This window comes from Abramis brama (genome assembly GCF_963993115.1).
Source record: "Abramis brama genome assembly, chromosome: 1".
Lineage (NCBI taxonomy): Eukaryota > Metazoa > Chordata > Actinopteri > Cypriniformes > Leuciscidae > Abramis > Abramis brama.
In genome coordinates, this window is record NC_139963.1 from 55,069,690 (window position 1) to 55,213,868 (window position 144,179).

The following is a 144,179-nucleotide window of genomic DNA, read 5'->3' on the forward strand; positions in this document are numbered from 1 at the left end:
GGATCTCCTACAAGATCAAAGGTGGATTTTGCGGGATTCACGCTTGTGCACGGTGTTGTTAATAAACTGGATGTGTAACCGGGTTGAAATTATATCGTTACTTTTATGGTTGAAATGTCACCAAATCTTGATGAACGTTGTTTTCTATATGTTTAAGATGTGTTTAAGTAAGGGTTAATGCCCGACGAGGTGTCCATTATCAGGTATTAATGGACGACGGCGAGGCGTGAACCGTCCGACGCGCTTCGGCCTCCGCCGAAGTCCATTAATACCTGACAATGGACACCTCGAAGGGCATTAACTTATACCATGGTCACTTGCCAAACAACAACATTAGTTTATATTTTAATTAGTTTTACAATCGAAATCTAAAGTTACAAGTTACAAACAATAACTTGGTTCCCTTGGTTACGCCTGACGGTTTATTTAGGTGTCCTATATCACTTTTTAACGGACACCCTGCAGCCAGTCAGAATCGAGTATTCACCCAGACCATGGTATAATTGCCAGTATTTATGCCTGAATGTTGTATTCAGACCATGGTGTTAATAACTGTACTGTCACTTTAAGAAGTCGCAGGCCTTGTGTCGTCATTTATGCGCTTCTTTCAGTCTGCGCTAGGCCAGCTGAGAGGAGGTAATGTATTATTTTGCACGTCAGTTTTAAACACTTATTTCGGTTTTTGGACGATGCAAACCTTGTTTTATGCATGTTTAAATGTTAGGTTTGAGATTGTGAACATGCAGTTAATGTGTCAATTAAATATAACCTTGTAAACAGACTTTTTGCAAGCTTTAAAGTAGACATGTTTCCACGTGCTAGTATACAGGTTTTCTGTATGTTTATCTGCTAACAGGAGCTTGAGATCTGTGTGCTGTGTGGAGGAGACTGCATGTAACAGAGCCTTATCCATATGTTTGTTGATTTGTACAGATATGTGTATAATGTTCATTATAATTCATCTGGCATAGTGTTTACATTGGTTGTATTAAGCATGTAAAAGAAATTACATTGAGCATTTTATAATTTATTTAATTCATTTTCACACTTTTATTTAAAAGTATTTTTGCTGATAATACTAAAAGTTTTATCAGTCGTGTATGTATGTGCAGTCTGCGCTAGGCTAGCTGAGAGGAGGAGCTTGAGATCTGTGTGCTGTGTGGAGGAGACTGCATGTGACAGAGCCTTATGTATTTTTTTGTTGATTTGTACAGACAAAACCGCTGTTCTGCCTTCATTTAAAGAGCAACCAGCAGTTGGTCAAAACGGTATTTATTGTTTGAATTTCGTAATAAAAGTGACAGAATCTGAGAGCTGAGATTTTTTTTTTATATATCATAAGTAACTAGGGTTGCCAACTTCAAAAAAGAAAAATGCGGGACAATCGTGGTTCTTTACAGGAAAATGCGGGACACTCAAAATATTTGTACTGTATCACATAGCCTATGTCATTTCAGGTCCGTATGTGTTTAAAATGTTCTCAGATATAAACACATTTGTTTTGCTTTACCTATTTATGTACAATTTAATTCTAAAACGAATTTTAAGGTCACACAAAAAAGTCACATACCATAGTTCAAAATAATAGCATTTATCTGAAATAGGAAGCTTTTGTAACATTATACACTACATTTGAAAGAAATTAAAGAAAGTGATAGCATACTTTTCCCTCAGGAAGATTTCATGTTTTCTTGCATTGGCTGGATGTTGGACTCATGAACAATAATCACGTTGTTTGAATTCACCAAAACGGATTTGCCGAAATTAAAACCCGGCCGGACAGTGCAAGGGATTTGCCGTTAGCGCGAGTTCGGAATCTCCGGATCGAACCGGGAGCGACCAGACAGCAGAGGATTCTGTTTGCAAATCAAACTATAATTTGTCCCAAAAGAATAATTAATTCTCAATTTAGAGTTTGTTATTCGTATGGTCTGATGCGCGTGAGTGGGTTGTGATTGGATGATGCGGTGTCGTGATCATTCTCAAGTGTCGTGGTGCGGTTTTATCAGTCAGTGGTTAGATCAGTGTAGCAGTCTATTTAATCGGGACAAGGGAGGTCCCGTACGGGACAAATAAATTAGACCCAAAATTCGTGACGTCCCGGCTAATTCGGGACAGTTGGCAACCCTATAAGTAACCTGCTCTGTCTAGTCTGTCGGTCTCCGTGTCCTCTTCAATAACGGTCGCCTTAAAAAACGTTTAAACTTACATTTAAATGTGTCTTTGTTTTGTTTTGAGTGTATGGTCAATAAGTAAAGGAATTAAAAATATGGGCACAAAACCTGTTTGTCGCACCCCACTTGTCATGTCTCTATTCCCCACCAGTGGGCCGCGCCACCGTGGGCCACTTTGAGAAACGCTGAGCTAACTTAACAGCTAACTTAGCAATAGGGGTACCTCCGTTTGGTCAGGATTTTTCCTCTTTTTGGCTGGTGTCGACCAACAATGAAAAATCGTTGTCTGGCTGCCTTTCAGTGTCCTTTTCATCTTTCCATCCGTTAGCATGCACCGTCAGCTTTCTCCAACCATTCATCCCAGCGACTGCGCAAAATAGTGAACAAACTTGGTAGAGAAAGCGGGTTGGGTAATACCAAGTAGTCGGTGCGGTGGGAGGGGGGTACATTACAGATTATTTAAAATATGATACTATCTTTCTTGGTGGCAAATGAAATTAATAAAGAAAACGAACAAAAGCATTCATTCGGAATATATCATATTTATTTTAATCTGAATGATGTGATAATATTGGGGGGGTTATATTAGCTGGATCTGATTTTTGCACCCCCGTGCAAATTACGCGCATGATCTGAACACAAAAAGTATGTGAATGGTTTTGGCAAGCACGTAAATATTGGCTCTCTTCTTCTTCTGTGTGACAAGCGAGTGTCAGATGTGTAAAGTTGCGCAGCGCCACCTTGTTTACCGAGGTATTTCTGTTTTTCAATAAGCGCCATCTACTGTCAGGGAGTGAATTTGCATGTTCACTTGGCACATTGCCATTGAACATCGCTTAGGTATGGACACAAAAAAGCGTCCAAAACGCCTTGAAAAATGTACTTTGATGGCATACGTCACAGCCATGTGGAGTCAGCGCTGTCTCAAGTCGGACAACATTTCTAACTGGCATGCCCTGCTCCAAGCCAGACACCGATCGATCTGCGCAGAGCTGCATGAAGTCGAACAAACCTATCCACTTGCTTCTAGGGGTGTCAAAATGTATCGTTTCTACGATGCATCGCGATGTGGACGAGGACGATTCGGTATCGGTTCAGTAATAGACCATAACCGATTATAATGTACTGACGCTTTTCTGACGTCATTTGTGGCATACACGCTTTGTCGCGGTAGCATACAATGACAGAGGAAGGAGAGACGCGAGTGCGAGAAAATACTTTAAAGCCGACATCTGGGCACATTTCGGCTTTTATGAACAACGTGGTAAGCACGACCTGCAGAAGACACATGCTGAGTGTAAATCATGTCACGCACAAATAGAATATGCAGGAGGTAATTTCACAAACTTGATAAACCACGTTAGCCGTTTTCACCCCGAGCTGTTAACGCCTGGCAGAGTCTGACTGCTTTAGAGATGCGAGGATGAGCTCCAACGTCACCCGAATCCGCAGCCAAAAATAAATCATCCACCTGCCACCCCAATAACTTTCTCTGATTTTAAGTATCCGCACCCAATGTTCAAATTACAATTATTCTGTGTTGTTACGCGTGATTATAAATGGATGATCGTCACCTTCAACAGCGGATTCGGCGACGGTGGATATGCGCATATCTTTAATGGTAACATAATACACTGATGAATGAGTGCTGCTTTAAAATGAACATTCCTTTAAAACAAAATGTATTTGACAGATTTTCCTTTTCTTAATGGCATAAACAAGCTTTACTCCCTTGAAACTTGAACTGGAATGTCACTGTTTCTGTCACTGCGACTTCCCGAACAGGCGAGCACGTGCGCGCACAAGTAAAATTTAAAATTGAGGACGCGGTGCATAGCGATGCATCGTGATATCGAATTAAACTGAATCGATGACATGATAATCGCAATCAAACCGAACCGTGAGACCGGTGTACTGCCCTACAAAGGCAAAAGACCTTAAGTCGCTAGAGTGTGGAACTGAGAAAAATGACTTTAAAGATTTTTAGTTGTCCCGCCAAATTAATTATAGGTAGGACACTGGAAATCTGGCAAATAGATGTTTTAGTAATGGAAATAAATTATATACATAAAAAAATCTTGAGCTCAAACTTGACTTTTGACCACTATTTTAAAGTTACTGTACTCTGCCTTTGTATTGTCAGCAAAAAGTGAGAAGTCATGCCAAGGCAAAAGGCAGTAACTTCCACATTATCAATATTTAGTTGCTGATCACCATTAACAAAATCATTATAGTACACACCTGTATAAAATCTAGTGATCATGGCATTTATTTTGTATGATTTACAATTATTTATAGCCACCTACTTATTGCTATCCTGTGCTTTGGTTGCATTCTGATGGCATTATTAAAACATTTGACATGACAAAATACCTCCTATTAGTCCAGCGTTGACTCGACCGCGTTTAGGGCGGGGCTGAAGGCGAAGTTTTGGCACTCTGCCAGCTAGTTTGCCGTGCTTTAATTCTTGGTTGTATTCATCTGATACGGAAATGTGTAACGTTTTTCTGTCAACTCTGCATAATCCTTCGCGATCGATATCGCACGTTTGTCGATGGAGCAGACCTGTTCTGACCGCTCTGAGGACATCAGAAGTTAGATCGATCGCGACTGATGGCAGCTGTACATACAAGTACACAGGCTACACCGTAATTTTAATTTTAATTTTAATTAAAACAAAGGCAGATAACCGTACAATCTGGTAGGTAGCATTATTTGATTGAACACCGGCACAGTAACTTCATATTGACGCGCGGCTAAACAAAGGCAGAGTACCGTTAACTCGTAATTTGAGCGTTCCAAAACAAAGCCAAAGAGCGGTAACTGATGTTACGGTGTTCTGCCTTTGTTTCTCATGGGCTTTTGGAAGTTACTGTTAAGACAAATCATTATTTTCTCGAAAAAAAAAACGGAATTGATTCAAGATACTTATCCACATGATAAAGAAGGTCTTGAATGTGCCAAAAATATAAATAACTCATTTTCGACCAAAAACGAAGTTACGGTCTTTTGCCTTTGCACGGCAGTGTAGGTTCACACCCCTACTTGCTTCATTTCTAAATGAATCAGTCATTATGAACAAATCGTTTGAATGAATGATTCAATTAATCACTCATTTAGACATGGACTTGCCGCCACCTACTGGTGGTTTTATTTTCATGTTTATTTATCCATGACAGGCCCGTACCGAACAAAACAGACTCAGCTAAATATTGTTTCATTATTGTTATCAGAAAAATCCTAACAAATATCGAGATATAATTAAAAAAAAAAATATTGCACACCCCTAGGCAGTATTATATAAATGTTAATATTACATCAAATATTTGTCATTAATAGTGCCCTGAAAATAATCGTTGAAAGATCAATGTACCTCATTCATGCAATTAATTTATGAAAACACACCAGAATTATAATATTTTATAGCAGTTGTCTACTAGTACTTTCTGCTATTACATCAGGGCTCACTTTCATATTTCTCTCTTCAAATTATTTGTCTGTGCTGAAAATGAAATGAAACCTTTTCTTTGATTTCAGACCTGATGGAAGTGAAGGAGGAGAGTGGAGAACTGAGTGAAGTGAAGGAGGAACATCATGTCAAACCTGGAGAAAAACCTTTGAGTCGCTCAAAGATTAAAAATACACTTTTAAAGAAAGGAAGAGCCAAGAAATCTTTCACCTGCACTCAGTGTGGAAAGAGTTTCCCACGCAAACATAAACTTGAGTGTCACATGAGAGTTCACACTGGAGAGAAGCCGTTCACATGTGATCAGTGTGGGAAGAGATTCACACAATCATCAAACCTTAAGAGTCACATGAAAATCCACACTGGAGAAAAGCCACATATGTGTGTTCAGTGTGGAAACCGTTTCAGATGCAAAAGTAATCTTCATGATCACATGAGAGTTCACACCGGAGAGAAGCTGCTCACGTGTGATCAATGCGGCAAACAATTTCATGGATCATCAGACCTGAAGAGACACCTGACAGTTCATACGAAGGAGAAGCCACATTCATGTTCTGTGTGTGAAAAGAGTTTTTCACTGCAGCAATATTTACATGCACATCAGAAAATTCACACTGGTGTGAGAGAGTATGTGTGCTTTGAGTGTGAGAAGACTTTTATTACAGCGAGCCTTTTAAAACAACACCAGAGAATTCACACTGGAGAAAAACCTTACAAGTGTTCACACTGCGACAAGAGATTCAGTCATTTATCAAGTCTGAAAATACATGAGAGGAACCACACTGGAAAGAAGCTGCCCTCATGTGATCAGTGCAGATCTAGTTTCAGACAGAAACCAACTCTTAGGCATCACACGAGAGTTCACACTGGGAAGAGGCGGGAGTCAGGTGTGAATCACAGCATTATTCATGATGTTTCATGCCCTCCGCATACAGCCATTCTAACATTAATGGCCTATTTTAACGAGTGCATAATCTAAAGCAAAAGGTCTTTAAATAACAAAAAATACTGCGCCATTTACTGTAGACCAGGTTTTTGTTGGTCAATGGCTCAGTCTATGTCAGTTTCCTAATAATAGAAACGCACCAACAATGCGCCTGAACACACCTCGTGTTCAGATCAACACACCTATGGGCGAACAAATGGATGAAAATGCATTTGCTATTTCAACAACGTGGAGCAGGACGTGAAAATGATAAATGCGTCGAGCTGAAACTAGCAAAAAACACTGTTATCCAAAATGGCTGCAGAGCTGAAAGTTTGTTTGAGCTGCACCCTCTACTCTACACACGTGAATTAGAGATGTGCGGATGGGCTATTATTTCATCCGCAACCGCATCCCAAAACTTATCATCTGCACCAACATTTTTTGACCAATTTTCAAAGCCACGCCCGCCCGCCATCCGCTGATTGTTTTAATGTCTATGGGCGATGCAAGGCGCTGCTGACGCGAGCCGCGAGGCTAGAAAGCTCTTGCCTGCTCTAGAAAGGAGACTGATCCAATGCAGCTAGACATGTGCCGGTATTCGGTAATGCGATAAATCGCGGTAATGAATATGCATGATATTGTTATCGCGGGCACTTCAAAATACCGCGAAAATATGAATAGAACGCGCATTAGCTTATTTTCCATCAACCACTTAAACAAACACTGCGTATATTCTGTGTAAAACACGTGCGCACTCTGATGTAAACAATCCCCACATGAAGCACATTGGCATGCGGCGCAGTGCGCACACTCTAGTCTAATGTAAACAATCCTCACATGGAGAAGAAGCATGGCGGAAGGAGGAACGCTGCCGACGATTTATCCCCCTTCTAAAAGCAGGGCTGTCAACTCTACACATTCAGCGCGAGACTCACGCAATTTACACTTTTCACACGTTCTCGCGCCACACATCCCTTTTCTCACGCAGAGAAAAATCGCGGAGCAAAAGAGGACACGGAGACCGACAGACTAGACCAGGGGTGGGCAACTTCGGTCCTGGAGGGCCACTGTCCTACAGAGTTTAGCTTCAACCCTAATCAAACACACCTGAACAAGCTAATCAAGGTCCTCAGGATTACTAGAAAATTACAGGCAGGTGATTTTTTCAGGGTTGGAGCTAAACTCTGTAGGACAGTGGCCCTCCAGGACCGAAGTTGCCCACCCCTGGACTAGACAGAGCAGGTTACTTTTGATATAAAAACAATTCTCAGCTCTCAGGTTCTGTCCATTTTATTACAAAATTCAGACAATAAATACCGTTTTGGTGCTTGTAAATGTGACGTGACCGATCGCTGTAGCGCCTCAGTTCAAGTAAACCGATCATCTGTTACCTCTTATTTAAAGATACAGTACAATTTACCAAAAGGTATATATGCCTCATACATAATATCGATCAATCAGTGTTTTTCAGCCACAGAAAGTGGTCAATAAAACTGCAGGTGAACAATTATGTCACAGAACGTTACATTTACCTCAGGAAAGCCATTTAATGACCAACACGTTCGTTGACTAGAAAAATAGCTATAGAGAGGAATATTTTGCTAAATATGTGCACTGCATTACATTTGTATTATATTTTTACTTGTGTCATAATTTTTATTATAATGAAAACCAAATTATATTTAATTAAATTTTTAACCTTTAATAATGCCAGCTGATAGGGTTCTCTGTATGTTTACAGCATTATGTAATATATTTTTTCTTGAGAAAAATTAACATGTAGGCTATCTACTGTAGCCTACCTAATATTTATCCAAAGAGTCAATATTGAATCAAGATTGAAATCTAATCCCAAGAATTGAATTGAAATCGTGAAAATTGTGTTAAATTCTGTTTAGTTACCAAATGTTTTGACAATCACAATTACACCTATTGTAATGCAAGTTGTTGTTTTTCTACCCCCCCCCCCCCCCCCCCCCATATCCGTTTCTCTTGAGCAATTAAAATATCGTGATAATACCGTATACCGTGATAAAAGCTCAATCAATTAATCGCAGCATGAAAATTTGATACCGGCACATGCCTAAATGCAGCAAAGATATTTAAAGGCTAAAGTGCCTACTAGTATAGCCTATTGGCTATGTTGTATGTACCCTCAGTATATCAGCAGTGAACTCCGTCTCCAATCAGCGCACAGGGACAAAAAATAAATAAATAGCCTAAATAAAATGCACATCGGCAAACCTGAGCTTACCTGACTAGATTACTGTACAATTTTATCTTTGTAATAAAAACCGGAATTTGGCACATAATTACAACATGCTGCTATTTAGCCTACTACTAATTAATGCCTATTGCACTTTATTATTATTTTTTGCAAAATGAAAGAGCGCTCGGATAAAATAAGTCATTCACATTATAGGCTGATTAACTCTACGCACTGTCATGTCAGCAAGCAAGCAAGCCCAGCCCAGTTGAGAAAAAGTAATGCAAAAGTAACATAATGCATTACTTTTCTTAAAAAGTAACAAAGTAACACAATTAGTTACTTTTTAAGGGAGTAACGCAACATTGTAATGCATGTTGAAACGTAATGCATTGTAATGCAGTTCACGACAGTGTCCTTAATCAAATATGTTTAATAGTTCTCATAGTTCAGAAACGTGTCAGTCTCAGAAACGTGTCTCAGAAAGTCTCAGAAACGTGATTTTTTGCTTATAATACCTTGAATATCAGACTGATCTCATGAAATGGCGTATGTATGACACGCCAATTCGTATTTCCATTTTTGGCGTGCTATCAACACGCATAATCGCTTTTCAGCGTGTTTATCAACGCCGTTGACTTAACGTTACATTACTGTATATATAAATATATATGACCTTACCCAACCCCGTCCCTAAACCTACCCGTCACTGGGGTTAATACCATTTATGAGTCTTCCCCTACCATCCTAGGAAAAAAAAATATTGCTCCCCAGATGTAGATATACATTTTGCTCCGTTTCGCTCGGACATTTAACGGCGTACACCAGGCACGGCGTCATGGGTGGGCCTGACGGGCCTGGGCCCACCCACTTTTCAACAGGCCCACCCCAAAAAAAAAAAAAAAAAACGTAATATATTCAAATTTTGTCAAGAATTATAAAAAATCGTCAATAAGCTCATAATTTGTACTAAAATAGTCTAAATGTTTAGTTTTAAAAACAATTTAAAAAAGCTGGCTATGTCTATTTGGATGTTTCTGCGCAAGTTCAGCAGACAGTGAGGTTCGGGTTTGTTCCGATCAGAGCTCGTGAGTGGAGAGCGCATTTCTGAATATTCCGCTCCGCTCACTCATTCCGTAGCGTCGCTCGCTCAACCCAGAATGACCTGCTGGTTCGAAAATATGTGAAATAATGGCTGCCTCCGACAAAAATTTTTTTTTTCTAGTCGACTAGTAGTTGTTAATTTAAGCCATTCGTGGACAAATCGCCCCTTTATATTAATTTAATTACTTAGGCTATCCTACAGGATAATAAGCGTTATGACCGCACGCATAAAGCTTGCCACAAAGAACCGGTTAAAGTAATTATGAATGTGTCTAAATTAGCAAGGAGACATTTAATTGTTTAGTAATAAACTGGTGTTTTCTGTGTCGCTGCAAAGATGAAGTTGACAATGCGGACTCTCCATGAACGCCAGAGAGAAATGCACATTTCATATGGATTAGGCTACATAATCAGAGAGTAGCCTATTTATTTTGGTTTGAATATTTTCGTTTAAAAGTAGACATTTCAAGCTTTCTGTAATAGATAACCCATATTTCTCAAATCTGTGAGGCACAAGCTGAGTTTCGGCGCCCTCCAGTTCACGTGCAATGCAAGTGATCGTGCCGGCGCCTTATTACATTGTCTGCTGTATGTGCTTCTTATTTATTAAATACGGAAAATTGATTGATAAAACATTTATCAAAATTAAGATACAATTTATACAAAACGAAAATCTTTTAAAAAGAGTTTTCTATAAAACAAAACTTAATGAAGTCGTCAAAATCATTTTTTACCAAAAACAGCGCTGTTGCTAGGAGGGCGCCAGCGCCTCTGCCTCGCGAGTGGATGATAGCCCTGAAGACGCCTAGCAATGATATACCTTTAGTGGTAGTATACCTTTAGTTAAGTTATACCTTAATAGTCTTCGTAGCGCGCTATGAGACAATGTTACCGGAAAATGCAGCCCAGTATGATGCGTAATGGAGATTCCAAAGCGCTCTTCTTTGGTCAGAATCATGGAGAGCGATCGCGGATAGGTCTGTCCTATGCACCAAAACTTTTAACAATGCAACAAAATATTTAAAGAGCATCAAGCTATTAAAATCTATATTATGTATACGCACAGATAATATAACAGTAGGCTATATTAGTCAATATTTTTGCAGTATATATATCCAAGCAGTGATTGGATAACGTTTTTTTATTTTTTTTTATTTAACGTTTTTAATTTAAGGCCCACCCACAATTGGTCTGGCCCATCCAAAACTGGAATCCTGGCGCCGTGCCTGGCGTACACATACACGCGGAATCACTCTGACATTTAACAGCGTAGACATACACGCGGAAAATGACGGTTCGTTTCGACGTGAACATACACGCGGATAGCTCAAAATGTGTATAGATAACACGCCACTTGACTTGAAAGTGGCGTGTATGTTTACGCAAAGTCATGATGTCATGTTGTGAATATAATAATTTAAATATCAATGTACCTCATTCATGCAATTAATTTATGAAAACACACCAGAATTATCAATAATATTTGTATAGCAGTTGTCTATTTGTACTTTCTGCTATTACATTACTGCTCACTTTCATATTTGTCTCTTCGAATTATTTTGCTGAAAATGAAACCTTTTTCTTTCATTTCAGACCTGATGGAAGTGAAGGAGGAGAGTGAAGAACTGAGTGAAGTGAAGGAGGAGAGTGAAGAACTGAGTGAAGTGAAGGAGGAGAGTGAAGAACTGAGTGAAGGGAAGGAGAAACATCATGTCAAACCTGGAGAAAAACCTTTGAGTCGCTCAAAGACTAAAAATATATTTTTAAAGAAAGGAAGAGCCAAGAAATATTTCACTTGCACTCAGTGTGGAAACAGTTACACAGCCAAACATAATCTTGACATTCACATGAGAGTTCACACTGGAGAGAAGCCATTCACTTGTGATCAGTGCGGGAAGAGTTTCATACAAAAAACACATCTGACCGGACACATGAGGATCCACACTGGAGAAAAAACACACACATGTGATCAATGTGGGAAGAGTTTCGCACATTCAACATGCCTTAAGAGACACATGAAAATCCACACTGGAGAAAAGCCACATACGTGTGTTCAGTGTGGAAACCGTTTCACATACAAACATCATCTTGATGTTCACATGAGGATCCACACCGGAGAGAAGCCGTTCACGTGTGATCATTGCGGCAAAACATTTAATGAATCTTCAAGCCTGAAGAGACACCTGAAAGTTCATACGAAGGAGAAGCCACATTCATGTTCTGTGTGTGGAAAGTGTTTTTCACTGCTGCAAACTTTACATGCACATGAGAAAATACATACTTGAGGAGCCACACTGAAGAAAAACCCCACGTGTTTTCACTGCAGAACTAGTTTCAGACACAAATCATCTCTTAAACGTCACATGAGAGTTCACACTCGGAAGAAGCGGCTCAGGCTTTCGCTCTGAAATCACATTTGCTTCTCATTCTGAAGAAAGACCATATAACTGTGATCATTGCGGTAGACAGTTTCATTGGGCATCAGTCCTGAAGTAACACCTGAAGATTCACACAAAGGAGAAGATTAATTCGTAATATTACAGCAGAAAAGACACGGCAGTGTGTGTTTCAGTTTTAAGACTTTAGAAATTAGATAAATGCCAGGCAGTCTACTTGAGGCCCTGAGAGGACAAAGGACCTCTCTGGAAATTAACATTTGAACTCACCCTTGTGCACTATCGAGACAAAAGTCTCACCTCTGAATCATCCTAATCTACATTCCCTCTCCTCATCCCCCACTCCTTCTCTCTCATGCTAAGATCACCTGAATTCACCCAAAAATCCATAGGTTTAATGTGAATAATTATCATTGAGTATTATACATGTTTGGTATCATTTGAAATGTCTCAGTGCGACTGGTACAAATGTCTTTTCTCCAAATAAGTTAAACAAAAGGTAATAAGGTTTTTAAGAGTTTCGAGATAACTGGCACACAAGGTAGGGTACCAGGGTGACCAGATTTCTCAGAGTGGAATATGGGACAGACACAGAACCCACAGACCCACAACACCTACTGCACACATACAAGTATTTACACTTAATAATATTGTTAGCTATGTAAAAATAAATAAATGTAGACTTACATAAAATTGCAGATCAGTGGGAACAAGATGGTGCAATCATTCACTGTTGCCGTTTTGTGATTTTCACTGGAACCAATTTTTGCCAGCGTGCGTTTGTCTTTCAAGAGTTTATCATAAAATGCGGAGCAGTCCAGTCCGAAATTAATTCGTACGAAAAGCATTGCCTTCATTGTTGTTACACTCAGTCGAGATTTTTCATCCGTCCATGAACACGCTCCACAGGTGCAGATGTACCAGGCAGGTATAAAACAAACTCCACAGCCAAAGATAAGACTCCAAAGTTGAGTGACTTGCTCCCCATCTCACTAAACACGTCTGTCCATCTATCAGAAACAGCCACCTTGTTTTTGTTCCACTCAGTGATGTGACAAGTGACAATGTTTTTAGCACAGGCCCACTCATCAAAGACCATGGTTTCGTCAACCGATGTGAGAGCAGGTATTCTTGAGAAGAAGTTGCTGAGGCGGCTCTGAATGTCTCTTCATTCTCAGTAGGACCCACTCTAGTTCTTTTGTATTCTCCAGTGAGCAGCTCCAATTATCAAGGTAATCCACTGATGCTGAGTAAAAGCTTCTCACTGCACAATAAAAATCATCAGCTTTTATGTCACCAGCTTCAACAAGGGTGTCTAACTGTGTTTTGATGTCAGAGGGAATAAATGATTCTTCCAGCCTGGCCTGCAAGACATTTCTCAGATCATAAATGTGCAAAGCCACTGATATATTGTCTTGCTCAACTGTCTCCAGATGCACGATGGAAAGCTGCAGTTTGCTTAAGTGCAAATCCAAGCCAAAGTTTTGTGCAAGGGTTGCTGAATGTGTCTCTTAGAAACTTTGGGCACTTTTCTTGAGAAGGAAAGTATGCACGTAGACCATAAAAAAGGTGCAGAATTCGTTCAAGAGCTGGACCAAGAGAGAGGAAACATGTGCTACCATGCTGCAGTAATTTCTGATAGTCCAGCTGTACAAAGTCACAAAACTCCTTGAGCTCCTCTACGCGCACTGTATAGATATGAAAGTATTTGTATACCTTCACAGCAAAACACTCCAAATCAATCGGTAAGCAATTCACTGCTGTTTGCAGGGTATTGTGGATGATGTGTGCATTACAGCCAATGCCCAGAATATCCCTTCCTAGCTGCATTTGCAGCTTTCTCCAGATATTGCCTTTACCAGCTCTTTTAACACCGCCAAAGTTTGTGTTAGTGTTATCAGCACAAAGTGCAACTATTTTCTGAGCAAGGCCATGTTTTTCAATGACATGGGAAATGTAGGCACTTTGCAAATCCGATGTCTCACCTGGCAGAGATGAAAATTCAATTATCTTGACCTTTACACCCTCTAGTGGCTTGAAGTATCGCACAAGCACAGGGAACAATTTAATGTCTTTGTGGTTGGATTCATCTACAGTTAATGTGACAAAAGAGCACTTGTCCAAATCATGCTGGACTTCTTCCTCTGACAAAGGACCAAGAACGTTACATATTAGCTCAGCCTCCGTGAGCAATGGAAAAGCAAGCCCTGCAAATGTCACATCTTAATTTACTTGCCTCTGATAGTGACTCTCTTTTGAGAAATTGAAACTCTTTTTGAAGATCCTCGTTAAATGTACACGCACACTTCTTTGACATCTTTGCACCTGAGTCAAGCTTATCCGTGCTCTCGTCTCGTATACACTTAACTGTGACTTCGGATTATGCCTTCACTAACTGCAAGTTGATTGAGGGAATTGTGATTGGATGCAATTGTCCTTCTGCCTTCTCTTATTGGATGGATTTTTTTTTTTCCTCTAAAATATACTATGAGGTGATTTGCTAGTTTTATTAGGCTATTCCGTATGAGAGTACTCATGCTATCACTCAGGAAAAAAAAAAAAAAAAAAATTGTTTTTATATATAATATATATATATATATATATATATATATATTAATGATGAAATACGTGACAAAACATGATTTTTTCATTGGTCGGGACACTAAAATTAGACTTGAAATACGGGACTGTCCTGGGAAAAACAGGACGTCTGGTCACCCTAACACAAGGAGGGTTGGTCTCTAGGCAAATGGTGTCCTACACCCAAAAGGTGTCAACTCTGAATGTAAATTCCCATTGTTAACAGATGTTTCAATGTGAAAGAGGTTCTGTCTATAATGAAATGCAGCAAAGGGCTCTTGGCGATTCTGTACTTCAGATTAGCCCGCGAGACTGAGAGCGGCTGAGAATATCAGCCTCATTTATATCTTAATGTCGGGTTCGCATCTCTTATCTTTAATCCAGAGCTTTTGATGTTTTGTATTGATTATCTTTGAATTGATTATGTAATTGGCATGATACATTTACCTGACATAATAAATTGTTACATTTGATTATTCTTACTGACTTTGACATTATTTTCATTAAAGAGTTAAAAAGAATAGTCAAACATTCGCTCACTTTAAATGATGCACGGATATCATTAAAACTTTTTCATTTATGGAGTCAGATGGAATAACGAGAAAATGCATATGAGAAAATGTATTGAAATACTTTGCCACGAGAAAGGACAGTAACACGTAGAGACTTTCCCCGCTGGTCAGATGCCGGACTATGGGCCGATCGAGTTCGAGTTAACACAGTCAAGTCAAGTCACCTTCATTTAAAATAGCGCTTTTAACAATATAAATTGTTTCAAAGCAGTTTTACAGTGATAACAGGAAATTAAAGTAACAGATATTGTTTTGGCTTTACAGCAGCTCCAGAATAAAGTTATTGTTTAGCTAAAGTTAGTTCTGATTGATTCACTTCCATTGCAAAGATCATTAGTGTTACGGCCCTTAATCTAATTTAGCTTGTTTAAATCACACAACAGACAAGGACCGAACATATAAAAAATCACAGACGATTGGGTAGCATTTCTGACATCAACCACGCCATAAGCTTTAATGAAAAGATAATAAAGCATCTCAGAAGATGGACAAACAATAATCATAAATTAACAACACAGGTAGGGCAGCTACAAGAAAACAGGAACCCTTAACTACACCTATTGTTCCAGGAGAGATCTTACCTAGCTCCCGAAAAGAACTGTAACGGGTGAATCTTCCGGGCTGCTTACCTTCGCTGTACTAAATAAATAACAAAAAGTTTACTAATAAAATAACACCACTACCTGGTAACATTATGCATGCCTTCGATGACACGATTAACTAATCTCTGAAAGGTTGCCGGGGCGTTTCGTAAACCGAAAGCCATTACTTTGTAATGTAGAAAATGATCTGGTGTCACGAACGCACTGATTTCTTTCGCACAATCTGACAAAGGCACCTGCCAGTAACCTTTAAGCAGATCGATTTTAGTGATGAACGCAGCATGTCCAACATGATCCACGCAGTCTTCCAAACGAGGCAATGGATAACTATCTGGTTTTGTTACAGCATTGACGCGTCTAAAGTCAGTACAAAAACTAAATGTGCTATCAGTCTTTTTAACCAGCAAAGTTAGACAAGTTTTTTTTTTTTTCTGTCTGTCGTCAAAATAACATAGTCAAGCTCACTCACCTTTTCTTTCACTTGGTAGGGACCATAATAACGAGCCTGCAATGCAGACCCAGGCACTGGCATTAGCACTAGCACCTTGTCACCAGAAGCGAAGCTACGAAGTCTAGCATGACGATCAAAACGCTTTTTCATTCGTTGCTGTGAAATCTCCAAGTTTTCTCTGGCCAACTCACATGCACGGCGCAACTTGAAACGAAATTCTGAGCCACGGACAGTATGCCCGAACACTAACTCGGCCTGACTAAAGCCCAACGACTCCTGCACTACCTCCCTCACTGCGAACATAACCATAGGCACTCGCAGCGCTTCTGTGTTGTACGTCACACGCATCACACACATGACCAGCATCGGCCAATAGTGAGCCTACATGGTGACGTGCAACACAGACAGCTGCGCTAAAACACTACGTGAACTAACTCGAGACCATGAGAGAAGGAAATGAATAGTGGAATAAAGTCGTTATTTTTGTTTGTTTTTTGCGCACAAAAAGTATTCTCGTCGCTTGATAAACTTAAGATTGAGCCACTGTAGTCACTTGGACTATATTAACGATCTCTTAATAACTTTTCTTGGCCAGCAAGTTTCAATCACTTAGAAGCCTATGGAGGAGGGAGCCAGCTCTCAGATTTCATCAAAAATATCTTAATTTGTGTTCCGAAGATGAATGAAGGTCTTACGGGGTTGGAACAACATGAGGGTGAGTAATTACTGACAGAATTTTCATTTTGGGGTGAACTAACTCTTTAATAGGGTGATTTACAGGTTCTCGACTGGACCAAAGATTTTATGTGGGCTCAATAACCAAGGAAACACTCAAATACCCAAAATTAGTCAGATGCAAATGTAACAATTTTATTTTTGTACTATCATAGTATTAAAACAGCAGGTTGATGCAATCATGACCATGTATTTGAAATGAATGATAATCAGCAATAAGTTAGATTAGAGATGAATAATACATCTACGGACATTATAATATTATTCAGCAAGTGGTTTCAAAGGTTGTTAAATACATACATTAAATCAGTTCATGTGATCACCTAACATGCATAATTTTATTGCACAGCAAACCTCAAAGCCATATAAATATTAATGTAGGTTTAGGAAGGATGGTTGGAAAACAAGCATATGTGGAGAAGTAGAAACTGTGAGCCATGCACTAATGGACTGTTTATGTCATCGTACAGAAAGAAATCTCATGTACTCAGAGCTGTCAGAAGATTAATTTCAAGTTATTTATTAAAAATCAGTTCTTTGTACTAAGGACGACGAGACAACAAAACTTGTTATTGACTTTTTGCACCGGACTAGACTATATATTAGGATATAATCTGCTAAATCTATTAATTCTTCAAATGAACTGAGGAAGGCAGCAATACGCCATTGTATACGCCAAATACCAAAAGAAGAAGAAGAAGGTGAGGAGAGCAGTTCACGTTATCTGACACACCCCTATGCAGTATTGTATAAATGTGAATATTAGATCATTGTCATATTTAATCACTTCAGAAACGGGATTTGTGCCTATAATGCCTTGAAAATAATAATTGAAATATCAATGTACCTAATTCATGCAATTAATTTATGAAAACACACCAGAATTATGATATTTTATACAATAATCGTGATATTCAAAGCATGAAATATTGACATCATGTTAATTTAGAGTGTGACAATATACTGGTATTGTTGATAACCACAATGTTTAAAATGAACAGGATTCTTATGATAACATGACGCGTAATTACTCCAGCGCCAGTACCTGGTTGACCTCTCAGGTGGCTGTATTGCACCTATACCTATCAAATAAGAAGACGACGCAGCGCACGCCCGCGCAGCTAATCTGAGAAGAATGTCGTCTGAGCGAGAGAGTGAAACACTCTGTCCACACCCGAAAAAATTAAGCTCACAACATCTCCTAAAGAAACCATCTCCTTAAAGGGGGTCGCGCACGAGAAGCGCACGTCTTTAAAATTCGAACGCATTATTTTCTATGAGTGTACACACACTGGCGGAATGTTAATTACATTAATTCACAGAAATCAGCTGCTTGAATGAGAATTGCTGATGTTATCTGATTTTCAGGTGAGATTCTCAATTCATTCAGTTAACGGATGCTCTGAGGTAAAGTGTTCAGATCGCAGACTCAGCAACTATTGTATTTAATTGTACAATACAATCATAACATAGTACAGACAGGCATTATCTTCATTTCATAATGTTCTTAGACATAACAATATTGCTGGCCATAAACTGAGAAAGTGCGTGTCTGTGTGCGATACCTCGAGTTGTCCTAGACGCGTCTACAACACGCGCTTTTGCACCTCCTGCTGGTGAGGTCGACTAACAGCAGATGAAAAGTATGCTCGGTAATCTACTGCTTTTCCTGCAGTTCCTGGACGTCAATGTTGAATTTACTGTCGAATTTGAACCACTGAATTTGTGGAAGCGAATTTTCAAAGCGAAATAAAATGGACCGAAAATTGCCTGTTGAATATTATAGGTTGTATTTTTAAACAGTTTGAATATTTTGGAAGTGAAATATGAAAGGTGAATATGGATTATTGAATTTTTAATAATGAAAATGTGTTTGAAATATTTTTAATTGAAATATTCACTGCTTAAATATTCAACCATGTTGAATTTCAGCCCATAAAAATGCAAGCCCTAAAAATACAATGCATTAAAATGCAAGCATGGTTAATGCAATGCCTATTTTTTTCAAGTAGTGCAATTCAACAGGCTTTTTATTTCGAAAACATTTGACATTATTTTACTTCCATAATTTTTTCTGGCGTCTTCCTACTGAAATAAACATTTAGTGCAGCAGCAGCGAGCATGAGGAGAATATGTTGAGTTCATTCAGACCTGAGCGATTTTGTGTTTGTTTGTGTGATTGTCTCGATGTTTGTGTGAGAACTGTTAGAATGTCAAGTCGAGTTAAAGTGGTCATATAATGTAATTTTTGTACAAGCTAATATGATTATTTAGGGTCTAAATTAAAAGTTTGTAATATACTTTAATTAAAAATTCTCATTAGTATTGTAAGAAAACACTCATTTTACCTGGTCAAAAACAGCTCTGTTTTCAGCACGCCGTTTAAGTGCATGTGTCTTTAAATGATAATGAGCTTTGCTCACCCCGCCCCTCTGTTCTGTGCGTACACCGTTTTTAATAATAACACAATAACCATAATGCGTTGTTCATTATAAACGTGGGTTTATGAATTATATTGAGAACGTCGTACATAGAAAACATGCCGTAATGTACCCTGAGTGTAAACAGCCGCATTCATCGTGAAGCGTGCAGCAAGCGATTTGCAAAGATTAACCCTCTGATGGTCTTCGTTTAGCAGTCACACTGGGGGCCTTCCCGGTCATAAATGACCGGACACCTAAAAATGAAACTTCCTCCATCCCAGTAAAAACCAATGCAATTTATTTTTGTTCTATAATATTTATTCTTTTTAATTTAGAATTTTGAGACAATTTGATTGAACTTATTAATATTTATGCAATATTTATAGTCCATTTTTTGCCATTGAAAATAATATTTTGTTTGTTTTTTTTTTTTTTGAAAAAAAAAAAAAATTCTATGCAGTATTTTCGGGTAAAATAGACTAGGCTTTCAGAAAAAAAATAAAATAAAAAAAAATTCATCAATTTATTAATCATAAAATTAAATAAAACATGTTATTGCATGGGTTTACCACTAGATGCCTGTATAGCTCTAAATGGAGATGTTTGTGAATTCTAGTTGTTTTTGGACCAAATTACTTACTTTTAAGATGTGGATTGAATGTATTTTTTTAGAAATTCTCAAATAATACTTTTTGCCAAGGTTTATAACATTTTATTAATTATTATTTTAATAATTTTAATAATTATTATATTAATTATATATACATATATTAATTATAATTATTAATTATGTTATGTTTTTCACTCTTGATGTTTTAGAGCTTCACCCCTTCATTGCTGAGCATTTTTTTTCTGCATCGTGGCTGATTTTTAGAGAATTTTTGTGTTTTTGTCAATTTCCCATTCATTTCCTATGGGGGTAATTTTGACCGAAGACCAAAATCATAACTAATTTTTTTACGACCACTTAGCATGCTCGGATCATGAACTCAATTTTTTTGTGTGTTCACATACCTAATGCCAGAAAAGTCACCAAGTTTCGTAACATTCTGATGAAGCTGTGATTTTTAAAAATTCAAAACAGATTTTAGTAATCTGAATTTATTGGTGTGTATGTGTATAAACGTGTGTTTGTATGTGTGTGTGTGTGGGTGGGTGTGAATTTTTTGCACTCTTGATGTTGTAGAGTGTCACCCCTTTACTGCGGTGTACTTTTTTTTAGAATCGTGTCCGATTTGTAGATTGTACAGACAAAAATTCAGAGAATTTTTGTGTTTTTGTAAATTTCCCATTCATTTCCTATGGGTCGGTCATTTTTGACCGAAGACCACGAGTGTGACTCTTTTTGTTTACGACCACTTAGCATGCTCGGATCATGACCTCAAATTTTTTTTGTATTCACATACCTAATGCCAGAAAAGTCACCAAGTTTCATAACCTTCCGATGAAGCTGTGATTTTTAAAATTTCAAAAATGACCGAGGACCATCAGAGGGTTAAACGCAAAATATATATTACAAGTTTGTGTCTGTCGTTGTATTTCTGTGAATGGCATTTTACACATTTGTGTCTACTTGTCTGCAGCTTCAGATTCAGAATACAGGTTTGTGACTATTGTCTGCGAGTGCAAATTTCAACATTCAACTTCAGATTTTTATTTTACAGGTTTTCACATTGGAGCTGTGAGTGTAAATGTTCATGTACAAGTACGAATATTTATTGTACAAGTTCTCAAATTCACATCTACGTGCTCTCGAGTTTTGCTACTGATTTACCTTCATAAAGTAGGTACCAAAATACGGATTTATCTGTTAATGTGAAAAGTGTTTAACACACAAAATTAACTTGAGTAATATAAAGCATACATAGAGGATACACATGTATGAGGCAACTTCTAGTGATTAGTTCCTATAACTGAGGTAGACAACCCTATACGAATAGGCTGTAATGAGAGTTAAACACACAGAAAGAACTCCACAGGTTATATAAAACATACATGATACTGAAGATATATGTGAGGTAAATACTGGTGATCAATTCAGTTTATTGGAAGCAATTTTGAGACCATTGTTTGTATTAAACCACAATTAAGTGGGTTAATTTCAGTCTATTGGTTTTGGAGACAAAAGTCTCTGGAATTTACAGCTGCAGGAAGGAGGTTCCCTGGTTTAAGATTTGTGGCCATGGGAATGCCTTAGCATCCTTCGTTTCCTGATAAGGCTGTGGATTTATGCATTGGGGTCACCACAGGGTTTCTTGGCCATTTGGTCTTAAGTTTGGGGAACAAAGAGAAATCTGTTCCTGCTGTACTGGCATCGCTGATATGAGATTAGACACGCACAAAAAGGGGAAGGGGGGTGACATCTCCTTTAGCCATCTCGGCACCATGACTGTGTTTTATGACTTACTAATGGTTCAATGGGGAATCGTTCCGAACTGTGGAATGCGGTGTTGGGTTCATATGAAATGGACTGTTCAAGGATAATCCATGCCTTTGCACTGCATTATGCTCAAAACTGAGCCACTAATATATTTATAAAAGTAAATATAAAAACATAGAGGTTATGCCCTTAAATGAGCCACCTAAAAACAATTAAAGGCATAGTTCACCCAAAAATGGTTCAAGTTGTTCCAAACCTGTTTGTAATATTCATTTGTTCATTCATGTCTAGTATGAATGTGTATGTATGTTCGAATCTGTAGTTGATTGGTTCACTTTAAATTGGTGAAAGGGTAATCACCTATAACTCTAAGCTGATATTAACATTTTCAATGATCTGTTTGATGTTGTTGTTTTTATTAACCATTATTATTTTTTATTAAAACATGGCTCAGTTTAGGGCATTACCTGTCAGCTGTTCTAAAGAACTTCTGATAATACACTTATATTTCATTTTAAGAATATATTAAAAGGATAGTTCACCCAAAAATGGTTCAAGTTGTTCCAAACCTGTATGAGTTTCTTTCTTCTGCTGAACACAAAAGATGATGTGTTTAAGAATGTTGGTAACCGGACAGTTGACGGTGCCATTTGACTTACATTTACATTTACTCATTTAGCAGACGCTTTCATCCAAAGCGACTTACAACTGAGGACTAAAACAAGCGAGTCATCGTGAAGTGGCAAAAAACTATGTACTGGATCCCTTATTTCCACGTTTTGTTTCTTCATTGTGCAGACCGCCCAGGCAAAACCGTCACACTAGCCTAGTCAAAGTTTAAAGGTAATATTAAATAGTCATTAAAATACAATAAAATAATCAGTGTTGGGTGTAATGCAATACTAACTTATTAATTAACGAATTACTGTAATTTAATTACTTTTTATTCTAATAGTAAAATAAGGATTTACAAAAAAAAATTGGTACAGTAATCTTATTACACTGCTGAAGATGTAATTAGAAGCTTTTAGTAGAATAAAGTAAAAATTACGAGACAGTCTAATGTATAAGGTTTTTTTTTTTTTTTTTTTAGTAAGGAAATGCGCTAGTCGAACTGCCTCGGACATGGATCTAAACATAATAGTAGCTTTTTACTTTTATCTGGGGTTTCAACAAAAGGAAATTCTACAGGTGCTAATCTACCAAAATGGCATTATTATTTGTCTTAGGACGTTACAGTATATACCGAGCCGGACTTTACAGGCGAAAAAGGACTTTACATTGGAAGTGTTTTAACCTTTCATCTCTCTGCTTGGTTTGACCATTTAAACTGCAAACTTAAGAACAAGCTTAACAGGATAGTGTTGATGGCTATAGTAAAATAGTAGAAAACCCCCCAAAACACCTGACCCAAATATACACTGACAGAATGAGAAAGAAAGCTAGGAAAATCGCTGTAGATTGTATACTCACCCTCTTTCTGGCCAGTTTGAGCTTCTGAAGCCTGAGAGGCGCTAGTACTTTAATATATATATATCCCAAATGCCATTAGTATCCATAACCAAACCAAGTGACAACAACAAATGAGTTGTTATCCTAATGTATTTAAGTATATTTGTTTTCATTATGATATTTTATATTGTACATTTTTTCTGTAGGCTATGTTTATCTGTCTTGTATGTTTGGTGAGCCAAAGAAAAAAATCCACCCTGGTGAACAAAGATGTATTCTATTCTATTCTATTCTATTCTATTCTATTCTATTCTATTCTATTCTATTCTATTCGGCAGAATAAGCTGTATAGACCATTCTAAACACTTTTCAGACTGGATGGAGGCGATCCTCCTATTTTGTGCTTCACTTGAAAAAGTTCCTTTCACCTTTAGTAACTGGAGTCACTTCAGTTCTATAATAATAATAATGGATGGAAGGCTATTAGTAAAGCTGAATCTGCGTGGCCCTGATTGGCTGTGAGTGCGTCCCGTACGCGCGTGCGTTGGAGACCGATGACGTCACCGCTCGCTCTTTTGAGTTTCAGCGTCGAGTCTTCTGAGGTGAGGAGAGCTGTTTAAGGTATTTCTCATATTTGCACGACCATCAAACACACTTTACACAGTTTAATTAAGCGACAGACTCATTTCTGTATTGTTTTCATCGATCACAGCGATACTTGTGCGTCTTTTCTGGCGTCTTCCTACTGAAATAAACATTTAGTGCAGCAGCAGCGAGCATGAGGAGAATATGTTGAGTTCATTCAGACCAGTCCAGGGGTGCGTTTCCCGAAAGCATCGTTGGCCAACTATGGTCGCAAGTTCCGTCGTTACCAATAGAGTTCAATGGACATTGCGATGAACTTGCGACCATAGTTGGCTAACGATGCTTTCGGGAAACGCACCCCTGAGCGATTTTGTGTTCGTTTGTGTGATTGTCTCGATGTTTGGAGTGAGAACTGTTACTGAATGTAAAAGTTAAAGTTTGAGATCTGTGAGGGGAATTTATGGGAATCGATCGATCCCAAGTGTTGCTGTTGCCATTTTCATGTTTACCTTGTTTATTTATTTGTCGACATTTATCTTTGGCAGATTACATATTAAAATTGATGTAGACACTTTATATTGTCCCTGTATGAGTAATGAGCGTGGGGAATTTTAAATTTATACATGCATGGGAATATTGATAAAGTTGAATGAAGTTTGACATTTTCTTTATTTTTAAGAATTTTATGATCATTGTCAGTTTCTGTACAAATATGTAACATGTTAATTATGGACATACTTAATTGCAATTAATAGTTATTATAAAGTCAAACTATATTTAGAGATCTCCTGTAAATTGTCACTTAAAGCTCATTTCATTGGTGTCAGCAGTTAGTCAATAGTTAAGAGAGTGAGTTAGTTACTTTGTTTCACGACTGTGTGGTCCTTTACAGGTTTCTGAATGATATCACATCCTGTGACATGATATTGAATGCATGACTTTATCAAAAATGGGGCCTTTATATTGGTTACTCCGAATGACATCAATTAAATTCATTTTTACGGACATTCTTTCACTTAAAGCTGCCGTCGGCAACATTTTTTTGATCAAATTCAGTGAAATCGACACTATAATCCGACAGAACAACATAAAATAGGTGGTTTTAGAAAAAAACCCGAGCTTCTAACTCCACCTGGGGCCTGTACCATGAAGCCGGTTTAGGTGGCTAGCCGGCTATGTTTCAGCTTAGTTTCCGCCAACTCTGGGTTTTAGGTACTATGAAAGTAGCTCGGCTTTAATCGGTGTTCGTTGCCATGGTATCTTACGCTGCACGGCTAACCTGCTCCGGGGCAGGTTATGTTCTGGATTCAAGATCTCAGACTGAAGTTTGACCAATCAGCTGAGAGCAAAGAAACATATAGGTGACGTAACTTATTCCCAGTGTCTGTTGCAATGACTTCACCTTTTCTTCCAAATCCTGTGACATCTCAGCGCAAATTATTAGACGAGCACTTCGTAAAGAAAGAGTTTTTAGCCAGACAAAATCCCCTTGCCTTAACTGATAGTTACTTGTATGAAAGATACAGATTTTCCGCGGAAGGAATGTCTTATCTTTGCGAACTTCTTGAGCCGCACATAAAGAATTTAACACGTCGAATTCATGCACTTACCTGAAAATGGGTTTGTCAAACCATTCGCAAGGGTCCTCGCTCTGCAGGAGTGAATAGTTTCATTAATAGTGTTCCCCGGACATTTATCGACCATGTCCATAAAAGAGGGCTTTTATAAAATTGCCGGTAAGATATATTGATAGGGTGACATCACATGAACACTTTTTTTTTCTTTTTTTCAAAAAGCAAATTTCACAAATGTACTATACAATACATGTTAAGAATTATTTTAAATCTTTTTTATTATTATTCTGCTAATCTTATGATATGATTCCCTAGAGTCATTGCAACATGTATGCAGTCTATTGCTCCAATCTCCACTGCTCTAGGGGAACATGAGGCAGATTATGTTAATAGGAAATCCTATCACAGCCTTAATGTTCAGGTAGACATGATGTGGATATGTGAATGATTATTTTCTGTGAGATGAATCTTTAAATTAATAGTAACATTAACAGATATAACAATGATCTACTAAACATTTCATCTACAGACGACTTGTGGTGGTCATGAACGTATGATCACAAGTTTGGATGCTAAATGGCCTGGCTCCAGTGCTTGACTCACGAATTTTCCATGAGTCTTTGTTGTGTCAGCGCTTTGAGGAAAGCAAGTTAAATTTGGTACAGTACACAACACTGTTAATTTGAACTGAGATAGAAAAACCTATAACCCCCTATCATGACCCTCAGACAGGGCCATGCACAGCACCGCTTCAGTGTGGCCCTCAGTTAAACCAGAGTGAAGATAGAGATGACCTTTGGCATCCTAAAGGCACGTTTCAACTGTGTTCGGCGCTTCAGAGTCACCAGAGCGGACCACCCAACTGGTGCAGATGTAGATGCAATCACCATACAATATTACACTTAATAAAAGCACATTGAAACTGCAGATATAGGTCTCAAACTGTTTTATTGGTTTTGTGGGATGAGAGGGAGAAAGAGAGCAAGACAAATTTGCATTAATAAATATTCATACTCATATAAAGTGTTACTTGGTTAAATAAGTTCACATACTGAGATCAGTTTTATCCAGCTGTTTGATCTCCAATTGATCTCCAGCTCCTTTAGTGTGCAGTCTAGTTCAAGACTCCTTTAGTGTGCAGTCTAGTTCAAGACTCCTTTAGTGTCCAGTCTAGTTCAAGTCTCCTTTAGTGTCCAGTCTAGTTCAAGTCTCCTTTAGTGAACAGTCTAGTTCAAGTCTCCTAGTGTGCAGTCTAGTTCAAGTCTCCTTTAGTGAACAGTCTTCAAGTCTCCTAGTGTGCAGTCTAGTTCAAGTCTCCTTTTGTACAGGGCCCTGACTGAGTCTGTTTCCACCTGAAACATAATTCCACCACAAACATGATCATTACAAGTTTTCTGGAGGCTAATCAAATCACAAAAAGTTCCTTGACTTCCTACAAACACAGGACTGACTGTAATTTATGTCAAGGGTTTTAAATCCTTACACATTTCTTCTGAAGGCCATTGAGATAGAGGCCTCAGTTTCTGGGGCAGGTTGTGAAAAATCCTACAATAAAAGAGATGTGTAAGGGCCCGTCCCTTTTTTATGCCACACATTTAAATGTTTGCCATAATAAAAAGCCCAGTGCATTCACATCAGCAACTGAACACACAGACAGAGTGTCTTCATCATTTCCTCCACCCTAATAAATAAAAATAGGCCAAAGTAAAGCATAACTGTTGTAAAGCAGGTTATGTTTGGTGTTCTGTCTGCTGCATACTGACCTCTGTGTGGGAGACTGTGTGTGTGTGTGCTGGCTTCAACAGGGACACTGTATTTCCCTCTACTGCAGAACATACAGTCAGCCATATTTAAAACTTAAAAAAGTGGTAATGTATTGCACACCCAGTGTTACTTGCTTAGAGGAGCCAGCACCAGGGTCAGATTGTACAGCACCTGTAATCCCATCCATAATCGGCCGTCCCTTATTGCCTACTCAGAGCCAACTCCTCCAGTAGTGTATTCTGGTTTTCTGAATTTAACTCTTTATTTCTGTTTGCTGCAAACAAGTGTTTGTGATAAAATGTTCACAAAAATAATAAAAGATTGTGGTAAATACTCACCACTTTGAATTATATTTTTATATTTTGTCTTTATCTGCTGCCAAGAACATTTGGAGTTGGGGTTGCATCTAAAAATCTAAAAATCAATGAATATTAATCTTTCTTAGTACATACATGCACATTTTTTTATATATTATAAAAATAGGCTATTGGCTATATTACACATATAGGCTACACATACATATATACATACATAATTTTACATAAATATAGAACGTATTTGTTTAACTTACACATTAACAATCAGCAATCTTTCTCCAACAGTCTTCTCTTGCTTTGGCAGCAGAGACCGTATTGTTTCGAGCTTGACATACATATTTAAATTAATCGTAATTATGAATGATTATCTCTTGCTCCTCTACCCGCGATTGGTTGTTCAGTGTTGACGTCACTCTTTTATGTGCACGCGCGCGTGGAGTAATCATAGCTTAAGGATCAAAGCCTGAGTTGACAAAGAAAGTTGATGAGCTGCATCATGGTACCAATAAAGCCTGATTGCATCGGTTTGGTTTTGTCAACTCAAAACTAATCCTGTAACCCCGAGTTTGTTCAGCTACCTTCATGGTACAGGCCCCAGGTCTATTTGACCTGTGTGCAGTGTGTTTGTGTGTGTGTTTGTGTGTGTGTGTGTGTGTGTGTGTGTGCGTGTGTGTGTGTGTGTGTGTGTGTGTGTGTGTGTGTGTGTGTGTGTGTGTGTTTGTGTTGTATCAACCATTGGACAGACTGAAAATAGGTCTATTTGACCTGTGCAGTGTGTGTGTGTGTGTGTGTGTGTGTGTGTGTGTGTTTCTGTGTGTGTGTCTGTGTGTAAAATTAGGTAGAAAGTTAGGTAGCAGCAGAAAGTAAGGTAGAACAGTTAGCCTATATGTATTAGTATGTAGATACAATGGGTTACAATGTCGCTGACATGTTTGTGAGTGCTATGACCACATTAAAAAAAGTTGAGTAATTGCAAATGCATATATCAATACTAGACACCTTAAACATGATGTGTACCAAAAATCTATGTCCTATCTTTATGTTAACATACTTTACTAACATATTCTTTGGGAGCTTTCTTGCTGCCATCCTCTTCTCTTGGCGCAAACAGGAAGTAAACAGCTCTGGTCATGTGACAATTTACAGTAAACATGCGACACTGCACATATTTCATTGAGACCCTTTATTATTTCAATATCTGCTGGAAATGCATTGATAGATCATTCAGTAACATTTTTATAGCCTTAGAAATGAAATTTTTTTACGGTCACTATTGTGACCGGTGGGATTAACAAGAAACTCTGTTCACTATTAGCTAACAAAGATGGTCAGGTGATACATCACTCATCATCATAAAGAAAAATTGACTAATGTGATCAAAAGTGATCGCTTGTTATTATTAGATTTTCACCAGCAATGCTTTCTTGCCAGATATCAAACATTCTGAATTTAATTTTAAAATACATTCTTCTATGATATTTCTTCATAGAAGAAGTTTTGAAAGATAAGTTCTTGAACTTAATGTTTTGTAATCAACCACAGAGATTATCAAGAGGATAACATGGGCGTGAAGAGAACGTGTTGAACAGTGAACAGCTTATGAAGCATGATTTGCAGAAACCTTAACTCACCTCAAGAAGTTTTCTCTTAGGACAGAAGACAAAATTACCAATCCAGTTTATTCCAGTTTGGCAAACCAGCCGATACTTATACTAATACCAGCAGTTGGTTATTATAACCCAACTGGGTACACTGTCAGAAATAGGGGTACAGCAGGAGTCCATTTCTGTCCCCCAAGGTACATATATGTACCTTTTTGAGGGTCAAAAGGGTACATATATGTCCCCAAGCATTAAAAGGTACAAATATATACCGTTTCTTTTAAAGGTTAATACCCAGGGGGCAAAGGGGGTTTAGCAGACATGGGCTGCTGTAAAAGGTTGTCATATAAAAATGAAATCTATGATGTCTGAGGATCACAACCTGCGTGGACAACCCGGTAAACAAGCTGCTGGAAACTTTTAATTAGGGTCAAAACAATGCTACCTCAAATTCGGCTTTAACTCCCGGAATCACCCAAACATGCTAAAACGGTTTAATTATATTCATGAATCCTGAGCCATATCTCCCTGATACTTTATGCTAGCAACAAACTGAGCACACCTTTAGAAAGAGTGGAAGATAAGCTTTCATCTGATGCCTTGATTGTACATGTAATTAGAATGTAAGAGTTAACAATGCCTCTTAGTTCATAGGTAGGCAAAAAAAAAGAAAAAAATATTGAACATCCATTTGTAATCGGTAGCATTCTTTTCCCTTTGTTGTTGTTAAAATAAACAAATTACCATGTGAAGTTAACTTTTACTAGATGAAATCATATTTTGATCATTTTCACTAACCAGACAGTACTCATGGCCCATAACACATTTAGAGGGAATTCGATTTCAAGCCTATAATAGCCTGTCAATTCAAACAAGATCCAAGAAAGAAGTTTACCATTAACTGGTGTTAATTGTATACTGCTCTGTTTCTGTATGTACAGTATATCGTTTGCATATTTATGCAATATCTATTATTTGTATTGCAATGTCTAGTATTTCTAATATTCTTTCACAAGTGGGATAGCTTTATTTATTCTATCGAAATAAAAAAAAATGGATTTGAGGATTTTGGGTTAGGCTGGTTACTGTTCAATCCAGGTGTTTGGAGTGTGAGACAAAGGTACTGACAACTCAATTTTGAAAGACTAAAACACATGTGTGGAGTAGGTTTAAAAGTATTTACTGATTAAAACTGTTACATTAAAGGGGGAGTGAAATGCTATTTCATGCATACTGAGTTTTTTACACTGTTAAAGAGTTGGATTCCCAAGCTAAACATGGACAAAGTTTAAAAAATTAAATTGTACGTTTGAAGGAGTATTCCTGTGCCAAAAATTTTCCTTCCGGTTTGTCACAAGTTTCGGAAAGTTTTTTTCGAGTATGGGCCTGTGTGACGTCAGCTGGGGCGGAATTTCCTTATATGGGTCCTAAGGGCACTTCTCCTGGAAGAGCGTGGGCGCGCGCGCACTCGTAGACCAGAGCAAGAGAGTGAAAGCAGTACGCCATCAAAGCGCTCTGCTCGGCTTTTGGGAAGCACCAAAGAAGTGTGTTTTTGGTTGCCAGGGCAAGACAACCCTGCACAGATTCCCAAAGAACCCAGCGTTAAGGGACCAGTGGATGGAGTTTGTTTTTCCAGAGCATCAACGGAGCTGTGTAAGACTGTTTGTTCCCTGCATTTCGACAATGATTGTTTTATAAACAAAGCCCAGATCGACGGATTTGCAGATCGTCTAATGCTTAAGGATCGAGCAGTCACAATGATAAAGGTTCGTGGTCGTGGTTGGAACCGGGCGGTGAGTAAAACTGCTTCAAATGTCTCTGTGTGTTGTTAGCTCGACGCGTCAGCACAGCTTTAGCTCCGCTCACACGGCCCGCCTCCAGCCGCTCGGTTTTTTCCGGAAAGACTCGGTACAGCCTATCTTTCTTTTATAAATATAATAAAACTAAAGACTTTTTGGAGATATGAAGGATGCAATACTACTCTATAGGCGGATCTTTTGTGACGTCATTGTTTATGTTTGTCGCGTTGCATCATGGGAATCGTGTGGCAGGAAACACCGCTAGATACCTGTAATTTGATTGTTTTGCACGTTTGGAGGAGGATTTAGAGAAGAGGATGGTTCACTCTTGCTGTGTGGTCGATTGTACGGCTCGTTGGGGGCCTGATAAAAAGTTTTTTCGAATTCCCTCCGAAAAGGATTGCGAAAAACGAAAGAAATGGTTGCGTGCAATTAGGCGATTGAACCTGGATGCATCTAAAAATCAATGAATATTAATCTTTCTTAGTACATGCACATTTTTATATATTATAAAAATAGGCTATAGTATATTACTATTACACGTATAGGCTATACATTATACATAATTTTACATAAATATAGAACGTATTTGTTTAACTTGCACATTAACAATCAGCAATCTTTCTCCAACAGTCTTCTCTTGCTTTGGCAGCAGAGACCGTATTGTTTCGAGCTTGAAATACATATTTAAATTCATCGTAATTCTGAATAATTATCTCTTGCTCCTCCGCGGAAAAATATAACGCTCTCGCTCTACTATCCGCGATTGGCTGTTCAGTGTCGACGTCACTCTTTTATGTGCACGCGCGCGTGGAGTAATCATAGCTTAAAGATCAAAGCCTGAGTTGACAGAGAAAGTTGATGAGCTGCATCATGGTACCAATAAAGCCTGATCGCATCGGTTTGGATTTGTCAACTCAAAACCAATCCTGTAACCCCGAGTTTGTTCAGCTACCTTCATGGTACAGGCCCCTGGAGCGTGTTATTTGTTTTGCAAAAATCCACCGCTCCCGTCTCATTGGGTCCAATCAGCGCAGGGGGGTGTGAGATCTGACTGTCAATCACAGTTCGTGCACACGCCACAGATCCCCCCTCCCTCGCGCAGACACGCACATTACAATATCACATGCACACGACACGCCTGAAGTTCGCCTGAAGATTGTACGAAGCGTGATGGCGGAGAGAAAATCTACTAACAAGCTTCCAATTCCTCGGTTATTGCTATCTATGGATAGATTAGCCAGGGCAGCCTACCTCCGAGTCCATGGTGTTGATCGATGCTGAAGAGATGGACGCGTTCACAGAAAATCTGGCGCACACGCACTGACGATGGGCGGGTGCTCGTTGGTAGTGGGGGAGGGGCATGAGAGTTGTAAACATTCAAAATTTTGGCTAAGTCCACTCAATCTGCCAGACTTGCCGACTGCAGCTTTAACAAAGAAATTACTTTTACACATAATTTTAATACCATTTTGCACTATGTTGATATATAGTGTTATAAAATCATGCCAGAATAAATTAATATGTAGTAAAATATAGGCTACTTAAAACCTTTTGGATTCAATAAAAGAGATCAAGTTGTACTATCTTACATACTTTTGATGTAATATCTTTGTTTTTTATTATTATTAAGGCCTTTGGCATTTAGATATCTCCTGCAAATTGTCACTTAAAGCTCATTTCATTGGTGTCAGCAGACTAGTACCAGACAGGGTATTTGTTGGCTAGAATGGCTACTATATGTACGTTTATTTCTGTTGTTTATGCATTAACTGTTTTTCTTACCATTATTTCTGTTTGGAATAATTACATTATTTATTATTTTCTATTTTTTCTAGATACCTGTATTTTAATGAAGAAGCAGAATAATATTAGGATTAAGTGAAACTCCTCCCACTGCAATCACATCATCAGTGAAGCTCCTCCCACAGCAATTCTCCAATAAATGCTGTAAATTCCCATCAGCTACAAGTGAAGACGAGCATCAGAGCATCAGGAAGAGCTGAAATCTACAAAGACTGAGTTTATTAAAGAGGACAGTGAGAACATGAGTGCTCCAGAACCCTGCAGAATGAAACACACTGAAGATCCTGAAGAACAAAGAGGTTGGTGTTTATTCTTCATTCATTCATGATGCTGAAGAACATTCATGCTATAAACATTCAAGCACTTCATCACTATTAGATAAACAGTTAAACTATGAAATGGTACAGATTTTCAACAAATGTTCAGTAAGGGAGGTTTGAGACATTTTTATATTGATTGTTAAAGGGTTAGCCTAGTTCACTCAAAAATGAAAATTCTGTCAGTAATTACTCACCCTCATGTTGTTCCAACCGCGTAAGACCTTCGTTCATCTTCGGAACACAAATTAAGATATTTTTGATGAAATCTGAGCTCTGTCTGACTCCTCCGTAGGCTGCTAGGTGGCCCAAACTTGCTGGCCCAGAAAAGTTATTAAAGAGATCGTTAATATAGTCCAAGTGACTACAGTGGCTCAATCTTAAGTTTATCAAGCGACGAGAATACTTTTTGTGCGCAAAAACAAACAAAAATAACGACTTTATTCCACTATTAATTTCCTTCTCTCTGGGCCTCTAGTTGGTTCACGTAGTGTTTTTGCGCAGCGCGTCTGTGTTACACGTCACCACGTAGGCTCACTATTGGCCGACGCTGGTCATGTGTGTGATGCGTGATGACGTACAACACAGAAGCGCTGCGCTAAAACACTACGTGAACTAACTCGAGACCCAGAGAGAAGGAAATTAATAGTGGAATAAAGTCGTTATTTTTGTTTGTTTTTGCGCACAAAAAGTATTCTCGTCGCTTGATAAACTTAAGATTGAGCCACTGTAGTCACTTGGACTATATTAACGATCTCTTTAATAACGTTTCTAGGCCAGCAAGTTTGGGCCACCTAGCAGCCTACGGAGGAGTCAGACAGAGCTCAGATTTCATCAAAAATATCTTAATTTGTGTTCCGAAGATGAACGAAGGTCAACATGAGGGTGAGTAATTACTGACAGAATTTTCATTTTTGGGTGAACTAACCCTTTAACATCATATCAAACTAAATACTATTTTAACTTATTTTATTTTACATTTATTTTATCTGGTTCCCAATTTGCAACAACGTTACCAAAATTTTTCATTTTTTACATTTCCAACAAATATTTTTTTTAGGAATAATCAGTAAAGTTACTGATAAAGTTGTATTTGTCAAATATCATACAATTTATTCATAGTTATAGAGATTCTTCTTACAGTAACTTTGGTAACAGGGTTGATGAGTTCAGTCAATGCTACAGTTTGTGTAAAGACTGAGACAATGTATTGAGATTATTTTCTTGTCTTCCCATCATGCAGTAGAAAGAGCCCAGATGATGTCACTTCCTGGGTGGCACAGTTTTAAAGTTGTGTTTACGCTGTGTAGTTTTAAGTTGATTCTTAGCAAATCTGTTAAGTTGATTCTTAGCAAAAAACTATTTGTTCTTTCAAAATTATATGTGCTCATTCATGTGTAATTACTTTCACCAACTAATCAAGTATTCTCGTTAGCATAGAATCTGCCATTCAGAATAAATACGAGTGAGTCGCTCGAATGGCGGCAGCCATGTTGCGTTGAAATTACATTAGCCAAAGAGGGACCAACCTGGAAATTCAAGTTTCGCTTTTCGCGCTTTTACACTCGTGGCACCGTGACGACTGCGAGGGGGAGATTACTCGTGACTGCCGGCAGATTTGAAAGCCTGTTGAAGATGGAGGATTGTGCCTATTCTCGAGGACATGCAACAGAGTCGCCAATATAAAGAATTACGATAGCACTGATACTTTACTAACATTAGCTTGCCATCGTTTGGGAACCTGATAGCTGATGTTAGCAATGAAATAGTACCAAAATAACGAAATCGTAAAGCTATTATTCATTTTACATAGAGGTCATAACCTACAGTACATGATAACAGACTAAATAACTAAATTCAATTTGTAATCTTTTTCTAAAGTAAACTCATCACTTGAAGGAACCCTCATGGACGAGGTCGAACTGGAAGCCATGTTAATCTTGGAATAATACGGCCACCATAGGAGTTAAAACTAGAGGTCGACCAATTCATCGGTTTTGTCGATATATCGGTACTGATAGTTGATTGGTGGAACTATTGTTATCAGCAAAAATCCACACCGATGTTTTTTACGGGTTGCGTCTGTTGCTGGAGCTGCTGAGAAGAGAGCGCAGTCATTGCACAGTACGAGAGCGCTAAGAAGAGACTGCTGGCATTATACAGAGCAAGAGCGCCCTCTAGAGGACAAATAACAAACTATCACTGGCTGAGTTGTTTACGTTAATACGTGAGGCTGCGCACAGCATGGAGAGAACACATTATACGGAGAGCGCTGACACTTCAGATGCGCATTTAAAACACAGACAGCAACACAGTATAAATACAGAACTCTAAAGTACATATTACCATTTCAGTATAAAGTAAATGATTTGTTGACTAGATGCTGCATTAGCAGAGAAAGAACAGCAGTGTGTTTGCCGTAGGGTTGCAAAGGGGCGGAAAGTTTCTGGTAAATTTCCATGGGAAGTTAAGCTGGAGAATTTTGGAAATATTCCATATTAGAAACTTTCCATGGGAATTTAGGGGAACTAACTGGGAATTAATTGTAATGTAATCGATCATTGTATCATATCCAAGCATAAATATAAACAGAAGTCATAAGAAAACATTCATGCAAAAAGTTTTCAACAGATATTTAAACAGATTTATTTGTAAGTAGAACAGAACAAGTTTTAATTATTTTATTGGACAATCACTTGTTTCACGGAAGAACAAAAACAGGAATATTGGGTTAAATATTACTCATCTCCAACCCCACTCAATCAAAAATGCACCCCCATCCAAAAATCCCCACAAAGTCCCATTCAAAATGTTAAATGAAAAAAAACCCTCTCCCTCCAAAACGTCCCATTAAACATGCAAATCTTCCTTCAAGCAATCCTCTGCAGTTTTGCTCAGTCAGTGGGCTCTTCGTGGGCCTCATCAACATCCAACAACACGTCCACTTCCTCAACTTCCTTTCTTTAAACGTTTGTCTGTGCGCTGCACATTTCATGAAGGATGAGAGTAAAATGCAGGCTACACACAAAAGCTTTTCCCGAAATAGAGAAGTTCCCACTTTGTCGTGACAGTCTGTTGTTTTTAAGACTTATAAGAATGTCTTATTATTAGTGGTTTTCTATTAACTGTTCCATTTATAAGTTTTATGTAGCTGCTATGTTGTAAACAAAGGGCAAAGCTTTGCCTCTGCTAGCCTAACTAACATAACAGTATTGATGTAGTGTTTACTGTAGCTTTTGTAAGACCGTTCACAGCCCGTTAGGAAAATTATTCATAATTTTGTGATCGATTAGAGCAAATTTAGACAAATAGAGCAGAACCCGCAGGGGTGGGACATTTCGCGAACATGCGCTAAGCAGTGCTAATCACAACACACTGGATAATAACAGACCATCGTGTCTTAATGAGTGTGTTATTTATTCAAACGATTCCTTCAAAACACTGAATCATTCAGCAATGAAAACACGTTTGAGTGTTTCTGTGAGATGTTTAGTTCTTTGTTTGGAACTATTTTCGCTGCTGAAACAGATCAAAAAGAGTCTATATCGTGTCTAAAATGTGACTTAATATTAACTGAAATCAGTGTCACATTTTCAACCATGATTTATTCAGCAATCTTACTCGTGTGATGTTCCTTTACTGTATCGTTATAAATATAAAAAAACTCAACATTCATTTTTTACTACAGTATTTTAAGTAAGTTTCTGTGTGTGTGTTTCGCAAATTCGCTCATTTGTTTTGATTTCTCCTCGAGAGCCTGCGCGAGCCTCAACAGCGTCAGTACATTATATTATTATTCACTATCAATCGACATTTACACTAAATTAATGCAGAATCATTCTCACATTTTTGTTGATTTCCTATTTATTTTTTATTGACGTTTTAATTAGGCTAAATATTTAATTAGGCTAAATAGTTTGTTGGGCAAGTAAAATTCACTTTCACTTGTTCCAGACAAGCGTTATATTATAAGTATATAATATATATAAGCGTTATATTATAAGTATATAATATATATAACCCCCCAACTCTCCCCACTCCTATTGTAGACAGAAATTGGAGATTATAATAAACATTCTGCAACAATAAAAACATAGAACATTAAAAATAAAATTCATGTATTACGATTATTCCTCTGGCGGTATAACTTTAAGTAGGGATGTCCCGATCCGATCACGTGATCGAAATCGGGCCCGATCACGTGTTTTCAGACTCGATCGGAATCGGACGTTACCTCCCGATCAGGACTCGGATATATATGTATATATATTCTCATTATTTTTTAACATATCTATAGTTATGCGGTGGCACAGAGTTACGCCGGTTTCACACTGCACACGTTAGCAGAGCATAAGCAGCGCAGGAGCAGTGCGTATGGTGAGCAGGAGCAGGACACGCGTGTTTTGCTTTCACACTGGCAGCGTTTGTCACACGCGGCTGAACCGCGGGTTGTGTACAGAGTAGCCTACTCTATAATGAATAAGTTGGCATTGCTTTATTTCGTTTTCAAATACATTTAGGAGACTTGTCATAGTCAAGAAGCTTATTTTATTAAAGGGGTCATATAATGGTACATGCACTTTTACAAGTTGATTGCACTGAAATGTCTGTTGGCAGTGCCTGTACACAACCATCCTATCATGATAAAAATCCATCCAGTGGTTTTGTTTTAATCTCCTTATATGTTTGACCCTCTCTGAAATCAAGCCGTTCGATATTGTGACGTCATAATATCCAACGCCCCTCCAGCGATTGCTGAGTGACAGCTGTGTTTCAACACAAGACCCGCCCTGAGCGAGCTGTGACAGCTGTCGTCATAGTAGTCCGCCATTGTTGATATGCTGGAGCAGAATGGCGTCTAAGCGATTGTGGTGTTCTGTTCTTAGATGTAATAAGGAACACAGCAGTCATTTGGATGTTCCTAAATCCGAGCCGTTGAAGATGCAGTGGCTGAGTTTTGTTTTTGAAGAGATATGCCCAAAGGATTGACGCGGGGATTCCCTCACGGGGATTCCCCACGATCATCCATGCTTTCATGTTTGCGCGAATCATTTCACACCAGACAGCTTTACAAACGAGAAAAAACGGAACGGTACCAACGTGTTCCTGCTGAACCTCCAGAAGATGTGAGTGTAATGTTTTATTAACCTTTATATTAGTATTTATATTAATCTTTGCGAAATTTGCAAACCTTGCTGCAGGCTTCACGATGAATGCGTCTAAGGTTTACACTCAGGGTACATTACGGCATGTTTTCTATGTACGACGTTCTCAATATAATTCATAATCCCACGTTTATAATGAACAACACGTGGTTATTGTGTTAGATGTACGCACAGAACAGAGGGGCGGGGTGAGCAAAGCTCATTATCATTTAAAGACACATGCACTGAAACGGCGTGCTGAAAACAGAGCTGTTTTTGACCAGGTAAAATTAGTGTTTTCTTACAATACTAATGAGAATTTTTAATTAAAGTATATTACAAACTTTTAATTTAGACCCTAAAGAATCATATTAGCTTGTACAAAAATGGCATTATATGACCCCTTTAATAATTTCATTTATATAACTTTTGGTTCATCTTTGTTTTTATTGTTATGGCAACAAGTTTGTTTTTGAACATTTGTTTTCTTTTTAAATTGCTGTTGGTCATTTGATTGACTGTTTAAAACCCAATAGATGTCATCAATGCACTTTTTGGATAAAACTGCGGTGTATTTTGGCCATGATCAATGTATGGTCACATTAATTCAGCGTATGCGGCGCAGCAAAAATAGACTCTGCGCCGAAACGATCGCGGCACTCCTGCTCTGCTCTGCTACGCACTGCCGCGCCACCTCTGCGTGCAGTGTGAATGCTCTAATCTGTTAATTTACATGCTTGCCGGGTATTTTAAGTTGAGGTGCTATTTGTTTATATTAGGGCCGGGACTCGATTAAAAAATTAATCTAATTAATTAGAGGTTTTGTAATTAATTAATCGAAATTAATCGCATTTTAATTGAATATAAATTAGGGCTGTCAATCAATTAAAAATAATTGTTGAACATGTTATTGAAATAATGTTCAAATGTTCAAATGTTCAAAGGGTGAGCATTGAAATAATTGTGCCTAGCAAATAATCAATACAATACAATTGAACATTATTAAATTATTGAACATTATTAAATTATCCATTTAATATTAAACATTCAATTATAAACATTATTTACAGGTTTTTAACATTACTTCGAACATTACTTCGAAAATGCTGCAATTTAAAATTTGAGATGTTTTTTCATCTGTTTTAGAAAGTATTTTTAGACTTTTGTTTTTTCAGAATAAAACTTGTTTTACAATCTTGAGCATGTGTTATATTTTTATTAAACTTAAGCCATTGCTGCAAGTAATTTGACAGTTAACAATATTTTAGTGTACAGTTAATCACAAATTCAGTCAGCATTGTCATGACTCATTATCCCATGATGAAAGGTAAGACGGTGAAACAACATCACGATACACGATACAACATTTTGTTGATTCAATTTGCAAAACCGAAGCATAATTCAACATTGGTTCAACAACGTCGACATACAATCTTTTGAAAGAAGAGACTGTGAAACAACGTCACGAAATCAACAATGAAACAACATCACGACATCAACGGTGAAACAACGTCACGACATCAACGGTGAAACAACGTCACGATTTCAACGTTGATTCGTTTTGCACAATCGAAACATAATCCAACATTGATTCGACCTTGGTCCCTTACGTTCACCGGTGAATCAACGTTGAAATGCCGGCTGTTTTTTTATAAGTAAATGTTCCAATCAATGATCCAGGCAGCGCCAGCGCGTTCTCGTCTCCCTCCTTCATTTTACAGTCGAATGGTGGCTAGAACGGCTCCAGGTTCAAAGGTCAATATGGAATGGATTAATCTGCGTTATTTTTTTAAACGCGTTATTTTTTTTCTCAGATTAATTAATCGAAATTAACGCGTTATTGTCACAGCCCTAGTTTATATATTAGACTTTTTATATTTACTGTTGCACTAAAGTCCAAAAGTGAAGAATTTATGTTATTTATTACTTGATTGTTCAAGCTACCTCACATAAGTGCTCTGTTTATTAACAGAGTTGTTTAATGTTAAAATAAGGTGAATTAAATAAAAAATAAGGAACATCCTGGATCTGTTTTTTCGCTCTTCTTTATTCTTTTTTTATATATTATAGAAGTATCGGATCGGGACTCGGTATCGGTAGATACTCAAAATCAAATGACTCGGACTCGAGGGCAAAAAAAACCTGATTGGGACATCCCTAACTTTAAGTCACTTGAGCAGCTTGCAGCTCTTCATTTAGATCTCGCTACTGATTTACACCGGCATTGCTGACAATGACCTCATTCTGATAATGTTGCACAATTAAAATCAAAGATGATGACGCGTACGAAAGATAACGCAGCCTCTATTGTTATTGATTCTTTGCGGAAGTCTACCGGAAGTTAAGTTTGGGCAACAAAGGTGCGCATGCGCAGTAACGGTTGTTTTTGTTGCCGCCTTTGAAACCATCCATTTAAATGCATGATATTTTTTTATATATTTTATGTCATTTCACTTCATATTGCTCTCTTCAAATTATTTTGATGTACTGAAAATGCAATTAACTTTCTTTTTTTTCCATGTCAGACCTGATGGAAGAGAGTGAGGAGAGTGAAGAACTGAGTGAAGTGGAGGAGGAACATCATGTCAAACCTGGAGAAAAACCGTTGAGTCGCTCAAAGACTAAACAGACATTTTTAAAGAAAACAAAAGCCAAGAAATCTGCAACCTGCACTCAGTGTGGAAAGAGTTTCACAACCAAACAAAGTCTTGATATTCACATGAGAGTTCATACTGGAGAGAAGCCATTCACATGTGATCAGTGCGGAACGAGTTTCTCAGTCAAACAACATCTTAAGATCCACTTGAGAGTTCATACTGGAGAAAAGCCGTTCACATGTGATCAGTGTGGAAAGAGTTTCTCAATCAAACAACATCTTAAGATCCACTTGAGAGTTCATACTGGAGAAAAGCCGTTCACATGTGATCAGTGCGGGAAGAGTTTCACACGAAAATACTATCTTGAGTGTCACATGAGAATGCACACTGGAGAGAAGCCATTCACATGTGACCAGTGTGGGAAGGGCTTCAGTCAATCAACACACCATAAGATTCACATGAGGATCCACACCGGCGAGAAACCGTATGCATGTGATCAATGCAGCGAAACATTTCTTGATTCATCAAACCTGAAGAAACACCTGATGCTTCATAAGAAGGAGAAGCCACATTCATGTTCTGAATGTGGAAAGAGTTTTTCACTGCTGCCATATTTACATAAACATCAGAAAATTCATACTGGTGTGAGAGAGTACATGTGCTTTGAGTGTGAGAAGACTTTTACTTCAGCGATCTGTTTAAAACTGCACCAGAGAATTCACACTGGAGAAAAACCTTACATGTGTTCACACTGCGACAAGAGATTCAGTCAGTCATCATCTCTGAAATCACATGAGATGATCCACAGGAAAGAGAAACCGCACACGTGTGATCAGTGTGGAATGGGTTTCAGACACAAATCAAGTCTTAAGTATCACATGAGTATTCACATCGGGAAGAAACTGTTCAAATGTGATCAGTGTGGGAAGAGCTTCAGTCAAACAACCAACCTGAAGCAACACATGAGGATCCACACTAGAGAAAAATCGTACATGTGTTCACACTGCGACAAGAGATTCAGTCGCTCAGCACATCTGAAAACACATGAGAGGATCCATACTGGAGAAAAACCGTACAAGTGTTCACACTGTGACAAGAGATTCAGTCTGACAGCAAATCTGAAAAGACATGAGAGGATCCACACTGGAGAAAAACCGTACAAGTGTTCACACTGCGACAAGAGATTCAGTCTGTCAGCACATCTGAAAAGACATGAGAGGATCCACAAGAGAGAAGCCGCACAAGCTGTGTGATCAGTGTGGAAAGAGTTTTTCTTTTAAAAGTCACCTGAAGCTACACATGAAGATCCATACAGTGGAGAAACCACATCAACACAGTCTGAAATCACAGTAAGTAGTTAATCAAAATTAATGAAGGTCTAATGAGGTCTAAGTCAAGTCTCAAGTCCCTGAGGTCCAAATCAAGTCTCATGTCCATGATGTCCAAGTGAAGTCTCAAGACCCTGAGGTCCAAGTGAAGTCTCAAGACCCTGAGGTCCAAGTGAAGTCTCAAGTCTTTGAGGTCCAAATCAAATCTCAAGTCCCTGAGGTCCAAATCAAGTCTCAAGTTCCTGAGGTCCACGTCAAGTCTAAAGTTCCTGAGGTCCACGTCAAGTCTCAAGTTCCTGAGGTCCACGTCAAGTCTCAAGTTCCTGAGGTCCACGTCAAGTCTCAAGTTCCTGAGGTCCACGTCAAGTCTCAAGTTCCTGAGGTCCAAGTTAAGTCTCAAGTCTTTGAGGTCCAAGTAAATTCTCAAGACCCTGAGGTCCAAATCAAATCTCAAGTTCCTGAGGTCCAAGTAAATTCTCAAGACCCTGAGGTCCAAATCAAATCTCAAGTTCCTGAGGTCCAAATCAAGTCTTGAGTCTTTGAGGTCCAAGTCAAGTCTTGGTTCTATTTTATCAATAGGTTTTTGTTTTCAGCTAGATTTTTATTGTAATTAGGCTAAAAGTGTATTAAATGATCAATTCAGATTACCTTTACTTTAAAATTGCCTAATAAAGCAAACAAAATACGACATTAATATTTACCATTACTTTTCAACTTTTTATACATAATTATCTATTTGAGTTGTGTTAGTTTGCTGTGGTTTAAGCAATGATGGATAATGTAGTCTTCCAGTAAGTGTTGACCGTAACAAAACCTGTGTACAGACAAGCACTAACAGGAAACAACGTAAATGACAACATTTACGTCTAAACTGGACAAGCTCAAAACATTTTACTCCCCATTTACACCTGTATTTAGTATCGTCCACGTTTGATCCAGTCAACCAAAACGCATCTTAATACCAGGCGTAAACAGGGCTATAAAGCTTGCACGCCTTATACTCTAAGCTGGTTGCTATTTGATCGCGTCATCTAAAATGTTGATACAATTTATTCCGTCTTTTCACTTATTCGGCCTGAACACTTTTTTGCTATTTTCAGTAGAATAATTTTTTTCTGCCGAACACTTGGTGCATCCCTACTTACATGGTTTAGACCAGGGATTGGTAAACTCGGTCCTGGAGGGCCACTGTCCTGCAGAGTTTAGCTCCAACCCTGGTAAACTCTCTTGCCTGTATCTTTATAGTAATCCTGAAGACATTGATTAGTTACTTCAGGTGTGTTTGATGAGGGTCGCAGATGGCAAGCAACCATCAAAACAATGTTAAATCAATTCTAATTTGTCAATTTTAACTGCGTTGACTCAACAATCAATTTTGCTCCCACAATTAATGTTGAAAAAATGTTGAAATACAGACTTGACCTTGCTGGGCAACTCTGTGCCTAAACCAGGGTCTTGGTGATCTGGATAATTGATGATAGACGATATGCTTCTGCCTATCTTGTTATGGAAATGTACGCAGAGCGGCCTACGAACTCCTTGTGAGTCTTGCGGCTGACTTCTGCCTGATGAAACTATCTCCAATAAAATTTTCTACCATGTTTTCATCAATCATATCTGGTCCATGAGTCTTTAAGTGTAAATTCCTCTACAACGGCAAAAAGCGGGTACACTGTAAAAAGTGAACAGTTGGATCAACTTAAATTACTTCAATTGGTAACACCAAAAAAAAAATTTCTCAACTTAAATTATCACGTTTTATCAACTTCATTTCACTAGGTCAATCACACTTATATTATTTCAGTTCATTCAATCCTATTATTTACATTAGTCTAACTTAATTTCACTGCATTCCAACTTAAATATATTAATTTTTCCTACAGTTGGATTAACTTAAAAAAATTACTTCAATTGGTAACACCTAAAAAATAAGTTAAATTAATATATTTTATTAACTTAATTTCACTAGGTCAATAACACAAGACTCAAATTGCTTTAGAAATATTTATTAACATTAATTCATTTTATATGCTAACAGTAATTTCCATATTACAAACTTTGAGAAATCATTACAAACTGTTCATATTTGTTGTGTCAATGAAATTTCATTTACTGACAGACTTAACATCCATTCCATTAACAGTCTTTTTGCAAAGCTGCCTTTGCACTGCATTATGCTCAAAACTGAGCCACTAATATATTTATAAAAGTAAATATAAAAACATAGAGGTTATGCCCTTAAATGAGCCACCTAAAAACAATTAAAGGGGTTCACCCAAAAATGGTTCAAGTTGTTCCAAACCTGTTTGTAATATTAATTTGTTCATTCATGTCTAGTATGAATGTGTATGTATGTTCGAATCTGTAGTTGATTTGTTCACTTTAAATTGGTGAAAGGGTAATCACCTATAACTCTAAGCTGATATTAACATTTTCAATTATCTGTTTGATGTTATTTTTTTAACCATTATTATTTTTTATAAAAACATGGTTCAGTTTAGGGCATTACCTGTCAGCTGTTCTAAAGAACTTCTGATAATACACTTATATGGTTATATTTTAAAGGGCACCTATTATCAGGGGCGTGTCTAGAGCATTTTCAGTGGGGGGGCCATGCTGGGGCACTGCCTCCAAACGGGGTGGCCGCCAGTGACAAAAAAAAAAAAGAAGCTAAATTCTACAGTAGCCTATATTACGTAAATCCTACTGATTTTATTTTTTTAACTTGAATAAAGTTACTTGTAAACAAATGTAGTAATAAAGCACATTTTTTATTAATTTAGTTTTTTGTCATCCCTGCATCCATTAAGTTAAATTTGAGAGCCAGTGTTTATTATTTTTTGTGTTTTCATAAAACTAACAAGTTTATAAAATAAAAGCAATTTTAATAATGAGCCATTTTAAAAACCCAGAAGCAGAAACGATGTCAACTATTTTCTTTTAATTAGTTTGGCCATTACAATATACAGTAGTTTTATTCACAATCTCTTTCAAATAATAATAATAAAAAAATAAAATAAAAACAAATTCCCCCCACTGTAATAATTCAAATGGTTTGGCCAAAACATCAGTGTTTCATTCAGCATTTCTTTCAGACTCATTTACAAAAAAGCTGAGTAACTCAGAGTTAAAGGGATGGTTCACTTTGAAATTAAATTTTGGTATGTTTTAGCTTACGTATGTTTAAGGGCATTCAAGATGTAGGTGTCTTTTTTTTCCGCAGTAGTTTCAATTTTGATATTTTTAGGTCAAACCGTTCTTGTCTGTCAGTCATAATGCAGGTCTATGATCACTATCTCAAAGAGCATGCACAATGAAGTCCAAATTAAACAATTCCCCATCGTAAGTACACATTGATGGCCTAAGACACGAAACGAGCGGTTTGTGTGAGAAAAAGAGCAGTATTTATATCGTTTTTACCTCTACACAACCACGTCCAAGTGATCTGAGGGCGCGCGCGCTTCCTGGTGTGTGACGTGTGCGCGCGTTCTGGCTTAGTCTGCGCAAGCTCCGGAAAGAGCCGGACGTGATCTCGGATGTGTACAAGAGGTAAAAAACGATATAAATACTGTTCGTTTTCTCACACAAACCGCTCGTTTCGTGTCTTAGGCCATCATTGTGTACTTAAGATGGGTTACTTACTCACAACTTGCGACCGTTGTTTCTCTGGCGCTGCACTTCTTTGAATCGCGAACTTCAGTAGAGTCTATAAACTGATTGGCCGTAAAATGAACCAATCACAAGACATCTTATAGGGGGGGCACCTGGGGTGGACGTAGACCCGCCCCTGCCTATTATGACTCTTTTCACAAGATGTAAAATAAGTCTCTGATGTCCCCAGAGTGTGTATGTGAAGTTTTAGCTCAAAATACCCAACAGATCATTTTTTACAGAATGTTTAAATTGTCATTTTTTGGGGCTCAGAAAAACGCACTGTTTTAGTGTGTCTCCTTTAAATGATAATGAGGTGTGGTTCCACGCACAGGGGGCGGAGCCTCACGAGCTCACGCTCAGAGTCAGGATATTCCCATTAGCTACAAGTGAAGATGAGCATCAGAGCATCAGGAAGAGCTGAAATCTGCAAAGACTGAGTTTATTAAAGAGGACAGTGAGAACATGAGTGATCCAGAACCCTGCAGAATGAAACACACTAAAGAGCCTGAAGAACAAAGAGGTTGGTGTTTATTCTTCATTCATTCATGTTGCTGAAGAACATTCATGTTAGAAACATTCAAGCACTTCATTACTTTTCCATTTATTGTGCTGTAATGCTACTCCCCACCTCAAGGGGGATCTAGAGAGGTTTCTACGGGAAGGGCCATCCTTTTAAGAGAGACAAGTAAGAGTGTTTAGAGAGGGGGTGTTTCTCAATATGCGTTCTTCAGCGATCTTGCGTCCTTGTGTTCTCGTTTTACGTCATCATTAACCGTCGAAGTTCAGACCCAATTCTCAAGAACGCAAGTACAGAGGACGCATGAAAGAACCCGGATGTGTTCTTGATACCGAGGATGCATCGAATGCAGACTTGAGCTAGTACTCGCCTGGTGTCCCAGAAGTAATTGCGGCCGGTTCCGAGTTCGTTCTTCCAAGGAAGCTTGGCAAGACCGGTCTCCACGAGAACACAAGTCCGTTCTCTGCGTTCTTGGAATTGAGAAACAGCCAAGTTCTCACACGACAGCATCAAACTTCTGTCACGCTGACACGTTAACCCCAGGGGATCTTTTAAAACGTTGATCTTTCCAGGAGATCAACGTTAGTGGCTGGTGGGAAACTCTAAGTGACAATGACATTCACTTGAATAAGTGAAATAAAAACATTTAAACAGAATAATCAAATGTGTATCTAAATTATTGGTGTTTCATCCTAAATTTGAGGATGTGGAAAAATCAGATAAATACCTAATTAAATTACTTTGAGCACCGAAAAGACAGCATGCAGGAAACCTTCTACCACACCATTGGATTCAGACGTTGGGACAACTGGTTTGACCTTGCATTTAAGAAATTTCTGCTATTACATCAGGCTCACTTTTACGTCCTTTATCTTCATATTTCTATCTTATAAGACATGGACTTATAAGGAGGAGAGTGAAGAACTGAGTGAAGTGAAGGAGGAGAGTGAAGAACTGAGTGAAGTGGAGGAGGAGAGTGAAGAACTGAGTGAAGTGGAGGAGGGACATCATGTCAAACCTGGAGAAAAACCTTTGAGTCGCTCAAAGACTAAAAATATATTTTTAAATAAAAGAAGAGTCAAGAAGTCATTCACCTGCACTCAGTGTGGAAAGAGTTTCATAACCAAATATAATCTTGAGGTTCACACGAGGATCCACACTGGAGAGAAGCCGTTCACATGTGATCAGTGCGGGAAGAGTTTCACAGAAGCATCATCCCTTAAGAAACACTTGAGAATCCACACTGGAGAAAAGCCACATGTGTGTGTTCAGTGTGGAAACAGTTTCACATTAAAACAAAATCTTGATGTTCACATGAGGATCCACACCGGAGAGAAGCCGTTCACATGTGATCACTGTGGAAAAACATTTTTTACTGCATCAGACCTGAAGAGACACCTGGCAGTTCATACAAAGGAGAAGCCGCATTCATGTTCTGTGTGTGGAAAGAGTTTTTCACTGCGGCAACATTTACATAAACATGAGAAAATTCACACTGGTGTGAAAGAGTACATGTGCTTTGAGTGTGAGAAGACTTTTATTACAGCTGAACAATTAAAACGGCACCAGAGGATCCACACTGGAGAAAAACCTTACAAGTGTTCACAATGTGACAAGAGATTCAGTCAGTCAGAAAATCTGAAAAAACATGAGAGGATCCACACTGGAGAAAAGCAGTGGAGAGAAGCCGTTCACATGTGATCAATGTGGGAAGAGATTCGCAGAATCATCAAACCTTAAGAGTCACATGAGAATCCACACTTGAGAAAAGCCACATATGTGTGTTCAGTGTGGAACTAGTTTCAGACACAAATCAACTCTTAAGCGTCACATGAGATTTCACACTGGGAAGAAGCGGCTCAGGCTTTTGCTCTGAAATCACTTCAGCTTCTCATTCTGAAGAAAGACCATTTAACTGTGATCAGTGCGGTAAACAGTTTCATTGGGCATCAGTTCTAAAGAAACACCTGAAGATTCACACAAAGGAGAAGATTCATTAGTAATATTACAGCAGAAAAGACACAGTGGTGTGTATTTCAGTGCTGGAAGTCCTTTATTACAGAAGATGAACTGAAAGACCACCAGAAAATTCACACTGGAGAAGAAGGCCATAACACTTTTAAAGGAACACTCCACCGTTTTTTGAAATAGGGCTTATTCACCATCTTTCCTACATTTAGATAGGTGGGCAAACGCATTTTTGTCTCAGTGTATGCATTGTTTTAGTTTGACAGCGCCGCCACTAGCTTAGCATAATGAATGAAACCATTTGTTGCCAGCTAGCATGTTGTGAGTAAATGTGATTAAAAAAAATAATAATTCTGCATATTTACAACGAGTACAAATAGCAATGCAGATTAAGACTAGGCGATTTCGAGAACGACAGGAGGTTGCGATCGCTCAACAGACTCAGGACGTGAGAGTCAACACGAAAAGGTGGTGTGAGTGTATGTCCTTTGCTTGTTTTCTCACAACTTTTTGCTATACAGGCGATTACCATATTTGCTGTAACTGTAGCTGTAACTTCTCAAACTCAACACAAACCAAAAGCGAAGATACTCTGTGCAGGTCACGCCAGGATTTCAGGTAGCAGTGCTTCGCCTGTGCTTCACCCTAATATAGTCCCAAGTCAATATCTGCCTAGGAAATCTGTCTTAAATAGTCTTAATCTGCATTGCCATTTGTACTCGTTGTGAATACACAGGCCACAAGAAGTAATTGTTTTTTTTTGTTTTTTTTTTGGATCAAAACTCAGGACATGCTAGCTGGCAACAAAGGATCCCATTCATTATGCTAAGCTAAGCTAGCGGTGGCGCTGCCAAACTAAACAATGCATGCACTGAGACAAAAATGCATTTGCCCTCCTATATAAATGTAGGAAAGACGTTGAATAAGCCCTATTTAAAAAAACGGTGGAGTGTTCCTTTAAAAGCCTTCTTCTCCAGTGTGAATTTTCTGGTGCTCTTTCAGTTCATCATCTGTAGTAAAGGACTTTCAGCACTGAAACACACACCATCGTGTCTTTTCTGCTGTAATATTATATTTCTCTGTGGAGTGTTCCTTTAAGAGAGACGTCAATCCGATATTACAGTTTTTCTGAACTGCTTAAACACTAAACCCTATTCTCTGAACCAAATTCTCAATAGCCTAAACCAATTTGTCGAATAAATCACTCTTTCTGTAAAACATTAAACAAGTTCAGGCAGTTAAAACACAGTTTGCAAATCTCATGTACTCTTTTTTTATTTTAACTTTAAACACATTCTCTCATTTACTAAAACACATTTCACACTGTGACACACTTAAGTTTCAAAGCGCTAAACACAGGCAGGTAAAAGTTAAACAAAAATAAAACATAGTTGTCATCGTACGTTTACACACAATAAAATTGTTCACACTTATTTCTAATGATGTGACTAAACCAACTGAACATAATACAAGTCAGTTCAGAGTGCCAAAATAGACTCAAAATGTTGCACTGAATGTTGATACCAACAATGTATGGAAACAATACAAGAGGGAGAAGAGGAAGAGTGTGTTGTTGTATTCAAGGTTTCCAGGGTAACCAAGGTTACGGGGGTTTCTGTGTGCGCATGAGTTGTGAGTAACACAAGAGAGTAAAGAGGTTATTGTTTCAAGCTCTGGTGTGAAATTGTACTTCATGTGATAATTCATATGATAATTAGGAATGTAGAACTTACATCTATGGTCCAACTGAATATTAATGGACAGTTAACAGAAAATTCCAAAGAAATATCAAGATAGCCTATGTGGCTGAATTTTATGAGAAATTGTATTCTTATGATAACAAATTGAGTAATGCACAGTCATTCTTGGATTCTATTAAAGATGACGTTCAAAAAGATAAGTGAGTCTTCAAATGAAATGTGCGACCAAGAGATTTCTTTTAAATTAAGTATCTCACTGTATTAAACTCAAAGACAATAAGTCACCCAGGAATGATGGTTTAATTAGTGAATTTTATAAATATTTTCAAAAAGAATTATCCCCTTTTATGTTAGCTGTATTTAGAGAAGCTATACAATTACCCAATTAACTGAGACAAGGTTTGATAACTTTATTACCAAAGCCCAATAAGGATATATTATTTTTAGAAAATTGGCGTCCGATTACGCTAATCAATAATGATGCAAAAATTTTTGCACGAATATTTGCAGAAAGATTGAAGAACTGTTTTGATCCCATAATTGATGAATGTCAATCAGGATTTATGAAAGGTCGACACATTTGCAATACTATAAGGCTCATTTTGGATTTAAATGACTACAACAAATTTATTACAGATAATAGTTTTTTTATTATTTGTTGTTTTTTTTTAAAGCGTTTGATACTATCGATCATAACTTTATGTTGGAGACCTTAGATTATTTTGGTTTTGGAATGTACTTTAAAAAAGCTATTCAAACACTGTACAATGATTGTAACAGCTCAGTTAAGTTATCATATCCTCCTGAGAATATTTTTTGAATTTAGTTTTTTTTTTCTTTTCTTTTTTTTTTCATGTCATCACATTGTTTAGAGCAATAAAATTATAGTTTATTCATATGTTATGCTATGTCCTCTGTAGTGGACACCAGGACTTAGGACACCAGTTGTTTAAAAAATAAAATGACATTGAATGATATGTATAGGCAAAAACAATGGGATTTTTTTTTTTTCAATCACCAATACATTTTGGGGTTTCAGGATTTTTTTTAAACTAAACTTTGTATAAAGATGATTCTCAACTATGTTATGAAAGATATAACGGAATGAATTGATACACCATTTTACTTTATGCAAAATGTGGGTAAAATGACCATAAACTAATATTCCCATTCAATGCAATGTATCTACAGTATACACTGCATCTAATGTGCACATTAATGTGTTCTTGGAGCAACATTAAATGAAAAAAGAAGTATAATAATTGGAGTAATAATTGGCAACATTTTAATAATAATATCTAATATTTCATAGGAATATTGATGTATAATTTATTTCCATATTCACTTGTTGTGTCTCCCAAAATGCCTGATAAACATGATGTAAGTCCTGATGTATGTCCTCTACAGTGCACACGTTAGAAATCAACGCCCTGTTCTGTAACAGAAAGGCATTTTTTTATTTGAACATTTTCCTGAGATGTTGGTTTATGAAATACAATTTGAAAAGTAGTCAGACATTTTTAAAGACCAAGGAGAAATTGTTTTCATGGTGAAACCTCCAAACATTTGGTGTCTCTGAAAAGCCCTGAATGTGCTTTTTACAGCACACCCAGGCTGTGACATGTGACATGTATGGTGTCAGAGAAATCATTCAAGAATCGAAATCGAGGTTACTAAAGATAGGTAACGGTAACCAGGCAACGGTACTAAAGATTTTCTATCAAATAAAAATATTATAGTTATTATTATTTTCTATTTATTATTTTGTAACTTTTACATTTACATATAAATTAAAATGACTAGAATAATAATATTTGGAATAATCATTTTGTATAATGTTTTTTTTAAATAATAATAAATCATCATAATTATTATTAGTAATAATAATATGTCAAGTGCAAACAAGCACAACAAACCTGGTGTTCTTTATAAAAAATATATATGTTAAAAAATAAATTAAAAAATAATAATAATACAAAATCACAGTTTTAACTAGAATTGCAATTAGATTTTCCCCCAAATTGTGCAGCCCTAAATACTTGACATCTGAAAGATACAGTGTATGGAAGAGATTTAATGTTACAAAATCACACTGAGTCTTTCACAGCCTTTTCTTAAAGGGGTCATATAATGGTACATGCACTTTTACAAGTTTATTGTACTGAAATGTGTGTTGGCAGTGCCTGTACACAACCATCATAAAATGAAAAAAATCCATCCAGTGTTTTTTTTTAATCTCCTTATATGTTTTCCAATCTCTCAAATCAAGCCGTTCGACCTAGTGACGTCACATGGTCGGACGCCCCTCCCACGTTTTTTGATTGACAGCAGCATTTCAACACAGTCCCGCCCTCACTCGTGAGCGAGCTGTCAATCATCATAGTCCGTGCATCATTGTTGATACCTTTTACAGTCTGTGGTTGATACTCACTGGTAGGGCTGCCAACCGTTCCGTATAATACGGAATCGTTCCGTATTTGACACATAAAAGTCTTGTTCCGTATTGAACTGATACGGAACGCACTTTGTTCCGTATTTTTGAGAATCAGTTCAGTGCAAATCCATGACAGACACATATAGCTTCTAATATATGTCAGACTATGAACGAAGACATTTGTAGGCTATGATAAGAAAAAAAAAAAAAAAAAAAACGACGGTGCGGTAGATACTACCCAGTTAACACAGAACGTTCCCCTAATGTTATTTTTTGGTTATTTTTTTGGGAACCAAATACTTACGTTAGGGGAACGTTCTTTTTTGGTTTTATTTTTATGTAACAATAAAATAACGTTCCCAGAACGTTGCTGGGTGGTTACCATAAAAAATAACGTTCTGGGAACCATAAACTAACATTCTGAGAATGTTCTGGGTACCAAAAACTAACGTTATGGGAACCAAAAATTGTTAGCTGGGTAATTTCTCCCCCTGTTTGTCTATGATCAGCGTAGCGTTTTTAACATCTTGGAACATCATCAGAGAATGCCCTTTTAATTGGTCGTTTCAGTCATTGTGAGTCACGTATCGTAGCAACGATGACGACAAGTAACAACAGCGGGAAATGTAAAAATGACTACCTCCGAGCAGCCGGCGAAAAAGAAAAGAGCACAAAATTATAGAATTGAATGGGAAAATGACTACCTGTGGCTGGAATGCGTGAGGGACAATGAATACACGGCCGAGCGATGTCAAGGTTCCTTGTCCGTCAGACGTCTCCAGAGGCTGATATGGTAGGTAATCATGTGGATTTTTAAAACTCAAATATAGTTCATAAGAAAGTGATTATATTAAAAGAGATAATACAGGTTTAGCCTAACATTGTAAAGAAATCAAAAAAGTACACATGGAAAAAATAGCTGCACAATGTGCTTAGTCTGGAGGTTTATTTATTTCTGTGAGATTTTCCATGTGCATACATACAGCCCACATAGCAACATTGTGTCGGCCCAGATCCGGCCCACATCTGGCACACGTGGAAAGATGATCTGGCCCACATGCAGCATGGATCTACGGCACTTGAGTGGCCCACTCCTGTTTGCCAGATCTGGGCCACAAGCAGGCCATAGCAATGCCACATGTCAGCCAAGAGCAAAGAAATAAACCAGAACTGGACCTTATCTGAGCCACAACATCTGTGTATATTAAATATGAAGTCATCTCAGCCTTAATAAGTTAACAAAAAGAATCACTGAAAGAAAGAAGAGAACAGAAAAAAGAGACAAGCAGAAACACAAGAACTACAACTGACTTCAGACACAGCCTTAGAGGAAATCAACTGAAGAGAAAAGAAGACATTAAATCTGTGAAGATCTCAGCAGAGGAGGATTAAACAACTCCACAAACAGCATTACCAGCTTGACTTATTACTAACCAGACTGACTTTATTTCTGTCAGACGTCAACAGAAGTTTTTATTGAGAATTAACAGAGGTTTAACTCTAATGTGTTTCATTTGAAGTCACCATAACAGTGATGAGTGCTTCCATTAGTTGGGCTCTTAACTCTTATTATATCTTTTGTCTTCTTTGGCCACTGTGACAGTGTGTTTGTCAAACACATTTGCAGCAGCAAAGAAAGCTAAAGTGAAATGAGATCAGGTGATGATGGTTACCTGTTGATGGTTTTATAATCATCATGAAATAACCTGTTTCACTGATGTCTTTGAAATCTAAAAATTGTTTTGTTCCATTAATATATTCTCATCACAAACCCTGTGTTACTGCAGCGTGAGATTTAGCAATATTATAACAATCAGTTAGAAGATTTTAACAAACATGAGCACGAAAAATGAAGCAATGGTGACACGCAGCGATATGAGAAATCAGCACATGAATCTCAACAATGGTGACAATATTTTTTTTTAAAATAAACAGAATAATTCAGAAGAAAGTGATTATATTAAAAGAGATAATACAGGTTTAGCCTAACATTGTAAAGAAATCAAAAAAGTACACATGGAAAAAATAGCTGCACAATGTGCTTAGTCTGGAGGTTTATTTATTTCTGTGAGATTTTCCATGTGCATACATACAGCCCACATAGCAACATTGTGTCGGCCCAGATCCGGCCCACATCTGGCACACGTGGAAAGATGATCTGGCCCACATGCAGCATGGATCTACGGCACTTGAGTGGCCCACTCCTGTTTGCCAGATCTGGGCCACAAGCAGGCCATAGCAATGCCACATGTCAGCCAAGAGCAAAGAAATAAACCAGAACTGGACCTTATCTGAGCCACAACATCTATGTATATTAAATATGAAGTCATCTCAGCCTTAATAAGTTAACAAAAAGAATCACTGAAAGAAAGAAGAGAACAGAAAAAAGAGACAAGCAGAAACACAAGAACTACAACTGACTTCAGACACAGCCTTAGATGAAATCAACTGAAGAGAAAAGAAGACATTAAATCTGTGAAGATCTCAGCAGAGGAGGATTAAACAACTCCACAAACAGCATTACCAGCTTCACTTATTACTAACCAGACTGACTTTATTTCTGTCAGACATCTACAGAAGTTTTATTGAGAATTAACAGAGTTTAACTCTAATGTGTTTCATTTGAAGTCACCATAACAGTGATGAGTGCTTCCATTAGTTGGGCTCTTAACTCTTATTATATCTTTTGTCTTCTTTGGCCACTGTGACAGTGTGTTTGTCAAACACATTTGCAGCAGCAAAGAAAGCTAAAGTGAAATGAGATCAGGTGATGATGGTTACCTGTTGATGGTTTTATAATCATCATGATATAACCTGTTTCACTGATGTCTTTGAAATCTAAAAATTATGTTGTTCAACTAATATATTCACATTACATACATACGTAACATCTGCAGCGTGAGGTCCAGCAATATTATTACAATCAGTTAGCAGACTTTAACAAACCCTTGTTTACCCTTGTTTACCCATTAACCCTTACTTAATTTAGTCCCTAAAGAATCATATTAACTTGTACAAAAATGACATTATATGACCCCTTTAAGTACTCAAATCAGGATAATTATGGAGACATTGTATAACAGCTGGAGTTTGCATTGACCGGGATCACAGACTGGGGGAGTTCACACCTTGTTGAGGAACACGAGGTCATTTGGTTGGGAGACCCTGGGAAAGGACACACACACACACACACTGTAAAAAATTTCTAGCCTCTCCAAGGGGAGGCTCTTCTCAGCCTCCCTGGGAAAGTCTATGCCAGGGTACTGGAGAGGAGAATACGGCCGATAGTAGAACCTCGGATTCAGGAGGAATGAATGAATGAGGAATGGTTTTCGTCCAGGTCGTGGAACACTGGACCAGCTCTATACCCTCTCCAGGGTGCTGGAGGGTTCATGGGAGTTTGCCCAACCAGTCAACATGTGCTTTGTGGATTTGGAGAAGACATTCGACTGTGTCCCTGCGTCCTATGGAGGGTGCTCCGGGAGTATGGGGTCTGGGGTCCTTTGCTAAGGGCTGTGTGGTCCCTGTACGACCGGAGCAGGAGCTTGGTTCGCATTGCCGGCAGTAAGTCAGACTTGTTCCTGGTGCATGTTGGACTCTGGCAGGGCTGCCAGGGGCCGGGGGATGTCAGGTTTGGGGACAACACGATTTCATCTCTGCTCTTTGCGGATGATGTTGTCGTGTTGGCCCCATCAGACCAGGACCTTAAGCATGCACTGGGACGGTTTGCAGCCGAGTGTGAAGCGGCCGGGATGAGAATCAGCACCTCCAAATCAGAGGCCATGGTTCTCAGTCGGAAAAGGGTGGCTTGCCCACTTCAGGTTGGTGGAGAGTTCCTGCCTCAAGTGGAGGAGTTTAAGTATCTTGGGGTTTTGTTCACGAGTGAGGGAAGGATGGAACGGGAGATTGACAGACGGATCGGTGCAGCTTCTGCAGTAATGCGGTCCCTGTACCGGTCTGTCGTGGTGAAGAAAGAGCTGAGCCGCAAAGGCTCGATTTACCGGTCAATCTACGCTCCTACTCTCACCTATGGTCATGAGCTTTGGGTCATGACCGAAAGGACAAGATCCCGGATACAGGCGGCCGAAATGAACTTTCTCCGCAGGGTGGCTGGGCGATCCCTTAGAGATAGGGTGAGAAGCTCGGTCACTTGGGAGGAGCTCAGAGAAGAGCCGCTGCTCCTCCACATCGAGAGGGGTCAGCTGAGGTGGCTCGGGCATCTTTTCCGGATGCCTCCTGGACGCCTTCAATTTCATTTTTGTACCATCATAGTATTAAAACCCAGAGGGGACAGCAAGTGACAGGTACATTTCAACTGACCATGTATTTGAAATGAATGATAATCAGCAATAAGTTAGATTAGAGAGGAATAATACATCAACGAGTCAAGCATTATAATATATTCAACACGTGGTTTTAAAGGTTGTTAAATACATACTTTAAAGGAACCGTATGTAATATTGTGGCCAAAACTGGTACTGCAATCACTTTCAAATGTGTATCCCCTCCCCCCTGACTTGAGGCTGCAGCATCCAGCAGGAACATAGGTTGCTACATGGAGCTTCCAATGGCAAGTGACGAGTCCTTCACAGTAAGTTTTTTTTTCTGTTATTTATGTTTATGCTTCATGAGAGATGTTTTGCGTATTTCGGATTCATAACGAGGTCTTTTAGGTTTCGTAACATTAGACATTTTTTATCCGACACGTTTGTAGCTGCAGCTGTGGTAACTAGAGCAGAGCTGGCAACCCGGATGCCGAAACACTACTGACTTTGTGATTGGTAGATAGGTGGAGGGTGGGGAATCAGGCCAAAACACAACATGTCAACATCAACATCAGTTGAGGGCTGCAACTTCACTTTTAAATGACAATATCCTGGCCGGACTACTGTTGTCAGTGATATAAGTATTTGAAATGAACATGATTTCTTAATGTCTAGTGACATATCAGGGCCATTTTATGATTAATTGAAATACATTTCTTACATACGGTTCCTTTAAATCAGTTCATGTGATCACCTAACATGCATAATTTCAGTGCACAGCAAACCTCAAAGCCTTATAAAAATCCAATAATATAGGTTTAGGAGTAATGGCTGGAAAACAAGCATATGTGGAGAAGTAGAACTGTGTGTTTGGAGTGAGAACTGTTACTGAATAGGCTTGTTTGAGATGTGTCTTGCCTAGCCTGAAATATATGCGAGAGGCTGCAGTGAGAGGAGAGGAGTGAAAAAAGCGCAGACAAGCCGGACAGATCTCTCTTCACATGTGGATCCACGTGTGGATCTCCTACGAGATCAAAGGCGGATATCGCGGGATTCACGCTTGTGCACGGTGTTGTTAACAAACTGGATGTAATTTAAATTCTGTTGCTTATATATGAAAACAAATATAATGAACAAGACACCCAAAGTACTTGTTATCTAATTCCATTCCAAATACATGTTTATCAGTCATTTTTACTTTAATACAAACATATGTTTATTTATTTTTTATTTTTTTAAATGACATCAAATTACCCATATCGCACTGTCAGAAAGTTTGGGAATATTTGTTCATTATTTATACACATAAAAACATGATATTAGAGATAAAAATCAAACATTTTAAAAGAGAACAATACATCACGGTTGTTTAAGCCAATGAGCATTGAGCTGTGTCGTCAGCAAGTCGTCTCCCATCATGCTTTTGATCAGCGCAGTCAGTGGAGAGAAACTACAGAATCCGACACGACCGCCTCGCCGTCGCCAGAGTTTTAGACATTTGTCAGCATGACATCAGAGCAAGGCGGACCGCACTTGACACATTTATAAACGGCATGCGGTGGTCACCGGGGATCGGTTCTGCGCAGATTTTGCTCATCTCAAACAAGCCTAATGTCAAAAGTCAAAGTTTGAGATCTGTGAGGGGAATTGATGGGAATTGATCTCAGGGCTTTGCTGTTGCCATTTTCATTTTTATCTTTATATTTCTTTGTTGACAATCATTTTTTGCAGATTATATTGTTAAAATTTTAATATATAGAGCAGGTAATTATAAACACTTTATATTGTCCCTGTAATGAGTAATGAACGAAAGTTCAAATCTATACATAAATGATAAATAGATAAATATAATTAAATATATATAATAACAGATAGCCTAAATATTAATCAAGTTTGAAACTGGACAGTTTAATAATGCTGCTGCTCTTTTTAAGTTACTGTTAAATAACATAGGATTAATGTGGATTAAAATAATATCACATTTGTCTAATTTAAAATAAACACCAAAAATAGAGATGAAAAAAAGAGAAATTGACTGTTGCTATGGTTATATAAATGTTCAGTGATATCTTCCAAAAATTACTGAATTTTAGTATAATTTTTTTTCAAAACAAGCATATGTGGAGAAGTAGAAAGTAGAAACTGTGTGTTTGGAGTGAGAACTGTTACTGAATAGGCTTGTTTGAGATGCGTCTTGCCTAGCCTGAAATATATGCGAGAGGCTGCAGTGAGAGGAGAGGAGTGAAAAAAGCACAGGCAAGCCGAACAGATCTCTCTTCGCACAGTGGTGTGGATCTCCAAGATCAAAGGTGTTTTTTTGCGGGATTCACGCTTGCATGGTGTTGTTAATAAACTGGATGTGTAACCGGGTTGAAATTATATCTTTACTTTTACGGTTGAAATGTCACCAAATTCTGATTAACATTGTTTTCTAGGTTTAAGGTGTGTTTTATTGCCAATATTTATGCCTGAATGTTGTATTCAGACCATGGTGTTAATACCTGTACTGTCACTTTAAGAGGTCGCAGGCCTTGTGTCGTCATTCATGCGCTTCTCTCAGTCTGCGCTAGGCCAGCTGAGAGGAGGTAATGTATTATTTTTCACGTCAGTTTTAAACATTTATTTCGGTTTTTGGACGATGTAAACCTTGTTTTATGCATGTTTAAATTTTAGTTTTGAGGTTGTGAACATGCAGTTAATGTGTCAATTGAATATAAACCTTGTAAACAGACTTTTTGCCAGCTTTAAAGTAGATGTTTCCACCTGCTAGTCTACAGGGTTTTCTGTATGTTTATCTGCTAACCGGAGCTTGAGATCTGTGTGCTGTGTGGAGGAGACTGCATGTAACAGAGCCTTATGTTTTTTTTGTTGATTTGTAGAGGTATGTGTGTAATGTTCATTATTATTAATCTGGCATAGTGTTTACATTGGTTGTAGGTAGGGCTGTACTGTCCTAGTCGATTAGTCGATTAGTTGGTCGATACATTCTGGTTCGACCAAAATTCTGATTGGTCGATTTTCTGCCGCGTTTATTTCATCAGTTTTGCCGCGCTGAGGCGCGCTCATTTCATCAGGTGGAAAGCACTAACTGCTAATGGGGGTGTTTTCAGAGTACCCTTGTTTCACTGTAACAGTCTGTCTTCAAAACACCCCCCTTGTTTTCACCTTTTTTGGATTAGTTCAACCCAAGAGAGAGCGTCAAGCATAGAAGGTTTGATGCTGAATATTATTTATTTAATTGTGAGAGCGTTTAATAGTCAGTCCTCTTCTAACATGTCAACAACAAAGAAATCGACAGTGTGGCAGCATTTTGTTAAAATTGATAACAGGAAAAAGGTCGAATGCAAAGTTTGCAAGCAACAGTTTTCCACAGCTTGACGACAAACATGACATATCATCTAAAAGTGGTAAGCTCATTTGTCTGCGTTAGCTTGCCCTGTCTGTTTTGAGTAGGCTATGAACATATCAGAATTTGCATATTTCAATGTTTTAGTGTGATAACCTAACTTTTTTATTTTTTATTTGGAGCCTAATGCGCAATTGCGCTGTGCCGTTGCGTTAGTTTTGAGCCTAGGATGCTTTATTTTTCAGTTATGCACTTTATTTCGTTTCTGCTCTTGATCTGGTTTGTTTAATAAATATATATTTTTTTTTATTAAAGTGGACGTGCCTTTTGTATTTATTAAGAGTAAAAGCTTTAAGTTAATAGTCTATTCGTGTCTCAGCTGCGAAGCTGAGCTCATGTTCAGCCTCGCTCGGTGCGAGGACATGCACGGTGAAATGATAGTGTCTGACAGTTATAACTTATTATTATAACATATGACAAAAAATATTGTCTAAATTATGTTGCATATTCCTCAACAGTTCTTGTGATGATATCACTAGTTGACAACATAGTACTATTTTCGGAAATCATAAGCTATGATATTGCGCAGGTGCACGTGATGCAGCGCTGTCAGAGCCGACAGCCGACAGACTCAAGTGTCAGACTCATTTCAGTGCAAAATAATTAGGTCAAAAACGATTTAATATACTGCAAATAGCCTACTAGTTGTTTATGTTTATTTATAATTCATTTAGGCGGACAACAAGGCTACCAAGTACTGCGCACAGTGCGTATCTAATTAATTTAACGTTTTTTTTCTAACGTCATTTTTAGTCGATTTTAGTCGATTTTTAGTCGAAAATTTCAGGACTTCAGTCGACCAAGATTTTCTTTGGTTGAGTACAGCCCTAGTTGTAGGCATGTAAAAGAAATTCATGTTGTCAATTACATTGAGCATTTTATAATTTAATTAATTTTGACATTTTTATTTAAAAGTATTTTTGCTGATAATTCTAAAAGTTTTATCAGTTGTGTATGGATGTGCAGTCTGCGCTAGGCTAGCTGAGAGGAGGAGCTTGAGATCTGTGTGCTGTGTGGAGGAGACTGCATGTGACAGAACTAGGCTGGGCGATTTAAATCGCGATATTGTTATGCGCATCTCGTCAGTAAAGCCGGTTCCTTGATAGTAGTAAATCACCATCACCTGCTTTCAGATGGAGCGGCATTTAGGGCTGATGAGATAATTAAGTGATTAATTTAGTGATGATTGAGCATTATTGAAGACACCTGATGTTAACAAGCAGAATCACTGAAGGAGAAAATCACAAATTGTAAGTTACCATTAAGGTGATGGGTGTTTCCTTTAGTTGGGCTCTTGACCATTATATGTTTACTTTAATATTTACTGTTGTTTGTCTGCTGTTATTGATTTATAACAGTTAAATGAACAAAGTAAAATGTTATCTTATAGTGTTGGTTATGTTTTGACATAATCATGCTGTGATCTGAAAAAGGAAACTTATTGAGATAGATTGATTTAACTTATTAGCAGCAGTTTTGTGATTCTTCAGCCGACGATTATCAGTACTTTAATTCAAAATATTTAATAAACATTGTTCTGATCAAAAGATATTCAGATAAATTCATTTAAAACACAGACATCAATAATCAGCCTGTGAATCTCAACAATGGTGACAATAATAAAGCATGTTGCAGTGGCTGCCACCAATCACAACTCATTAATGGCTCCCATCATGCATTGCGGTATGAATAAATGATGATCTGAATTGTCTATGTAATTTACTTTTCCTAATTGAATATTCTGATCCTCACCATTGTTGAGATGCATAGACTGAATCTTGACATCTGTGTGTACCTAAAAGAATGTTTGTTTGTTTTTTAAACAACTTTTAAGAAATCCTTTATATTATATCAAAAATTCTGGGCATTTATGCAGATTCACAGTTATGCTGTAACCAACAACATAAATCGAAGTCAGAAAGAAGGATTTTAATGAGTTATCAAGTTCAAATGATGATTGTCATAATATAACCAACACCATCAGATCACTTTTTTCTTTGTTCAACTGGCGATTATAAGCCAGATACAACAGCCAAACAAAATCTAAAGTTAATAATATATGGGTCAAGAGTCCAACTAAAGCAACCATTGATCGTCATAACGGTGGCTTACAATTTGAGATTTTCTCCTTCAGTGATTCTGCTTGTTAACATCAGGTGTCTTCAATAATGTTCAATCATCACTAAATTAATCACTTAATTATCTCATTAACTTAAACACTCTTGAGTGTGGACTCATACACTCCCAGGAGTGTTAATTTAACACTGGAGTTTTTGCTGTGTACAAAGAGCCGTAGTTAACTGACAAGCTGAGCCATATCGCATTAAATATCGCTGGCGATACGTCCGCGATATTAATGCGATATGGCTCAGCTTGTCAGTTAACTACGGCTCTTTGTAGTAAATTCTGCTCCATCTGAAAGCAGGTGATGGTGATTTACTACTAATCAAGGAACCGGCTTTACTGACGAGATGCGCATAACAATATCGCGATTTAAATCACCCAGCCCTAGACAGAACCTTACTTTGTGACTCTCGCATATTTTGATGGCATACGTCACAGTCACGTGGAGTCGGCACTGTCTCAAGTCGGACAACATTTCTAACCAGCATGCCCTGCTCCAAGCCAGACACCGATCGATCTGCGCAAAGCTGCATTAAGTCGAACAAGCCTATCCACTAGCTTCATTTCTAAATGAATCCGTCATTATGAACAAATTGTTTGAATGAATGATTCAATTAATCACTCATTAAGACATGGACTTGCCGCCAATTACTGGTGGTTTTATTTTCATATTTATTTAACCATGACAGGTCTGTACCGAACAAAACAGACTTGATAAATATTGTTCCATTATTGTTATCGAAAAAACACTAACAAATATCGAGATATAATATTTTTTTGTCAATATTGCTCCTAGGCAGTTGTATTGTATAAATGTTATTACATTAAATATTTATGTCATTAATACATTTTTAATAGTTCTCACTTCAGAAATGCCTTGAAAATAATAATTGAAAGATCAATGTACCTCATTCATGCAATTAATTTATGAAAACACACCAGAATTATGATAATGTTATAACAGTTGTCTACTAGTACTTTCTGCTATTACATCAGGGCTCACTTTCATATTTCTCTCTTCAAATTATTTGTCTGTGCTAAAAATGAAATTAAACCTTTTCTTTGATTTCAGACCTGATGGAAGTGAAGGAGGAGAGTGAAGAACTGAGTGAAGTGAAGGAGGAGAGTGAAGAACTGAGTGAAGTGAAGGAGGAGAGTGAAGAACTGAGTGAAGTGGAGGAGGAGAGTGAAGAACTGAGCGAAGTGAAGGAGGAACATCATGTCAAACCTGGAGAAAAACCTTTGAGTCGCTCAAAGACTAAAAATACATTTTTAAAGAAAATAAGAGCCAAGAAATCTTTCACCTGCACTCAGTGTGGAAAGAGTTTATTAAACACACGTGATCTTGACATTCACATGAGAGTTCACACTGGAGAGAAGCCGTTCTCATGTGATCAGTGTGGGAAGAGTTTCACACAATCATCAAACCTTAAGAGTCACATGAGAATCCACACTGGAGAAAAGCCACATATGTGTGTTCAGTGTGGAAACCGTTTCAGATGGAAAATTAATCTTCATGTTCACATGAGAGTTCACACTGGAGAGAAGCCGTTCACGTGTGATCAATGCGGCAAACACTTTCATGGATCATCAACCCTGAAGAGACACCTGAGAGTTCATACGAAGGAGAAGCCGCATTCATGTTCTGTGTGTGGAAAGAGTTTTTCACTGCTGACCTATTTACACGCACATCAGAAAATACACACTGGTGTGAGAGAGTACATGTGCTTTGAGTGTGAGAAGACTTTCATTACAGCGAGCCTTTTAAAACAACACCAGAGAATTCACACTGGAGAAAAACCTTACAAGTGTTCACACTGTGACAAGAGATTCAATGATTTATCAGGTCTGAAATCACATGAGAGGATCCACACTGGAGAAAAACCTTACAAGTGTTCACACTGTGACAAGAGATTCAGTCAGTCATCAAGTCTGAAAACACATGAGAGGATCCACACTAGAGAGAAGCTGCCCTCATGTGACAAGAGCGGATCTAGTTTCAGACACAAACCAACTCTTAGACATCACACGAGAGTTCACACTGGGAAGAGGCGGGAGTCAGGTGTGAATCACATTATTATTCATGATGTTTCACGCCTCCCCGCATACAGCCATTCTAACATTAACGGCAATATTTTAACAATCTAAGCGCATAATCTAAAGCAAAAGGTCTTTAAATAACAAAAAATACTGCTTAATTTACTTAAGACTAGGTTTTTGTTGGTCAATGGCTCAGTCTATGTCAGTTTCCTCAAAATAGCATCAGAGAATACACACTGGAGAAAAACCTTACAAGTGTTCATGCTGTGACGAGATTCCGTCATTTAACAAGTCTGAAACTTAGGTTGATGCCTAATGCGGCATCACCGAACTCATGCGGTGAGTTTAGTGTGGGGTATTTGAAATGAATGCGGGAAAGTCGAAAGCTGTGATTATTGTCACTGTCGTGAACGTGCACCCATTTGCCAACGACAATGGCATTTGTTGGTGATTTCGCAAAACCTGTCGGCGAAAGAAAATCTGGCTTAAAGGGATAGTTCACCCAAAAATGAAAATGCTGTCCTTATTTACTCGCCCTCATGTTATTCCAAACCTGTATGAATTTCTTTCTTCTGCTGAACACAAAAGATGATATTTTGAAGAAAGTCGGTAACCAAACGACTGATGGACCCCGTTGACTTCCATAGTAGGGAAAAAAAATACTATGGAAGTCAATGGGGACCAGCAACTGTTTAATTACAAACCTTATTTAAAATATCTTCTTTTGGTTTCAGCAGAAGAAAGAAAGTCATACAGGTTTGGAATATAGTGAGGGTGATTAAATAATGACAGCATTTTCATTTTTGGGTGAACTATCCCTTTAAAGTCGTGCAGTGTGAACTCGGAATTAGTTTAGCTAAAGGTGTGAGAATAAACACATGATCGTTGTCATGCGGTGAATCCGGCCAATAGTGGACCAGCAGTGTCGTCATAAGAAACTGCACTGGCTGAGTCCTCTGGCTGCTCTTGAATCGCTCTCGCATATTTTGATGGCATACGTCACAGTCACGTGGAGTCGGCACTGTCTCAAGTCGGACAACATTTCTAACCAGCATGCCCTGCTCCAAGCCAGACACCGATCGATCTGCGCAAAGCTGCATTAAGTCGAACAAGCCTATCCACTAGCTTCATTTCTAAATGAATCCGTCATTATGAACAAATTGTTTGAATGAATGATTCAATTAATCACTCATTAAAGCAACAACATGGAACTTTTCCTCTGCGGTCGCCCTACAGGTTGGAAGCGGAATTGTCCATTACCGTTGTCGTAAAATGATTTACGGTTACTGTATATGAAGCATGCAGGTTTTTTTCATATGGGCAATGATAATATTATTAATCTTCCCCCTTTCATAATTTATACATGTTTAGTAGACTAAACATTTTAACTCAAACATTTGCGATTTGCATGTCGATTGCAATGCTCAAATCTGAACGAGAATGATAGCGATAGCATCCTAACCATCTAAAACTACCATGTTAGTGTTTACTAGCTACCAGATTGATAATTCGCTCATCTACTAGCTGATTCATGAAGATAAATAAATGGAGGACCAGATAGTTTCCGTAACGTAGCCAGGCAGACAACAGATTAAAAAAACTAAAGATAGTATGCAAGCAATTTACAGTTACTTACTAGTTCAACAGCATGACGGCCAAGTCAGCATCGGTCTGGTAACTCTCATCCTCCATAAGCTAACGCCAGCGAGCAAACGCTCGACCAATATTGATCCTCGTCCTGCCTTTCAGTTTATCACTCTCCCTTTTCCTCTTCCGACTCTACTCCGACAAAACCTTGGACTTCTTACGTTTCGCTGCTGCTTCAGCCATGACGAAAACAGACGTACGAAAACAAACGCGTTGGTTGGCCACATTTGAGGAAGTGGTGGGCAAAGTGACGTATGCCGTAAAGCAGTCGAATTTTGTAGTTCTTTTTGAGCGCTGGTTACTACCCGCACCCCGAAGTTACATAGTGCCAGTAAAAGCGATACAGACCCCGTCAGGCTCTGGCAGACGTCTCATTCAACCTATTGTAAGTCGATGTACTATCACAAGGGTCTTGGAAATATATTATGAAGGTTGAAAAGTTACATGTTGTTACTTTAAGACATGGACTTGCCGCCAATTACTGGTGGTTTTATTTTCATATTTATTTAACCATGACAGGTCTGTACCGAACAAAACAGACTCGATAAATATTGTATCATTATTGTTATCGAAAAAACCCTAACAAATATCGAGATATAATATTTTTTTGTCAATATTGCTCCTAGGCAGTATTGTATAAATGTTATTACATTAAATATTTATGTCATTAATACATTTTTAATAGTTCTCACTTCAGAAATGCCTTGAAAATAATAATTGAAAGATCAATGTACCTCATTCATGCAATTAATTTATGAAAACACACCAGAATTATGATAATGTTATAACAGTTGTCTACTAGTACTTTCTGCTATTACATCAGGGCTCACTTTCATATTTCTCTCTTCAAATTATTTGTCTGTGCTAAAAATGAAATTAAACCTTTTCTTTGATTTCAGACCTGAGTGAAGTGAAGGAGGAGAGTGAAGAACTGAGTGAAGTGAAGGAGGAACATCATGTCAAACCTGGAGGAAAACCTTTGAGTCGCTCAAAGACTAAAAATACACTTTTAAAGAAAGGAAGAGCCAAGAAATCTTTCACCTGCACTCAGTGTGGAAAGAGCATCACAACAAAACATAAACTTGAGTATCACATGAGAGTTCATACTGGAGAGAAGCCGTTCACATGTGATCAGTGTGGGAAGAGTTTCACACAATCATCAAACCTTAAGAGTCACATGAGAATCCACACTGGAGAAAAGCCACATATGTGTGTTCAGTGTGGAAGGCGTTTCAGATGCAAAAGTAATCTTCATGTTCACATGAGAGTTCACACCGGAGAGAAGCCGTTCACATGTGATCAATGCGGCAAACAATTTCATGGATCATCAACCCTGAAGAGACACCTGACAGTTCATATGAAGGAGAAGCCGCATTCATGTTCTGTGTGTGGAAAGAGTTTTTCACTGCTGCCATATTTACACGCACATCAGAAAATACACACTGGTGTGAGAGAGTACATGTGCTTTGAGTGTGAGAAGACTTTCCTTACAGCGAGCTTTTTAAAACAACACCAGAGAATTCACACTGGAGAAAAACCTTACAAGTGTTCACACTGTGACAAGAGATTCAGTCAGTCATCAAGTCTGAAAACACATGAGAGGATCCACACTGGAGATAAGCTGGCCTCATGTGATCAGTGCAGATCTAGTTTCAGACACAAACCAACTCTTAGGCATCACACGAGAGTTCACACTGGGAAGAAGCAAGAGTCAGGTGTGAATCACATTATTATTCATGATGTTTCATGCCCCCCCGCATACAGTCATTCTAACATTAACGGCAATATTTTAACGATCTAAGCGCATTATCTAAAGCAAAAGGTCTGGAAATAACAAAAAATACTGCTTCATTTACTTTAGACCAGGTTTTTGTTGGTCAATGGCTCAGTCTATGTCAGTTTCCTCAAAACAACACCAGAGAATTCACACTGGAGAAAAACCTTACAAGTCTCAAGTCGGACAACATTTCTAACAGGCATGCCCTGCTCCAAGCCAGACACCGATCGATCTGCGGCAAAGCTGCATTAAGTCGAACAAGCCTATCCACTTGCTTCCTTTCTAAATTAATCAGTAATTATGAACAAATCATTTGAATGAATGATTCAATTAATCACTCATTAAGACATGGACTTGCCGCCATCTACTGGTGGATTTATTTTCATATTTATTTATCCATGACAGGCCTGTACCAAACAAAACAGACTCAGCAAAATATTGTTCCATTATTGTTATCAATAATCCTAACAAATATCGAGATATAATTTTTTTGTCAATATTGCACACCCCTAGGCAGTATTGTATAAATGTTAATATTACATTCGATAATTGTCATTAATCAAATATATTTAATAGTTCTCACTTCAGAAACGTGGTTTGTGCCTATAATGCCTTGAAAATAATAATTGAAAGATCAATGTACTTCATTCATGCAACTAATTTATGAAAACACCAGAATTAGGATATTTTATAGCAGTTGTCTACTAGTACTTTTTGCTGTTACATCAGGGCTCACTTTCATATTTCTCTCTTCAAATTATTTTGCTGAAAATTAAATGAAAAAGTTTTCTTTCATTTCAGACCTGAGTGAAGAATTGAGTGAAGTGGAGGAGGAACATCATGTCAAACCTGGTAAAAAACCTTTGAGTCGCTCAAAGACTAAAAATATATTTTTAAAGAAAGGAAGAGCCAAGAAATCTTTCACCTGCACTCAGTATGGAAAGAGTTTCACAAGCAAACATAAACTTAATGGTCACATGAGAGTTCACACTGGAGAGAAGCCGTTCACATGTGATCAGTGTGGGAAGAGTTTCAGGCAATCACAATGCCTTAAGAGACACATGAAAATCCACACTGGAGAAAAGCCACATATGTGTGTTATCTGTGGAAACAGTTTCACACACAAACATCATCTTCATGTTCACGTGAGAGTTCATACCGGAGAGAAGCCGTTCATGTGTGATCAATGTGGCAAAACATTTCATGGATCATCAAGCCTGAAAAGACACTTAAAAGTTCATACGAAGGAGAAGCCACATTCATGTTCCGTGTGTGGTAAGAGTTTTTCACTGCGGCAAAATTTACAGAAACATGAAAAAATAGCGAACCGTCTATTTCCTCTAATAGACGTCTATTCCCTGGTGCTATTTTGCAGTTTCAGAAAACAATTCCGCCCTAGTCCAGGAAAAAACTATTCTAAAGTCAGTGGCGTGTTATTCAGATGCTATTTTAAGGGTGCATGCATGGCCATAATGTAGCTTGTGCACAATGCGCATACACTTTGCTTTTCTCTGCACTTACGCAGCAGTTCAAATTTTTGCAAACCATTCATAATTACAAGGAAAAATATTACCACATGAGGGAAATCATTGTGGCGTCCATGAAGATGTGAAAAAATAGGCATAAATCTAGTTTGCATATTTACCCAAATTATTCAGGCTAATTGTAGTAATGATGGATCAATAGTGGCAAGACACATAGGTATATAAAGACATCTGACAAAGTGAGTTGTCCGTCAAGAACCGGGAAACAAAATTCTGAAGACTGCGAAATCACCTTTACTATCATGTAAGTTGTGTGTGCCTGGCAAATTCATCATTATAATAGCAATCCGGCATGGAACAAACGCACCTGCTCTTAAAGGGAATGTGAGATGATGCTCTGGTTGGTTTATTTCACGTTACACCCAAACCGCACCTATGAGTAATGTAGCTACTTCAGACAACCCATTTTAAATTTGAGATCCGCCAACAAAGTTACTTGTGTTTCGCTTTTGATTCTTGCGTTTCAGATCGTTAAAATAGGGCCCATTCAGTCATCATGTCTGAAAACACTGGAGAGGATCCACATAGCATTATTCATGATGTTTCACGCCTTTCCGTAAACAGCCATTCTGACATTAATGACCCTATTTTAACGATTTAAAGCCCTATTCGGACGGGATTATCTTTATACGGGTAGATTATGTCCGGTCGAACAATGTATTAATTGACTTCAGATTGGATCATGTGGTAATGGCACTTACCTATTGTAAAAGATGTTTCGTGCTTCTAACAAGTGCTTTCGATCTTTTTTTTTTTTTATATGAATGGTGTGTGGAAAACACTTGAGTTTTGCCACAGACTCGTCCCAGCATCTAGAATGCAACAGAATGCTTTTTCAAGCGTCTCCATACTTGAAACACAGTGGAAAACTACTTTTAAACAAAATGAATGAATGTTTACGTACATATTTACAGTGGGTCTATTCGCACAGGATTAGTATTACCTGAGGTAATTTTTCCGGACCTTTTTACTAGAGATGCACCGATTACAATTTTCTAGGCCGATTCCGATTTTTCATTGAGTTTGACCTGCCGATACCGATTTTAGCCGATTCCGATTTAATTTTTTTTCTAACCACTTTACAGCACACACAAATATTTATTTTCGATCTTTTCTTTAACTCTTTCACGCGTAAGTTTAAAATATTCTAACTGACACCCCTACCCCCCACCTCCAGAGTGAGTTTTTTCAAGGCAAACGTTCCCTTTAATGTTTCCATGGCGACGCGTTACGCGATACACCGCAGCCACAATAATACTGTTTGACAGATGTGTCGCTTTTATTTCGCTTTTCCTTTTTTATTCAAAATATTGCTTACCATGTCATCAACTAGCTTATCTGATATTCTGATTCTCAAATACATGTAAGTGAGTGTGTTTGGTCGTTTTAAAAACCTTTATAAATAATCTTGATCTATAACATGAGATGGGCACCACAATGTTGTCCTGTCAGTCGGATTTACAGCATGTGAATTCATCATTTTCTCCCGAAATAAATGAAAGAAAGTGGCCGGTGAACTGAGAAGAATAGAGTAAACTTTATAGTTACTTCCACTATGTTTGTCTGATATGAATAACGTTAACACATGTCGGCAAATTATATTTGAATAGATTGTTATTGCTGCTTCCACAGACATCAGTGTGTATTTTACAAACTCCAAATGTATTGTTTTACTCGTGCTTATGTGTATTTAAATATCTGAAACTTAAAATAAACATTATGAGGTTGAAATCACTGCGTAGTTGTGATAAATGACAGCGCTGAGCGCGTCCGACTCTGGCACAGCGCCAGCCAAAGCACGAAAGCACAGTTTGAATCTGGCAGTGATGCGAAGTCACTTTTCCTTTCTAAATCACACGAGGTCCCCAGATAATACTAATCCAGTGCGAATAGGGCTTTAGTCTATTTCAGTTTCCTCAAACACGCCAACAATGGGCCTGAACACACCTCGTTTTCAGATCAACACACCCATGGGCGAGCAAATGGTTGAAAATGCATTTGCTATTTAAACAACGTGGAGCAGGATGTGAAAATGATAAATGCGTCGAGCTGAAACTAGCAAAAAACACTGGTATCCAAAAAGGCTGAAGAGTTGAAAGGTTTGTTTGAGCTGTGCCCTCTACTGTACACGCAAGAATGTGCATTTCCTTTAGCCTGAGGGATATTTAAATTTTGGTTTGAAAGGGTCTTTACATTTTACACACAAAAAAACAACACTTTTATCCAAAGCGACTAACAAATGAGAACCCTAGAAGCAGTTAAACTAACAGTACGACAACAATATGCAAGTGCTATGACCCTTCTCAGTTTTATTTAACACAGAACTTGTACTTTTTTTATATATATATGAAGATAAAGTGTTAGTATTACTGGATCAAGTGCTGTCGAAAAAGAGGCGTCTTCAGACGTTTCTTGAAAGTGGCTATGGACTCAGCAGCTCTGGTTGAGTTAGATCAGTCACGGTAAAGGTCAGAGAAAGATTTTGTGCCTCTTTGAGATGGCACCACAAGACGTTGTTCGTTTGCAGAGCGCAAGTTTCTGGATGGCACATAAGTCTGAAGTAATGAGTTTAAGTAAAAGGGAGCAGAGCCATTGGTTGTTCTGTAGGCAAACATCAGTGACTTGAATTTGATGTGAGGGGCAACTGGCAACCAGTGCAATTTTGTGAGGAGAGGAGTGACGTGCTCTCTTCGGCTTGTTAAAGACCACTCTGGCTGCAGCATTCTGGATCAGTTGCAGAGGTTTGACCGTGCAAGCTGGAAGACCAGCCAGGAAAGCTTTACAATAGTCCAGTCTGGATAGAACTAGTGCTTGGACAAGGAGTTGAGTAGCATGTTCTGATAGGAAGGGCCTGATCCTCCTAATGTTGTACAAGGCAAATCTACATGAACGGGCAGTTCTAGCAATGTGGTCTGTGAAGTTCAATTGATCAACAATTACCACTCCAAGGTTCCTGGCTGACCTTGATGGAGTTATGGATGACGAGCCTAGCTGAATAAAGTTGTGATGGAAGTGTTGGGTTGGCCGGGTTGACCACAAGTAGCTCTGTTTTCGCAAGGTTAATTTGAAGGTGGTGGTCCTTCATCCAACTAGAAATGTCTGTCAGGCAGGCTGAGATTATATCAGCTACCGTCAGATCGTCAGGCTGGAATGAGAGGTAGAGTTGTGTGTCATCAGCATAGCAGTGATAGGTAAAGCCATGTTTCTGAATCACAGAACCTAGTGATTTCATGTAGATGGAGAAGAGAAGTGGTCCAAGCACTGAGCCCTGAGGCACTCCAGTAGCTAGATGTTGGGTCTTAGACACCACAACCCTCCACAATACCCTAAAGGACCTACCTGAGAGGTAAGACTTGAACCAGCGGCCCCCGAGATGCCCTTTATCTCTAGGATTGACAGGAGGATCTGGTGGTTAACTGTGTTAAAGGCAGCAGACAGATCCAGCAGGATGGGAACTGAGGATTTGGAAGCTACTCTTGCCAGTCTCAGAGCTTCAATTTCTGAGAGCAGGGCAGTCTCAGTTGAGTGTCCGCTTTTGCAACCAGACTGGTTGCTGTCCAAGAGGTTGTTCTGTGTAAGGAAGGAAGAGATCTGGTTGAAAACAACTCTTTCAAGTGTTTCGCGACAAATGAAAGAAGAGATACTGGTCTATAACTTTCCAGATGTGCTGGATTTAGAATGGGTTTCTTAAGCAGTGGGGTTACCCGAGCCTGCTTAAATGCTGTGGGAAAGGTACCAGTGTGAAGAGAGGTGTTTATGATGTATGTGAGTGCGGGTACAACTGAGGATGAAATGGCTTGAAGTAGGTTAGTGGGAATAGGATCAAGAGGACAGGTGGTAGGGCGATTGGAAAGGAGGAGTTTGGAGACTTCTGCCTCTGAACGTAAAGGCAAGGAGGGTAAAATGTGTGTGTTAGCTGGTAAAATGTGTGTGTCCGTTTGTGGATTGGTAAATTGGCCGCTGATGGTGGTGGTTTTATTTATGAAGAATGTGGCAAAATCGTCAGATGTTACGGTTGATGAAGGAGGAGGAGGGTTGAGAAGAGAGGAGAAGGTTTTGAAAAGTTTGCGAGAGTCTGAAGAATTGTTTATTTTGTTGTGATAGTAAGTCATTTTTGCAGTAGAGATATTAGCAGAGAGGGAAGAAAGGAGGAATTGATAAAGACCAAGGTCAGTAGGATCTTTTGATTTGCGCCACTTCCTCTCTGCACTGCAGCCCTGAGTTAAGAATGATGTTCACGGAGATCATCAGATAACCAGGGGGCAGCGGGTGTGGCGTGGGCTGGCCTGAAGGAAAGGGGGCAGAAGTTGTCCAAGCAGGATGTTAAAGTGGAGAAAAGATGATCAGTTGCACTGTTAGTATCTAGTGTTCTAGTATTCTTGCGTACTTGATGGCATACGTCACATCCACGTGGAGTTGGCGCTGTCTCAAGTCGGACAACATTTCTAACGGGCATGCCCTGCTCCAAGCCAGACACTGATCGATCTGCGCAGAGCTGCATGAAGTCAAACAAGCCTATCCACTTGCTTAATTTCTAAATGAATCAGTAATTATGAACAAATCGTTTGAACAAACGATTCAATTTAGGGGTGTCGCAATATACCGGTGTTGACGATAATCGTGATATTCAAAGCATGAAATATTGACATCATGTTAATTTAGAGTGTGACAATATACTGGTATTGGCGATAACCACAATGTTTAACCCTCTGGGGTCTAGGTGTTTTTGGGGGTCCTTGAGATGTTCTGACATGCACTGACATTTGTGCTTTTTTCAGTTGCTTATAAACATAGTAATGGCAAAGGTGTAATTACACTCTATTTAGCACAAACAGGGCTACCATAATATGTGAGCAACATGTATGTACATGTTTGTATTTTTGAGAGAATAATGTTTAATGTGAAGTAATGTTTATGCATGGTTATTGAAAAAACTAAAGTTTCTGAAATAAGGCCTCAAAATACTAAATATGTGTCCATAAGACTTCTGAAAAATGCATTTTGTCGCCTAGAGTTTTTTCTTCAAAATTATGTGAAAATCATCCTGCCTAATCACTCACATAAAACAATACATTGATTTAAATTTTGTAAGACACTTTCTGTTTGGAAAGGCAAGGCGAGTGGGCGTCAACGATCCAACACCATCATGCATATTTAGTGGTTCACACCTGAGGAGACAATGGGGCCCGCATACATAATGAGCCATTCATTCAGGTGTGTCACTGAGCCACAAGAAAGAATGCAAGAGCAATATATATATATATATATATATATATATATATATATATATATATATATATTAGGTTATACAATTACAACAATTAAAATTGTAACAATATTTCCAGTGTAATCTTTCTTTGCAAAAACTAAAGTAGGCTATACATTTTATCATATTTATTTCAAAAGTTAAGGATTCATTAGTTTGAATATAGCCTATATATATGAGCAGAAATTGGCAACATTATAAGCTTATTTTATGTGGCAGTATTTTACAGTAAAAACTTTATAATCCTATTTTTGTAGTCGATTTTCACTCATCTCAGTATAGCAATAGAGTTTGGTAAAAGCTTGTTCATTCATTCACACACAGAAACGCGATTCATTTTTAAACAGTCTTTTTTTCCAGCTGTAGCATCTGTCCATTCATTCATTCATACATAGAAACGCGATTCATATTTAAACAGTCTTTTTGTGTGTACAGACACTTGCGATTAGAACAAAGCAGATATAGAACTGACCTATTCCTCAGCAGGATCCGTTGCTCCTCGAAATGAAACTTCTAGCACTTCTGAGGTAAATTTTCTTTATTAAGGATTTTTAAGGATTATTATTAAGATAGTATTATTCCTCACAGCGTCGTAAAGTACATGACCCGCGGTGTGTGTTATCCAGCTGATGTAGGCATTCACATGTTTGCCTGGATCACCTCAGATTTTTTGCGTTTGAATAGTGCGCGCTCTCAGTGGGCGGGGTCACATTAAAACATAATGAGCTGAGATGAGAACGACTGACATCTCTCTCTTTTCATACATATTACATAAACTGAGACTATTTGTTTTTTATAAAAATTACTTCATTTAAAAGAAGAGAATTTAAGCTTCATGCCTGTGTGTCTGTATGCCTGATTGACTTGAGTATTCGCTGAGTTACAGTTCATTTTCGGACGCGTTTCAGAATGGACTACACTGACAGAGAGAAAGCAGAACTCGCATCATGTTTATTTTTCTTCATTTGGCAAAAAGCAAAACACGTTGTTTTTATTGTGAATATACACAAAAATAATACACACTTAACAGGATCGATTGATGTTTATCACAAGCATGTAAGATCAAAATCAACAGATTATTTTGAATCTGTTTTGCACTGATAAGGGAAAAAATGAGCAGATCCCGCCGGCGTAATTGCTGACCCCAGGGGGTTAAAATGAACAGGACTCTTATGATAACATGACACGTAAATACTCCAGCGCCAGTACCTGGTTGACCTCTCAGGTGGCTGTATTGCACCCGCTGACACCTATCAAATAAGAAGACGACGCAGCGCGCGCCCGCACAGCTAATCTGAGAAGAATGACGTCTGAGCGAGAGAGTGAAACACTCTGTCCACACCCGAAAAAATTAAGCTCACAACATCTCCTAAAGAAACCATCTCCTTAAAGGGGGTCGCACACCGGACAAGAAGCGCACGTCTTTAAAATTCGAACGCATTATTCTCTATGAGTGTACACACACCGGCGGTGTCATTCGGTGTCTATCCGCGGTGCCCAGCAACTGCGCCCAGCAACGGCTCAAAATCCGGCCGCGACACAGAGCGTTGAGATTCTCAATTCATTCAGTTAACGGATGGTCTGAGGTAAAGTGTTCAGATCGCAGACTCAGCTACTATTTTATTTAATTGTACAGTACAATCATAACATAGTACAGACAGGCATTATCTTCATTTCATAATGTTCTTAGACATAACAATATTGCTGGCCATAAACTGAGAAAGTGCGCGTCCGGTGGGCGATACCTCGAGTTGTCCTAGACGCGTCGCGGCACTTCTCGTCAGGTGTGCGATCCCCTTAAACCCAATCTGCAGAATGTGTAGCCACCAACCTTTTAACCCATCTCCGTGTCCATCACTCTGCGGATTACGCCATTTTACAGAGAGTAAATTGCGATTATTTTACTAGTCATGGAATGGGAAACGTGACATTAACCTGTTAACAGGGGGTTTCTGTGATCATATATCCTATTTTTTTACTCATCTTATTTTTGCATTTGTATTTGCACTTGGTTTTTTTGTTCAAATCTGCTATCTGCATGACTTTATTGGCGCCGGCGCAACAGGTTTAAGAGCTTTTCAGTTCTACAGGAAACATTCAGACAGTGTTTTGCAAAAATTTGCCATAGATTGAGTATACAAGAAGTAATGCATAATAATTCAATTCCTAATTCAATTCCTAATTCAATTAATCGCTCATTTAGATATGGACTTACCGTCACCTACTGGTGGTTTTAATATTGTTTCATGATTGTTTCATTAGCAAAATATTGTTTCATTATTGTTATCGTAAAAATCCTAACACATATTGATATAATATTTTTTGTCAATTTTGCACACCCATAGGCAGTATTGTATAAAAGTTAATATTACATTAAATATTTGTTATTAATCAAATATGTTTAATAGTTCTCACTTCAGAAATGCCTTGAAAATAATAACTGAAATATCAATGTACCTCATTAATGCAATTAATTTATAATTTACACCAGAATTATGATAATATGTTATAGCAGTTGTCTACTAGTACTTTCTGCTATTACATCAGGGCTCACTTTCATATTTCTCTCTTCTAATTATTTTCATGAAAATGAAACCTTTTTTCTTTCATTCCAGACCTGATGGAAGTGAAGGAGGAGAGTGAAGAACTGAGTGAAGTGAAGGAGAAGAGTGAAGGACTGAGTGAAGTGAAGGAGAAGAGTGAAGAACTGAGTGAAGTGGAGGAGGAGAGTGAAGAACTGAGTGAAGTGAAGGAGGAGAGTGATGAACTGAGTGAAGTGAAGGAGGAGAGTGAAGAACTGAGTGAAGTGAAGGAGGAGAGTGAAGAACTGAGTGAAGTGAAGGAGGAGAGTGAAGAACTGAGTGAAGTGGAGGAGGAGAGTGAAGAACTGAGTGAAGTGGAGGAGGAGAGTGAAGAACTGAGCGAAGTGAAGGAGGAGAGTGAAGAACTGATGGAAGTGAAGGAGGAGAGTGAAGAACTGAGTGAAGTGAAGGAAGAGAGTGAAGAACTGAGTGAAGTGAAGGAGGAGAGTGAAGAACTGAGCGAAGTGAAGGAGGAGAGTGAAGAACTGAGTGAAGTGGAGGAGGAACATCATGTCAAACCTGGAGAAAAACCTTTGAGTCACTCAAAGAATAAAAAGATATTTTTAAAGAAAGGAATAGCCAATAAATCTTTCACCTGCACTCAGTGTGGAAAGAGTTACACAGCCAAACATAATCTTGAGATTCACATGAGAGTTCACACTGGAGAGAAGCCGTTCACATGTGATCAGTGTGGGAAGAGTTTTATACAAAAAACACATCTGAAGGAACACATAAGTATCCACACTGGAGAGAAAACACACACATGTGATCAGTGTGGGAAGAGTTTCACACAATCAACATCCCTTAAGAGACATGTGAAAATCCACACTGGAGAAAAGGCACATATGTGTGTTCAGTGTGGAAGCCGTTTCACATACAAACATCATCTTGATGTTCACATGAGAGTTCACACCGGAGAGAAGCCGTTCACGTGTGATCAATGCGGCAAAACATTTATTGGATCATCAAACCTGAAGAGACACCTGACAGTTCATATGAAGGAGAAGCCACATTCATGTTCTGTGTGTGGAAAGAGTTTTTCACTGCGGCAAAATTTACATAAACATGAGAAAATACATACTTGAGGATCCACACTGAAGAAAACCACTGCAGAACTAGATTCAGACACAAATCATCTCTTAAGCGTCACATGAGAGTTCACACTCGGAAGAAGTGGCTCAGGCTTTCTGTTTTGTTTTGTTTTTGTCAATATAAAATGTTAATATTATGTTAGATAATTGTCATTAATCAAATATATTTAATAGTTCTCACTTCAGAAATGTGATTTGTGCCTATAATCAGGTTTTTCACTGAAATCACATCAGCTTCTCATTCTGAAGAAAGAACATTTAACTGATCAGTGCAGTAAACAGTTTCATTGGGCTTCAGTCCTGAAGAAACACCTGAAGATTCACACAAAGGAGAAGATTCATTCGTAATATTACGTCAGTGTTTCAGTGCTGAAGTCCTTTATTACAGAAGATGAACTGAAAAAGTGCCAGAAAATTCACATTGGAAAAGAAGGCCATAACACTTTTAAGAGAGAATCACATTAATAACATGAATCTGATATTAATTTTTAACTCGTTTTTCATCAGGACATTTAGTTTCTCTTCCACTTCTACTCTTCCATGCAAACGGAAGATATACTTTCATGTAGCCTATCTTCTTTGAAACTGGAGACTTTTTTCTCTTCTCTTGAGATGCTTTGGCTCTTATAAGTCAGTAAAGAGAGAGATCTGTCTCATTCTCCTTCACTTTTACTTTATTGTTTGTATTTTGCTTCATGTAATTATTAATTAAACTCTTTAGGCCTACTCATTTTATCAATTTTGTTGTCCATTTTTATTTTCTAATAAAATAATTTTATTTCTGAAAGCCATGAAGCATTGTTTGCTTATTGCACATTTCATGTTTTAAATTTCTCATGAGCTTTTAAATGTTTAATCAAATTATATTTACCCACACATGACTGACATTGAATGAGATTGCTGTCTGTCTACATTATTAACAGTTTCACCCTTGATAATCCAGTATCATATACATTTCATATACATAGAGTTCTAGTCAGTTTGATGTTTCATTCACACCACGAGGCTTCATGAAGTCAGAACAAATACTATGAACTTTAAACAACACACAGTTTTCACGATTACTGTCTCCATCTCACCACAGCTTTGCACAACCAGCAGAAAGAATACAGAGAAGCGGTGTGTAATCCTTATTGTTATTTTTGTGTGATTATGTTTATGTTTACATGTGCTTAGTCGCTATGAAAATTATTTTGAGGCGTCTTTGATCTACCGTTGGCTGTCTATGACGTCACCGCTCGCGCGCGCCGCCTCTTCCCTCATGAGTTTCAGCTAATTCGAGCCGCCAATAAAGAAGAAGAAGAGAATCAGCGTCGAGTCTTCTGAGGTAAGGAGATAAGTTTAAGGTATTTCTCATATTTACACAACCATCAAACACACTTTATACAGTTTGATTAAGCGACAGGCTCATTTTTGTATTGTTTTCATTGATCACAGCAATACTTGTGCGTCTTTTCTGGCGTCTTCCTATTGAGAGTGAGGAGTCACGTGCCGACTTAGGTTGATTTGAGCGGGGTCTGAGCCGGTGTGGTGAATAATATGGTTACTCGGTGTATAGAGCTGGTAAGTCCCGCCCCTTCCGCAAAACCCCGCTGGACCTCAAAGTTGAAAAACCGTCAATGCAAGTGAATGGGAGAAAATAATTATTTTCTGGTCCCGTTTGAATTGTGCCATGAATGTGAACATATGTTGTCTGTGAATTTTTTATATAACTTTTCGTGTAAAGAATGCTACAATTTAGCGGGTAGAAGTTTGATACGGTTAGACTTTGTGTGAGAGCACTTTGTGGACTACAACTCTCGACGCGTTTGAAACGTCAACACCACCAGCACACGGACTAGCTCACGGATCCCGCTAAACATGGCTGTGTCTTTGGTGCACTTCACCTCCTTCTTTCAGGGAGAGGACAAAATCGTTGAGGTTGGCGAAAACCACGGATAAGTCAACTTTATGGGGTGACGTCACATAGGCGACATGTAGTCTTTTGTCGTTATGTCTTTTCCACAACTGCTAGCTGAAAAATCATACCATATACTGTCAAACTCGTAACATGAAGAGTTATATAAAAAATTCACAGACAACATATGTTCACATTCATGGCACAATTCAAACGGGACCAGAAAATAATTATTTTCTCCCATTCACTTGCATTGGCGGTTTTTCAACTTTGAGGTCCAGCGGGGTTTTACGGAAGGGGCGGGACTTACCAGCTCTATTGGGTCCGGGCGTAGGACCCAAGCAATCCGATTGGCTCAAAGCCCGTTTTATGGGTAATCGCTTTAGTGCCTGGTTACAAATCATACAAAATCATTTTATCATAGAAGACGTTTGTACTACGTTATAACGAGTCATTAATGTATTTAATGTATTTTATATTATACGTTTCATATACTAGTATTTAACCGAAGCTATAGATTGTGAAATTAAACATTTCTCGTTGTTCGTGTGTTTTTAGTTAGCTTAGATAATAGCATAGCATACAGCTAACGTTATCCGATGATCGTGCTATGAGCTTTAACTGCACTGAATACTGCCTTACCGTATTCACAGCCATTCGTAATGCAATTATAATTATGTAATTATTTTTTATCCTCAATAATCAGCGCAATATGTTACAAGTACACTTTTATTTATTAAAAGAGCCATAAAATAATATTTTATTTGTGTATATTACTATTTTTACTATTACATTTAAATAAATTACAGAATGCTAGCTATGTTTTGTGGGCATAAATATTAATTTTGTCTAGCCTTGACTAAAGAACACTATAATATAATTATGGAATCACAATCTTAATGTAATTAATCAAACCCCTTAATTCATATAATAATCTTTATTTTAAAGAAATAACATGTTAAAGTATGTTTTGTGACGAAGTTATTTGTTTTAAAGAAATAGGGCATAATATGCTTTTTTTATTACAAGCATGTCATTTGTGTACTAATGCATATGATTTATGTCATAATAATTCTTAATACAGAACATCATACAACATCATACAACACAATAACATTTAATGTAATAAAATTAGAGAATCAAAACTTATATAAAAATTGTATTAAATTACACAATACAATACATAATGAATTCTGAAACTGAATTATGAGATGTAATATATTACATTTTTATTAACACAAAACTACAAGCAAAATGCACATCGTTTTAGGACATTTATAGAGCTTTTTAAAATACACAACAATACAAAGCAGCTTTAAACAAACATACTATGATAGTCCTCTGCACTGTTAACCCTTGCTGTAAAATTCTGACAATATTATACCATGTTCCATTAAAACAGTAATATACCGTAGAAAATAAAAGTAGCCTACAGGAATATACTGTGAATTAACAGCGCTCAAAGTCGACACTCAGAGGCTGTTTTCCCAATCACACCCTATACCCTCATTCACTATTCCCTACATTAGTTCACTAATATAGTCCCCTTGAATGAAAAGAAGAGAGTGAATTGAGACACTGATGAACACCGGATAAGCAGAATCACTGAAGGACAGAGAAACAAGAACAGAAAAAAGAGAAACACAAAAACTACAACTGACTTCCAGCCACACTGAGTGTGAAACCAGTTTACAAACCAGTTTACGATTATTTCTTTCATACATGTACAAAAGTTCTTGTTGAGAATTAACAGAGATTTAGTTATTAATAAAATTTGTTGTCACCATGATGGAGATCAGTATTTGCTTTAGTTGGTCTCTTGTCCCTTGACTTCTTACCATTCATCTCTCTCTTTGGTTGCTGTAACAGTGAGTTTATAAAACACTTTTGTCATGGCAAGAAAGAGCCAAGAGGAAGATGATCAGGTGTTTTTGGCTTTTGTGATGATGTCACAATCATCCTGGACATGTCTGATTCTCTGATCTTTTCTGTATTTATTCTTTGAATTTATGGGTATTTCATATTTAGCATATATCTGTGAATCTACAAAATGAAATCAATATTTCTGTAATCAGGTCTTCTAAAGAATATTGTAATCATATAGTGCATTCAATTTTATTTTACTCCTGCTTGACTGAGACCCACACAGATATCAACAATCAGCACATGAATCTCAACAATGGTGAAAAGTTTCATGTCGCAATGCATGCTGGGTTCCAGGATAATATAAAACTCCCAGCATGCACTGCGGCATGAATAATAATAATAATAATAAAAAAATATTGCCACCATTGTTGAGATTCATGTGCTAAATTGTGATATCTCAGTGTTTCTAAAACACAGTGTAGCTCTGTTTCTCTGGTTATGCATCATGTGTTAAAAAAAAAGAGTCATTGTATCTTATTGCTGCGTTTTCACAGTGGTGCTAATGTAACACTTTTGATTGAGGATTAAACTCTGAATAAGTGAGAATGAATTTCTTAGTGAATGAACAGGCAATATGATGATTTTGTCATCATTATCATTATAACTGCAGTCATTCATAAACTGTGTGTGCACAAGTGACTTGCAAAAACACAGCTCAAGCAGCAAAAGAAAAACTAATGTTTTAGCATCAGCATCCCAACTAAAGCAAGCACTGATCTCTATAATGGTAACTTCAAACCAAACATTTTCAATTAAACATCTCAATAACAACTTCTGTATGACAGAAATAAAGTCATACTGGTTAATAATAAGTGTAATAATGTGTAATGGCTGGAAGTCAGTCATAGTTATTGTGTTTCTCTATTTTCTGTTCTTGTGTTTCTCTTTTCTTCAGTGATTCTGCTTACAGTCACTTACATATTCCCTTAATTATCTCACTGCATTGTTACTTTTTACTCGTAGTGTGGATTTCCCTGAGGGGTTGAAAGGGTTAACTGTGTAAGATAAAAAAGACACACCCACAAAATGTATTTTAACAGTAATAAACTGTAAGTTATAAAACAGGTTTATACTGGCAACACTGTTGCCAGTAGTTTACTGTAAAATTATTTTTTTGGGTCACCATTGTGCAGAAGAGTAGAGCCTGTGCTTCAGTCCAGGAGAAGATCTACAAACGTTGATGATATGCTGCATGTTGCTTTATTTAACAGACGGTGACTGTGTAGTTGCTGATCCAGTGGAAATCTTTTTATGTACAATAGTTTTTTAGTGGTCTCAAATGAAAGAAGTTCACAGTAATACTTTGCTCACATTATTAATGCATTATAAATTTTAGTTAATACATTTAAATGACAGTTGGTCAATTTAAGGCAGTCGGTTTCTGCAAGTGTAATTAGTTAACTATAATTTAGTGCATTTTTACAGAAACAAACTAGATTACAGTAAAGAACTGTACAATTAACAGTATTTTACTGGCAACAGTGTTGCCAGTATTTTACTGTAAAAAAACCCGGTAAGGTCTAACAGTGTGGCTATAGATTGTGAAGATTTAAAAACAATTAATGTTGAGTTAGCTGTGTTAAAATATTTAATGAACTGTAAGGTTAAAGTTTTTTGAGAGCTAATGAGACAAATAGATGCAGTGTATTTTGCTGTATGAAAAGTCAAATCTTTAGTTTGAAGTAAATTCATGTTGTCAAGGCAAGTCACCTTTATTTATATAGCGCTTTTTACAATACAGATTGTATCAAAGCAGCTTCACATTGATAAAATGAAAATAATACAACAAAGTTTGTTTCTAGAAGAAAATTGCATCATTGTCCACCCTAATTAGGCAGATCAATAATATTGTTGAATATTAAATGTCCCCAACTAAGCAAGCCAAAGCCAAGGCAACAGTGGCAAGGAACCAAAACTCCATCAGATGACAGAATGGAGAAAAAAACCTTGGGAGAACCCAGGCTCAGTCGGGGGCCAGTTCTCCTCTGGCCAACAAGCGAACAGTGTATGATTATGATCCAGGCAGCATTACAGATCAGAAGTCAGATTGGTCGTGTCAATGAGGTCGGCACTTCAGGGATGCGTCATGGTTGGGTCCACGTGCAGGTCCACCATCTAGTCTGGATACGGCCGGAGTCCACCTCACTTCAGAAACGGAGAGACTGGTTGACAATTCAGTACTGCGTTGTCGTCGCGTCCAGGCGTAGGTCCTTCATCTGATGTGGATACGGCCTGGATCTGGCGGACTGCGGTAAACCTCGGTATAAGCAGAGAGACTAATATTAACGTAGACGCCATTCTTCTTATGATGGAACGAGAACATCAGGATTTATGGGAAGTGTTCCCGGTTCCGGCTGGCCTAATCTATGCAGCCTAATATGGAATTATATAAGTCTATAATGTGTTATGTGAATGCTAGGTCAAAGAGATGTGTTTTTAGTCTAGCTTTGAACTGACTGAGTGTGTCTGCTTCCCGGACAATGGTAGGAAGACTGTTCCAGAGTTTTGGTGCTAAATAGGAGAAGGATCTGCCGCCTGCAGTCGATTTAGATATTCTAGGTCAGTGGTTCCCAACCCTGTCCTGAAGGACCCCCAACACTGCACATTTTCTTTGTCTCCCTCTTCAAACACACCTGATTCAACTCATCAGCTCATTAACCCATGTGATAATGAGCTGATGAGTTGAATCAGGTGTGTTTGATGAGGGAGACAAAGAAAACGTGCAGTGTTGGGGGTCCTTCAGGACAGGGTTGGGAACCACTGTTCTAGGTATTATCAACTGGCCGGAAATTTTGAGATCGCAATAGACGTGAAGGACTATAATGCGTTAAGAGCTCGCTCAAGTACTGGGGAGCTTAACCATTTAGTGCTTTGTAAGTAATCAGCAATATTTTAAAATTTGTGCAGTGCTGTGTTGACAGAACCGGGCTAATATGGTCATACTTCCTGGTTCTGGTAAGAACTCGAGCTGCTGCGTTTTGGACCAGCTGTAGTTTGAAGGAACACCTGAGGTGTCATGGATGGACTGACTTGAGGGGACTCTGCAAAAACACACAAACAACACGTCACATGCAACTGAACACTTGTAGTCTTTAGTGCTGTGGAACATCACTCACTGTTTTTGCTTTGATATGCAAGCCCAAAGGTGCAACGCAGCAGCGGACGCAGCTAGCCCGTTGAACCTGAGTGTCATGGATGGACTGACTTGAGGGAACTCTGCAAAAACACACAAACATGCTACAACACGTCACATGCAACTGAACACTTGCAGTCTTTAGTGCTGTGGAACATCACTCACTGTTTTTGCTTTGATATGCAAGCCCAAAGGTGCAACGCAGCAGCAGACGCAGCTAGCCCGTTGAACCTGAGTGTCATGGATGGACTGACTTGAGGGAACTCTGCAAAAACACACAAACATGCTACAACACGTCACATGCAACTGAACACTTGCAGTCTTTAGTGCTGTGGAACATCACTCACTGTTTTTGCTTTGATAAGCAAACTCAAAGGTGCAACGCAGCAGCAGACGTAGTTAGCTCGTTGAACCTGGGTGCCATGGATGGACTGGCACGAGGAACTCTGCAAAAACACACACACAACACGTCACATGCAACTGTACAATTGCAGTCTTTAGTGCTATGGAACATCACTCACTGTTTTTGCTTTGATAAGCAAACTCAAAGGTGCAACGCAGCAGCAGACGTAGTTAGCTCGTTGAACCTGGGTGCCATGGATGGACTGGCACGAGGAACTCTGCAAAAACACACACACACAACACGTCACATGCAACTGTACAATTGCAGTCTTTAGTGCTATGGAACATCACTCACTGGTTTTGCTTTGATAAGCAAACTCAAAGGTGCAACGCAGCAGCAGACGCAGTTAGCTCGTTGAACCTGGGTGCCATGGATGGACTGGCACGAGGAACTCTGCAAAAACACACACACACAACACGTCACATGCAACTGTACAATTGCAGTCTTTAGTGCTATGGAACATCACTCACTGGTTTTGCTTTGATAAGCAAACTCAAAGGTGCAACGCAGCAGCAGACGTAGTTAGCTCGTTGAACCTGGGTGCCATGGATGGACTGGCACGAGGAACTCTGCAAAAACACACACACAACACGTCACATGCAACTGTACAATTGCAGTCTTTAGTGCTATGGAACATCACTCACTGTTTTTGCTTTGATAAGCAAACTCAAAGGTGCAACGCAGCAGCAGACGCAGTTAGCTCGTTGAACCTGGGTGCCATGGATGGACTGGCACGAGGAACTCTGCAAAAACACACACACACAACACGTCACATGCAACTGTACAATTGCAGTCTTTAGTGCTATGGAACATCACTCACTGGTTTTGCTTTGATATGCTATATCTTTTGTAGTGTGTAGTGTAGTGTGTACTGCAGTGTAAGTGCTGACTGGTGAGGGTATAGACAGCTGTCTTCTGTAGTGTGTAGTGTAGTGTAGTGTGTACTGCAGTGTAAGTGCTGACTGTTGAGGGTATAGACAGTTATCTTCTGTAGTGTGTAGTGTAGTGTAGTGTGTACTGCAGTGTAAGTGCTGACTGGTGAGGGTATAGACAGTTATCTTCTGTAGTGTGTAGTGTAGTGTAGTGTAGTGTGTACTGCAGTGTAAGTGCTGACTGTTGAGGGTATAGACAGTTATCTTCTGTAGTGTGTAGTGTAGTGTAGTGTAGTGTGTACTGCAGTGTAAGTGCTGACTGTTGAGGGTATAGACAGTTATCTTCTGTAGTGTGTAGTGTAGTGTAGTGTGTACTGCAGTGTAAGTGCTGACTGGTGAGGGTATAGACAGCTGTCTTCTGTAGTGTGTAGTGTAGTGTAGTGTAGTGTGTACTGCAGTGTAAGTGCTGACTGTTGAGGGTATAGACAGTTATCTTCTGTAGTGTGTAGTGTAGTGTAGTGTGTACTGCAGTGTAAGTGCTGACTGGTGAGGGTATAGACAGTTATCTTCTGTAGTGTGTAGTGTAGTGTGTACTGCAGTGTAAGTGCTGACTGGTGAGGGTATAGACAGCTGTCTTCTGTAGTGTGTAGTGTAGTGTAGTGTAGTGTGTACTGCAGTGTAAGTGCTGACTGGTGAGGGTATAGACAGTTATCTTCTGTAGTGTGTAGTGTAGTGTAGTGTGTACTGCAGTGTAAGTGCTGACTGGTGAGGGTATAGACAGCTGTCTTCTGTAGTGTGTAGTGTAGTGTAGTGTAGTGTGTACTGCAGTGTAAGTGCTGACTGGTGAGGGTATAGACAGCTGTCTTCTGTAGTGTGTAGTGTAGTGTAGTGTGTACTGCAGTGTAAGTGCTGACTGGTGAGGGTATAGACAGCTGTCTTCTCTGAAACATATGGAGTCTTTAACCACTGTTCACCTGATGTGAGCAAAACATAAAGAATGTAACAATGAACATTTATGAAACGCATATTCATGTTTTGTAAATGATTAGTTAATCATTAAACAATTAATTGTAAATGACTTATAACTGAATCTACACAACATACATAAATAATGAACATATCACTTATAAATCATTTATGAATGTTTCATAAATAATTAGTTAATCATTTACTAATCACTTGTAAATGACTTGTAACGAAATTTACAAAACATACATAAAATGTTAGTATATCACTTGCTAATAATTTATGAATGTTTTGTAAATTATTAGTTCATCATTAACTAACCACTTATTAATGACTTACAACTGAACGTTATTATAAAGTGTTACCCAAGTTTCTATACGTTTTTACTATATTTTATCATTTAATAACTTCACATTTAATCTCCAGATTAATGTAGAAACAACATAAAATAAGGAAATAAAGACATTATATGTTAAATACTTGTTTAATGACATTTTTTCATATAAATGAAGACCAGTATCACTGATACTAATACAGCTACTGATGTCTTGATAAATATGCACTGTTAACCCTTGCTGTAAAATTCTGACAATATTATACCATTTTCCATTAAAACAGTAATATACCGTAGAAAATAAAAGTAGCCTACAGGAATATACTGTGAATTAACAGTGCTCAAAGTCGACACTCAGAGGCTGTTTTCCCAATCACACCCTATACCCTCATTCACTATTCCCTACATTAGTTCACTAATATAGTCCACTTGAATGAAAAGAAGAGAGTGAATTGAGACACTGATGAACACCGGATAAGCAGAATCACTGAAGGACAGAGAAACAAGAACAGAAAAAAGAGAAACACAAAAACTACAACTGACTTCCAGCCACACTGAGTGTGAAACCAGTTTACAAACCAGTTTACGATTATTTCTTTCATACATGTACAAAAGTTCTTGTTGAGAATTAACAGAGATTTAGTTATTAATAAAATTTGTTGTCACCATGATGGAGATCAGTATTTGCTTTAGTTGGTCTCTTGTCCCTTGACTTCTTACCATTCATCTCTCTCTTTGGTTGCTGTAACAGTGAGTTTATAAAACACTTTTGTTATGGCAAGAAAGAGCCAAGAGGAAGATGATCAGGTGTTTTTGGCTTTTGTGATGATGTCACAATCATCCTGGACATGTCTGATTCTCTGATCTTTTCTGTATTTATTCTTTGAATTTATGGGTATTTCATATTTAGCATATATCTGTGAATCTACAAAATGAAATCAATATTTCTGTAATCAGGTCTTCTAAAGAATATTGTAATCATATAGTGCATTCAATTTTATTTTACTCCTGCTTGACTGAGACCCACACAGATATCAACAATCAGCACATGAATCTCAACAATGGTGAAAAGTTTCATGTCGCAATGCATGCTGGGTTCCAGGATAATATAAAACTCCCAGCATGCACTGCGGCATGAATAATAATAATAATAATAAAGAAATATTGCCACCATTGTTGAGATTCATGTGCTAAATTGTGATATCTCAGTGTTTCTAAAACACAGTGTAGCTCTGTTTCTCTGGTTATGCATCATGTGTTAAAAAAAAAGAGTCATTGTATCTTATTGCTGCGTTTTCACAGTGGTGCTAATGTAACACTTTTGATTGAGGATTAAACTCTAAATAAGTGAGAATGAATTTCTTAGTGAATGAACAGGCAATATGATGATTTTGTCATCATAATCATTATAACTGCAGTCATTCATAAACTGTGTGTGCACAAGTGACTTGCAAAAACACAGCTCAAGCAGCAAAAGAAAAACTAATGTTTTAGCATCAGCATCCCAACTAAAGCAAGCACTGATCTCTATAATGGTTACTTCAAACCAAACATTTTCAATTAAACATCTCAATAACAACTTCTGTATGACAGAAATAAAGTCATACTGGTTAATAATAAGTGTAATAATGTGTAATGGCTGGAAGTCAGTCATAGTTATTGTGTTTCTCTATTTTCTGTTCTTGTGTTTCTCTTTTCTTCAGTGATTCTGCTTACAGTCACTTACATATTCCCTTAATTATCTCACTGCATTGTTACTTTTTACTCGTAGTGTGGATTTCCCTGAGGGGTTGAAAGGGTTAACTGTGTAAGATAAAAAAGACACACCCACAAAATGTATTTTAACAGTAATAAACTGTAAGTTATAAAACAGGTTTATACTGGCAACACTGTTGCCAGTAGTTTACTGTAAAATTAATTTTTTGGGTCACCATTGTGCTGAAGAGTAGAGCCTGTGCTTCAGTCCAGGAGAAGATCTACAAACATTGATGATACGCTGCATGTTGCTTTATTTAACAGACGGTGACTGTGTAGTTGCTGATCCAGTGAAAATCTTTTTATGTTCAATAGTTTTTTAGTGGTCTCAAATGAAAGAAGTTCACAGTAATACTTTGCTCACATTATTAATGCATTATAAATTTTAGTTAATACATTTAAATGACAGTTGGTCAATTTAAGGCAGTCGGTTTCTGCAAGTGTAATTAGTTAACTATAATTTAGTGCATTTTTACAGAAACAAACTAGATTACAGTAAAGATCTGTACAATTAACAGTATTTTACTGGCAACAGTGTTGCCAGTATTTTACTGTAAAAAAACCCGGTAAGGTCTAACAGTGTAGTTACTCAAAAAAAGTAATTAGTTACTAGTTACTAGTTACTTCTGTAAATTGTAATGAGATTACTTTACTAGTTACTGCATTTGAAAAGTAACTTCACTACTTATTACTTTACTTTCCCATTTCTTAATTTACCCTGTAGATACGGACAAACATCATAGCCCTATCATCACTTAGCCTGTCCGCATAGCATTTATAAATGTAGCCTATACAAAATGGCATGTAAAACCATATGAAAGAACAATATCCATGTCTGCACAAAGAAATATGCCTCACTGTAAAATCCACAAACAACAGGATAAAGGACAAATAGATAGGTAGACACATAATCAGGGCTGGACTGGGACAAAAAAAATCGGCCCTGGCATTTTGGCCATAATAATAATAATATAGCACATTAATAGACATATATTGTAAAACAAATGCACTGAAAAATAAAGGAAACTTTCATAATTAGTTTTGTACTAATTTCTATACTTGAAAGAGATATAAGCACATGATCTTTTATTTTGACAGAAAACATGGTTTACAAACGCGTCTCAAATTTATAGTAAATTACGGTAATCGTCAACTATGCAGATGTGGAAATAATGCGTTACTGGGTAATGGGTTCCTACACTCATGACATAGCCTAAGTGTTTTGAAAGTAACTGTTAGTTCTGCTTACCACAGGCTCTACACTTTCTCATCTCTGTCCTGATCCTCCTCACTATCCTCATCATCAGCCACTGGAGCTGATGAAGGTCCTGCTGCTGCAGAAAACATTTTGACACATTTTACAGCGTCTGCTTGAAGGGCCTGTGTCTATTTTTCACGCTATTTCTCTGCACATTCCTTGCGTTTCTTCTCCATCTCTCAGACTATTTTGACAGATACACACTGACACACTCCCAAAGGGGGAGGTGTTTAAAGATGTGATTGGGCAAGCCCAGTGTCAATCAAGAAAAGATCCAATGGGCCACAGTGTTTCATGGGCCGGTCAGCTATCAGGAAAAAAAAACTGACGCAGACTTTTTTAACTAATGCATTACACCGGCACGCACTTACTTAACCCAGTGCCGCCAATTAAGCAAAATGAATGGGCCGCCGATGTACGAGTTTTATGGTCCGTTAAGACAAAAAAAAAAAAAACAGAAAAAGAAAAAAAAAGTATGAGATGTCGGCCCAAAAGGCACGTCAGCCCACTGGGAATCTCCCGGTAGTCCCGATGGCCAGTACTTGCTGCCTGGGCATAGAGTGCATTTCACGCGAATATTTTTGTCCTTTCGAGCAATAAACTGAAAGTCATTTTGGCCGAAACCCCCTGTCTCCGTCTCCATTTCCTGCTCCCCTTCGCACCAGCAGCTACGTCACTCAAATCGATCTCTATGACAACGGTGCAAGCACACACAGACAGACATGCACGCACCACAAACAGATCAGAGCTTACACGCAGGCAAACACGGCTTGGGTAACGCAGGAAAGCGCGTTCCTATAGTCTAGTAAAGTAGTGTAGTTACCGATATTTTTAGTGTAATGCGTTACTTTATTTTGTTACCCAAAAAAGTAATATCGTTACTGTAATCCGTTACTTTGTAACTCGTTACCCCCAACACTGATTATACGTATTATTATACGTATTATTATAATAAATATAATATATTATGTTCTATAATTCATTTTCAATGTGTACAAAACCACTTTAATGTTTGTGTTGGCTGTTTCTACATATAAAGTTTTTATGTTAACACATTTGAACTGCCCTTTTGTTATCCCCTCCTTGAACTGCCACCTTACCATGGTGGAGGGGTGTGAGTACCCGAATGACCCTAGGAGCTATGTTGTCCGGGCCTATATGCCCCTGGTAGAGTCTCCCAAAGCAAACAGGTCCTAGGTGATGGGTCAGACTAAGAGCGGTTCAAAAACCCTTTATGATGGACTTAAAATCGAGGACTGTGACGTCGCCCGGCATGGCGCAGCCAGGGCCCCACCCTGGAGCCAGGCCCGGGGTTGGGACCTACCCCCATGGAATCTGGCCGGGGTCAGCCCGAAGGAGCGACGTGGGGCCACCTTCCCGTGGGCTCACCACCTGCAAGAGGGACTGTAAGGGGCTGGTGCTTAGTGGATCGGGCAGCAGTCGAAGGCAGGGGCCTCGACAACCCTATCCCTGGACACGGAAACTATCTCTAGGGACGTGGAACGTCACCTCACTGGCGGGGAAGGAGCCAGAGATTGTGCGTGAGGTTGAGAGGTACCGACTAGAGATAGTCGGGATCACCTCCACGCACGGCTTGGGCTCTGGAACCACACTACTTGAGAGAGGATGGACTCTTTACCACTCTGGAGTTGCCCATGGTGAGAGGCGGCAGGCTGGTGTGGGTTTGCTCATAGCCTCACAGCTCAGCCGCCATGTTTTGGAATTTTCCCCTGGTGAACGAGAGGGTCGCTTCCCTGTCCCTTCGGGTCGGGGATAGGTCTCTCACTGTCGTGTGCACCTATGGGCCAAACGTCAGTGCAGAGTACCCCGGCTTCTTGGGGTCTCTGGAAGGAGTGTTGGAAAGTGCTCCGACTGGGGACTCCGTCGTTCTACTGGGGGACTTCAACGCCCACATGGGCAGCGACAATGACACCTACCTGGAGGGGCGTGATTGGGAGGACCGGATCCCGAGGTTCTCCACCTCCATTGTCGACGCGGCCGCTCGGTGCTGTGGCCGTAAGGTCTCCGGAGCCTGACGAGGCAGCAATCCCCGAACTCGGTGGACACCGGAAGTAAGGGATGCCGTCAAGCTGAAGAAGGAATCCTGGCTGGCTTGTGGGACTCCTGAGGCAGCTGACGGGTACCGGCAGGCCAAGCGGACTGCAGCCTGGGTGGTTGTGGAGGCAAAAAATCGGGCCTGGGGAGGAGTTCGGTGAGGCCATGAAGGACTACCGGCTGGCCTCGAAAAGATTCTGGCAAACCGTCCGGCGCCTCAGGAGAAGGAAGCAGTGCCCTACCAACGCTGTTTACAGTGGAGGTGGGCAGCTGTTGACCTCAACTGGGGATGTCATCGGACGGTGGAAGGAATACTTCGAGGATCTCCTCAATCCCGCCGACACGTCTTCCATTGAGGAAGCAGAGGCTGGGGGCTCAGGGGTGGACTCGTCCATCACCCAAGCTGAAGTCACCGAGGTAGTCAAGAAACTCCTCGGTGGCAAGGCAGTAAGGCAGACTTGTTCCCAGTGCATGTAGGACTCTGGCAGGGCTGCCCTTCGTCGCCGGTTCTGTTCATAATTTTTATGGACAGAATTTCTAGGTGCAGCCAGGGGCCGGAGAGTGTCAGGTTTTGGGACCACACGATTTCGTCTCTGCTCTTTGCGGATGATGTTGTCGTGCTGGCCCCTACAGACCAGGACCTTCAGCATGCACTGGGATGGTTTGCAGCCGAGTGTGAAGCGGCTGGGATGAGAATCAGTGCCTCCAAATCCGAGGCCATGGTTCTCAGTCGGAAAAGGGTTGCTTGCCCACTTCAGGTTGGTGGAGAGTTCCTGCCTCAAGTGGAGGAGTTCAAGTATCTTGGGGTCTTGTTCACGAGTGAGTGAGGGAAGGATGGAACGGGAGATTGACAGACGGATCGGTGCAGCTTCTGTTGTAATTCGGTCGATGTACCGGTCTGTCGTGGTGAAGAAAGAGCTGAGCCGCAAGTCAATTTATCGGTCAGTCTACATTCCTACTCTCACCTATGATCATGAGCTTTGGGGTCATGACCGAAAGGACAAGATCCCGGATACTGCCGGCCGAAATGAGCTTTGTGGGATGCCAGGTGTCCCCCCGGAAGAGCTGGAGGAAGTGTCTAGGGAGAGGGAAGTCTGGGCATCTTTGCTTACACTGCTGCCCCCGCGACCCGGCCCCGGATAATCGTTAGAAGATGGTATGGTAATGTAAGCAGTGTTGACAATAGTGAATTACATACTGTAATAACTAATAGTGTAAATGAATGCGTTAATTACCACAATGGGTTGAAGTCATGCACTTCAACTTCGAATTGTCTGCTTTAATTAATCATTAATAATTTGCAAATGTATCATTATGTTATGACATTACTTGTTGAGGCACATGACTATTAACTAATTGATAAGTAATATGTCATTATCTCCTCAACCACCACCAATGTGCAGCATCCACCTGGATGATGCGACAGCAGCCATATTGCGCCAGACCGCCAACCACACACCAGCTTACTGGTGGAGAGGAGACAATCAGTATATGGGGATGATTAGGAGGCCATGATGGACAGAGGCCACTGGGCAAATGTGGCCAGGATGCCGGGGTTACACCCCTACTCTCTTTGTTTTTACAGAAGAAATAACATCGTTGCAAGATCTAATCCCAGTGGGCACCTTGATTTCCATTTGATGTCAAAAGTTATAAAAGTTAAGTTATAAATAGCACTCCCATTCAAAAGGCAGTTTGACCGAAAACGAAAATACGGTCAATACGGTCAATCTTAAAAGTGCCGTTTCCATCCTAATTATGCTTTTAAACGAAAGTTTGCCTCGGGTAGATTAACAAAAAGACTCTAGGTTGCATTTTGGCAAGAGTTACGCTTTAATATAAGACATAGCAAATATTTTTGTTTACATTTTATTTTGTTTTTGACTGCTAAAACTAATATAATTTGTTGTTTGCCTTAATAATATGGATTAATAAAAAAAAAACAGAAATTCAAAAATTTCTACTTGTCTTTAAAAAAATGTCAATAATTATCTATACCTAATGATATGAAACATTATATTGTGATAATCTTTTAAGCTATATCGTTAATTTACTTCATACATTTTGGTGTCTATGGTTTATTGATTAAAACAACAAAAAACTATTTATATTCATCTAAACCTTGCATCTTTCTAACATGAATGTTCTTCAGCATCATGAATGAATGAAGAATAAACACCAACCTCTTTGTTCTTCAGTATCTTCAGTGTGTTTCATTCTGCAGGGTTCTGGATCACTCATTTATTCGCATTACTATTTGAAGAGCTCTTTTCCAAAACGCTATAAATCCATTTAAATAGTTTTCAGGAAAATAAAATTTTTACCTAGACCCACACATTTTGTGAATATTCAATTTATCCTGTTAAAATGTTTTTTTGGCTTAGTCTGAACATGTTGAACAATGATTATTAAATCAAACAACAAAATTGTTGATTATAAATTCAAAGTTATTTTTTTTTCTTTTCAAAACGCTATAAATCCATCCATTTTTTTTCCAAAACGCTATAAATCCATCAACTTTTTCCAAAAATTGATGGTTTGTCTTTAAAAAAAAAAAAAAAAAAAAAAAGGCATAATAAATACATTGGCATTCAGTAAAGTGTCGAACCCATAAAAAGTAGAACCATTGTCCACTTTACAAATCACGACATGACCTTGTGTATGTGAGTGAGTGGCGTTCACACCAAACGCGAATAGAGCGTCTGGCGCAAGTGATTTTCATGTTAAGTCAATGTAAAGACGCGTCTGGAGGTTCTGCGGTGCGAATGAGGCGAATTGAGCATCTGGCGTGATATGCGCGAGTGATTTGAGAGTGAGAGAGCGCGCGCGAGAGAGAATTCTGATTAGTCCAGAGGATATATCGCGTTTAGGCTAAAAATAGGTTTGGCGCTTATCGCGGTTTGGAAAGAAACTGCATCTTGCAGTACATTTTAAACAAGGAAATATAGCGATTTGGCATGAAACGTTGATGGAGCAGTGAATAGGTTCAGTACACAGCAAAATGACATGACAAACTCATTTTTTTTTTAAATGGCGTTTATCGCGTTTTGGAAAAGAGCTCTTCATTTGTTCTCATTTATTGCGGAATTGATGTGGGAGGAGCTTCACTGATGATGTGATTGCAGTGGGAGGAGTTTCACTGATGATGAATTCCAGTGTGGGAGGAGCTGATCTGCCAAAATCCAAAACATCTGTTACTGAGTTTGTTTTTAACTAAATGACACACATAAGCATTTCTATCTATCTGTCTATTGTAAAGTAACTGATGCTAATTCACAAATGCATTTAATTTCTAAGCTTCTAGATGTCTAGAAATACAGAAAAGAACAAAAATAATGCAATGTAAATTCTTCCAAATATTAATAATGGCCAGAAAAACAATTAAAAGCATGAACAGAAATAAATGTACATATTTGTAGCAAACAAATAAAATTTCCTCAGTCTGTTGACGCCAATGAAATGAGCTTTAAGTGTCAATTTACAGGAGATCTAAATACATCCGCATAATAAATGAGGTGAAAAAAGGAACTATTGATGTGAAATATGGGTATAACTAGCCTATTTACTGCCCTAGTACAAGAGTTATCACTTTAAAAGTATGCATGTGAATTAAATGTGGGACAATGGCCTTCATCATCACAGTATGCTAATGCTGTGAATCTGATGCGAGGGAATCGTCATAATGCAGATTGAGGACTGTTGTGATCCAGTGTCTCTTACATCACTAACACACATCTGTGCCATCTGCTTCACAGGACAAACACATAAAGTTCATGTTTTTGCCCTTCGAAATACTATAATAGTTCAAAGACATAGCTAAAAGTGAGACTATGTATGTCGTGATGCTGTATTATTCTGCTAGTTAAAAATGTATGATGCAGTAACTCATGTGTGTGACAGTGATTCATGCGCATACATGTCAGTCAGCGCGGCATCGCACATCAAGTTCGTAGAGAGCTTTATTCAGTCCATTTTAAATTCTGATTTTGGCCGCCTCTCAAATGGGTCAAACCAAAGATATTACCTAAGAAGTTCAAGTAAACACACTAGAAATCCGCGCTCATTCAAGGGTGTGCATCATTCTCTCAATACTCAACAACGACGAAATCCAAAGGTGTGGGCAAAGGTATATTGCGTGTATTAATAAAATAATCCAGAAAAAAGCACAAACACGGCAGAGATGCCAAGTTTAGCAGCTGGAATTAGCTGAGGTGACGTGACGCTAACAGACAGCAGACAAACCGCTAGTACGTTTAACTTGTGCTAATATTAGTTTAACGACCTATTTGTAATATTTGCACTAGTCTATCTCACTTCCCACTAAGCAAAATGATGTCCAAAAGACGTCTTTTCAACGTCTTTGTCACAAAAGTCGGACGTTGAAAAGACGTCCACTGAGGAGCCAGAATGAAAGTTTTTATGACGTCTTTTTTTGACGTGTTCTGGACGTCCGATATAGACGTTCATCGAACCTTCGTACAAGTTTAAATACTAGTTCATATGTGGCCATTGTGGACATATTTCAACATCATTTATGGTCTCATTTAGACATAATTACTTTGACTATTGCTGTCAGATGATCTTAGTGAGAATTAAAAGAGGTTTAGATGTTGATATTTGTTTAATTTGAAGTGTCACCATTGTGGTGATCAGTGTTTGCTTTAGTTGGGCTCTTGGTCCCCAGTCCTTTTACTTTAACTTTTATTTTACTGCTTTAACTGTGTGTTTGTAAAGCACATTTGTTGTGGCAGAGAAAGCCAATAATAAGTAAGATCAGCTGTTTTCAGCTTATTGATGATGATGAAATCATCACAAACAAGCATCTAATGTTGTCAGATGCTTTGGCATTCATAACCACCAACCTTGGGGAACTGCATTATTTGTGCCAAAAGCATTAAAATTATCTTTTTTTTTTTGAAGGTGTATAAAAAGCATGTGCACATGATGTTTTGAGCAAGTGTATCATGTAGTCACACAGAGACATCAAGATTTTGGATATGAATCACAACAACGGTGACAATCAAAACAAAAAAGCTTGGGAATTAAGGATGTGTTTTGTACTATGAAAGCTACCCATCATGCATTGCAGCATGAAACTTTTTTTTTTAAATTGTCACCATTGTTGTGAATCATATGCAAAATCTTGATGTCTGTGTGTGACTATACATTTGCTCAAAACATCATGTGTACATGCTTTTATACACCTTCAAATAAGTGATCATTTTAATGCTTTTGGCACCAATAATGCAGTTCCCCAAGGTTGGTGGTTATGAATGCCAAAGCATCTGACAACATTAGATGCTTGTTTGTGATGATTTCATGATCATCAATAAGCTGAAAACAGCTGATCTTACTTATTATTGGCTTTCTCTGCCACAACAATTGTGCTTTACAAACACAAAGTTAAAGCAGTCAAATAAAAGTTAAAGTAAAAGGACTGGGGACCAAGAGCCCAACTAAAGCAAGCACTGATCACCACAATGGTGACACTTCAAATTAAACAAATATCAACATCTAAACCTCTGTTAATTCTCACTAAGATCATCTGACAGCAATAGTCAAAGTAATAATGTCTAAATGAGACCATAAATGATGTTGAAATATGTCCACAATGGCCACATCTGTACTAGTATTTAAACTTGTACGAAGGTTCGATGAACGTCTATATCGGACGTCCAGAACACGTCAAAAAAAGACGTCATAAAAACTTTCATTCTGGCTCCTCAGTGGACGTCTTTTCAACGTCCGACTTTTGTGACAAAGACGTTGAAAAGACGTCTTTTGGACATCATTTTGCTTAGTGGGTTGTGTATTATAAGAAATATCACTCACCCTATAAAGCCCACAACAATAGGAAAAGCATTAGAAAAGGCAATGGGGTTTCACTTTTATGTGTTTTTGTAGTGCTGTCATGAAAGCTATGTCTACAAAGGTTTTAACCAAATTTGAGTTTCCAGAAATTATGATTTCTGAAGTATTTTGTATGCATGTCTGGATGTGTCATATTTTGCAGTGTTAACAATGCACTTGAGATTGCACGCCTGTGTTAAGTACCCTTTTCTGCTTTTTTAGAGCAATTCAGGTTTTTTAAAAGGAAAGAAAAAATCTGTACATTATTTTTATGCAACTTTAAATGTGTAAATAAAAGAGAATGAATTGTTCTGGTCATTGTTTATTTTTGTAATGACAGTCATAATTTCTACATGAAACAAATTCTTCTATACCTTTTAAAAAATTGGTAAATGAAAATCATTTGTTCCACGTGCTACATTAAAGTACTTTTTCCAACTATTAACAACATATGTTAAACATATAAAAATCAACATAAACATTTACATTTACAGTACATAAAATGAGAAAAAAATGATGTAGACTTTTATTGAGCTGAGCAGGGTGACCCTGGTGGTGCCGCTGGACCGGGATGAGCTGCCCCTGGTAAGGCCTCCTGCTGGTGGGACATCATCTGGGATGGTCTCCAGAGTGCTTGAGTGCATATTTACACTATCCACTAAGTTGTCTACCAATAGGTTTGCAGGGATGACTCAATCAACGGCTGCCATGTCACTGAGTTTTTTTTTTTTTTTTTCAAAAAGAGTATATTTCTGAAAAAAGTACTTTTAATAACTACTAATACTGCATTGGGGAAAAACTACTAAAACCTTAGTTAAGCAAAATTATCTTGCATACTCTAATGTACTTAAAGTATCAAGAGTAAAACTAGAGGTATGTATTCTGCAGGGGAAAAAAACTCCTTGTCAGGGTTTTTAATGATGGTTTTGCATTTATATTAGGCTACTACTGCATTACTGCGTATGTTGCATTTTACTTATGAATATTTTCAAGGTTGTTAAATTTAAACTATATACTTTTGTGTAGTTGAATGTAAAATCATATGTGAGGGGAAAAAAGTACTTGAGTAGGTTACTTCACATTTGTACGTGAATACTTAACGAAATATGCAGTTCCGAAAATTAAAGCAACAAAATGTAGGTCTATTGTCACAATATTAACAAATTGTTGCTAACTACAGCTGCGTCCCATATCAAGGGGCGCATCTGAAGCACTCGGACCGGTCTAGCCTACGGAGGATTGTTCTTGTCGCCTGGCAACTGTGACAGCTGCCGATGACGAGCGCAAGAAATACTGGACTTTTTTATATTCAATTGGGTTTTATATTCAAACAGGGCTAAACCGAAAATACATGACCTGGCAGCGCCGGGGCTGAAACATCCTCAACATGTCCTCCAGTAAAATATAAAACATAAAAATGACAATAGCCAATTCTTGCTCCATAGCTGTTTACTTAATTATATCAAATGAATTATCAGGATGGCAGCTGTCCTCTCGCACCGGTGCTTGGTGCCAGGAGCGGTGATCGGGAACACCTGGTTGCGCAATTAGGAAATCCTAGAAGGCTACATGTTGCGTCCTTCGAAGGACGCGTAGGCTGCATCCTTGAAGTCTTCAGTCCTTCGAAGGATGCAGCCTTAACATTGGGACACAGCTACAAACTGCCTCATTCTGAATAAATCAGCCGATTGAACGAATCGTTTGAATGAATGACTCAATGACTTGCTCATTAAGACGGTCGCCTGCCGCCTCCTACTGGCGGTTTAGTTTCAAAGTATCTTTCTTTTCAACATTCCTTATTTGTATATTCAAAAATATAAAAAATAATCTAATTTAATACAGTTATCATTTTTCAATGTAAATTATTTAATTTGATTGGTAACAGCCTAGTGTCTTATTATTTTAATTGAATATATTGGTCAAATGGTACCAGGCTCCACCCACAAAAATAATGTGGGAAACATATTAGGCTATATGATGATCTACGAAAAATACAAATTGAATTACCTTATTATTAAAATACATTATTAGGATTTTACCACCTCCGCCTCATTTTGAGCCAGGAAAAACCCTGAAAGTGTTACCTATGAAATTTCTTTTTCATTTTTCATCATTCATTTTTTGCTTAAGTTTTAGCTGTAAATAACTTTGTTTGTGTTGTCATTTAAGTACATTCTTTTAATTTTGTAAATAAAGCAAACCACCTGTTTGCTAACAGTTATCTCAGTTGTCCTTGCATCATTCACCCACAGTTCTTCCCAGAAACCAAAATTATTGTAGTGTGTTCAAATTCTATTATGTACGTCTTCCTCATACCTCTATGCTACCAGGGGACGTAATAAAAGTAACTAACAAATTTGATCAGGCAAAGAATGTCAAAAGAGTAGCAATAAAATGGCAACAGCAACACTTGAGATTGATTCCTATCAATTCCCTTACAGATCTCAAACTTTAAAGCAACACTAAGGATTTTTTTTTTACCTTAAAATAATGTTTCCAAAATCGTATCATTGGTTCATCAAGTCGCAACAGGGTGAACGACACTTCTGGATTCGCTTTGCGCCCCTATATCTGCTATAACCACACCATGCAAGTTTGCCAAACCGGGTCGCATTTCTGTAGTTGGAATGAGACATAAGAAAACTACAAATTTGACTTGCTTTACGTCAAGCGTTACAATAGTCATTATTTAGTTTTTCTTCATTTCTGATGTCGTAATACATCATACTTTCATGAAATCATGCAACATACTCTACCTTGTCTGTGGACATTGTTCATTCCAAAGCTGGATAAACAGCGAGACGAAATTATTTACGACAGCAGTAATGGACAATTCAACTTCCAACCTGTAGGGCGACCGAAGAGTTAAAGTTCCTTAGTGTTGCTTTAACTCTTGACTTGACATTAAAGCTGCCGTCAGCAACATTTTTTTTATCATATTCAGTGAAATTGACACTATAATCCGACAGAACAACATAAATAAGGTGGTTTTAGAAAAAAACCCGAGCTTCTTACTCCACCTGGAGCGTGTTATTTGTTTTGAAAAAAATCCACCGCTCCTGGATCATCAGGTCCAATCAGCGCAGGGGGGTGTGAGATCTGACTGTCAATCACAGGTCGTGCACACGCCACAGATCCCCCCTCCCTCGCGCACGTTACAATATCACATGCACACGCCACGCCTGAAGTTCGCCTGAAGATTGCATGAAAGCGTGATGGCGGAGAGAAAATCTACTAACAAGCTTCAAATTCCTCGGTTATTGCTATCTATGGGTAGATTAGCCAGGGCAGCCTACCTCCGAGTCCATGGTGTTGTCAGGTACACACGCACTGACGAGCACGACCTCGATGGGAGGGTGCTCGCTGGTAGTGGGGAGGGGCATGAGAGTTGTAAACATTCAAAATTTTGGCTAAGTCGACCCAATCTGCCAGACTTGCCGACTGCAGCTTGAAGTTACAGTTCTCACTCCAAACATCAAGACAATCACACAAAAGCAGAAAAAATCTCATTTCATGGTAAGAAAAACAGTTAAGCATAAAAATAAGTAAATCTACAGATTTTTCATCAACAAATACCCTCAGTCTGTTGACACCAATTAAGTGTCAATGTACAGGAGATCTGAAGACATCAGCATAATAAATGTGGTGAAAACAGGAACTATTGTCATGAAATAAAGAGTGTTTTCAGCAGATCTGTTAATATTGATGAGCCTCAGACTATCAACACTCATTCAACAAGCCATTCAGGATCATCAGCAGATCATCTCACTTTATTCTGAGTGTTTGCTGTTAGAAACACATTATTTGAGTCAGGATACACTATAAAGCTATACTGAACTATACTGAAAGACAACTATATTAAAATACAATACTGTTATTTCTCACAATATTAAATGTAAAACATCAATAATGCAAAAACAAACACCATTGACATTCAGGTAACTACCCTACTAAACCATAACATGTACATATGAATATAGTTTGACATTTTAATAATAACTACATTCATTACAATAATGTAATTAGATCATTAACGTGTAACAGTTTTGTATGTGCAGAAACTGACAATGATCATAAAACCTTTATTAAAATAAAGAGCACCACAAAACAATATTGTTTACTATATCAAACTGTATTCATATTTATCTAAAATTAGCATTTATGGCTCAATGTATTATTTACAAAATATTTATCAGTATCTGCTCCTGTAATAACAAATTTGATCTGCCAAAGATGTGAAAAGAGTAACGCTAGAAATAAAATGGCAGCAGCAAAAATTGAGATCGTTTCCCATCAATTCCCACAGATCTCAAACTTTGACTTGACATTCAGTAACAGTTCTCACTCCAAACATCGAGACAATCACACAAACTAACACAAAATCGCTCAGGTATGAATGAACTCAAACATATTCTTCTCATGCTCGCTGCTGCTGCACTAAATGTTTAAACTGCTCTCCTCTCACCTCAGAAGACTCGACGCTGAAACTCAATGACGGAAGAGACGGCGCGCGCGCGTTGAAAAACATATAACGGCTCTATCAAAGACGCGCCAAATGTCTTCTTCTTCTTTTGATGTTTTATGGCTGTTGGCAAAACAGCTTATGGTGCATATTCTGCCATCTACTGGGATGGAGTGTGAGGCAATGATATCAATGAAATATATATATTCTATATATTCTATTATAAAATTTTGTTATTTTCAGGAAACTTATAAGAGCTTTATAACCTTTAGCACATTCTGTAATGTCAGATAATTATAATGCCAGCAGATTTGAATTCCTCTTTTCACTTTCATATGCCCTGCAGTTAATCAGCACATGTTCTACAGTTTCTGGAACAATGATTACACAAAAGGATTCCCAATACTGTTCATAACCACAAAACATCTATAAACTTCAACATAACCACACAGAAATAACAACAAGGATTACACGCTGCTTCTCTGAATGCCAGCTGCTCTCTTTCTGCTAGTTGAGTAAAGCTGTGGTGAGATGGAGACAGTAAACATTTCAGTTTATTTACTAAAAACTGTGTGTTGTTTAAAGTTCATAGTAATTGTTCTGACTTCATGAAGCCTCATTGTTGAATGAAACATCAAACTGACTAGAACAAACTATGAAATGAATATACGATACTGGATATCAAGGGTGAAACTGTTAATAATGTAGACAGACAGCAATCTCATTCAATGTCAGTCATGTGTGGGTGAAATATAATTTATTAGGCATTTAAAGCAGGGCTCAGTAGTTTCGGGATTTCTTCGCTGTATTCTCGCTTTTTGCTCGCAGGTTTCTCTCTAGAGCTCCCCCCACAGCTTCGGAATAGATATTTGACAACACTGTTGTAAAAACTCGTTGGCGATTCTCAGACAACAGAGGCTAGTAGATTAACGACATCAAAGCAGACGGGACATTCTTTAAAACGTCTTCTTCATTCGGGTTCAAACAGCGTGAGGAAGCGCAATAATGACAGCATTTTAGCAGATTTCTTTTTGCCGTAAAGCAATTGTTTACATCGCGAGACCTGATATCACGCGATACTTCCTGCTCAAAGTTGCAAGTGCGTATTTTCCGCTCACGGGCACCAGGGGGGTGCGAAACGACCACCATTCAACCCGAAATAAGTAGTATAACCATTCCAATGACTCCGAAGCTGTTCAGTTAAGGTAAAAAAAGTTACTTAGATCACCTTTAAAAGCTCTATTGAGAAATTTAAAACATGGAAAGCTCAAAAAGCAATCATATAAGGATACTTCATGACTTTCAGAAATAAAATTATTCCTGATTCAAGCAGAATCAGCAGAAAATAAAAATGGACAATAAAATATTGATAAAATGAGTAATGAGTTTAATCAATAATTACATGAAGCAAATACAAACGAAGTGAGTGGTCAGCTCCTCAGCTGTGGGTAATGGGTAATTGTCAGGGATGACAGCTTATTTACAGAGTGCAGCACAGACTCGTATTCCACCAGATTTTTTTTTTTATGCGGTTCACCAGGAACGGGAAGAAAAGGTGTCGGAGGTGGTAAGCTAAACTCAGCCATCCTTGTCGCCAATGTTATGTTGGAGTGTTTTAGTCATTCAACATAAAGTTCAATTTCACACCAGAGCTTGAAACGATAACCAATATTCAGTGCAATGTTTTGAGTCTATTTTGGCACTCTGAACTGACTTGTATTATGTTCAGTTGGTTTAGTCACATCATTAGAAATAAGTGTGAACAATTTTGAGTCGTTGTGTGTAAATGTACGATGACAACGATATTTTATTTTTGTTTAACTTTTGCCTGCCTGTGTTTAGCGCTTTGAAACATAAGTGCATCACAGTGTGAAATGTGTTTTAGTGAGTGAGAATGTGTTTAGTTTTGAAAAAAAGAGTGCATGAGATTTGCAAACTGTTTATGTTTTTTGCAATTCCTGCACTGAAACACACACCGCCGTGTCTTTTCTGCTGTAATATTACTAATGAATCTTCTCCTTTGTGTGAATCTTCAGGTGTTTCTTCAGGACTGACGCCCAATGAAACTGTTTACCGCACTGATCACAGTTAAATGGTCTTTCTTCAGAATGAGAAGCTAATGTGATTTCAGAGCGAAAGCCTGAGCCGCTTCTTCCCAGTGTGAACTCTCATGTGACGCTTAAGAGTTGTTTTGTGTCTGAAACTAGTTCCACACTGAACATACATATGTGGCTTTTCTCAAGTGTGGATCCTCATGTGTTTCTTAAGGGATGCTGATCGTGTGAAACTTTTTCCACACTGATCACATGTGTATGGTTTCTCTCCAGTGTGGATTCTCTTGTGTTGGTTCAGATGTGATTTTTTTGTGAATCTCTTCCCACACTGATCACATGTGAATGGCTTCTCTCCAGTGTGGATCCTCTTATGTGCTTTCAGATTTGTTAAATTACTGATTCTCTTGTCACAGTGTGAACACTTGTAAGGTTTTTCTCCAGTGTGAATCCTCTGGTGACGTTTTAATTGTTCAGCTGTAATAAAAGTCTTCCCACACTCAAAGCACACATACTCTCTCACACCAGTATGAATTTTCTGATGTTTATGTAAAGTTTGCAGCACTGAAAAACTCTTTCCACACACAGAACATGGATGTGGCTTCTCCTTCGTATGAACTGTGAGGTGTCTCTTCAGGCTTGATGCAGTAAAAAATGTTTTTCCACACTGATCACATGTGAACGGCTTCTCTCCGGTGTGAACTCTCATGTGAACATCAAGATTTTGTTTTAATGTGAAACTGTTTCCACACTGAACACACACATGTGGCTTTTCTCCAGTGTGGATTCTCATGTGTTTCTTAAGGGATGATGATTGTATGAAACTCTTTCCACACTGATCACATGTGTGTGGTTTCTCTCCAGTGTGGATCCTCATGTGACACTCAAGATTATGTTTGTTTAAAAAAATCTTTCCACACTGAGTGCAGGTGAAAGATTTCTTGGCTCTTCTTTTCTTTAAAAATGTCTTTTTAGTCTTTGAGCGACTCAAAGGTTTTTCTCCAGGTTTGACATGATGTTCCTCCTTCACTTCACTCAGTTCTTCACTCTCCTCCTTCACTTCCATCGGGTCTGACATAAAAGAAAAAGGTTTAATTTAGTAATAGTGAAAGTACTAATAGACGACTGCTATAAAATATGAAAATTCTGGTGTTGTTTTCATAAATTAATTGCATGAATGAGGTACATTGATCTTTCAATTATTATTTTCAAGACATTTTAGGCACAAATCACATTTCTGAACTGAGACATATGAAATATATTTGATTAATGACACAATTATTTAATGTGATATTAACATTTATACAATAGTGCCAAGGGGTGTGCAATATTGAAATACAATTATCTCTCAATATTTTCTGTCTTATAAGATAGAAATATGAAGATAAAGGGAGTAAAAATGAGCCTGATGTAATAGCAGAAAGTAGACACATTTTTTAAATGCAAGGTCAAACCAATTGTCCCAACGTCTGAATCCAATGGTGTGGTAGAAGGTTTCCTGCATGCTGTCTTTTCGGTGCACAAAGTAATTTAATTCCAATTAGGTATTTATCTGACTAATTTTTCCACATCCTAGAATTTAGGTTGAAACGCCAATAATTTAGGTAAACATTTGATTATTCTGTTTAAATCTTTTTATTTCACTTATACAGGCGGATGTCATTGTCACTTAGAGTTTCCCTCTGGCCACTAATGTTGATCTCCCGGTAACAAATGCCCAGTGTTGGGGAAAGTTACTTTTAAATGTAATGCATTACAATAGGTAATTTTAAAGTCTTCCCACACCAATGTAAGTAATGTTACATTACTTTTGTGTTACTTTTTCTAACCTGGGTTGGGCTTGCTTCTTTGTTTTTTAATAACAACAAAAAATGTTATATTTTTGGCAAATGTTAAAGATGCAGTCTGTAAGAATGACAATAAGAAAATCAGAGATCGTTGTTTCCCCACCCCCACCTCCTCAGACTCGACGCTCACACGGGTTTCTAGTTTGAGGACACGCAACAGGAACGAGTGCAATTGACAATGAAAATTGGCAAATACAGCACCTTTAAGGCCCTTTCACACCAAAAGTGGAATGAATAATTCTCAGACTAAAGGATATGCATATTTACACCTGTACAGTAGAGGGCGCCGCTCGATTAAAGCCGAAAGGCAGCATCTGGATTAAAGAACAATAGGAGACAGGAGAAGGAGGTTCAACTCTTTTCAACCTGACCTGTTGAAAAGAGATGGTATTCATCCCTCCTGGGATGGTGCTGCTCTTCTCTCTAGTAATATGGCACATAGTCTTAGAGATCAAACATGACAATCTGGGCCTCAGGTCAGGAAGCCTCAGGTTAAAACCAAACAATTACATTACTTTAAATGAGTCCACCCCGCTAGATTACTGTTATAAACATGAACCTCGTCTGAAACGCAAAGGGGGAGGTGTTGCTGTAATTTATAGTAATATTTTCAGAATTACTGATAAGTCTAGTTTCAAATATAATTATTTTGAAGTGTTGGTGCTTAATGTAACACTATATAGTATAAATGATAAATCACATTTGAGATTTGTGCTGGCTACTGTATACAGGCCACCAGGGCACCATACAGACTTTATCAAAGAATTTGCTGATTTTCTATCAGAGTTAGTATTGGCTGCAGATAAAGTCCTAATTGTTGGTGATTTTAATATACATGTAGATAACGAAAAAGATGCATTGGGATTGGCATTTAAAGACATTCGTAACTCTATTGGAGTTAGACAACATGTGTCAGGACCTACTCAGTGTCGTAATCATACTCTAGATCTAATATTATCACATGGAATAAATGTTGATGCCGTTGAAATTCTGCAGCAGAGCGATGACATCTCAGATCATTATCTAGTCTTGTGTAAACTTCATTTAGCCAAGGCTGCAAAGCCGACTCCGTGTTACAAATATGTGAGACCTATCACTTCTGCCACTAAAGATTGCTTTATTAATAATCTTCCTAATCAGTTTCATCATCTCAGCATCCCAGATAGCTTAACCCTCTGGGGTCGACAAACGCGCCGGCGTGTTTTGCTGGATTTTCGTCACATTGTAGCACAATAAACTTAAATTACTCCGTCATTTATGGTCATACAGAAAAAAGAAATATAAAAAAAGAATCTGTGATATTTCTACTTTTGTATGTGTCCACTTACAATCAAATCAAAACATTGTGCTTTTGTAAAATAAAGAAAATAAACAGGGTGTGCGTTCTGCCTCCCCGTCGCGGTGAACTTTTTTTTCTTGAGCACGTCTATAAACTGAAACCAAACTCAGCGAATATTTGTCACACATTTTTGAGCCATATACCTTTATAAACATTTAAGTGTGTACTTTTAAATGATTGGATTCAAACTGAAAACAAATATTCTCTGTTTAAGTAATTTGTATAAAACCAACAAGATGTCCAGTATCTCAAACGCTTGCTCATGAGTTTTAATTTGACCACGCCCACACGCGCAAAAGAGATTCACATGCAAATCTCCACATGGAACGCGAATGTGCTCGTTACCTCAAAAACAAAGCACGAAAAAACTTCACAAGTCTCTGCTTTTCATCGAGTTTGAAAGACACGCCGTGAGCTTACATTGGATTTACCTCAGAAGAAGAAGAACGCGATTTGAAGACAAGAAAGATGTAAGGTAAGAAATTCTTACATATTAGTTTGTTATTGTTGCATAAATTTCACATTGCAGTTGAACTGTTGCTAGATATATGGTGAATATTATAATATTTAGACCCGTGTTTACTGTTACTGTGTTTGTGGATATCTGCTCAAACGTAGATATGTATATGGTAACCATAATGTTTCATATTTTGCAGCGCGATCGCGTTTGAATGTATCATATTTTGGAACGCGATCGCGTTTGAAAAGCAAAACGCACCAAACGGCTTCATGTTTTTACTATTATCTCATTTCATATCATCATAACGAATGGAAACATTTGAAGTAACATATGATAATCAATATATTTTTATCTAGCTTAGTTGTTACTGAAATCTTTTGGAAGATTTACAGACTGCTATAGGTTATTGTTATTATTATTTTTTGCAGCACTGCGCATAGCCTATGCCTACAAGGCACAACAAACCTGGTGTTCATTATATTATATATTGTTGGAAACATTTGTGTGTGTGTGTATTCTGTGAATTTTAAAAAGCAATTTTAACCAGAAAAATCTAAAATTTATTCCCAAAATCGTGCAGGCCTTTCTCTTGATATCAGTATGTTCACTTTTTTTCTTTCAGGGCCCAGATGCCACTGAGTCCTGCTGACTTCAACATTCACATGAGTCTCTGTAAATGAACATGGTAAAGTGAAAATCAAACACCTTGGAAATGAAAGGTATGTACAATGTTTTTAGGAATGGCACAAAGGTCTCTGTCTTTGGATCATTGTTTTCAATAAGTGCTTTTTTGTCATTTGATTTGTATCTTTGGATTATGTTGTGTTGTAAATAAATCCAAACAATCAAAAAGCCATTCTTTTTTAAATCTCCTCATTCTTTGTGCAAGGTTGCTCAGAATGATAGGGCCTGATAGCTCCTAATAGATAGATTTCCGATGACGTCACATTTCTCCCGCAACTCCTTACGGCGCCATCTTGTGTGTCAAGTGGGTCAAGCGTTTGTGTTACGGAGCATGATAATATCCTGAATCGGCATTATTCTGAACATAAAAATCATACGATTATTCTCCGTTTGGCTGGAGTTAATATTCAGTGCTGCTCTTGTGAACATTTAGAGGTTTTGTGCTCTGGAGATGTGACACTTTATCGAATCATTTCCAAGATGGGCTAGCTAAATGCGCTAGCTCTCATCGGCTGTCAAATCGCTGTACCCAGGCGGCTACTATCGACACAGCCCTTGAGAGGTGTTGGCTGGGCAGAAGCACACTCTGACGATTGTCCACCTTCATCACTTTCTCTGTGGCCACATCAGCTGGTCGAGCCAGAGGCAGAGGCTACACCTGGAGCACATCGCTCCGTGCCTCTGCTCTCCATCTCTCTCCTAAATTACACTAAATTAGTTCGGAGCGTTGTGTTGTTTTTGTTTTTCTACCCAGATGGTGTTATCTTGACACTGAGGGCCCTATCTTGCACCCAGCGCAATTGACTTTGTACACTGACGCATGTATCATTCCTATTTTGCACCCGCGCAAAGCGCGCTTTTCCCTCCACAGAAGCACGTCGCTAAACTAGGGAATGAACTTGCGCTCCCTGGGCAGTTCAGCGCAAAAAAGGAGGCGTGTTCCGGTGCAAACGTTCCTTCGTGCTATTTTGCAGGTTTAGAAAACAATTGCGCCACTAACCAGGAAAAAATAGTTTAAAGTCAGTGGCGCGTTGCGCATGTTATTCATATGCTATTTTAAGGGCGCATGCTTGGCCATAATGAATGTAGCGTGTGCACAACGCGCATACACTTTGATTCTCTCATCTACACAGAAGCAGCAGTTTTCATTTTTGCAAATCATACATTATTATGATAGATAGATAGATAGATAGATAGACAATTTATTATAAAAGCATACATCTAGCTTACACATTTACCCAAATTATCATACACCTTTTTAACCGAAGTTAATTTGGGTGGGTTTCTCCATCCCCAACGTCCCTGACGAGAGCGTTGCTCTCCTTGGCTGTGAACCGCTCCTGGCGCGCGCCTGGCAAATCCGCCGTTATAATAGGAATCCGCTTTAGAGCAAAGCGCGTCTGCTCTTAAAGGGAATGTGAGATGACGCTCTGATTGGTTTATTTCACGTTACGCCCAAACCACACCTATGAATAATGAAGCTACTTCAGACCAACCCATTTTAGATTTGCGCCTGGCGCAAGAGTTATTTATTCCGCTGGGAAAATAGCAACAGTGCCAAGACCCGCCCACAAAGTTACTTGCGCTTTGCGCTTTGACACTTGCGTTTCAGATCGTTAAAATAGGGCCCTGAGTCTAAATGTACCATATAATAAGGGCTGTGCAGATATCAGCCGCCTGGCTACAGCGATGTGAACCGTCAATGCAGGGCTCCAGACTAACATTTCCACGAGGGAGAGAGAGCAAGACAGCGCTTAGTTTGGAGACGGTGAAGTCTTGTTTACATGTTCGCCTGGCTCCGAAGAGAGAGAGAGAGAGTGCGCGCGCGCGACCGGCTCTCTCTCTATCTGCTCGTTCTTTCAGTTAAACATGCACCCAGTTCATCTACATTACTCACCGATCAAATAAGACTTTGGCGGGACAAAAATTCACTTTGGCGGGCGCTAAAACAAGTTCAATGCAGGAGAATTCATGCGTGAATTTAAGTGTAGTGTATGACCATGCACTCGCACAAATGCGACCAGTCAATTTCACATCATATCTTGCCTTGCAAACATCGTCTAATGTGTCCCTGTAAATAACCTTAACCTTGTCGCCAGGTTTGGAGGAATTTGTCATCGTTATCTCACACAAAAGAGTCAAAAATACTTTATATTAACTGGCTTTCTATTAATGCAGCACAGTGAATGAGCCGTGTCTCCCAGTGGCTTACTGACAGCTTTGACACACAACATGGCGGCGCGCCGCAGAGGATAATGGGTAATTCGAGAAACGGAAACCCATCTATAGGGCCGTTAGGGGAGGGTCTTTGTCTTTCTCAGGTGTGAAAAGCTGAGCTACATATTAATGACGTGATCACACCTCCCGCATAACACGCTTTCTCACACAAAACACGTCGTACAAATTTTAAATCAATATATTGTCTTATCTGAATGAGCAGTCAGGGCGATTTTCACATAGTTTTGGAGCAAATATTCTAGGCTACGTGATACAATTTTCAAAAGTCTTGTAAAGTAATAATCAGTATGGGTTTCATAGCCTTATTTCAGTGAGAATTTTTTTTTGTATTTTCACAAACCACGCATAAATGTCATTATCTCAAACCTACAAACTTCTACATACATGCTGCATATTATTGTAGCAGAGTTTGTGCTGAATACAGTGTAATCAGACTTTAGCCATGAAAATGTCACAAGTAACAGAAATAAGCACAAATGTCAGAGCATGTCAGAACACCTCCAGGGTCCAGAAAACAGCTCAGACCCCAGAGGGTTAAAATACCTCAATATTGTGACAGAAACTTTTAACTTTCTTTTCCAGCACTTCAGACACAGTTGCTCTGTTGCACTTAAAGAAAATAGTCCAACACCGTGGTACAACGAGCACACTCGGGCCCTTAAGAGAGCAGCCAGAAAAATGGAGCGCAACTGGAAGAAAACAAAACTAGAGGTATTTCGCATTTCATGGAAGGAGAGCTCGATTACTTACAGAGAGGCTTTAAAAGCTGCTAGATCTGCTTATTTTTCAAACCTATTAAAGAAAATAAACATAATCCTAGGTATTTATTTGAAACAGTGGCTAAACTAACGAAAAAGAAAGCTTCAAGCCCAGAAGTTTCTAAGCAGCACAGCAGTAATGACTTTATGAACTTCTTCACTTATAAGACTGATAATATCAGGGATAAAATTATAACTATGCAACCGTCTACTACAGTATCACATCAGGGAGAGCATTGTAGTCTCCCTGAGGAAAAATTTGATTCATTCATTGCTATAGAAGAGGAAGAATTCACTAAACTCGTTAAATCATCTAAATTCATCTTTTAGATTTAGACCGTACCATAGTACTGAGACAGCTCTCATTAGAGTTACAATTGATTTGCTCTTATCATCTGATCGTGGTTGTATCTCTCTATTAGTGTTACTCGATCTTAGTGCTGCATTTGACACCATTGACCACAACGTTCTTTTAAATAGACTCAAAAATTATGTTGGCATTAATGGAATTGCATTAGCATGGTTTAAATCATATTTATCTGACCGTTATCAGTTTGTAGCAGTAAATGAAGAGATGTCTCATCGATCACAATTTCAGTATGGCGTACCACAAGGCTCAGTACTAGGACCGTTGCTGTTCACTCTGTACATGCTACCATTGGGAGATATCATTAGGAAACATGGAATTAGCTTTCACTGTTATGCCGACGATACTCAGCTCTATATTTCTTCACGCCCTGACGAAGCTTACCAATTCACAAAATTAAGGGAATGCATAGCTGATATAAAAAATTGGATGACTAGTAATTTCCTACTACTTAATTCTGAAAAAACAGAGATTCTAATTATTGGACAAAAAATTTCCTCACCTAATAAACTAGAATACTGTCTAACACTTGATGGCTGCTCTGTCAAGTCTTCGTCGTCGGTTAGGAACCTAGGCGTGCTCTTTGATACCAATCTTTCATTTGAAAGTCACGTGTCTAGCATCCATCTTAAAAATATATCTAAATTACGTCATATGCTCTCATTGACAAATGCAGAACAATTAGTTAATGCGTTCATGACATCAAGGCTAGATTATTGTAATGCTCTACTGGGTGGTTGCCCTGCATGCTTAATAAATAAACTACAGCTGGTCTAAAACGCAGCAGCTCGAGTTTTTACCAGAACCAGGAAGTATGACCATATTAGCCCGGTTCTGTCAATACTGCATTGGCTCCCTATTAAACATTGTATAAATTTTAAAATATTGCTGATTACTATGGTTTAGCTCCGCAGTACTTGAGCGAGCTCTTAACGCATTATAGTCCTTCACGTCTATTCCCAGCCAGCACAGCCATGTGGGGCCCAAATGGGTTTGACCTGGGCTATCTAACTGAGACCCAGCCAGTTTTGTCCTCGGTTTACATGTTGGCCCCACATGGGTTTGCCCAGATGAAATGAACACTGCTTAGTGTGCACAGTACAGGCTGTTTAATGTAACACTTAATCAGTGTTGGAGGTAATGAGATAATTAAGTGATTGAATAATGATTGTGCATTAATGATGAACACCTGCTGTTAACAAGCAGAATCACTGAAGGAAAGAGAAACACAAGAACTACTTCCAGCCACTGCCTTGGATGAAATCAACTGAAGATAAAATACATTACATCTCTCAAGATCTGATTAAACAACTCCACAAACAGCATTACCAGCTTCACTTATTACAAACCAGACTGACTTTATTTATGTCAGACATCTAACGAAAAGAATTAAGAAGAGGTTTAGATGTTGATTACTTTTTTGAAAGTAATAGTTTGATTTGATGTTACCATTGTGGTGATCCGTGTGTGCTTTAGTCAGGCTCTTGACTTTTTAACATTAGTTGTTCTCTGGCAGCTGTGTCTGTTTGTTATGGCGAGAACAGCAAGAGAAAATATAATCAGATGCTGTAAGCTGATTGATGATACGAATATAATCATCATATAGTGGCTTAACTCATTGATTATTTGTGAGGTTCATACAGGTAGTATGTTATTCATTTTGTTTTATTGTTGTGATTCTACAGCAAGAGATACAGCACAGTTTAATCAGAACATCAAATGATTTTTAAAACACCATTTACACATGTTGGACTACAGAAAGTTCCACTTGCACAGAGACATCAAGAATCAGCATATGAATCTCAACAATGGTGACATGCTTCATGCTGCAATGCATTCTGAGTGCATCATACAAAACTTATCCATGGCTCCCAGAATGCATTGCAGCATGAAGCATGTCACCATTGTTGAGATTCATATGTTGATTCTTGATGTCTGTGTGTGAGTAAGATTAGGAGGAGCCCAAAATATGTAAATGGAGTTTTAAAAATAATTTGACGTTCTGATTAAATTCTATTATTCTCTTGTTGTAGAATCACAACAATAAAACAAAATGAATAACATACTACCGTATGAACCTCACATATAATCAATGAGTTAAGCCACTATATGACGATCATATTCATATCATCAATCAGCTTACAGCATCTGATCATATTTTATCTTGCTGTTCTCGCCATAACAAACAGACACAGCTGCCAGAGAACAACTAATGTTAAAAAGTCAAGATCCTGACTAAAGCACACACTGATCGCCACAATGGTAACATCAAATCAAACTATTACTTTCAAATAAGTAATCAACATCTAAACCTCTTCTTAATTCTTTTCTGTAGACGTCTGACAGAAATAAAGTCAGTCTGGTTAGTAATAAGTGAAGCTGGTAATGCTGTTTGTGGAGTTGTTTAATCAGATCTTGAGAGATTTAATGTATTTTATCTTCAGTTGATTTCATCCAAGGCTGTGGCTGGAAGTAGTTCTTGTGTTTCTCTTTCCTTCAGTGATTATGCTTGTTAACAGCAGGTGTTCATCATTAATGCACAATCATTATTCAATCACTTAATTATCTCATTACCTCCAACACTGATTAAGTGTTACATTAAACAGCCTGTACTGTGCATACTAAGCAGTGTTCATTTCATCTGGGCAAACCCATGTGGGGCCAACATGTAAACCGAGGACAAAACTGGCTGGGTCCCAGTTAGATAGCCCAGGTCAAACCCATTTGGGCCCCACATGGCTGTGCTGGCTGGGTTGCAATCTCAAAATTCCAGCCAGTTGATAATACCTAGAATATCAAAATCGACTGCTGGCGGTAGATCCTTTTCCTATTTAGCACCAAAACTTTGGAACAATCTTCCTAACATTGTCTGGGAAGCAGACACACTCTGTCAGTTCAAAGCTAGATTAAAGACACATCTCTTTGACCTAGCATACACATAACACATTAGGGACCGTTCGGTATTTATGGAATGGACCACCGGAGGAAAATAGGGGAGGGTCATGTCTTTTTATTCTTTGTTGAGGGGAGGGTCATCCAACTTTTTTTAGTCAAGGGGGAGGGTCACCCAAAATTTATATTGTATTTTATATTCATGAAAGCAGCTAAATTTCCAAGTGGCTTGTTTGGTGCATATTTTTCCATGTAGCTCTCTCAGTCTCACTGCATCATGTCAGAACAGAACATAAGTCATATGTAAGTAACATATCATTAATACCTGTTCGAATTTCTGGCAACTTTATTATACAATTCATTTTACATTCCTATGGCCAACTTTCTTTATTAAAAAATGATAAAGAAAAATGCATGTGCCATGGATAAATAAAATGGAATCGCTTCTGCACAATAAGGAAATTACTTTAATCAAACCATATTGTTGATGAAAATAATACGAGAACAAAAAAGTGCTAGTTATTAATAATAACGCATCAATGTTTTTGGGGAAAAAAATAAACATGTTTAATATTACCGTAGGCCTAATAGTAAACATTTTTAATATTAGGCTTACTGTTTCAAATGACATCATTGCTGTTTGAGCTGCACGCGCTGAAGCTGAAGAGAACGAGCGTTGAATCGCTTTGCTAGAAGGTTAATCAACTCAACGGTTGCTGAAGAATGCAACTAAACCCAAAGAATTTACAACTTTTTATTACAATAGTGTATAGGCTACACTTATAATGATATGACAGTCCCAATCATAGCTTTTAATGTTTTGCGTTGCTGCTTGATCGCGCGCGTTGAAGCTGAAGAGAACGAGTACTGGGAAACTGAAGAACTTTTCAGGTTGTTTAAATCAACGAAGCGCATGTGTGATATTAATCAGATATTTATATTACATCAAACTTAATATTACGACTTATATCTGCACAAAATGACGTGAATGCACAAGCGAACTTGCTGGTCAGAATGTGTTATCCCTGTTCTGGACGTGCTTTAATTGTCATGGTTGTAAAAAAAACAATGGCTATCTGAATATCTTTGTCAAGTGCAAATCAGTACAGAAGTAGGCTAATGATAATCCAATTATCGGTGAGGGTCATACCTTTTTTCACAATCATTTTGGAGGGTCATTGAAAAATGTATTGCTGGCGAAGGGAGGGTCAAGTCTTTTTTTGACAATTTATCTCAAAACTCCGCCGGTAGCCCCTTAAAGAAAAAACGAACAGTTCCTTATAGACTTCTATAATTCAATGTTAGGCTGCATAGATTAGGTCAGCCGGAACAGGGAACACTTCCCATAAATCCTGATAGTACATCAGGATTTATGGGAAGTGTTCCCTGTTCCGGCTGACCTAATCTATGCAGCCTAACATTAACGTTACATCATAAGAAGAATGGCATCTACGCTAATATTAGTCTCTCTGTTTATTCCGAGGTTTACCGCAATCCGCCGGATCCAGGCCGTATCCAGATCTGATGAAGGACCTGCGCCTGGACGCGATGACAACAGTGTCAGCATTCTCACGGGTTCACATTTTTGAAGTTTGCGCAGAAAGAACTTAAGAGTTTTTTGTTAAAGCGGTTTATGTTTAGGCTTGGTTTGTTGGGAATTACAAACCTGCGCACATATATTCAAACGCACATAACTATAGAACCAATTCTTAATGCGCATGTGAACGCCATCAGCGTTTATCACAGGTTTGCGTTTAAAGTCTGTGTAGAGAGAATGGTGTCGTCTTAGCGGCCCCTAAGTTAATAACTAATGATCGTTGCGACGGAAGTGAATCAATTAAAACTAACTTTAGCTGGACAATAACTTTATCCTAGAGCTGCTGTAAAGCCAAAACAATCTGTGTTACTTTAATTTCCTATTATCAATGTAAAGCCGCTTTGGAACAATCTACATTCTTAAAAGCGCTATATAAATAAAGATGACTTTACTTGACTTGACACTCTTATTTCTAAATCTAATCTAAAGTATTTTTTCTTATTAGTATGGTTGAATTAGATCATTGAAGGTCAGCAGCAAAGACATCGGTTAATAAAGTGAGATTAAGTACATAAAGTATATTTGTGTAATATAGTGAAATCTCAATCTCAAAATATAAAATTCTAAAATTGCATTTTGCTGTTTTTATTCATTTTGAGAAATACTGAATGTTATTGTGCAAGTGAGATGAGTAAATACATGTTCACATTTAGTCTAGGACTAAAATAAGCATCATATTTGTTTACACAGCGCGCACAACACCTCCTCTAGGGGCGTAGTTTGCTGGGGTGATGGGGGGAGGTAACCCCCCCAATAACAAAACAAGCGTGAATCACCGCTACTCAGCGCACATTCACCAGCGCTCTACAAAAGTGTGATATGGTTTGCGTGAGCCGTTCCTATAGCGATGCAGATGATAAAATGTGCTATTTGAATTCTGTTGAGAATTTACCGCTTTAAAACACAATGGAGAATGTCAAGCATGATGTAAAATAGCTACATAAATTAAAAAGACTAGTTTATTATAAAATAAAATACATTATTATCCTATGTAAACAAGTAAATGCTAACTAGGCTATTACATTATTGCAGTTACCTTATCAATGCATGTGTGGATGATACCACAAAAAAAACACAAATAAATAAATCTCATGAGATGCGCTGGGACTCCGCTAAACGGTTCACACTTCAAACCCACAATGTTCATACCAAAACTACACCCTTGACCTCACACACCCTTTATTTCTCTCCACATGGGGACAGGAGAGTTGTCAGTCAAAACATGTGAAAAAAGTAACTTAGATATTTGCTGTAGATTGTAAAAGTAATGTGTTACTTTACTAGTTACTTGAAAAGTATTCTGACTGCATAACTCAAGTTACTTCTTGTAATGTGTTTCCCCCAACACTGCACATGCCTGTGTGTGTTTGTATTGTCCATCTCAGGATATCAAAGTATCTGGGGTTATTTCAGCCTTAAACTGTTACTTCTGACATGATTTTCCTGCTTTTAATAACAGAGCATTCATTTAAAAAAAAATGTGACACCCAGAAAGTGACATCATCTGGACTCTTTCTACTGCATGATGGGAGGACAAGAAAACAATCTCAATCCATTGTCTCAGTTTTTACACAAACTGTAGCATTGACTGTATTCATCAACCCTGTTACCAAAGTTACTGTAAGAAGAATAATCTATATAACTATGAATAACTTCTATAACTTCTAAGAAATACAACTTTATCAGTAACTTTAAATTGGCTTTTGGTCAAATTATGATTACAACCATGTCAGCCATTCTGGAAAGTTCATTTACTTGATACAGTCTGCTTAAAAAATAATAAAAAATAATAATGTAAAATATAAATGCTGTATGTAAACAATTTTGTAAACTAAATTAGAAAATATCCGACATTTTGCTAAAATAGTATAAAAAAAGAGGCGACCAGATATAAAATAAGTGTAAATAAGGGAGATAATTTGACCTGATGTTGACAATATATGAAAGTTTCTCCAACCTCCCTCTACTGAACATTTGTTGAAAATCTGTAACCATTTCATAGTTTAACTGCTTATCTAAATGTGACGAAGTGCTTGAATGTTTCTAGCATGAATGTTCTTCAGCATCATGAATGAATGAAGAATAAACACCAACCTCTTTGTTCTTCAGGATCTTCAGTGTGTTTCATTCTGCAGGGTTCTGGATCACTCATGTTCTCACTGTCCTCTTTAATAAACTCAGTCTTTGCAGATTTCAGCTCTTCCTGATGCTCGTCTTCACTTGTAGCTGATGGGAATTTCCAGCATTTATTGGAGAGGAGCTGTGGGAGGAGCTGATCTGATGATGAATTGCTGTGGGAGGAGCTTCACTGATGATGAGAGTTCAGTATCGAACATATATACACCTCAAAGGTAATCAATACATTCCATATACTTGTATTTTAAACAGTGAAAATGAGACCAGGGGCTTCATCACAGATTAGGATTTCTATCCATTCCAGTCCCATACTTTGCTTCTCTAATGCATAATAAAGTATAATGAAGTATAATGTCTTTGTTAATATTCTCATAGATGTCACTTAATAGGCTACAGTTAATAATCATTAAAATATTCTACATTATGCAGACATACAAAAAACTTTAATATCTTAATGTAAATTAATGATAAATAATAATAAAAAAAATAATGATAAGAAAAACAGTTCAACTCAAAAATAAATCTACATATAGTAGCCAACAAATCCCCTCAGTCTGCTGACACCAATGAAATGAGCTTTAAGTGTCAATTTGCAGGAGATCTGAAGACATCAGCATAATAAATGAGGTGAAAACAGGAACTATTGTCATGAAATAAAGAGTGTTTTCAGCAGGTCTGTTAATATTGATGAGCCTCAGACTATCAACACTCATTCAACAAGCCATTCAGGATCATCAGCAGATCATCTCACTTTATTCTGAGTGTTTGCTGTTAGAAACGCATTATTTGAGTCAGGATACATGATAAAAGCCTGTAAAACTGCTCTATTGAAAGAAAATACTGTTATTTCTCACAATATGACATGGATAAAACATCAATAATATATCAAAATAATTAAATAAATAACCTATCTTTACAAACCTCTACAGGCAAATAACTACCATAATATGTCGATCTAAATATAGTTCGATAAATAAAGACACACAACGGCTCAAAATTGTTCACACTTATTTCTAATGATGTGACTAAACCAACTGAACATAATACAAGTCAGTTCAGAGTGCCAAAATAGACTCAAAATGTTGCACTGAATGTTGATAATGATGTTTTATTTTACTTTTGCCTGCCTGTGTTTAGCGCTTTGAAACATAAGTGCATCACAGTGTGAAATGTGTTTTAGTGAGTGAGAATGTGTTTAGTTTTGAAAAAAAGAGTGCATGATATTTGAAAACTGTTTATGTTTTTTGCAATTCCTGCACTGAAACACACACCGCCGTGTCTTTTCTGCTGTAATATTACTAATGAATCTTCTCCTTTGTGTGAATCTTCAGGCGTTTCTTCAGGACTGACGCCCAATGAAACTGTTTACCGCACTGATCACAGTTAAATGGTCTTTCTTCAGAATAAGAAGCTAATTTGATTTCAGAGCGAAAGCCTGAGCCGCTTCTTCCCAGTGTGAACTCTCATTTGATGCTTAAGAGTTGTTTTGTGTCTGAAACTAGTTCCACACTGAACATACATATGTGGCTTTTCTCAAGTGTGGATTTTCATGTGTTTCTTAAGGGATGCTGATCGTGTGAAACTCTTTCCACACTGATCACATGTGAACGGCTTCTCTCCAGTATGGATCCTCTCATGTTTTTTCAGATTTGCTGACTGACTGAATCTCTTGTCACAGTGTGAACACTTGTAAGGTTTTTCTCCAGTGTGGATCCTCTGGTGACGTTTTAAATTGCCAGCTGTAGTAAAAGTCTTCCCACACTCAAAGCACATGTACTCTCTCACACCAGTATGAACTTTCTCATGTTTATGTAAAGTTTGCAGCACTGAAAAACTCTTTCCACACACAGAACATGAATGCGGCTTCTCCTTCATATGAACTCTCAGGTGTCTCTTCAGGCCTGATGCAGTAAAAAATGTTTTTCCACACTGATCACATGTGAACGGCTTCTCTCCGGTGTGAACTCTCATGTGACGGTCAAGATCACGTGTGTTTAATAAACTCTTTCCACACTGAGTGCAGGTGAAAGATTTCTTGGCTCTTATTTTCTTTAAAAATGTCTTTTTAGTCTTTGAGCGACTCAAAGGTTTTTCTCCAGGTTTGACATGATGTTCCACCTTCACTTCACTCAGTTCTTCACTCTCCTCCTTCACTTTCATCGGGTCTGACATAAAAGAAAAAGGTTTAATTTAGTAATAATAGAAAGTACTAGTAGACAACTGCTATAAAATATGATAATTCTGGTGTTGTTTTCATAAATTAATTGCATGAATGAGGTACATTGATATTTCAATTATTATTTTCAAGACATTTTAGGCACAAATCACATTTCTGAAGTGAGAAATATTAAATATATTTGATTAATTACACAATTATTTAATGTGATATTAACATTTATACAATAGTGCCAAGGGGTGTGCAATATTGAAATACAATTATCTCTCGATATTTTTTAGCAATTTTCCGATAACAATAATTAAAAACTATTTTGCCGAGTCTGTCTTGTTCGGTACAGGCCTGTCATGGATAAATAAATATGACAATTAAACCACCACTAGGTGGCGGCAAGTCCATGTCTTATAAGATAGAAATATGAAGATAAATGACGTAAAAATGAGCCTGATGTAATAGCAGAAAGGAGACACATTTTTTAAATGCAAGGTCAAACCAGTTGTCCCAACGTCTGAATCCAATGGTGTGGTAGAAGGTTTCCTGCATGCTGTCTTTTCGGTGCACAAAGTAATTTAATTCCAATTTATCTGACCAATTTTCCACATCCTTGAATTTAGGTTGAAACGCCAATAATTTAGGTAAACATTTGATTATTCTGTTTAAATGTTTTTATTTCACTTATTCAAGCGGATGTCATTGTCACTTAGAGTTTCCCACCGACCACTAACGTTGATCTCCCGGTAACAAATGCCCAGTGTTGGGGAAAGTTACTTTTAAATAGGGCTGGGCGATATATCGCACGATATTGTTATGCGCATCTCATCAGTAAAGCCTTGATTAGTAGTAAATCGCCATCACCTGCTTTCAGATGGAGCGGTGTTACATTAACACTCCTGGGGCTGGGAGTGTATATGAGTCCACACTCAAGAGTGTAAAGTGTTAAAATATGAGTGTTAAATTAACACTCAAGAGTGTTAAAGTTAATGAGATAATTAAGTGATTAATTAAGTGACTATTGAGCATTATTGAAGACACCTGGGGCACGTTCAAGTTCAAAACGGTGCGCAACGTTTTGCTACGGTTTCCGGGTTGAACGTCATGTTTCCTGGAAACGGCGTGCACCGGTGTGCAACGGGGTTTGAGATACGTTTTCTCTTGTTTGGTGGGTGTGTCAGAACTGCAGTCTAATCAGCAGCAACATGTATATAAAGCACGCAGTATTAAAGTGAACTCGCACAATGGGTTCAAGGAAAGTAATTTACAAATGTGTTCGATGCAGCTCGGTATACGCAACAACTGAGGATATTAGAATACATGTTTGTCGTAAGTTTTATTGTAAAAATATAGGATATCAACATAATGATGTAATTGTTTATATTTTTAGCTTCATTGCGAGTGTATGACATTTGGTATAGAAATAAACAATGGTAATTAAGTGCTTTTACTAAAAATGAGAAAGAAAATACAGGGTATTAAAACAGTATGAACTACAAATAAAGTCAGTATGTGAGGCTAAATAGATGCGTTTTAGTCTGAATTAGGTAAGATGTGTGCTTCCATTTCAGTTTCAGCAATCCCTTCACTCGATTGGGATGTTCTCTTTTGTTCTGGGTGGCAAGTGCAGTAACTGTAACATCGGGCATATTTTGTAGTATTAAACATATTTATACCGACTTCATCAGGCTCCGAAAATTCTTCACAAAGAACACAAAGAATGGCCTTCTCAGCTGCCATAGTTGCAACTCTTGCGTCATCAGAACAGTGTGTTCAACGCATCACCGTTTCTGTTTAAAAAACGTTGTGCAACGTTTTGTCGGGGCTGAACGCAGCCCTGATGTTAACAAGCAGAATCACTGAAGGAGAAAATCACAAATTGTAAGTTACCATTAAGGTGATGGGTGTTTGCTTTAGTTGGGCTCTAGACCATTATATGTTTACTTTAATATTTACTGTTGTTTGTCTGCTGTTATTGATTTATAACAGTTAAATGAACAAAGTAAAATGTTATCTTATAGTGTTGGTTATGTTTTGACATAATCATGCTGTAATCTGAAAAAGGAAACTTATTGAGATAGTTTGGTTTAACTTGTTAACAGCAGTTTTGTGATTCTTCAGCCTATGATTATCAGTACTTTACTTATAATTCAAAATATTTAATAAACATTGTTCTGATCAAAAGACATTCAGATAAATTCATTTAAAACACAGACATCAATAATCAGCCTGTGAATCTCAACAATGGTGACAATAATAAAGCATGTTGCAGTGGCTGCCACCAATCACAACGGCTCCCATCATGCATTGCGGTATAATTCAGCTGGCGGTTATAACTCAGATCAGAGTTGTATAGTCCAGGGGTCAGAAAGTAGAAGTCCTGCCATAGTTTATTCCACCCATAAACTCAGTCAGCTGATTTCACTAATTAGTTCTCTCTCCTGCTGAATTAGCAAATCCAGGTGATTGGAACAAAATACTGAGGAGGACTTTTACTTTCTGAACCTGGACTTTACACCTCTGCATAGCAATGCCACATGTCAGCCAAGAGCAAAGAAATAAACCAGAACTGGACCTTATCGTAGCCACAAAATAGTAATTTCAGACACAGTCTTAGATGAAATCAACTGAAGAGAAAAGAAGACATTAAATCTGTGAAGATCTCAGCAGAGGAGGATTAAACAACTCCACAAACAGCATTACCAGCTTCACTTATTACTAACCAGACTGACTTTATTTCTGTCAGACGTCTACAGAAGTTTTTATTGAGAATTAACAGAGGTTTAACTCTAATGTGTTTCATTTAAAGTCACCATAACAGTGATGAGTGCTTCCATTAGTTGGGCTCTTAACTCTGATTATATATTTTGTCTTTTTTGGCCGCTGTGACAGTGTGTTTGTTAAACACATTTGCAACAGCAAAGAAAGCTAAAGTGAAATGAGATCAGGTGATGATGATTAACTGATGATGGTTTTATTATAATCATCATAATGTATCCTGCTCCACTGACGCTTTTTTTTAAAATCTAACAATTGTTTATTAATAATATTTTCACATCACAAACCCTGAGTTACTGCAGTATGAGATACATCAGTACTATAAAAAATAATTTCAAAGAATTGTATAAACTTGAGCACTAAACATTGATCTACTATGACAAACATCAATAATCAGCGTATTAATCTCAACAATGGTGACAATCAAAAGTACCTTGCTGCAATGCATGCTGGGTACCAGCATAGTACAAAACTTCCAGCATGCATTGCAACATGAATAAATTATGCAGCTGAATTTTCCTATTATTTTGTTTAATTTTAAATATTTGCTTTTATTTATTTTTTGTTGTTGTTTTTGTAATGACATTTGGTAGCTTTTTTGTAATGTTCAGAGTTGATCAGTTTATCTGAATATTTTTGATTGTCACCATTGTTGAGACACATACGCTGATTGTGTCACACTATAGGTAAAATTTTTGTTCTCATGTTTGTTAAAATATTTTAACTGATAGGTATAATACTGTTTGATCTCATGCTGCAATAACACAGGGCTTATGATATTGATATATTAATTGAGCAAAACAATTGTATTACACAAATTATATCAGTGATTCAGGTCAAGTCAAGTCGCTCTCATTTATATAGCACTTTTAACAATATGGTTGCAGCTTTTGGATATAGAAAATTACTGTAACAGATTGTTTATAGGCTTTACAACAGCTCTTGGATAAAGTTCTACACGTCCGCATCATGTTGTTTTCTTTCTTTTTCAAAGGCATGACATTTTGTAGTCATTTTGAATGTACACAAATAAAAATATACATTTTACTGTTTCGAATGACAGAGTATGAAACGATAAAGTATTAAGTTATTTCCCCAACTGAGGAACAAATCCAAGTGATGGCGCCGGCGAATCGCGCTATTAACAACATCGGTTCACTTCTGGCATTAACTTGACATCACAGCCGGTTCATTATTAAATGATTATTAATTCCTATTCAGTATTAAACTTTGGACCGAACGAAAGATGCGCGAACCCAACTTTGCGGTATAGTTTCAGTTTCGATTCAAATAAATTCGTTTAGGCTTGGCGTTTAAAATAGGCTAAAAGTTGTTTGTAATAAAGGGCACAATGGGCTATTTTTATAGACTACTATGCATTTATTATTATTATTATTATTATTATTATTATTATTATTATTATTATTATAAGTGGTTACTTATTTTTCATTTTTCTGATTCCATTCATTTAAGGATTTGGCTATGGGAAAGTAAAATACGCATAGCCTATATGTTATTAATAGTGTTTATAATGTTAATGTTGTATTTTATTTACAGGTCTTTTACACTATTTCTGAATAGACTAGCCTAATAATATAATGCGTGTTTCCCTCTCAACATGACTGAGTGCGCCACGCACAAGCGCGCATCCTTGAGATATAAATTATAGGCCGATAAATTTTAATAAAAAAAAGGCCTACATCATAAAACTCAGAAGAGTATGTATTTTAATATCTCTGATGTTCTCTGTTCTCTGGTTGTTAGACAGTAAGTCTGAATGACAGTTCATGCATGAACGTTAGGACTATACAGTCAATTATTACCTTTTTGTAGCTATTGTTTAAAATATTTAATTTACAAAGAATTATATTGATTTATATCTTAATTTATTATTATTATTATTATTATTATTATTATTATTATTATTATTATTATTTAAAACTTACTGGACGAGGGCGACCATGGTAGGCCAACAGTCGTCATTTACCCTGTATACAGTATATCTATACAGAAGAAAGACCTGTCTAGGCTCTTCGGTACGGGTTGTGTCGAACCATTCGTTAATCTGGTTGTTTGATGAGAAAAAGATGAAATGTAGTTGCAATAAATGCGTTAAGAATCCGTACAACTGCAGCAGAGGATGACTATTTTATTCTGCAGTGCGGAACTGAGGAAGAGCTGATGACGGAACAGTTTGATCAAGATAAATAGCAATCGTGTGAACTTTACTTCTTTAAAAAAATGTTTCCTTCATCTCAGTAGCAGAAGATTATTAGCCTGTTATTTATTTTTTATCAATACACATACAAATACAAAGTTGATTAAAAGTAGGCCTATATTCAAAGTTAATACAATTATTTGAATTGTGACTAAAATATGCCTCTAAGTCTTGTCTTTAATAGCACCTTGCTTGAGATTTTTGCTAAAATATACACTTCAAAACGTCAAACAACAACATAAATGATATATACATCATCCATATTTCCACATTTGTATTAATGACGCTATAACGCAAACCGAAAGTTTCTCGTGCGCACGAGAAACTATCACGTGCGCACGCCAAAGTTTCTCGTGCCCACGCGATAGTTTCTCGTGCGCACGCGAAAGTCCTATTTTTTTTTCCACAGGTCCCCTCAGGGGCTCCGTAGTAGTTGACAAATGGCCAAGAAAAAGTACTTTTTTTGGAAAACATAACTTTTTAAGACAAAATACATATATTTATGGAGTATGAAAACTGCAGTTTCAGAAAATAGTAGTGGTCACTCATTTTGTCAGTGACTTCACATATTTTTTTCACGTTTTCACTCAACAGTACTGTAAATGTGTCCTATGGTGTGACATTTAAAAAGTACTAAGAAATTATATTAAATAACATAAAAAAAATACTTGAGACAGAATTGTTCACATTATTAAAACATTATTTTCTTAAAGTGATATTTATTTTACATGAAAGTACTAATTAGAATCATTTTCACCATGGATAGATGAACCTGATAAACTTTTCCCTATGAATGTCAATAAAACTTTTTCGCCAACCTTACAAAACTGTTTGAAATTGTACCTATTTAAGAGGAGATATTATTGTAACTCCCCTAATGCCAAACTTGGCTCTTTTTTTTAAAGATATTTTAAAATAAGTATATTTTTCTGTTGTTTTATGTTTGTCACACCATAGGACAAAACGTCACACTAAAGGACAAAGATAGTCGTTGCATAAAAAGAGTCAGAATATATAGTGTTTATTGTAACAATAATAAAGGAGGACATTTGTTTTTTTTGTTGAAACTTTATATATTCGTTTTAAAAGCTTCTTAAAGGAGGTCTTGTCCTATGGTGTGACATCTGTGTCCTATGGTGTGACAGGCCAAAGCGTCACACCAAAGGACATTTCCTGTGATATTTTCTGTCACGCCAAAGGACATTTGAGCTTTTGTGGCAGTTAATAACCATGCTAATACTAGCTGAACTGTTATTAGCAATTGGCATGATACATTTGCATAATATTACATATTCCTGCTGTTAAAAATACAAATTTGAATTAAAAAATTAAATTTAGGGGTGTCACACTAAAGGACAAAAAAACTTAACAACTTCAGTGGTCTAAGAACATAGTTAAATATTTGAAGAATTCTGAGAGAAATACTTGCCATGTGCACTTCTCATGGGCTTCATAGGGGTCACACGACCTTGAATGGGGTCTTTCAACTAAATTTAGTTGTCCATGATATTGCCCAACTTAATATCAAGTTATTGCATAACACCAAAGGACATTTTTTTCTGTGACGAACTTTATTAAATTCCTACACTTTTAGAAATGTATGTATAGGAAAAGTGATGGCCACTTAGTGAAATAGACACTTGCACAATTATGCCAGGAGTGTTCATTAAGATGTTTAAACATTTCTTTATTTATAAAAGTTAATATTTATGAAATAATGTTGTCTACCGTCACACCATAGGACAATTTTGAGATTTGGCTCAAAGTTGTAAAAAAAATAAAAATAACTCGGGTATTAAAACAACAAATTCATGTAAAACAAGAAAATGTTTAACCATTTATAGTATTCTAAATGATGAAAATGTGAAATAAATAATTTTTTAGCTTCTGTGACGGTGAAAAAGCCACGTCACGTCACCTACCCTAAAGTAAATTTCTTACATTAATTTTTCATCTCTATTTTTGGTGTTTATTTTAATTTAGACAAATCTGATATTATTTTAATCTCCAATAGGGCTGCACGATTTGGGGAAAATGTCATATTGCGATAATAGAGGCCACCATTGCGATTGCGATATGCGATATAATAAACAAATGGTTTCATGAGTCAACTTGCTTGGTTCTCAAGGAAAACAAATGCACACACAGATTAGTGATAATCTGCCTAAAGAAAAAAGTTCTTTAGTCAAGAGCAGTGAGTGTTTTTCTCTGTTCCCTTTGTTCTTTGATTAACTTTAGCGACAGATATAATTAGTGGCTAGTGTGTACTGTCCCTTTAAGAGCAGGGACAGGTCTGTTCGCTGCTGTCAGAGACACGGATCTCACACGCGCCTCATTCTCTCACGAGTCACAACTCTTCACGTTCATATAAGACTACTCTTATGTTATGAAGATACTCGATAAAAATACATTTTGGCATAATTGTGTGTGTTATTGTTCGTTCAAGCTCGAAAGAGAACTGTATTCTGGCATGCTGTTTTGTGCGCATGCACGATATTAGCCCGAGTCTTTCTGTGTGTCACAGTCAGGACATTCACAGGCAGCGTGTTCATTTTGGCATGTATGTGTGTGTTGTTCGTTCTATCGCGAAAGAGAACTTGATACTGGCGCGCGTCTATCTGTGGGTTGTGTGTGTGTGTGTGTGTGTGTGTAACAGTCAGGACATTCACTGACAGCGCATTCTTTTTTGTCTTATCGCGCATGAATGGTTTAAAAGCATTTGCATGAGCAGGATCATGTAACACTAGCCAAAGGATGCCAAAAATGAAGAGATGCTGCGTTAATTGCGTTAACAGCGCTAATTTGTTTATTTAATATAAAATCGCAGCATTTTGCGTCATATAATCGCGTAGGCTTGACATCTCGATTGCGATACGATTAATCGTGCAGTAATCTCCAATATGTTATTTAATAGTTGATATGGTTCTTTAATGATTTTCTAACTAGCAGAAGACACTAGCAGACTGAGAGTCAATGTTCAGAAATTGTTATTTATTATTATGTTTTGAACTTGTATAGCTGTTTTCCAATGTGTTATTGTCAAACTCAAAAATTGTTTTATTTTTAATTATTAAAAATGTGCATTATTTTATAAGAAAAAAGTTAATAATTGTATTTTATTGAGAAAACATTTTAGTTTGTCTATTTATATATATTTTATATATAAGATCAGATAGCATTTTAATCTGTCATATGGTCAGGTTACAATGTACTTCACCTATGGGGCATGTTGTTACATTTCACTTCCATTCTATTCGGGGTATATCAAGAAATAAATATACACTGTCTTGCGGAGTTTAGCTCCATCCCTAATAAAACACACCTGAATAAGCTAATCAATATCTTCAGGATTACTAAAGGTATGTTTACACGACAACGGCTGAATCCAAAATCGCCCCGATAATATACCCTCAAATAGGGCAGTATTTAGCCATTTATAGTGGTAGAAACCATAGTGGACGTTATTGAGTGCACTTATTGAATCCCTGAATCCTTGAAACTGAGATGTTTTTTTTCTTTGTACAGATGACAACATTAGAAAAACGACCTCCGTTCACACTCGCGAATGTCTCTGTGCTCTTGCGCTGAAATTTAATTATCTTCGCTCTTGGATTAGCCTTACATGTTTTTAAAAGTTATCCCATCAGAATAGATTTCCACGAAGTTAAGATTGAAATGCACTTGGAATTCTATGACAACCAAATATGTCTCTTTTCATTCCTGCACAATTTAATAGAAATGGATGAATGGGGCATTTGGATTTATACGATGTCAAAAGCTAAAGCATCACTACTGTACAAACCCATCCATCCTGGTTATTCATAAGCTGCTGTTTCACACTGCACATTCCTAAATCCCGGGCTAAAGTCCTTATTTGTGGTGTCAATGTTGACTGCACAAGCACAGCATGTGACCTGTTTACATAAGGCTCTAACATTGCGTGTCCACATTACACATTGCTGACTGTAATCAAGTTTTCAAAAATGAACTTTTTGAAGGCTAGAATGACGGTCTCTTCTTGAGACCAATTGTCCTGTTTTCCATCACCGTTTGACATGTTTCCTATCATACGCTGAAACGACTGTTTATATAGACCTACAACACTCAGTGTTTCAGTGACTGCCCAAAGTGTGTGAATAGAAGGCTCACGATTAGTTGTCATTTGCTAATGTAACCCCTCTTGGTTCATGTGTTCTTTCATTTCAATAATGACCATGTGAAAGCAATTTTGCTGAGCCCATTCACTTTAGTGTTTACTGCAACTGAGGAAATCTGGAAAAGACACAAAGAGCACCAAACAGACAATAAATACTGCTGGTCCGGCCATAAAACATCCTTCTCAACAGCTTGTGTGAACTGAGAAGATGGCTGATTCAACCCATTGTACACTCTTCTTGCCTGTAGGTGTCTCCCTTTTTCCAAGATGCATTATTTAAATAACCAATGAATGGTTAATTTAACAAGAACAAATATTTTATAACTAAAACAAGCATTTTGACACTATTCACACTTAGTTTCTGTTTTTCCTTTCTTTACTCTGTAACATTCTACCACAACATCACTTCACACTGGACAAGTTTGGCACTGCAATGTGGAGTTAACACAAAATCAGAGCTAATCCTGCTCCAGAACAGGGATTCAAAGCCCCGGGTGAAAAGTAGTGTGATTGAACCCTGTTTTTAAATTACAAGAGTGAAATGCTTTACCCAGGCTTAAAAGCTGTGTTAAAGGGGTCAAGAACTGGACTATTTTATTATTTTATAATGTTAGTATGATTTTTACATTATCATAATTTAGAAATAAAAGGCATTTTTTCTATCCTGATTTTAGCCTCTGATTTGAACACTGAAACATGTAAACGCCCACTGCTGTCATTTGCTGACATGTTTGTTGGCAAGTGTCCAGATAAACTCTGATGTGTGATTGCCAGCTTGAGCGATTGGAAAGGGAGCATTCTTTGATTACTTTCTGTATACATTTAATCAGTTTAAGATTATTTTCATCCTAAGTGAAACAATGTGAAGTAGATATTTTAGTCACTGGCTTGATATACAGATGCATAAACAGTCTTGAACAATTTGAGAAAGATTGTCTGAACTTGATTACACATCAGAAATCACTGATCAGAGATTGGAATAAATGACTACTTCCATGTTTGTGGTTTTGCTGGCAGATCCATATCGTAAAAGTCTGTTTGCAAAGCCTGTGTAGAAACTATGAATGAATTACCAAATAAGCTAGTGAAATGTACTGAATACTAACAATGCACTGCTGAGACGTTCTCTTAGTTAAAAAAAAAAACAACCTTCCTAGCATTAGGATCATTTGGAAGGTAATGGCTTTGATCCTGTGTCGATCTTTTCACATCTATTCACTAACACTCCAGTGGGCGGGGCCAAAGATGGTGATGTAGACATAGACGTTGATTATATTCTGCAAAGGCAGTCTACAACTGCCCTGTGAGGTCACAAGTTTCCACTTGAGAACCTGTCGTTTTCTGGCCTTGGTTTCAATAAAGTGGGTTTTTGGAATAAGAAAGTTTTGAAACTCAGGGTATTTTTATAGTGTAATGAACTCTTAACTGTTGAAAGATCAAGGAAAATGCAGTGCAAAAGTGCAGTACGAACAAGAGGCAACAGAACTGGTTGTATAGTGGTTTTATTCAAGTCACATGTCCTACAGCCAGTACTGAATCAAATCATGGACAGGGAGATGTGTAGGACGTCTCAAACGAATCACCTGAAATAGGAACAGAAAACGACCTGGATCATTTAACAGTGAATTCAGCCAGAGCAAAGCATGATTAGGATGAAAGCATACTTGTCTGATAGTAGTCATAAACATTGATGACTGCTGGCTTGAGATTTTCCACTGCAAGAACCCGATTCAGCTGCAGAGTGTAACTCATGGGGACACCTTTGGGAACCTGCAAGACAGAAAGGATGAACAGCAGCACATGAGAAAATGGCAGCTAATGAATATACCCAGTGTACAGTCTCACCTGTTTCAGATACACTAGGACATGATCATCTTCAGCATCAACCCGCTCCACTAGTGGGGCGAATGATTGGGGTGAAGAACCAAGCTGAGGGGAAGAGACCATTTACACAATTACAATTGAAGGAGCTTCAAGCATCTTGGGACTTTCTTAAATACAAACCAGTGACGTATCTGCCGTGAAGCCTGACAGGAGCTTAATATCCACTAGAACCATGTTAGTGCTTGATTTCACACCATTGTATCTGAATGAGGGTGAAAAAGAGGTTTAGTCAACAAGATCAAGAATACAGCTTCCCCTTTTGTAAGAGTCATAAACATCAGTTGGTTTCAGGACACAATGCCGCTTACTTCACAGTGAACTTCAACATGAGATTGGCTCCAAGCGGTTGGCAGTCTCCAGTCACCTTCGCTTCGACACTCAGCGTCATGGAGACTTTAACGGGTGTTGGGATGTTGTAGAAACATGCAACCTAAAGTACGAGTAGAAAAATCAAACAAAAACACATTTAGATTTGGCTGTGCACAACAAATATAGATAGAGGATGAAGATACAGACCTGCACAGACACACAAGTGGATCCTGATGCTTTAACACTATATTTGCCTGGAACATTCTTCAGCGGCTTCTCCTGATACAGCAGCCTGTTGTCCCGATTCACTTTGAAGCTATAAGAGTCTCCTCCTACTACTGAGGACTGTACGGTAACAGTGCTGGAGCCATCCAAGCTGAACACTTGAGCAGAATACACAGACAGAGCCTGAAGAGCCACCACAGTGTCCTAAAAACAAGCACAAGATTAAAATAAATACTCAAATGATGATTGCACTCATGTTTGGTAGTCAGAGGCACCTGGGTGGAGGAAAACCCTCCATAGGGATTCTGCTGGGCCACGAGCCAGTTGACAATGCGGTTAGCATAACCCAGATCAGCCGTCGTGAGAGGCTGAACAGAGAGAACCGCGAGCAGCACGTAAGAGCTAATCTCCACCGCCAGAGTATCACCAGATGTCGTCTGAGACCAATGAACCTTAGTGCCTTAGGATGAGATGGAGGGGAGAAAGTTGATGCCAAAGAACCTGACAAATCAACATCAAGAGGCTGGTAAATCTTACCTTCAGAAATTGCAAGGTTGTCCAAGGCAGTTAAAAGCTGTGATCGAGTGGTGGTCTCTCCGGCCAGACTGAAGGTGTAGGCCAGCAGAGCCGTGGCATAAGTGTTCCCAACGTTCCCAACGACAGGCCTCAAGCATGACAGACCGTTGGTAATGACAGGATCCTAAAAAAACAAAACATATCAGACAGCCAGGGGTGCATTTCCCAAAAGTATCGTTGGCCAACTATGGTCGCAAGTTCATCGCAATGTCCATTGAACTCTATTGGTAACGATGGAACTTGCGACCATAGTTGGCCAACGATGCTTTCGGGAAACGCACCCCTGATCAGTAAGTTCATCTGCAAGGAGCTCATACAACTACTGGATTGGTCTTACCATGGTGGGGACACCTAGTTCAAGCAGCGATGCAACAATGTAGGCAGTCATAGTCACACTGTCACCAACTCCACCCTTAAAAAAAAAAAAACCTGATTTAGAAGAACAGTCCATTGTTCCAGTGCATTAAGAAACATGTATTTCACCTTCATGTCACTATGGTACAGAGTTCCCTGCTGAATGAAACAGCCGTCTGAACCCTGCTTGCTGATCAACCAATCCTTTGCACTCTGCAGGACATGTGGATCAATGAAGACAAATTGCCTTGCTAGACCAAAAGACCTCATGACAAAGGCGGTCAACCTGGTTGTGAAAAAGGTTGACAAATTAAACAAACTGTTTGTGCCACGACAGATTATACACAACAGTAAAACAGTGAGAAACTCACCATGTATTCGATTCATCATAACCAAATGTGCTGTATGATCCATCGCTGTGTCTGAAGTTTAGTTCTCCTTGGTATCCTGATTGGATCATACAGCACATGTAAGTGTTAGTCCAATGGGAAGAGCAGGACAAAGCTTCCTTGAAATTGAGTTTCCTACATATATAAAGTGGATTTGGTCATCCATACCGCTCTGAAGGAAGCCTGTGGCAGTCTCTCGGATGGCTGCAGTGAGTTGCCCTGTGACCTTCAGGTACAGCAGGATGTAAATATTGGGAGCAAGAATGATCATATTCTGTTCTCCACAGCCAGATGGCATCTGTAATAACCCATTTAGATTCTTCAGCGCACGACCCATTATGTCCCCTATGAGAGGTCAAGCATAAAACCCACATCAGAAACAGTTATTCTACCAAACTTCACATGCCAGTTTCTACTGAATGCAATGTAGTACCAAGGACTGAAACGGAGCATCTAGCTGATCCTTGAACCATGTTTGTTGGAAATCTCAGAGTCACGTCTTCAGAAAGATCTCTTCCTGCAGACAAGAGAAGGGATCAGCATTTTAGAGCTAGGCTAATGTTTGGCTATACAAGGAGAACGTATTTGGGAATCACTGAGTGCAAACAAACCCTTTGGACACAGTAACCAACTCTGGGTGTTTGTCCTTTCAACTCCTTCAGGCTATAAAAGCAATAACACCACATCAGTAAAGCAGCAGGAGCTCCATGATCAAACTCCAGAAGGCTGCTTAACACTCACCAGGACAAGTAGACTTCGAGTGACTACGTCGATGCGTCCTCTCGTAGGCACAGTCACGACTTCAGTGCCACATCGAGACCGGGATGCTTCAGCTGCAGCACTGACAGTCACGTTGACAGTTCCTGCAGTGACAGACAGGAAGTGAGCAACACCCTTAATATACACTTAATTTAGAGATGATCCAAAACTGACCAAGAACAGAAGCTGAGAGAACCCATTTGAAGGTTCTTCTCCCATTGGCACAAATACAGGATGAATACAGATCAGTGTATGGTTTAAGAGTGAAGGCCGTGGATGAAGTTGGAGTTACTTTAACCTGCCAATGAAATGGAACACATGAAGCAAAGACACATGACCTTCTCTAAACAGATGAATTATAAAAGAAAACCATGGCAGACCATGATGCACTTGGACAGATAACTGAAGACTGTGGCCTTCAGCTCAAAAGACTCCCCACGGACAATGGAGTATGGCAGGGAGAGCTCCAAGAAGAAGGGCTGGAAGACCGTCAGCAGAGCAGGAGGAGCCAGACCAAAACCTTTTGAGGACAGGCAGAACGCCTCAGTCTCCCATGTGGTGATGGTGTCAGGAACAGTGAGAGGAACTTGTGTGGATCCAGTGTTTCTGAAAGACAGGAGAAAAAAAAATAAGGGGAGCAGGAAGAAAAACTGGGTAAGTAGCTTTAGAAGAAACAAGATGCTTCACTAACCCCACACGAGCAAGCTGCCAGAGCCATGTTTCTGGAAAGTAAGTCCTGACAGTAACTTCAAAAGATGAAGGGTCACGTCTAAAATTTGGTTGTGCTGCAAAGGCCACCGATACAGAACCATTCAAAAATAAGTGAAAGAGACAAGAAATTTTACACCAAACTGTCTTTGTATCTGCAGGATAAACAGGTTCATACTGTAACTGCCCCTCTTATTGCATTTATGGAAATTATTAAAACTCCCAACACCACACAATTTGTTGATCCACAAGGAGTACCCTTACGAAAAAGTTTATTAAAGTGTGCTATTAGTATACTTAAAAAAAAAAAAAAAAAACATACATATACACACATATATACATATATATATATATATATATATATATATATATATATATATATATATATATATATATATATATATATATATATATATATATATATATATATATATATATATATATACACACACACTTTCAGTTTACTTGCATGTATGGACTTCTCAGAAATACACTTCAAATTGCACTTAAGTATACTTGACTAATACTGACAGAAAAGTCCAAGTATATTTGGCCTATACTTGAGCAGGATATACTTAAAGTATAATTAAGTATTCCAAGTATTCTAGGCTTGCACTAGTATTTAATAAGGTACTCAATCAAAATGGTAAACACTTTAAAACATATTACACTATAAACATGAACCTGCTAGTTTACACAGTATCAAGCTACACAGTATCAAGCTTTCGGGTGGAATAGCGTAGAGTAAATAAAATAAGGAACTGAACCTGATCTTGTACACTGTGATAACCCTTACAAAAAATAAGTTTAAGTTCTATTAGTATACTGATTTTCAACTAAAAATAAGCATACTTTCAGTCTACATTTTATATACACTCCTCAAATATACTTAATTACATGTGTACTTTTATACTGCGAGAAAAGTATTTGGCCTGTACTTGTACTCAATACTTTTGTATATCTCGATCAAAAGATTAAGTATTCTAGTCGTTTTAACTCTTGATCAAGTAGCCTATTAAATATACTCTAACATAGTTCTTCCATATACGGTCTTATGAAATTGACATCGTTTGAAAATATTGATTAAAATATTGATATAAAACATGCTTCTAAATCTGTGTATCTGATTTTTTTTCTGTGTAGCTGAACTCCAGTTATCCATGTTTTCACTGTTATACGGTAGGGGGCGCTATGACACATCTAGTACAGAATCTCCAGATCAAAACATAGAAGCTGAAACAAGTGATAGATTGCTCACACAAATGTAAGATAATGTGATCAAACATTAAACGGCGTGTAAATCTAAACGGCTTAATATTACCAAATGAAATGAAGTGTAACCCATGAAGAGAAAGCAACTGAAGCTTTTGGGGTGTTGGACTCCAACTGTGTTTTGATCATCATTCTGAACCTGATTAAAGGGATAGTTCACCCAAAAATGACTCACCCTCAAGTTGTTTCAAACCTGTATGAATTTCTTTTTTCTGCTAAAAACAAGATATTTTGAAAAATGTCAGTAACCAAATAGTTGATGGACCCCATTGACTTTCATAGTAGGAAAAAAAAAAAAAAATACTATGGAAGTCAATGGGGTCCATTAACTGTTTGGTTACTGACATTTCAAAATATCTTTTGTTTTTAGCAGAAAAAAAATGCATACAGGTTTAAAACAACTTGAGGGTGAGTAAATGACAATTTTCATTTTTGGGCGAACTATCCCTTTAAGGCGTAGTCTTTAGCAAAAATGAGATTCTCAACTCTTTAAATTGTTGCCTTTATGAAACTTACCAACATTCAAGTGTTGATTAAAAAGAGGATGCATGAAGCTAATAAAATGTTTATAAAAATTAAGTACAGTTAAAGGTATTTTGAGTAAAAAAAACCCAACAACATTTGAACAGTGGTATAGGCCTACTGCAAGTGCAAAAACGATAAATAAATAATAAACCAAGTATCATTTTAAGTTCACTTAGAGAAAACTTTTCTGCTCGCACTGCCATGGTAACCAGAGCTATGAACCAGAGCCGTCTGATAGTAACAAAAGTGACTGACGTGGACAACTGTAGTTCGCAATGTCTATTTGCACACGGTTGCTGTTGTTGTGGTTTCATTCAAACATTATGGAGCATGGCAAGCAGACTTTGGATAAAAGAGGAGAACTAAAACGAGAAATATCAGCGCAGTGTTTTTGAGATGCCGAGAGCTCCCCTAGACATTATATAAACGAGAGCTCCACGTCCAAGACTCCGACCGCTCCTACATGTACTTCATTAAACCGGTGAGCACATTTACAAAACTAATCAAATGTTATGTAATACAACAATGATAAAATGTTAGAATATGATCTGCATGTTATTCTGTTGATCTAGCTTACTGCTAGTCTCATACAGACAAACTAACACATACATTTCAACACACTCAAATGCTGTTTAGTGTGATAGTGTAATAGTGTAATAGTGTAATAGTGTAATGTTAGACCAAGTGAAACAGCGCTGCATTACCTCACAAGTTTAATTTGTCTAATAAACTGACCTACGAGTTGCAATTCTGCACTCGCGTGTAGTTCGGTAGAATGAAATGTCCATATTCCTCTTATATCCGCGGGACTCGCGTCACGTGTGGAGTTGATAGCTTACTCTTAGCAATCCCGAACTGCTTCATATCACAGTCATAATAAAAGTATTGATTATTCAGTCATCCGTAAACATTAGATCGGTCGGCTTGACATTGACAAAAAGATCCTTAATTCTTTGCAAATGTTATGTCAAACTACGCCTTTGTTAATGTAAAGAGGTTAGCAACCCCTAGTGGCGAAAAATTCCATACTGTACGTTTTAAGTATACTTTTCATAAGGGTAACCTCACATAACTAAATGCAAGTTCACCAAGTCATGCAGAATTTCAGTGAAAGAATGGCCTCTGCATAGACCTACTAGCTGGGAATCTGGGATACAGCGGGCACGGAGGGGCTTGTACAGCGAGATTTGTTACGATCTTCATTCCCAGGCTCTGTCAGAGAGACAAGTCAAAACACAAGACAGATTTAAAGTCAATGACTCAGTTTGTGAACATGTAGTCACAAAATACGGTTTTCTACCTTGAAGGTTGTGTAGGCTTGATTTGTAGGAGCAGGGTAGGCACGATCTATATCAAAAGCTAGACGTGGTCGAAAACCTAGACACTCTGGTTCATCCTGAACGCTGTTTGGGTAACCTGATAGCGATCGCACCGGGAGCAAGTCAAACACCTTGAAACCATGAAAAAAAGGTCACTTTTGGTATGTCACTTTTGAAAAATGTTGAACAAATTCATTACTGTTTGGAATGTTATGTCACAGAGTACATACATGTTAAGATGTACACTAAACCTACTATCATAATAGGTTTGTTCAATTTCTCTCAGCATTACTCAAATTCTAAAGCTGAACCTGAATGTCAGTCAAGACCAACAACAATTTAAATCAACTGCACACGGATACCATTTTAGCACTCAGACGTCTTCCTGGCTCCAAGATCCAGACGCTCTGATCTACAGCACTGATGCCACACAGAGATCCTGCTTGAGCAGAGACAGTCAGAACATTTTCCTCAGCAGGAACGGCCGTAGCAGGAGAGAACAGTAGAGACACCTGGAACAAGGAGCCACACGCTGTAGGACATGTCATTATACCCCACTTGAAGGCAAAAGATGCTAGTGCACATCATACTTTGTTTTGGAAACATGTTTCTGTGTCAAACGATGCACTGCCAACAACAACATTCTCACTGGGCAGAACACAGTAGACCAGAATCTGTACAACTGGAGCCATATCGACACGGACAGACAGCTGGAACGACACAGAGCCGCTCGTAGCGATATTAGATGCCCTCGCTTTGACCGTCTGAAATCCATGGAGGACGATCAATCCTCTGGACAAGACCTGACAAAAACAAGACAAGTGGGTGCATAAAACAGGTGAGAGCAATGTTTATATATAAAAAAAAACCCTGATATCCACTCACCATATAGATGATGTCAACGCTGTAGTCTCCAGCCTCTCCAACAAAAGAATACTTCACGGTCACTGGAAACGCAGCACCACATTTGAGTGGCTGCTCGAGCTTTACTATAGTCAGTTCACTAGATGATGGATTGTCAGGAGAATCAGGTTGGAGAAGCTGAACAACCCTTGTATCTGTAGTGAAGTGTGGCGATTTGTAACCATTAACAACCTCTGGAGTCACACTTGCCTGGGGAACAACGAATTGAATGGGTTTCTTGTGAGAGAAATTGAGATCTACATTTGAGATCTGAGTCTACATTTCACAAAACACAGAGCAAATCGTACCACCAGATTCAGAGCAGCTTTAGGAAGACTAGCAGTGCTGAGGGAGAATGAGGCCAGTCCTTTCTGGTTTGTGGTCAGTTTCAGCAGGAGTTTGTTGGGCCAGCTGTTACCATCCAGGAGATAAACCACTTTGTTTGCGACTGGAGTCCCATCAAAATGAGACACTGAGATCTTTTGGGAACGATCAAGGTTAGGAAAGGGAACCAATGTGAAAGCTTCTGCAACAAGGAATTAATTTTACTTGCCTTCCCATTGATCATTGATCCATGCTCAAAATATTCTGGGATGTCCAAAAACATAACTCTGCCAACTTCAAACGTAATGGACACTGCTGCAGATTTTGACATCAATACATCTGGGGGAGGGATGGGTGTTGATAGATACAACAGAAAAAAAAAAAAAAAAAAAAAAAAAAAAAAAAAAAAAAGTGTTATATTATATATATATATATATATATATATATATATATATATATATATATATATATATATATATATATATATATATATATATATATATATATATATATATATATATATATATATATATATAAAACTTTAAAGCAAGTAGCTACCATTGGCCCGGATCAGCCATAGCTCACCTGTTCCCAACTCAGTGACATTCACATTTACAAGAAAAGTATCTTGCATATCATTTTCAAATTCCGTGTTGAAAAACACTGATGTATCGACGATAAGGGAGGCACAGCCGGTGTCATTCATCTGGTAGCAGAACAAAGAGTCACATTAAAGTCAAGCAGAAGTTAAACCCTCCACTGTAAGGCAGGAGTCAAACCTTTGCGGTTTTAGTCAGGCAACGACGGGTCAACTCAGGAACCACTGCAAATGGAAAGGGATCACGGCACACTTCCACCAAGGCTTGACCGGGTACAGGTTGGCCATATGTGTATCTGAGAAACATCACAAGGAACAAAATTAAGAACAGACCAACCACAAGACAAGATAATATCTGTACGTTTCACTCACTTAGCACAAGCCTCAACTTTCAGTCCCACATCTGCAACGCTATACGTCTGTGGTGCGTTTACGGTCACATTAAACTTGGGCAAAACTAAGCCAGAAATAAAAACGCTGTAAGACCTCAGATCGGTCATTGAACTGTTGCACATCATTCACAATAACTTACCATATTTTTTCACTTCAAAAACATGGGAGATCATTTGGTCACCAATATAAGCCTTTAGTGTGTACATCCCAATCTGAGCCTCTGGGTTTAACTTGTGAGAAAGCTGCAAGATCCAACCCGTTGAGGAAACGTTTGTCCACTGACCAATGCGGTTATTATTGTGGTCCTATTGAAACAATGAACGGCTCATATAAACAGCAAACAGAAAGTGGCAGTGGCTCCATTCAAAGACTTGGACAAGAACAAATTCTCACCTCCACCACCACCAGGTTGTACTGAAAGACAAAGACAGGAATATTAAGCATTTAAAAGACACTATTGCAGCAGTCATTGAAGAAAACTGCAAAACTATGCACGCAAAAATAACCTGCAATAAATTTGCAATTTGTTCATGGCCAGAACTTACCATCTGATTAAGTGGCACAAATTTGGCATTCATGGTGACAACTCTGAAATTCACTGCAAAGACAGATAAACTCAAATTATTTTCATAATGCACTCGAAGACAATCAGAACTTGTAGCGTATTGGACTATCTACACCTCTAATATTAAACCAAGGGACATTCACAGCTCACCTGTTTGTCCTGGATTGTAGATGGGTTTGTCTGTTTGGATGAAGGTCAAAGGCAGGTAACGTCTGAACATGACTTTCCTCTCTTCAGTCGCTCTGAAGACCCTCCCTTGGACTTCTACCTTCAGCATCTGCACAGATTCTCCATCTACTCGAGGAGCCTGTAAAGAAGCCCAGTTAACTCAAACCAGACAAAAATAAATAAATAAAAATCATGTCTCATGACAACAGACCTGGAAACTAAAGCATTGGTGAAATGGCTTTGAAGAAACCTGCTGCACAAGTTGAGTCATCCCATTTTCCTCATCAAGCAGAGAAACAGTCATTGTGAGTCTCTCTTGGGGTTTCAGAAGACTTGCACACAATTTGGCATTAGATCCAGTTTCAATCACTGCAGGGAATGTCACCATGAATAACCTGTGTAAACAGCATTAAGTTTAGGTTTAAAGGGAATCAGGTCAGAGCATTTGCATGTTGGCTGAATGTTCACAGAATGTGGATGCCACAGGGTTGCCAGGTCTGTGCATCAAAATAAGCCAAAGTGGTGATCTCCATCAGCTAGTGGGTTGAAGTAGCCTATGTGAAAAAAAAATAAAATAAAGTGGAACGCCTGATTTAGCAACACTGTGCCATGGCCACCAAAAAAAAAACAAAAAAAAAAACACACACACACACTTTTGTTCAGAAATATATTTGAAGAACAATAACTCCAATAGCACAAACTCCGTCCAACAGTGACTCATAAGTATAAAAAAGTATACGTGTATAAAAAAAATAAAAAACAAGTGTTAATGAATAATGTTTGGTGGGTCCCATTCATCCTTTGACCACTAGATGGGAAAAAGTACAACATGATTAATTAACAAACAGTTAATGCTTTGGTGCTTCATTTTGCCATCTTTACAACTGCATCATTCAGCACAGATTAGACATTAGGCCACTTTTCTCTTCAAAGCCCATGTACTTACGGCCTTTTCTGTCCATTAACAGCAAAAAGGAAAAGGGCTAAAATGAGCCCTTTCCAAACACAAATCTCCCTCACAGCCATGAAGAGCAATCATCCAAGACTAGACAGAAATCAAGAGTCTCTTTCAGAAACCCTGCAGCACTTCTGTTAAGATCCACACTGCTCTACAGCTTAACTCTAAATCAGCAACACTGATGCCAGCGTTATTTAAACGCTCTTAATAATTCAGAACAGCTTGATTTAGCACTCACAGGCAATCTGGACATCTTTAGGGCGGAGCCCCGGTAATTAATCACAGGGTTGCCAACATAGACATCAGGGGCATGTTCAAGTTCAAAACGGTGCGCAACGTTTTGCTACGGTTTCCGGGTTGAACGTCATGTTTCCTGGAAACGGCGTGCACCGGTGTGCAACGGGGTTTGAGATACGTTTTCTCTTGTTTGGTGGGTGTGTCAGAACTGCAGTCCAATCAGCAACAACATGTATATAAAGCACGTGGTATTAAAGTGAACTCGCACAATGGGTTCAAGGAAAGTATTAAATTTACAAATGTGTTCGATGCAGCTCGGTATACGCAACAACTGAGGATATTAGAAGACATGTTTGTCGAAAGTTTTATTGTAAAAAATATAGGATATCAACAAAATGATGTAGTTGTTTATTTTAGCTTCATTGCAAGTGTATTGGTATAGAAATAAACAATGGTAGTTAAGTGCTTTTCCTAAAAATGAGAAAGAAAATACAGGGTATTAAAACAGTATGAACTACAAATAAAGTCAGTATGTGAGGCTAAATAGATGTGTTTTAGTCTGAATTAGGTAAGATGTTTGCTTCCATTTCAGTTTCAGCAATCCCTTCTCTCGATTGGGATGTTCTCTTTTGTTCTGGGCGGCAAGTGCAGTTACTGTAACATCGGGCATATTTTGTAGTATTAAACACATATTTATACCGACTTCATCAGGCTCCGAAAATTCTTCACAGAGAACACAAAGAATAGCCTTCTCAGCTGCCATAGTTGCAACTCTTGCGTCATCAGAACAGTGTGTTC

General features: G+C 38.1%; 3 protein-coding genes and 1 long non-coding RNA gene across 8 annotated transcripts; 2 read left to right on the top strand and 2 right to left on the bottom strand.

Annotated features, from left to right (window-relative positions):
• The first annotated feature begins 614 nt into the window (after nt 1-614).
• On the top strand, nt 615-13,570 carry LOC311093940 (uncharacterized protein). The gene is made up of 3 exons (XM_084131628.1): nt 615-636; nt 5,712-6,527; nt 11,472-13,570. Exons 2-3 carry the CDS (start codon nt 5,717-5,719, stop codon nt 12,161-12,163), a joined length of 1,503 nt encoding a protein of 500 aa, XP_083987754.1. The 5' UTR covers nt 615-636; nt 5,712-5,716; the 3' UTR covers nt 12,164-13,570.
• A 10,458-nt stretch (nt 13,571-24,028) lies between these two features.
• On the top strand, nt 24,029-79,042 carry LOC311090680 (uncharacterized protein). 4 transcript variants are annotated; one of them, XM_084126118.1, is made up of 6 exons: nt 24,029-24,090; nt 32,948-33,214; nt 63,442-64,431; nt 66,956-67,771; nt 68,635-69,108; nt 77,259-79,042. In XM_084126118.1, the coding sequence occupies exons 2-6, from the start codon at nt 33,157-33,159 to the stop codon at nt 78,308-78,310; spliced, it is 3,390 nt and encodes a 1,129-aa protein (XP_083982244.1). In that variant the 5' UTR covers nt 24,029-24,090; nt 32,948-33,156; the 3' UTR covers nt 78,311-79,042. The 4 variants fall into 4 exon arrangements, with proteins under 4 accessions (XP_083982244.1, XP_083982247.1, XP_083982245.1 ...); XM_084126121.1 differs by having other exon boundaries at nt 68,635-68,685; XM_084126119.1 differs by having other exon boundaries at nt 24,054-24,071; nt 32,992-33,214.
• Nucleotides 79,043-85,226: 6,184 nt separating this feature from the next.
• LOC311079206 lies at nt 85,227-85,904 on the bottom strand. 2 transcript variants are annotated; one of them, XR_014605352.1, is made up of 4 exons: nt 85,794-85,903; nt 85,620-85,718; nt 85,438-85,537; nt 85,227-85,355 (listed from the first exon to the last, which is right to left on the bottom strand). It is a non-coding gene; the product is annotated as an uncharacterized lncRNA (long non-coding RNA). The 2 variants fall into 2 exon arrangements; XR_014605351.1 differs by having other exon boundaries at nt 85,620-85,904.
• A 46,496-nt stretch (nt 85,905-132,400) lies between these two features.
• LOC311081733 (alpha-2-macroglobulin-like) lies at nt 132,401-142,589 on the bottom strand (the record flags this gene model as incomplete). Its single annotated transcript, XM_084112360.1, has 33 exons — nt 132,401-132,498; nt 132,580-132,685; nt 132,761-132,844; nt 132,920-133,001; nt 133,108-133,229; nt 133,316-133,537; nt 133,609-133,793; nt 133,871-134,033; nt 134,247-134,321; nt 134,393-134,549; nt 134,635-134,710; nt 134,821-134,997; nt 135,086-135,169; nt 135,264-135,315; nt 135,394-135,515; nt 135,586-135,709; nt 135,792-136,017; nt 136,103-136,196; nt 139,053-139,128; nt 139,217-139,366; nt 139,598-139,747; nt 139,826-140,038; nt 140,121-140,348; nt 140,447-140,617; nt 140,692-140,801; nt 141,048-141,168; nt 141,242-141,356; nt 141,433-141,517; nt 141,593-141,758; nt 141,847-141,867; nt 141,999-142,051; nt 142,169-142,325; nt 142,398-142,589. Coding segments are annotated over 33 exons (4,200 nt in total), but the record flags the coding sequence as incomplete, so codon positions are not given.
• Nucleotides 142,590-144,179: the final 1,590 nt, after the last annotated feature.

Excerpts from the sequence above, each read along its gene's own strand:
- LOC311093940 (XM_084131628.1), top strand. The coding sequence starts at position 5,717 with ATGGAAGTGAAGGAGGAGAGTGGAGAACTGAGTGAAGTGAAGGAGGAA. Across the intron at positions 6,528-11,471 it reads TGGGAAGAGGCGGGAGTCAG|ACCTGATGGAAGTGAAGGAG; the intron begins GTGTGAATCACA and ends CTTTCATTTCAG.
- LOC311090680 (XM_084126118.1), top strand. The coding sequence starts at position 33,157 with ATGAGTGCTCCAGAACCCTGCAGAATGAAACACACTGAAGATCCTGAA. Across the intron at positions 33,215-63,441 it reads AGATCCTGAAGAACAAAGAG|ACCTGATGGAAGTGAAGGAG; the intron begins GTTGGTGTTTAT and ends CTTTGATTTCAG. Across the intron at positions 64,432-66,955 it reads TGGGAAGAGGCGGGAGTCAG|ACCTGAGTGAAGTGAAGGAG; the intron begins GTGTGAATCACA and ends CTTTGATTTCAG.